This window comes from Pezoporus wallicus, unplaced genomic scaffold (assembly GCF_028554395.1).
Source record: "Pezoporus wallicus isolate ANWC-B61680 ecotype Strahan unplaced genomic scaffold, APGP_CSIRO_Pwel_v1 contig_6789, whole genome shotgun sequence".
In the NCBI taxonomy this organism is placed as follows: Eukaryota; Metazoa; Chordata; class Aves; order Psittaciformes; family Psittacidae; genus Pezoporus; species Pezoporus wallicus.
Window position 1 is genome coordinate 1783555 of NW_026637361.1, and position 121880 is coordinate 1905434.

Below are 121880 nucleotides of genomic sequence, written 5' to 3' on the forward strand. Positions count from 1 at the left end.
CGTGTGCGTATTGGAGTTCATAAACTTGAAGGCTAACAAGGAGGGGAAAAAGCAAGCTGAGGACTTTGCAGTCAGCTCTGAAAACATGCTTCTAGTTGAGAAAAAAAAACAAAACAAAACAAACCAACCCCAAAAAAGGAATGAGAAAAAGAGGGATGTTATTCCAGAAGATTCATTCCTAAAACACTATGTTGGTTGGGACATGAAGCCATGAAGCCAGCATCTCCCTCCAAGTTAATTCCTGCCCACCTGCAAGCTAATTGGCTGACTTAGCAAGCGCTATGGAGCTCTGAAAATATTGATGGATAAACTGGAAAGAAGCAGCAAGCACCAGCATCATCTGCAGATGCTCTTCCATAGTTTGTTGCTGTTCTCCAAGAGGAGATGGATGTTCAGGTCCTGAACACTGCACAGTCACCTGAAAGCCTGACATAGACCTAGCTTCACTGCTCCAAGTAAAGCAGTGCCAGGGGAAGAGGTCTTTCACAGCAGATTTTACCACTCCTTTCTAATGAAGGATGATACCACTCCATCTGTTCACAATATTGATGTGAAGGTTTTAGATACAAGCTTAGCGGTTTTCCTGAGGGCTGCAGATGGGAGCAGGACTATTTTCACTTCACTCTCATTTGGATTCGTCAAGTCAAGAGAAAACAGCAATGCTGTGAGTTAACCCTGGTGGGCAGTCAGACATCACACAGCTGGTCACTTGCTTCTTCCTTCCAGCAGGATGAGTAAGATACTTGAAAAGGCAATAGTGAGAAAGCTCATGCATTGAGATGGTTTAATAAAAGGACAAAACAAAGAAAAGTGATGCAAAAAGCACCTCTAAGTTTACTGTTGAGCACAGTGTTCTGCGGTATGGGATATTCCAGAGGTCAGTCTGGGTCAGCTTAACGCTGTGCAAGCACTCTTCAATTAATAGCTAAAACATCCCTGTGTTAACAACTTTGTTTTGGTCACAACTCCAAAACACAGCACCATACCAGCTGCTATAAAGAAAATTAACTCAATCCCAGCCAAAACCAGTTCAAGCAAGTTACATTAGCTCCTACCCCCAGACAGCTGTTCTCAGTGTAAAATCCTGACAAAGCAACGTTTGTTTGAGCCACAAGTGTTTCCCCACAGTGGGAAGTCCCTTTCGGGTAAAGAGCAGGGTATCACTGATTAACTGCTCCCAGTTCAGCAGAAACATCAATGATTGTCCCACAATCAAAACTGCATATTAGTAAGTCATGACTAACTATTTAGCATGACTAAATTTACCCAGCTGAACCAATTACGGAAAGCTAAATCCCAATTAGTAACAGTTAAAAAACACCTTTGTCATTTCTGGAATAATAATTAGAGAAGAATTAAAATTTTCTAGATGAGAAAGCTCATCCTCTATGTCTAATGAAATACACTAGAAGATACTGTGACCTTTTAAATAGCTAGAAATTAAAAGATGGCATTAATACTTCCATAGAAGCTACCAATAAAAACCACCAAACCAAAACAACAAAGGACAGAAAAAAAATAGCTTAGGAACCACAACTTTCATGTGCTACTTCCAGATAATTTCCATGCTGAACACTTCTGCTGAAAACAGCTTCTTGTGTCAGCTCCAAGACCTTCTGAAGTTATTAATATTCTGCCATTAGCTCCAAAGGGAACAAGATTTGCCTTGCAAAATAAGCAAGAGATGCAACTATTTACCGGTGACTTAATTTACGGCAGCTTTAGCTGCAACTGCTACAGAATTTAGAAAGACAATTAATTGATGAATAAAATGTTCCGCTAAGCACCTAATTCAAGCATTTTAAACATAATGATAACAAATTTTAAATAATCAGGTTGTAACTTCTATACAAAAATGTTCCTCTGAGGAGGATGGGGGGGGGGACATCTTTAGTTTGTATCCTGCATACACATTTAACTATTACACATATCAAAAGGCAATTAATTTTGTAAAGAAATTTAATGTGCAAGAATGATTTCCATGCTCATTTACAGTGAAATAATTAGTTTTAACAAATAATCATGCCTTTGCAAGCAGAATATTTACATTCAAGTTTACATGTTTGTTCAAGTTCCATGAATGGTATTGTCAGAATTAAGTAAGAATGCATCTTCAAATCAAAGTTTGCATTTTGTATCTTCAAACATCACCACCTTTCAGACACTCAATGGAAATGACAAATTTCCTTTCTTTGCAGTACCCTTATTTCCCAGCTACAGTACGGGAAAAAACAAACCAAACCCAACAACAAAATCCTCAACTTGCAGAAAGCAGCATCACAAACATACATTAATCTCCTGTTAACAAGGCATTGCCAACTTGTTAAATGGAAAGGAGACTGGAGACTACCTCTTGTACAAATGACTTTTGGAAGACTCTTCATGTCATCCTTGCAAGAGATCATGCCTTAAGAAAATGAGCCTCAGGGCAATTCTTTCACGGAATCTTATATTAAAAAAAGATTTGTCTTGTCAATGTGGAAGTGAACATCTTATTATAGCACCAAACACACTTCAGAACTTTTTGTTCTTTTTTTTAAACCACAGGAATGACTATGAAGTCTGCATCATGGTCTGGCACCTTGCTAAAAACAAAACCAAGAACAACAAAAAAAACCCAGAACACCCACCCAAAACATTTGCTGCTTAGCAATAATCTTTAGAAAAACAAATCAGCAGTTCACAAACAGTTTAAAAATATTTTTAGTGTGAAGAAATTCAAACTGCAATGTTTTGGTGCTGCTTCTTCCTCCTCACACTCTATGATGTAAGTTCAGGCTTCAGCTCACATGTTCTTTGCCTCTTTCTCTTGTTCCTTCAGCAACGGTTGCCAACACAGGCTTCTCAGTATCTCCCACCCACCCCAACTCATCTTTTAGTTCTTAAACAGAGCTGGAACTCAGCTAATACAATATGCAAACTCAGAAATGGTTCTGAATTACAGCTTCTCATGGTCCTGTTCAACAGCTCAAAAATGCAACAGAATTTTTGCTCACTTTCACAATGCCATGTGATGCTTGCTATTTCAATCCATGCTCCTAGGTTTCACAGGTGCCTGTAATTACAACAAATACATGACAGCATACCTGATGATATGCTACCTTGACTGTTACATAAAGTTAAAGGACAAAGGATAGTGATTGTCTCAGATTTTGGCTATTAACATCACGGGTAGATACCAGTTTTGAAGATGCAAACCTAAACATTCCCACATTTTAAATAATCTTTATATTTGGCAGAAATTATTTAATTTTTTCTGTCTTCATGTTGTGACATCTCCTCCTGTACTTGTGGGTTGAGAAACAGCTGTAGAAGGCTGGACTGGTAACATTTCTAGCTCAGATTCACGTACAAAGATGACGGCATCACCACTGACATTTATTAAACACTGTGCCTGAAAAAGAAAAGACAATAAATGGTTACTGAACATGAAACAATACATTTTATTTAGATTTAATGTTTACTTATATTTGCTAGATACTACACAGATAACAGAAGAGTCAGAGATCAGGAGAAGGACAAATTACTAGAATTTATTAATGAGGCAATCTCTACCATATTTTCTTTTGTATTCACTCATTTGTGTGCTCTCAAACATGTAGACAGATTCTCATAAGACCACCACAAATGAAATATCTGGATAGCTGTACTTCCTTTTGCTACTGTTTTGAACATACGTCATGTAACAAAACAACCATATTCTGGAGTCGTCTTTGCCAATTAAGTGGTTTCCCTTTTTGTCCAAAATAGAGCATTTTATATCAGCAACTCCAGGTGTGCTTACGTGGAGTTAGGATAAAAAACCTAACACTGTAACATCACAGATGCTAAAAAAGTTCGGTACAATTGTTTAATATTTCCTATAATCTACTTCATTTTAGTAAACTTAGTATTTTTACCCATTTGGGTATTTATGAAGCATATTCATAATTTTGTATTAACTCAGATGTTCAAGAACACTCTTAGCTTCTTTAATGAAACATTATGATGAAAGATCCAGTAGTGTTACGTAGATATAACAGGGTCACTGTTTTTCAAATACATAAAATGTTTAATTGCATCATACTAATCACAACAAGCACTGTTATTTCAGATCATAATTTACCTGATTTTTGTTTGGATTCTCCATGAAAACACACTGCTTCATTATGTAGGAGACAACTGCATTTCCTCCTAAAGCCGCAACGTGAGCTCTCACCATTGCAAACACTTCAGCAATAAAAGCATGGAGAAAACCACTGACACCACCCTCCTGAAACAGAAGAAAAATTACATTTTATTTTAGCTGTAGCTACAAGATGCTGGATACTTTTCTAACACTTTTATCAGCTCAATATTTCAGTGAATCCTAAATTGTATAGAAATGTATAGAACTTCAAAGTCACTCAGTGTTAAACGGGTCACAGCGAAACATCAGACCAATGGAACTTACTGTTTGAGGAAAATAATCACAAGGTTATTCATTTGTGACTGGCATTTTTTGCAGCCACTATATTACACATATGTGTACTTTTCAGACCTTTCTACGCCTCTGCATTTAATACTTCAATGACAGTTGAATAATAATTTTTCTTCTTCCATCAGGAGGATAGTGCTTTTTTTTTTTTTTTTTTTGAGAACTGAGAAGCAGATAAAGAAAAATTTCTACCAAGAATTAAAAGAGATTTAGACTTCTTGGAAATTAATTTTAAGTGGCCATCACAGCAACTTCTTCTGTCAGTAGCTCTCAACATTCAGTAAAGAAATTATCCCTCAAAATACAAAGTAAGCAAAGGACAAAGTAACTACTTGACAAGCAAGCTATTCAAGCTGGTCTGTTGTTTTTCCCTTCCTTGAAACCCAAAAGAATGTCTAACCATCATGTTTCATTAGGATTTTTGACTTGATGGAGCTTTTGGGGGATTTTTACTTCTTTGGTACAAGCTGAATAATTTTAATTTCTGTGAAAGGAGAAGGAAAACAATGAAGTATGGGTTTTTTTCTAGACAATCCTTATCAAAGAATGTGAGCAACCTCATTGCAGGGAAAAAACCCAACACACAATAAACAGGCAACTGACCAAAAAATACAAAATCCACAGAAAAAAAAAAATGGAGAAACTGATCAAACAGAGGTCACTGTTGGTTCAAAACCTAAAATTTCAAAACGAAAATCAAAGGCAAGATCTCTAGACATCCCACAAGTGTGCATGCCACTTCAGAAATTGAAGAAGCCGGTAGAAGAAGAGGCTAGCTAAGCTGAACTTCAACAAACATGGGCTGCCCTCATATCTGCTGGAAGAAGTATCATCTACCCTGAGTAGATTCATAAAAACATAAGAAAACATACTTTGGATGAAAATTAAACAAAAGGGCAAGTATAATTTCACCAATCCAAGCATAAAGCATGAATGAAGTCAACTGCAGCCCGAAATCAAAACTGCAATACAAGTTTGTCATTCCTTGTGGAATTTTGATTTTGTCCACGCGTCTTAACAATTACAGCAGGGAAGAAAATCTGTAATATTATAAACCTAATGCAAATTTTGATTATAACAGGTGACAAAAGATTATGAATATCCACCTGTAAACAACAAAACCTAAGAGTAATGGATAAATCTGACTTAAAATTTTCATTAATTTTTGAAGCACAGTGTTTGGTATATACTCCAGATTATAAAAGTGTTCATAGGGCCTCAATATCCTGTAAACTACTGTAAGCAAAATATAAAGCAACACAAACGCTGCTAATCATTTTTCTGTAGAATATGAAAATCTGAAAGTTGCTTGAGTTAGATATGACAACTGCTGTTTTGACTTTGTTACAGCCTCAGTGCAATACTGTGCAACTGGTACTAAAAGTGGTCTGGGACTTGGCCTATGCATCTATATTATATGTAAATTAGCTGCCCTGGGTGCTGGAAATAGCACACTGACACTATTGCAGAAACTTTACAACCATCCTGACTTCATGGAGGAGTTGAATCAAATACTTGAGGAACATACCATTGCCGAGTTCTGCTATCATAAATACCAAAGCTTGCTTATCAGCTATTTAATTTGTATTCACATAAGCTGTAGCTAGTACAGAAGTCATGTAACCACTCCCCTAATGGTATCATATACATCCTTTTGAAAATGCTGTCCTTTTCACATAAATTGCTCAAGTTAAAAGAGGCCATAATTCGCAAGATTGAAACAAGATGTTTGTCTGATCAAAGTTTCTTTAGAGAGCTGATAATCTTTATTAACTTCTGCTCTGTAATTTTATCAATCCGTAATTAGCAAGAAACAGCATACACTTCATCACTGACAAGCCAGGTAAGAGGTACATTGTATTTCTGTGATCAGAAATTGTACCAGAAAGATGCTACTTCCCAAAAGAACATGAAAAGGATAAGAACATGTCTTGCATTTTGGCATGCTCACAGGATCTATTGTCCAGATCCAGACTGGAAATCATTGTTTGAGTATCACTAGCTACACCCCCTAAGCTGGTTGTGGAGTTATATACTCTATGGCTTGCTTTTTAGATGTTCATCACACAGAGCTACCTTACTGAGAATGCATGGAATATAACATTAATAATCAGCATAACAATTATATATGATACAGGAGATCTTGTATTAAACAATGAATTCTGAAATCTAAATGCTCTGTGAAAGTTCACCATTGAGGTTGCTCAATAAGAGAAGAATGGAATTATTTTAGCATTTAAAATTAACCTCAGTTAGGGTTCATATAATCCAAACTAGTAATGTTGTTGGTCAAATGCACATTTTTTTCTATATAGTCCTATTTAAGAACTCACTGGTTTAGTATTATATTCAAATTCAAAAGCAACAACAATGGTTCAGTAGCCCTTTCCTAAGATTGCTACAGACAAAGCAGCCCTGCATGCTCTGTAACAAGAGTAGCAAATGCAACTTATTTCCCATTCAGCACCCACCCTCAAGTGACAAGAACTCTATTCCCTTGCTGTGCCATATCCCAGACTCAAGTCTCTTCAGATATTTGCCTCTGATTATTAAAATTAACAAGAAGTGTTAATCCCTGATACACAGCTCACCTCACGCAAAGAAGTGGTTTCTCGTATAAAAAACATGTTGATTATCCCAAGATATTTGGTTATTTTTGCCCCAGGTAGAAAAGAAAGAGGTGTCATCTTAACAACTGAGACGGTAGAATTGGTGCATGATGGAACAGAACGGTGCCGTAAGTACCCCTCAGCCAATGGACTTGCTTTATCAAGTGAAGCAGCTAAAAAGATGGGAAAAAAGAAGAGCAAGTAACTATCAAGTAAGATTGATTACTGTTTTTCAAAACACAAAAATTCTTCTTTATGGTTTCCAAATAGCTTGGTGACAACATTCAGCTGCCTGTGATGCTCAGCCATACCATGTGAGAAAGGAAATTATCATGCAGTGCATGCAAAAGGAGACAAAAAGCTGAAATGGAATTTATTTGGAAGAGTGGCATTCCTGCAAAGGAAAACATTGAGGCGAGTAGCTGCACATACAACAATCAGTTATAAAGTGAAGGTAAAGAAAAAAGTGCCAACATTTTGGAACACATATTCTGCTGGAGGAACAAATTACAGGAAGTGTGAAAGTTGTTGTGTTTCCCCAGTGCAGCATTTTCCATTAAAACAGATATTAATCTCTGCTAATTTAAGCAAGATAGTCAGACCTGTGGCCAAAGAACTACAGAAAAATAACTCACCACTTGCTAATTTAGTGACCATTGCCTTGACTGTCACCTTGGTGATTGCTTCCTGTTTCTCACCAAATTTTTTCCAAGATCATACATACACCTACATCCATGCAGTGTATGTTATATAATTAGTAGGCGTACACATTTATCAATAACTAAATTTTACTAAGTGAACAGAAATACTATATTTTGCTTTTTATGATACTGGTTCATAAACCCTATATTAGTTTACAAAGACATTAATAATGTCGGCAGTTTTCACACTCAGGTATTCATTCTACACATGATCTGCAATACTATTGCTGGGCAGGGAACTCCACTATTCACCACTGGGAAATCAGAGATATGTCTCAGATTATCATAACGTGGTAGAAACAGCCGCCTACTTGTCTTAATTGATCCGCGCCTTATGGTCTGAGCTTTCAGTTTAATGAGCTCTATCCAGCTGTTGCATCTGTCTGCAAAGGAACTGTAATCAACTGACGTTGCTGAAAACACAGACAGAAAAACAAAAGAAAAAACAAAGAAAAAAAATATGGATGATGTCTCTTGCTCATCTCAATGCTCCTTTTGAGGAAGCAATTATCTGTGTCTGAGAGAGAACAAACATCCCTTTCCAGGTCTGTTTGAAGGAAAAGTTACTGTATAGGTTTGATTTGTCCAAACCAATGTACCGATTTCTGGTGATGTCCCAGCTGTGAACCAACTGCCTGACTGGGACTTCATCACTGAAAAAACATGCAAATACAGTCATTAACGACTAATACTAGATTTTTATTTTAATCTCATATTAGGTATTAAGTTTGGCTTTTTAAAGTTTATTTGAGCCTTGTTTAATTTTAGTTTTCAATGCTATTCTTTTCCTCAAGACAAAGAGCTGCTGATCATGATTTAAACTTCCTAACTATCTTTATCAATATCTAACCTAAAGACTGAAGAAAAACCTTTGGTGATGAGGGTAAGAGTCACAAGCTGAAACAACACCTCGGTTTTAAATACAAATGAATTTTCCTTACAAAATGCTGTCCTCGTTTCCCCACCATTCCCTCTCAAAATACCCTCTCCCCTCCCCTACCATTACAATGAGAAGTAGAGTTGTTTCTGCTATGACTTTTGTTATTAGTTGCAAAGGTGTTTGCATATCTTAAAAAAAAAAGAAAAAAAAAAAAGCTTTTGTAAACACAGTTTCTTCATTATCCTGAAGAAACAGTAGGAACACATGCTAACTTCAAATTAACACAAGCAAAAAAGCTCTCTCTCTCAGGGACTTTCTGTCAGATAAAGTGATATCAGTGTATCTGACAGAGAAACACTTATTAACAAATCTGACTTTTGTAATTAAAAAACACATCAAAATATTATTGTATCATTAAGCCACACCAGAGCATGCATTCTCAGTTAACTAGTAAACACTTCCTGGATTAAGACACATCCAAAAAGAGTGTACCAATATCCCAAGAATGCTCATTCTGTTCTGGCGTAGGGCTAAATTAAGTAAACTCACCTCTCTGAGCCGCAGGAATACCTGTGTGAGAACTTGCACCCTCCAGGACTTCTAATAAGACAAAATTAATCCTATTCAGGCAATATATGAGCAGAGTCATGTAGTACAGGACAACAGCTTTGTTCTTATAAAAATAAATTTTTAGAGCAAAATATGAGGAAAAACTTCTTTTATATATAGTATAGGATGAACTTTGATAACATCTAATAAATCAGTATAAATAACTAATTTTGCTAAATCTGCCTTCCCATATGATCATTTATTAAAGGTCCTTACTCTATAAGGTTGTATACAAACATTTTTAAAATAACAATCTCAAGGTAATTATGTGAAAAAGTTATCAACATATTAAATAAGCCACTGGGTAAATACAATTAAACATAGAGTCCACTTGTGAGGAAATGACAGATAATAAATACAATAAATAATTATCTAGTTGAAAGCCTCTAAAGCTACATACAGTACAACATGGAATGTGAAGAACAGTAGGAAAAGTGATACACGTGAAGAGGCTACCCTCTACTGGTCAGTGCCCATTACACAAGTAGCACAGTCTAGTGAAAAAGACACCAGTCAGGAATTTCTGGTTAGCTCCTCTTTTAGAAAATCAAAGGTTAACAGCGTCATAATGCGACCAATTAAAAGTTAATGATACACAAATGCGCAAAAAGTAAAAATAAATAAAAATACAAAGCAATATCATTGCTGAAATTAAACTGGCCTTTGAAAATACAAGTAAATGTGGTAGGCACTTTCCATCATGCAACCTATGCAAAGGGCAAAAAAGGAAGCAGTAATACTTTACTAAAAAAAACATTTACAGTAATCCTCAGATACTAAATTGCCTCTCACTAGCTATTTTGGTGGGCAGATAATCCAACAACGCAGAGGAAGTAAAGAGATTATTTCAGTGAATAACCACCTAATTTTTAATACAATCACAGAACTGTGACAACCATTCCTGAAATGCAGCTCTATCACAGGTAAAATAAAGCGACTGTTTTAACAGCTAAAACAAGCTGCACTGCACACATTATTTACTATGCAAGTTTAGGCTCTTTTCACTTTGGAAAAAAAAAGTATGCAATTTTGCTCAGCTGAACAAGCAGTGTTTGCTAGATAAGGTAATTCCCACCATGAAAACAATGAGATTAACTATCTGAGGCTGACAATACATGGAGTTCTTTTACATGGGCCATTTGCAGAAGTAAAGCAGTATGAAGCAAACCTAATTATTAAATAATTTATAACTCTTTAAGTCAAATGACGTGCAACACCCAGTGGCTTGCAGCATTTTTGATGCATTTTAAACGCAAAGACAGAGGAGCTACAGGTAATCTACAAAAGAACATACACAGAATGATTTTCCAAGCCATCTTACGTAACCCACAAAAAATTCAGCTTTAGGAATGAACATATCTATTATTCTTAGGTAATAAAGAATATTTAAAGCATGTAACAGTACAAATATTTTAAAGCTACTGCAACAATGAAAAATCAGAACTCAGAATCAGTAGAAAACAATAGTTCAGCACTCTGCCGTTTAACAGACCTTTAGATGGTGAGAATGGTTGAGAAGCAAGGGCATCAGAGCAAAGTTCCAATGGAAACTGCAGCTGTTCTTCATTGTCTGTAGATGCTTCAACAAAGAAAACATACCCAATTGATAATTAATCCCCAAAATAAGATTTGCTACTAATAGTAAGCACTCCAGATTCAATTTATTCAAGGTCTGATCAGAACAAATTTTCTCAACATATGCCTACAGTGATGCAGCCCTGGACAGTTACATGTCTGACAATAAATCCAGCTGCAAAACTGAACAGAACTCATGCTGTAGTAAAGAGAATTTGATTTAGTCTTTTCAGAAAAAAATTTATGTCAACTCATGCATTTTAGGTTTGAATCTGTAGTTGGAGCCTAGTTAACAATATATTAGATAGTAGCAATTTATTTCATATAAAAGAAAATTTACTGTTACTATTGAAGTAAGGTATAACTAATGTTTTAGAAACATATGGCTCTAACTACCTAATTCCATTCTTCAGAATGGAGTATCTTCAAGTTCTGTCTAAATTCTGGTACCCAGATTGCATACATACATTTCTAGCTTAAGATGGTGCTTCATTAGCAAGATGATATATGCAGCTTGCAGCAGTCTCTTCTACTCCCTCCATAATGCTATATGCTTCACTGATCTCCAAAAATATTACTGACCTACTTAAGGGTTCTAGGGAGTTTTTCTGAAGCATTATGAATAATTTATTTTCTGCCTTCCTGAAGTAAGGACAAAATTTGCTACTTAACAGAACAAGTATTCTCTAATGACTTGTACCACGTGTTTCAAAATACAATGGGAATGTCATCATCTGTTACACTAATTCTTTAGAGAAAAATGATTCAAAGAAGGATGGTGCATGGAATAAGGCAATACTTAGCTTTTGTTCATGTTACTATTTGTTTGTTAACTACATAAAGCAATTATGGAATACTTCATATATCATTCATCCTACTGGAGGTCACATTTATGAACTCTAAAAAGTCTCTGTGTTACAACTTTATGATTTTACTGTACATCACTCTAAAAATGTGTATATGTAATTGAAATTAAAATGCAAACTCATTAGGTACCGGGGGAAAAAAAAAGAACGAACATTATTTCTTATATTTACAGGCCTCAACATTTACCTCTTTGCTGTGATTTTTCTGTAGGGCCTTTGTTGGTTTGTAATGCTTGGGTTTTGTCATATGTAATTGCAACAGCTGTGACTGCAATCTGAAAATCAGAAATATATGACATGTTAGGTAACTTTACCTCTCATGCAATCTGCAAAAATAATTTTGCAAACAAGCCAGCTTTATACATAGAAAAATAATAGAGGAAAAAGGTCATCTAAGCAGACATACTAAAAACCCTTCACAGGATAGCATAAAAGGTAATACTAAAGTCCATTGTTAGAACACACACCTGACAGTGTTTGTCCCCCATTTATGATTTGATTCATAAATTCTTTCATTCTTTCTTGGTGAAGGGACATAAAAAAGAATCATAAAAGCTCATTATTTTATTTGTAAAAGAGAAAGAGATGTTTAACTGAACACAAGAATGATGCTGTACTTCTAAAGAAAACATTTTCTTTAAAAATGGTATATCACATCACCTTGAAGCAGCAAAAAAAAAAAAAAACCAACCAAAAACAAAACCAAAACCCAAACCATAACGAAAGCATATTTAGCAAAGCAGTCTGCCATATTCTTGTATATCTGTAATAACACCTTTTAATGGGTATCTAGTGAGGTCTTTTTGTTTACTATCCAACTAAAAAGATACACACTCTTAAGATGCACTGTGCTCCTGAAATACCACGTAGCCCCGTGATTCTCAAAACTGGTGAACTCGACAGGTCCCTTTTTCTTCACCTAACATGCCTTTAAATTTTACTTCAGAATTCATCAGGCATATGAGTAAATCAAATCCTAGCTTAGCTTACTCTGAGCAGCAAATGTTCATTAAAGGCTAAAACTGGCATGCTTATGTGCTGAAAGTCAAAAGAAGCAGTTAACTCACCTGAACTAATTCATCCTCTGGTAGAGCAACTGTAAAATTCACATGACAAAGGCAGCAGGGAACCATAGATCGCAGTTTAAAATACAAGCTCTGTTGAAGACAAGACATTACTTGTGTTTCTCTAAAAAAATGTATGGCTTGTTTCAGAAACTAATTTAAACTCTTTCATAGTAGAAATCATGTAATCACACTAATCTTTTCTTGAAGAAGAATTAGAAGTGTGACTGGACCTGTGCAAAGCATTCAACACTGCCTCACAAGACATCCTTGTCTCTAAAAGGGAGAGACATAAATTTGATGGATAGATCACCCAGTGGATAAGGACATAGCAGTGTTGAGGTCAATGGCTCAATGTCCAACTGAAGATGGGTAATGAATGGTGTCCCTCACGGGTCAGTGTTGAGACTGATCCTGCTCAACACCTTTGTTGGTGACATGGACAGTGGGATTGAGATCATCCTCAGCAAGTTTGCCAATGACAATAAGGTGTGTGTGGTTTGGTTGATACGGTGGAGGGAAGGGATGCCATCCAGACGGACTCTGACATGCTTGAGAGATGGGCCAATGCCAACCTCATGTAGTTCAACAAAGCAAAGTGTAAGGTCCTGTACCTGTGTTGGGGCAATACCAGGCACAGCTGCAGGCTGGGCTGAGACTGGATTGAGAGCAGCTCTGAGAAAAAGGACTTGGGGGTGCTGGTTGAAGAGAAACTTAACATGACCCAGCAGTGTGGGCTTGCAGCCCAGAAAGCCAACCATATCCTGAGCTGCATCAAAAGAAGCGTGACCAGTGGGGTGAAAGAGATGATCCTGCCCCTCTACTCTGCTCTTGTAAGACCCCACTTGGAGTACTGGGTGCAGTTCTGGTGTCCTCAACATAACAGGGATATGGAAAAGTCCCGAGGAGGGCCATGAGGATACGGGGGCTTGATCACCTCCCACATGAAGACAGGCCGAGAAAATAGCAGCTGTTCAGCCTGGAGAACAGAAGGCTGCGTGGTAACCTCATAGCAGACTTTTAAGATCTGATGGGGGCTTAGAAGGTGTCCTGGGTTCAGCAGTAGCAGTCATTTTTTCTCCTTCTTGGTAGCTAGTGTAGTGCAGTGTTTTGACTTTCAGCTCGGGAACAGAGCTGATAACAAGGATGTTTTGGTTTGGCCAAGGACTTTGTGAGCCTCATGCTCTGCCAGGGGGAGGGGAAGCCAGGAGGAAGCAGAGACAGGACACCTGACCCAAACTGACCAAAGAGGTATTCCATACCACAGCACGTCATGCCCAGGATGTAACTGGGAGTGAGCCGGAAGGGCTGTGGGACTGCAGGGTTGGAGGAGGTATCGGTCGGAGCTTGGTCGGGCTTGGGGGGCGAGTGATCGGTCGGTTGGTGCTGAGGTGTTGTATTCTGTTCCCTTGTTATTTCCTTTATCATTATTATCATTGGTGGTAGCAGTAGTGATTTGTGTTATACCTTAGTTACTAAACTGTTCTTATCTCAACCCGTGGGAGTTGCATTCTTTTCGATTCTCCTCTCCGTCCCTCCGGGAGTAGGGGGAAGGAAAGAAGGGGGGGGTGAGTGAACGAATTACCTGACTGGGTTTAAACCATGACAGTTCTTTTTGGCGCCCAACGTGGGGCACGAACGGTTGAGATAACGACAGATCTGACCAGATTAATAGTCACTCATCACAATGCTGATTTATTGGCTCTCAGAGTTGTTTCTCTTGATCTCACAGCTTCAGAACGTTGTAACTTACGTAGAGCCGGTATTTGCTGTGATAGTGTTTATCAAGTGTGGGGCCTGGGCTAAGGTTCTTGTCTCACTGTGCTTTATGGCAATGGCTTGTAATACGGGCGGGCTCCAGCAGCAGGGCGGGACGGACGTGGCCGTGGACTTGTACCTGGCCGTCCGGCTGCTCTTCACCGTCCTGGCCCTCGCCCTACTCTCCATCTTCGTGAGGCTGCGGGGAACTGAGGGGGAGCGGCCCCGGGAGCCGGCGGCAGCCGAACCGGCCCGGGAGAGCGGCCCCGGGGACCGAGCGGCGGCGGGAGCGGGGCCGGAGGCCGCGAGGGGACGGCTGCCGGTGGAGGAGGTCGGGGAGGTCGAGGAGCAGAAGGAAGCGGCTGCCGAGCAGCGGGATAAGGCGGCGGAGGAGCCGAGCCCCGCGGAGGAGCCCACCTCCGCGACGGCCGAGAGCATCCCCCGGAAGCCGCCTGCCGAGCCCCAGGCGGATGCAGGAGACCAGGCAGCATTTCCCAGCAAGGCAGAGGAGGAAGAGCTGGACTCAGGAAAAGAGAAGCCGGTGGTGGGAGAGCCGGCAAGCACAGCGGCTACACCAGCCCCAGTGACAAGTACAGCAGCATCGTTTGAGAGTTCTGAAGGCTCTGAATGGCCTTTGGGTATCCTTGGGACCTGCCTGCTGATTGTGATGGGGATCAGCATGTTGGCACACACACAGACTGTGTTCTACCCACAACCATTTTGTCTGATCTCAAAAGTTAAGCAGAGTCAGGTTTGGGTCTTGTCTGGGGTTAGACGACAATATAGGGGGACCAAGAGGTTTTCCCCAAGGCTGGACAGTCATGAGTGGCAGGGTGTGTGTGACAGTATGGGCAAGTATCTAGTCCACTGGGCCCCTCCAGTGCTTTGGAAGCGTCGGAGATGGAAGGCAGCTGTATGGAGTCCCCAGCAACAAGCTGCAGAAACTGCTGAAGGGGACAGTGAATTATTTTGAGCCTGGTGGGCCCATGGCACTTCAGGCCATCAGAGCAGAGATGCAACATAGAGATGGACTCATGATCGAGGGGTGGACTTAGCAATGGACACTATTGCCCAGATTATTCACGAGTGTGAACACTGCACACATTCTCTCCTGCTCTGACTGGTACAAGAGATGGAGACTGACATCATGGACCAGATGGACTCAGCAGCTTTATAGGGACTGGTCCATGCACTAAGATAAGAGTGATGGTATATTGAAAATGTGGGATCTGAGCATGACGTGAATGGTAGAGAATAAGGGGTGGATAATGTCCTGGGTTCAGCAGTAGCAGTCATTTTTTCTCCTTCTTGGTAGCTAGTGTAGTGCAGTGTTTTGACTTTCAGCTCGGGAACAGAGCTGATAACAAGGATGTTTTGGTTTGGCCAAGGACTTTGTGAGCCTCATGCTCTGCCAGGGGGAGGGGAAGCCAGGAGGAAGCAGAGACAGGACACCTGACCCAAACTGACCAAAGAGGTATTCCATACCACAGCACGTCATGCCCAGGATGTAACTGGGAGTGAGCTGGAAGGGCTGTGGGACTGCAGGGTTGGAGGAGGTATCGGTCGGAGCTTGGTCGGGCTTGGGGGGCGAGTGATCGGTCGGTTGGTGCTGAGGTGTTGTATTCTCTTCCCTTGTTATTTCCTTTATCATTATTATCATTGGTGGTAGCAGTAGTGATCTCTGTTATACCTTAGTTACTAAACTGTTCTTATCTCAACCCGTGGGAGTTGCATTCTTTTCGATTCTCCTCTCCGTCCCTCCAGGAGTAGGGGGAGGGAAAGAAGGGGGGGGTGAGTGAACGAATTACCTGACTGGGTTTAAACCATGACAGAAGGATACAGGAGAGGGTCTCCTTACCAGGGAATGTAGCAATAGGACAATCGGTAATGGGTTTAAACTTAAACAGCGGAATTTCAGGTTAGGTATAAGGAAGAAATTGTTTACTGTGAGGATGGTGAGGCACTGGAACAGGTTGCCCAAAGAAGTGGTAAATGCCCCATCCCTGGCAGTGTTCAAGTCCAGGTTGGACAGAGCCTTGGGAGATATGGTCTGTGGTGAGGCATCCCTGCCCATGGCATAGGGGTTGGAACTGGATGATTTTAAGGTCCTTTCCAATCCAAACCATTCTACTATTCTATGAAATGTCAAAGTAAAATGCAATGTCCTGTGTAACAGTCTTTCTGTTTCTACGGTATGCTACTAGTCAAAAGACTCAAACTAAAAACTTTGGAAATCCTCAATATACTACAAGAAATCTATCTTTACAGCAACTTACACGCTAATCACAGACACTTTGTAGTCTAATTCAGAAAAGTAATTATGAAGAAAATGTTATTTTCAGTATAGCCTGATTTTACTTTACTTCCATTTGAATAATTCAACAAATATCTGAGATAAGATTCTTACCTTCAACAGATTCTCACAGAGATCATTAAAGTTCTTATTAAGAGCTTGATTTGTTAGATTAACATTGCTTAGTCTGGATACTCTTACTGCTGTGAACATCTAAATTAGAAACAAACACATCAGTTTTTTCCCAGTATGTGCCTCTATGTTATATTGAGAACAAAACAAATTCATAAAGCAGACAAATAATGCTTAATATGGTGAGGGAGAGAGTGAGGGATAAGGAGAGGGATGGAAAGGAAGGAAAAACACTGTAGAAACAGTAAGTCAAGTGAAATGCTTATTGCTCATTAAATTCTACAAACATATGGAAATTTTTCTGTGAACTAATGCATATGAATATATATTAAAGAAGTGATTAAGGAAGACAGAAATACTCTATGCTCAAAATTTTCAGTTGGGTCATAAAGGAGTCATTCTACCAGCTCCTTATTTTTTTTAACTCCTCTTAAAAATGATGTTAACTGTGTGCAACCATGTGGGCAATAATGGAATGTCATATATAGGTACACAGGCAACCCCACCAACCTAACAGTATGCTGCTGGTGCAGTCATATTTTTTTCAGCTTTGAGCTGTGCCTCTGTAAAGCATTCTTGCATTGTGCCAACCAGACATAAAAGCTCATTAAATAGATCTGTTTTAACTCATCCTCTCTGAGACTGAATTGTGTCATCCAAACATGACCACTGTGTTTAAAACTTAACCATGAATAGAATTTTTCTCTACTTACCAGATTGGTTTTATCTAATTCTTCTTAGCCTATTAATGTTATCATATTATTATTTCATACTAAGTAATACAGTCAACAATTTGCTTCTTTTAAGAGCCGTCAAAATCTAGCCAAGCTCTTAAAAATGCCCAAACCCTTAAAGTTCATATTTACTGTGAATATTTTCCAATTTTTGTATTTTTGTACCAGGTTCTCTGTAATGTGACTGCATTGAAAAAACCCACAAAGAAACAGTTTCTCCTATCCTCTTTTCTTGCCAAAATACTACTTTTATTTCTAACACACGAGTATCTTTTTGATTTCTTTCAAATTTAATGGTCTCTAATATATATTATTTTTATTTAAAATTTTAAGTATTGCAGGATATTTCAACACAATTGAAATTAAAAAAAAATAATTTTCTTTTAATAAGCTTACTTGAATTTCCGGTGTCCAGTTATTTATACCAGGCATAATTTCTGTGTTGCAACTGTAAAAACCTGTAAAGAAAATATTTGGGGAAATCTGTGTTCCTCACTGAAATGCAAAAATACTTTTAAAGAAACATGTGTGATCTTACTTGGTATTTTGCACCTATTTTCCCTCATGTATTTTTCAATATTGAATAATATACCAGAAATAAGACCAACATTCAAAAAATAAACATAACATCTGAAGGATACAATATCACATACAAAAGGAACACATACTTTTTGTTATTCATACTACAGTGAATAAAAAAGTGGATAAGAACGATGGAGCTTTAGTTCTGAAACACTAATTCACTGCAGAATTCTTAGTCTAAATATTTCTTCAACAGCCAAAAAGCAAGGCCACCAATGTCATCATGTTGAGGAACATGAAAGAAGCTACAATCGCATCACATGCAACAGTGACAGTTACTCCACATGGAGACTGGGTAATTCCCAGTTGATGCCAAGACTACCTTGGTGAAACAAGCTCCCCGAGAAGCTCAGACAACCACTCCTGTAGAAACCACAGAACAAGAAACCCCTGACTAGTTGGTCCTGAGCAAGAAGCAGCATTCAATTAAGTTTTTTTAGCTCTGATCAAGGCATACTTAAGAATTCTTGTAGGAAGAATGAACATCCAAAATCCACGAGTGCTCTGCCTAGTTTCTAATAGACAAACTCTGTACAAATGAGGAAACTTGGTGTGGTAAGAAAAGCTAAAAAGCTAATCTCTTGACAGAGAGCATAGAGATGCTCTAAAGATACTACCTAGGGAATGAGTGCAATTATCTAGCACTTACTAAACAGAGACTTGAAAAGAAAAAAAATAAAAAAAGTATAATGACCAAACAGCAGGGTAAGAAAAGTCATAAGCAGCCAATAGGCAGTGCTGAAAATCTAAAGATACAGCTAAATGGCCACAAAAGAGAAAAATCTGGTAGGGCCTACGTAAATGCACCAAATGAGCTAGAAAAGAAATTGCATAGTAGCTTGCAGAAGGTATAAATATTAACAGGTTTTCTTTCAGAGCATCAAAAGCCGACATCTTCGGTAGTGAGGTCCTTGTAGTGACTCAGGCTTACTAATTGCCTAGTACAGGTATCTGTATTACTGGCCCATGCAAGATATTCCAGAAAATGGAGTTCATGGGCATACGACACAGACACTGCAAAGGAACTGACACCACTTTTCTGAATAACAGTCACGGCTCACAAGCTGTCTACAACCATGTAGGCAAAAGGCATCTGACTGATACAGTCTTCTTTGGACATCAAAAAGCATTTGATAATTTCAATTTTCACAGTGGAGACATCTGTAACTCAGGATTGTATGCTTCCAATGTATTCATGATATTATCTGCAAAGAGGGTAATATGAAATGACTGCCGATGGCCTTAGTTTAGGATAGTAAAATCAACTGCAGCAGGACCTAACAAAGCATAATCAATGAGGAATAAAAGATTTGCTGGTAATACTAGATAACTCTGACAAGTTTTGAGCTCAGCAGTACTCAATGATAAACACTGGTAACGATTATTAGGAAGAGAACTGATACATGCTCAGAAGAAACATAAGGAAACTCACAAAGACAAGAGAGGGACGACAAGGACACCCAAATGTACTGAGTAACTTCCATATAAGGAACAACTACATCCAGAGCCAGAAGTTGCATCAAGGAGGGTAAGACAGATATCTATATGACAACAAACAGCACAAAGAACACTGACGTACAGCAATGATTCCTTGTTCTTCTGAATGTTAGAGAAAGGAAAAAGTGGCTGAAAGAAACCATGTGTAAGAAGCTGGCTCTTGGATGAGTACACACCTTGATGCAAAATTCTATGAACACTGAAGGCACACACAGACTCAAAATGCAAACAGCCAAATGCCTAAAGTGATAGTATGGCACAACCACAAAGCAAGGAAAATATAAATGCACTTGTTGAACAAGAGTGCTGGAAGGGCAAATCGCTCACCTTAAATAACAGTCTTGGAATACAATGCCAATCTGCCAGATTACATGGCTACAAATACTTAAAGACCATTTGTCTCTCTGTACTTCTAATTTCAATGACCCTGAACAATTTAGCCATTCAGTCTAAATTTTGTCACCTATTTTGCCCCATACAACCTGGGGCTTTGAGCAACCTGCTCTAGTGGAAGGTGTTCCTGCCTGTGGCAGGGGGGTTGGCAACTGGATGATTTTTAAGGTCACTTCCAACCAAAACCATTCTAAGATTCTACAATTTTGCAGCCTACAATATGAATCAGAAAAATATTGTTTTAACTTTACCAGAAGGTGGTGGAGCATCTGTCAGCAAAGAATGTACATCTTCCATTGCATCTGTATCATCAATCTGGGAAAAAGAGTAATTGCTAAAAATCATGTTGCTGTTCCACTCCTAAGTCTCAGAAAAATTTAAGAACTTTGTCATCAAGAGATATCTATCAGGCAATTAAGCTGAGATTTTAAAAAAGGATTCCATCAACCAGACCCACAAATCTTAGCTAGCAGCCTATGATATGCTTAACACTTGAAAAATAGTTCCCTTAATTAAACTGTATTAAAAATAAAGCAATGTGCACAGAACTCACAGAAACTGCAATAGGTATAAGACAAAAATGATAAAAAGAAAATTTTAAAAGCAACTGAAAATGCTGAAGGTTCCACACAACAAATTATGAGTCTTTCCAGCTAGAGGACCTTTGGCTACTGCAGCTCTCATCATAAGGTCTGTATTATACTGACATGATCATTCTCTGCCTATTCCAATGAGACATAAGTCATTGCTATTGTGACAATACAGAAGCTCAATGCTTATAAAAATATATCTAAATTTTGGATGAGTCATGACTCCTGCTTGAAGTACGCAGAAGGGCATTTCTTATCAGCTTTTATTCCAGATATTGCTAGAATAAGAGACAATGGAATTCCAATACTTAACATTTTCCACTGACACAAAACCCAAAAATTTATATATAATTTAACAACTGCCTTTGGAGATAACTGAGAAAAGTTTACTCCATATTTTCACATATATTTCAGAAAAAGAGAAATATGAAAAGGAGTACTGAAAACATCCATCACCTCCAAGACAAAAGCATCCTTTTTCCCATGTGAAAGGTCTAGCTCTGTAACTTCATCAGAGCTTTCTGACTGAGATCTTAATAACCTGGAACGTTGTCTTGGCTCTGGAATGGGAGACCCAATGATTTCTTCAGGTAGCTCCTAAAAAGGATATACAAATTAACATTGTTCTATGTAGCTTAGAAATAATTTCAACTATAAACAATGTTAACAGTTCCAAGAATCAGAACATTCAGAAAATAATTTTACTGAGAAATGAATCTAAATAAGTACAAACCAATTTGGTTATGTGACTTAAGAGATCTGAAAATTCCAGTAGGTTTACAAAATATAGTGAAAAGACTCGGTATCTCTATTAAAAAAAACTTATGTTCTGAATGATTAGCTCAGTAAGAATTCATAGGTATATTAGGGATTATAATTCATGGTATATATCTGTTTGACTCAGAATGCTTTAAGAATATAAAAGCTTTACTTACTGGAGGATTAATCTCATAAAGTTCTTTGTTTTTTGCTATTGTATCATTTATTTTCTTTTGCATGTGAGATATATGCTGCTCATAGGTGCCATCATTTGGAGTCTTCCCAGCAATCTGAATACCACCAGGTGTTGGCAAAGCTGCTAGATAAACACCTGTTGCAGACTTTTAAAAAGTCATTAAGAAAAGTTACAATTACATAAACATATACTTCTGGTATTTTCATATAAAGTTTTCCATGATGCTTATGCTATAACATACAGCACCGTACCATGCACATTACAGTATCCTCTCTTCCCGTGATCTTTCTATTCTGTTCACTTACCAAAAAAAAACCCGAACACCCCACACTATCCTTTTAATAAAGCCTTTCCTTCTCATGGGTTCTTTCCATTGTGGAGTCCTTAACTTACCTATGCATTCCAAATAAACTATAAATTAAAACCTCTGTTGCGGTATGTTTTGCTTAGGCAAGTGATGGCTGCAAAGATTTAAAACTTGGCCAAACCATTTGCTGTATCACTGAAGGTGTAACAATCCCATTTTCATTTACAGAAAACAGATCAACAGTCCAGATAAAAGAAAATGCAAGCCAGTCTATATTACTTAAACATCATCTTATACTGATGCAGGAAGAAGCAGCATACTTCACTATTCTAACCCCACGTGACAGAATGAGGTTAGAAAATACTGTTAATGAACACTTCATGACTATCTGTGCGAAACTCCTGATCTATCATTTACTTCTTCAGTGCCAAAGACGATGCAACAGACCTGTCTTTTGTTAGCAACAAACCAAAAGATTTACTGAGACTTTATTTACCTTACTTGTAATGAAATTCTAATGCAACTTGAACTACAGGGATCTCTTTGACACGACCTTTGAAGAACACTGTAATTTCTCTGTAATTTATGTCATTAAACCATTTATTTTTCTCTCATCCCTTTTCTAATAATTTTGTCCTCTAACAGAGTTTCAAGAGATTCTGTAATTCTTTATTTGGTGCTGAAAGACAGTCTGTCCTGAATTGTCAACAATTTGACACCTTGTTCCCTTCCATGACCTCTTTTATCATGTTTATAATGTTACATTACTCTGTATTCCACAATATCTGCATGTCTTTTTGTGCTGAAAAAATACTGTAATAAAGCAAAAGAATTCAGAGATTCAAATCATACTTACTGCCAACCCCATCAGCATATTTTCACCCACAGTGATCTGAATTCTCAGCCCAAACAGAGCATTCATTCCTCTCAGCTTCAGTTTATTCATCAGTTGGGTGTGCACTTCATATTCCATAAATGGCAAGAGATTACTGATAGCTGTTGCATTTGCTTCAGCTTGAGCTTTCTTCTTTAGACGGCATAACCTGACAATAAGAAACAGTACATGACATCAGCAGGTGAACAGTTTTAATGGACTGAAGACTGAAACTGATCACAGGGTTGGTTTTTTCTTCTTTTTTGTTATATAACCTGATACAATCAGTTTCTTTTTCAATGTAATTTAAAATCCTGTAAAACATTAAATTCTCATCAGGAAAATCAAGGCAGACTGAGGCACTGAGTCTCAATAACTAAGATCTGATTTCCATTTTTAATAGAAAACTGCATATTTATATTAACAATAAGAATAGGCAACACAGAAAGTAACCCTAAGCTCAGACCATGACACTCGGAGCTTTATCCAATCAGGTCTCATCACCAAAGACTGAGATTTCATACCTCCTAAGAAATCTTCTCCACTACATGACTGCCCTCATGATAAGTAGTGCTTCCTTATATTCACTCTGAATCTCTCTTGCTTCAGTTTAGGCCCAATCTCTCACTTTCCCACTATGCAGATCTGGCTATGCACATGCTCCATAACCTCCTAATAGATACTGGCAGGCTGCTATGAGGTCCCCCTAAATTCTTCCTCTCTCTGGACTGAAGAAGTCCAGTACCCACAATTTCTTTTAATTGGGCAGATGCTCCTTACCACTCTGGTGACCCACCAGTGAACTTGCTCTAGTTTTCTGGTGTACATGCTAGTCTCACAGGGCAAAACTGGACAGGTATCATATTGTCTGGTGTGCCATTCATCTTTGTGTATCTGGCAAACTTGAAGAGAATGCAGTATATCATTCCCTTCACAACATGAAGCTGTTCAACAGGACAGATCCCACTGCAGACTATTACACTTGTCATGGCCATCCAGACCAGTTACAAACCATACATCACTACCTCTCAGCCCGACCATCCAGTTACTTATCCATGTAGTTAGCCACCCATACACAGTGTACACAGCTAACTCTCTTTCTTTCCCACTGTAAACCACCTTATCCCTTTTTCAAGTTCAAATACCACAGCATAAGCTGTATACAGCCAACAATTCTACAGGGATCCTGCCCAGTTATGGACATCAATAGCTTTTGTACCAGCTGTAGCTGTAGCTGTGCAATAGCTGTATGACCACATCAAACGTCCATCAACCTGAGTAAGTCACCAGACTATCAACAGACACAACATGTAACCGGGGGAGGAGAAGGCTGTCCTCCTCTTCCTCCTGTACCTTAATACACTGTCATTAATCAAGGTTTGATGAGCAACCTGATGTAGTGGAAAGTGTCCCTGGCCGTGACAGGGGAGTTGGAACTAAATTATCTTTAAGATCCCTACCAACCGAAGCTATTGTATGATTCTGTGATACGATTCCATGACATGCTGAATTTTAGCAAGAGGAATTCTTTCAAAGATCTCCAAAACTTGACTAAGTAAACATTTTTATAGATACCTGGCTTGAATAAGACATCCCTTCCCAATAACTATTGCCTCTACAGGAAGATCAATTGTGGTGAAAAGAACATCAGGAACTTTTTGCTTTCTGCAGTTGTAACAGTAAGTGAGGTGAGCAGGGAATGGCATGTTCAGTTCATCATATGGTATATGGCAAAATCCACAACCTGGTGGTGAAGTTTCTTCAATCCTAAAAATACATTATGGAGAACATATTTAAAATATCTGCATGTTATTAACAATGATCAATATACACATATGTGTATCAACACCTACAGATACCTATAAAAATCATACACTGCAACCTTATACCAACGTGACAAGTATTGCATTTTATAAATTAGAAGAACAGAATTAGGCTGCACGCTACTAGAAAAAAATGCTATAAATAAAACTTGCATTGAACTCGTTATACAGGGATCAAAAAATGATACATACAATGACCAGCAATTTCTATAAACCTGAAACATTACTGAGCTGGCTTCAGGCACTACAATTTCTAAATGTAGTCATGGTACAACAGTTATACAGAGAATTTGAGGTACCAAATACAATGGTCTTTTATATGGATTGCGTCCAAAAACATACACAAACCTAATGAGCAGAACATAAACAACAAATCAACTATCCTAACTGAGAAGCAGCACAATATATATTAACATTTTAAGAAGAATAGCAAGATTTTTCCTAATGTAAGGTTTTGGGTAAAAATTGTTATTCACTTAGAACACTTAGTCCTGCTCCTCCGTATGAAATATCTAGGAATAACTACTGCAAAAATATGAACAAGGAAAGCATAGGCTAACTGCATCACTGCAAATTTATTCTGCTTTGCATAAACAATCCTTCTCAGTGAATTCTGAAGAGATGCTTAAGCAAATCTGACAGATTTGGAACATTAGTTATTATAGACTTCGGCAAGTATATTTTGTGTCAAACATAGGTTTTGTCTGTTTAGTTGTTTTACCTTCCTTTGGCATTTCTAATCTATCCCAAAACTTTTAGTAGCATCAAAAATACGTATTTTGGTAAAAATGCAATTTTCTTCATATTATGAACACGATAATGTTTTCTCTCCATCATATAATGAATATAGAATTTTTTTTTTTTTCTGGCTAGAGTTTTCAAAAGTCTATTTATACAAGAAGATAATGGCCTCCTGCTAACACAATAAAATAATGATAAATAATACTATGGTGGACAGGTTATTTATGGAAAACGGAATGCTAAGTGCTAAGGTATAATAAATAGCCTTATTTATGACTACAGTAATTCCTTGAGATATTTGATGACTATCCTGACAAACACATTAACAAATTGCCAATATGCATTATTTGTTGTAAAAATAACTGTTTGTCAACACTCACTCTTCAGATTTTATTCACAAGAACAGAAACAAAGGGAAACTTCATGGTTTTCCTTCATTTTTGTGATTTTGTTCATTAACTTAATTAAAACATATATCCTTTTACAAAAGTCTGGCACCAGCTTTGGTTTACAATCAAGTTATTTTAGGTCCCATACAGCTCTTAAATAGTATAGATAAAGCATATATACACATATTACAGCCACTGCAGTTTTTGGCTTATGTAATTTATTATACATGTGTCATTTTTTGTAGAGTGCTATAAAGTTCAGAAAGATACCTGAAGAGCAACAAAGAAAAAAAAACTGAGTTATGATCTGTGGTTAGTAGTCAAATGTGTTACCTTATTCAGACTGTTAGAAATAAAAAAAGAATATCTAATTTGGTGCAGAGTTCCATTACTTCTGTTGTTGTTGTTGTTAGTGAAAAGCAGTAAAGTGGTTGGTCCCGCATCCTGCACTGTAACTCTGTAACCTACCCTAATAGAGAAGAACTATCTTGGCTCTGAGGAAAAAAATCAACCTCTCCCTTCTCTGACCCTATGGAAAAGAAGCCAGGCTGCCATGACAACCTTTGTTCCAAACAGCCTTCCATGGTGCCATCCTGAAGAAACCTAGGGTTCAGTACAGCTGCTGTGCCAGATGCAGACAAAATACAGACCTCTTCACTGTAAGAGAAAAGAATTACAACAAAGTGAATTCCTACTACTTAGTTCTACTTTTATTTAAAACTATTATGATTAAAAGGCTGGTACAAAAGTCTTAATGAATTCAATATAACAACTAATTTTGTGTATTTGTGCAATTTTATCCATTAAATCTCACAAACAATGCTCTTCTGGTATTTAAACCAATATATAAGTAAGATATTCAGAAAGATTGAAGAGCTTTGCCCTATGCTATAAATAATACACTGTAACATCACAACGGCTAACCAGGTTTAAGTATGGTTTTCAATACTATAGTTAATAATGCAAAGAAATCCAGACTACCAACAAAAGCAAAAGAAACATTAAAAAAAACCTTGGGCATAATTGTTTACCGAAGTGAAACAGAAGGTGAGAGCCTCATCATCTTAAAAACATTGCCTTTCAAATGAAGTTACAATACAACACTGACAAGGGTGCTTCTCGAAGGATAAAAAGTAGCAAACCAGTAAAATTTTACTACAAACAACTACAACAATGGTACATAATAGCATATAAAGTAACTGACCATATTCATTGTTTAACAGTTAAAGCTGTCAAAAGTGCAAACTATGACCACAGAACTTTTGGCATTTCTGAAATTGCTAAATAAGAAACAAATCTAATATGCAGTACTTAAAAATACTATATTGGAAAAAATATGCAGAAAAGCTTTCCCGCATTGTCTGAAATGACACATGCCTTTTTTATTGTTGTTTCTCTTTCCAGAATAATTTTTCATACATAACATATCTGGCAGACCAGTACTTGCAGAGACTTACTCTTTAACCATGGAATTAAGCTGAACTGGCAAGTAAGCATGGGATATCTAGAACTATTCAGCTGACAATCAAATATTATGCCATTAAATTACTTAACAAAAAATGAAACTGACTGCCCATCTATACTATGTACATTCCCTCTTCATAGCTAAGGTACAAAAAAAAACCAAACCTAAATATTCATGCTTTTTACAAGGAGACTGACAGTGGAATAAACCTTTAATTTTTAGTGCAAGTTCATCCCCCAGCAATGGGAACTTGCACATTGCAATTCTGATGTAAAAATACAAACTTTAATACACCAAGAAAGACAGAACCAGACAAGACAGCATTGGGAAAATGACCCAGCTCTCCAGTTTTCTTACTCTGTTAGCACAAGCACTTGACTTCCAAAATTTAAGCTATATGAAAAAAACAATATATTCAATGGGTTTTGGTTTTTCTCTAAAAAAACAAACAAACAAACAAAAAACCAAAAAAAACCCACACCAAATTTCCAAATCTTTCTCCAAATCTTTTCTGTTTTTCTTTAAGACACTGGAGTGACTACTGCAGAGCTGCAGTTTAACAGTTAAACACTACTGAGGTACTGAAAGACAAAAATAATTGCACATGTTCTAGAAAGAAATAACAGAACATTTACACCCAGAGTAGTCTAGATCTATCAGGCAGCATATTCTCCTTTAACTTACAATTAATACATTCCTACTAACTTGTGCCTTAAGTTTGAAGTTTACAATTTAAGTACTGGTCTGCCAGTTGTCCTCATTAATGAATCTACGATACATACACTTTCAAGAACCGTCTTAACTATTTAGGTAGATTAGTTCTAGAAAACTTCATAGATAAATCAATATTACTACCAAAGCAAATACATCAGTTTGATTTTTCTTGTTTTAATAAAACTTGTAACATTCATTAGAAAAAACTTAAAACCCAATAAAAACCCAAACCAAAACACATTAAAAAAAGCACAATACTGAAATCTCAGAAAGTTACTTTAACAAACTCTCTGAAGTAGGTGTACTATACAAAACAAAAAACTGTGTTGAATCATTTTTAATCCATTGAACAGGAAATAAATTTTCTCTGGCATTTTGAAATTCAAATCATCATCATGATTTACCAAATGCTAGTTGATTCACTGTAGCCCACTACAGCATGACAACCCAATGCTTTGGCATGGGATTTTATTTCTTGTCTGATTTCTGCCCACCATGCATCTCGTGTTTCTGGTTCATCTGAAAGACAAAGTATAAATCAGTTCACTATTCTGCACTATGTCAACATAAAGCTTCATGCAATTCATCTGAAAAGTTGAATTTTTCATATGTAAGAGTTTTTTTGTATCTGGACACTTTCTTTCCTAGCTATCATACTTCAAGCAAACACTTGACAGGGCTTTTTCATGCTTACCAATTTTTTTGTTTATCACCCACATGAATAGCTTCTGACAAATTACTGCATTCTTGTTGCTATCCATATGACAAATAACACCAAAATACTGTAGATACTGTTCCAATCTCTACCCACTTGAAAGCCATACCGTCAGTTCCAACAGCACAAGAGATGCATGTAACTTACAACAAAGCATCACAGATATGCTATAATATCAAAAAAGCAGTAGTAGTAATGAAACAGTATTTGTAGTGATGAAGTTGTATTTCACTTGGGTACACACTTGGTATCTTTGAAATAACCTCAATAGTTTTTCCTGCTGCAAGCAGTTCTCTGTTAATTATATTATCACTAATCAAGCTCACTGCTCTCTATTCCTTATTTCAGCACTTCTAACTTTGAAAAGCCATAGTTATTTGAAACTACTACATTATCAACATTAAGTACAAGATGTATGTTAATTATGTGGTTTCTGATGCCTTTTTGCTTCAGTATGCTGGCAACTGCACCTTCTGTCTCCCCCCCTCAAAACTCTAATAACCTTTACTGTCTTTGACCTTGTACATTAAAATGTTATCTGCTTTTCTTGAATACTACACTAAAAATGAAAAAAAAAAAAAAAAAAAAAAAAAAGAGTGCATAAACTTATTCCAGTAGCAATTCATTTATTTTAACTGTTCGGCAATTAGTTTCCCAGAACTAAAGCTCATCTCACAAGCTTTTTACATACAAAGTCAACGAGTATTGTCATTTACAGTTAAGTTTGCCAACTGTTTCTCCTTTGAAAACGGCTTACCTGTAACAATGAACTTAGTTGAAAACTATATTAATTTTTTATAGATAAAATGGGAAAAACAGAAAGAAACAAAAAGCACTCAGATGCTATGAAGGGCTCTGAACAGATAGATTCTTATATAATTTTCCTGAAATCAATTAAACTTTGCACAGATACCAACTCCGAACCATTGAGATCTCCCTGCTGAATCGTGATTTAAAATATCAATGTCAAAACCTGAGAGTCATTGGGAACCGATTTTGTACTATCAGGAATATTATAAATACAGTGTATGATAACCCTCTATCATACACTAGGTTCTCTGACAACATGACGAACAAAAATGAAACATGCAGATATACACATTTTGAAATTTACTGAAAGAAAAATACTGTACGGCAAGATGCATTCTTTCATGAATTTACCTCAACTTTTCATTTAGAACTGGCATTCCACTTTCTAAAATAATGATCACTTTCTAATTAAAAAAAGAGCACAGAGGTATAAATATTCAGCTATAGCTAACTTCAGATGTTAATACTTGTATACCTCATAGCACCGTACTATCAGCGACTTTGTATGTCCAAACTGAAGTTTATTCCACCTTTGCTTTAAGAAATGAACACTGAACACAAGAAAACCCTACAGTGACAGTTTTTAGGAGGGTTCTCCACAACCAAGACAAAAATATACACATTAACACACAAAACAAACTAGGATTTTCATGAACTGTATCAAACACATTCCATTACATCCAAATTCATCCTCAGCAGGTTTCACTGCATTACTAATAGAATCTTGAGGTACTGCGCTTTGTGGTCTCTCAATGTGAAAACACTGCTTAAACACTCACTGCCTAGGAAAATCAAATGCTTGATATGATACACAGTAATCCCGACTCAGGTGGCTGATAGCAAGGTCTCACACTTTTCAGCTTTCAAATGATGATAATCATGCAGAAATAACCCATCACACCATAGGATTGGGTTTCCCAAGCTCTCTTGTGAGAATACTTGTGGTATACAAAGGGAAGTAGGAGGCAAGATGCCTCTCTTTTGCATGCACATCTCTTCCTGAACAGAGGCTGTGACTGCTGCCACCAGTTAACGGCAGCTGTGGTAGGTGAATGGAACAACTTTGGAAATCTATTTTAAGGCAAAAGCTACCAGATCTGACAAACTAGAGAACTGGATCGGAGATGTGAGACCACAAACACATTTTGCAAATGTTATCACTAACACTTTATGGTAGAATGGATATGGGTCTTGGGAGCAATTCCTCTTTCCTCATCCAATCACGGACAAGAAGATTGCTTATCAGTGTTTACAGCAGAAATGTGTCACTAAAAGGAAAAGTGGTTCACTATGCAGAGCAATTCTTGCTCAAGTAGACTTGATCACAGGCAGCTGGCTATAAACCTTGACTAACAGCCACAATGACTTTTTGTACTTCACAGAAGAACACCTGCAAAGAAGAAGTAACCTTTTTCTGGACATAAAAACAAAAAGCCAATTTTACTAAATCATCACTTTTCTCTTCACACTTTTAGGTACCATTTGGCAAAAACTGTTCCTACTTGTCACCAACGACCTTTCTAGGATAAAAAGTGCAAGAAAATGTAAAGTCATGATGGAGTTGGAAGTGCGAAACAGGTGAAGTGACTGGGCATGAACAGGGAAAGTGCTGTGGAATAAAGAATAAGATTACAAACAAGAATATGACACCAAAGAGGTATGTAGCCACAGTAAAAACTAAAACAGAAAGAAATGTTGAAAGGGAACAGATAAGCTTAAGGGGAACAGAAAAGGTAGAAATAATGACGGGTCCCAAAACCTATGCAAACATTCAACTTTCCATTTAAAGTTTAAAACCAAGTTTCTAGGACAGTTAACACACCTAAATCATCTAAAAGAACGCCGTATCATAACAGAAAGCACATATCAACACTGTCTTGCTAAAACAACATTTGACCCTTTACTCTGCTCAACATCAGAATTAACTATTAACTCGAGTAATATAATGGATACTTTTTTTATTCTTATTAGAGATAATTTTCCAGCCATTGTCTTCAGTGTTATTTAAAAAAAAACCAACTAACAATTCTAATTGTACAACTTAAATAAATTCTATAAGAGTCATGCATAAACAAGTGCTTGTAAAGAAGCCTGGGTCCTCTGCTTAAAACATTTAATCAAGTGGGTTTTTTCTTCCAGAAATAAGCCAAAAATACAGATCAGTATGCTTATACATAAATACTGTACATTCAGTTTACATGAACTTACCTTTGCATATTAAAACGCAAAATGATTGTCTACAATTAAAATCAAACACCACGACATTGCAATAATAAATTGATACAAAACACTGAATGCAGTGCAATGTGTAGCATTCATATTCTTCTGACAATTATTTTCACAAGCAGCCTTTTTTGACACATGAGCCACACAATTTCACACGGGGATGCCACTGTAGCATTTACAAGTTTAGTAAAGCTAAGGATTTACATAAACAATTAGAGGAGTTAGGGAAGCAGGATGGCATGTGTCCAGTACACTCTGTAAGAGTGTCTGTTTGGTTTTTGCTAAGGCAAAAGCTTAAGAACTAAGGGTTTGCAAAGCAGATTCAGCAGACAGTAGCCAGAAACAGTGGGTATTTTGGCGCATGCTTGGATCAGGTGACAGTACAGACTGAAAACTATGGCAGCTCACTGAAATGGTTACAGAAAGTAATGGCCCTGGATTCTAGGTGGAAGCAAAAAGGCAAGCATACATAGCACTCAATCACAAGCTTTTCTAGCAAATCTACTGAGTAGTTTATAGCAAGGTTTATCTAGAACTTTCAGCAAAAAAGTCTGCAAAAGTTACACTGCTCTTATGAGCCCTTTAATGGAAACCAAAGGCTGAGTATTAAACCTACATTGATAGTTTTTTTCTAAATTGGCATGATACTTATAACAAAGTAGAACCAAAGCACACTGTTTCTACAGTTGAAGACTTGAGAAAATGTCAACAGTACAGTATACTATCAAAATAATGCCAAATCAAACCTCCTCCAACTGAAACTTTCCAAATTTAGTAAACAGCTTTACAAGATACAAACAGCACTGTATTTATTTTGTGCCCTAAATCTCCTTTGAGTCAATTCTATCCACTGCCAATTCATCTACTGTTTTCCTTTAAAATATGAGGTGGACCTCTATGAAGCTGTACTGTTGACAACACCCTGTCCAAATCTTTCACCTGGAAATAACCCTATACACTATCTCTACTTTCTGATACATAAGAAGAGACACCTTTACAAGGTTATTTGCTAGAGGTTCACTTCTACAGGGCCTTTCTAGATTTAGCCACAATCTGCATTATGCTAGGTCCATACCGATTCCTTAATACTGCAGAAAAATTAAGAATGGTCTCTTGACTGCAGAAATCATACTTAAGAGTTACTGTGTTGAAGCTGAATCCCTAGATATCCTGAGACAATTACTCTGAAGTAGGAAATGTATGATTAATTTCAATCTATTTTAATATTGTATAAATTAGTAAATATTTTTATTTACAATGTAACATTGAAATGAGGTGGAAAATCATACTATAAAGATTTTCAAAATCTACAATGACTCATTGTTCTGTTGTCTCAGAAATGGCAATGGAGACACCAATAATAGTCTTTCAAGTTCAATCTGAGTCTTTCACTAGGCAAAGCCATTATCCACACCTTCCTTATCCCCTTATTCTTTCATCATCTTCTTTAAAACCTATTAATCTGCTTACACAGAAAGAAGTGTGAGATTTTTTCATAGGTTTATTTGGTGGTTTTGTGTTGGTTTTGGTGGGTTAGGGGGATGTTGGGTTTTTTGCTTTGCTTGCTTATCTTTCTAAAATATGATTAAATAACTGTATAAAAAGTCATATCCCCTTGTCTGTGAAGTTTAAACACAAAATTTGGGTAGCGAGTAACTAAACCTACAACAGACTAACCTAAACTTTGGAATGATTTTCAAAGCCACCCCATCCTTTTTTAAAAAATTACTCTATATTCATCTTTAAGACCAAAAGATGTGAAAATGAAAACATTGCTTACAATACAGAACTGAAGGAAGTAGATTACTGGGATTTATCAAATGAAAACTAAGATACACTAAAACATCAGGAAACAGTGCAACCACACCACCAAAGAGAACAGGTATATTTACTTACTCCTACAAAGCTTAAACTACGGACAAAACATCCAGCCTAGAGAACAATATTTAATCGGTGCTTTTCTGACAGATGAGGTCAGACAGCACATATCCCACTTCTCAAGACTAAAACGCTGAATGAGCAAAAAAGCAGGTTTAAGTTTGGATGTTGACAAAACCCTTAAATTACTGAAGAAATGAATTTACGAACATTTAGGATTAAAACTGCATCCAGCTTTCGCGCATTTACATGGCAGGATATTTTAACTGGCTGATCTTATAAGCTTTATGACCAACATCATTAAACACAAATATTTTATACAGTCTACCGTTACACGGTATCTCTGACATGAACTGATTTAACTTTGTAAATATAAACAGAATGCCCAGATTAAAAACAGAAAGTAACTTCTTGGACTGTCACACTGAAAAAAGCAAACCTCCACTGTTCTACACTTTGTCTATCAGACACCTTGCAAGTTGTATATGTAATCAATCTTAGAAATAAACATACAAGAATCACTTGGACAGACTACAGCATAATTTAATCTTTTCTAAATATTAAAGGTAATCTTTGAGGCAATAGTTTTCCATGAATTGGTTCAACAAAATTTACTACCAATACCAAAAAGCATTATCTACAACCACCATAACAGTAATACATCCTATAATTTATGCTTTTAATCATAGATGAAGGTCTGACAGGAACTGCACAAGCTGCAAAAAAAGTATCATCTCTACACAAACAAACAAAAATCCTGCAATAATACCAAAACTGCAGTAACAGTTTATTTGTATCACAAGGTGGTTTCCTTTAGCTATAAATTAAAGTAACTAAAAAAAAAAAAAAACCAAAACCAAACCAGAATTTTAAGACAAAAGATACTTATAATGTACATATTAAAAATTAAACAGCATTAAATTATTAAGTTAACACCACATTTAAGATTTAAACCTCACCATACTTCCTTAGAATTATAAAAGTTCAAAAGAACTGTCCAGGCATCATAAAATGTCAAATATCAGAAATTAATGCATCACTGCCAGACTTAAATATGTGACTTTGTCACTCCAGCTTTTAATTATTATTTCCATCAGTCATTCATCCTATAATGGTGAAGTCCTCACAGCTTGTTCCTCTAATCATGAGGGGACACTACAATAGATCTAAGGAATCTGTTTTAATTGACCCTATTAAAGTAACAAGGGCACGGTCTATCACTTTGAAGAGCTGCTAGGTAAAACTTACTAAAAGCTTACTATATCTTGTATCTCTCCACTGCTTTGTCATCTTGGCACAAAAAACCACAAGATATTTTAAAACACACCCAGTCTTTAAGGGGTTACTGCGGTTCAGATGACGGCAATAAAGGGGCTACCACACAAAGCTGGAGATGCTAAACTGTAACAAGACAAGTCTGCTTAAACCACATTTTATCTATTTTATAACTGGTATCACAAAATTAACTAAAAGTATCATTCACAGCTTTATACAAGCCAAACTATCTGGAACCTGAAAACAAGCAACAATACTACTAGTTTATCTAACAGAGTCCTTGAAAGAAACACAGAATTTTAAACAAAAGTCATCTCTCAACAAACACGGACAGAAATTCACAGACAAGATTGTTGCTTTCCTGCCAACTGCTATGCAGTCTATCTACCCCGCTGCACAACTGCAGAAACGGGACATTATTATTTTGCACAAAATTATACCGCCTCTGTATTTCCTATTCACTGTTTACACTCCTCAGGCTTTTATTTGCTACATTCACAGAACCTCTGCATTCATTATTTCCATGCACTCACAACCGTTTGTTTCAAGACAAACCAGTCGAAGAAGCCTCTCTAAACTGGATCCAAGGAGCCTTTCCTACAGTGCCTTTGGAGTTCAGGACCTCAATGAGACCACATTAAGAGAGACCAAAACCTTGAAACTTACAAAACCCACTGAAAATATTAGTGCAACAGGTCAAAACCAAATTGCAGTAACAGAACCCAAAGTACAAACTGAACCAGAGAGAAGAATAAAACCACGGTATTTCCTTAAAGAAACATGGCATATCAAGGATCTTCAGTCTCAGCATTTCAAAGGAGAATCTCTTGTGCCTAGTTCAACTCAGATAATGATCTTATCCATTAACATTTAACCAGACTATTTCTATAATACTGTTATGGTCAGTTAGAATTTGTGTTATCTGCCATTTTCCTACAATACTGTCTATAGACATTTTACAGGGACATGTTTATCTGTAATTTAGTTGGGAAGGCATCCTTTCAACTAGAATCATTCTAGTTTTCTTCTAACAATAATATATTTTGAGCCAGACAAGGAGTTCTACACAAGTGTATCTTTGCAACAACAGAATGACATAAGGCTGAAAAAATTCATTTTAATCCACGAAGAAAATTATATCAAGATATCAGTTTCAGCCAAACCCTGTGTTTTTAAATTAGGAAGAGTTATGAGCAAGAAATACAATTTTCTGCAAGATCAAGGTTTTCTCTCTTTTGTACCATCAATCCAAATCCGAACTGCAGTGGTGCAGTAAGCAACAGCTTTATTGGAGCATTTGTGCAGTGAGAAGTCTATGACGGCTTTCACACTGTTGGTTAAATTTCAGGGAAACTTTTAAATCAATATGAACACATTAAATAGCATTACTATTAGGCAAAGAATTCTAAACCAAAGATTTTAAATGCCAAGTTTATTGAGTTACAAACCTCTAACAGAACACAGGAATACTATTCTATACTGATAGTGACCATGACTTACTCAGTTACACAAGTATCTACTCAGAACTTTCCAAAAGAAAAATACTGCACAGTCACAAAGCAAATTATTTAATGAACATAGGGGTGCAACTGCTTCAAAAAAAGGATATTCAAACACCACTCACATTAACAATAAAAAACATTCAGGAACATATACTCTTCTGGGAATTGCAAAAAATAGACTAAAATATTACTGAAAAACATCGCACCCCTTGCTCCGCTCAGAAAAGCTTCTGACAACTGCCTTAACCTCACACTATCGTATCAACACACACTGATGTACATGAAGTCAACCTGGAAATTCTCCAAGAAAAAGCAAGAGGTCAAGCTTAACATGTTGGTTTTTTACTAGTTCCGAACTATAGCCACATCAGACAAAACCAGAAACATTCTGACCTTTCCTACTGCGTTTACAAGTATGCCACATTTACACCCCAGGCAGCAGCATGAAATGTAATTCAGGCCTTCACTGTATGTTTGTGTTTCTGTGAAAGAAAAGCATTCAGTTGCAGAACCAAAACATGTTCAAGCTCTCCTCTTACATTTCCTCATATACAAAAACAAGAGTTCTGGAGAATTTCAACACTCCCACAGCAACTCCTGTGCTCCTTGGGTATCATACAAGATCCTTAGGATTTTTCTTAATCTTTTTCTCCTTCCTATTTCTAACTACTGGAGCTCAAGAATCACTCCTGAAGCAGCTCCCTCAATAAGGAATTTAAAAGTGCAATTATGTGATAACACTGCATATGTTGGTGCTATGAAACAGATATATGCAAAAGCAGTCTACTCAGCAAGTTCCTTGCACTTCTTAAGGAACCTTGAACATCAGAGGAAAATTTTAACAAAGACCCTGTCTCCTGGATCGGGGACTCCTTTCATGTTTCCATATTTATAGTACATCTTCAACATCTTTTTTCAGAGACAGCATCAGTGTATTTCCTCCACTTTACTATATACCCTCTTTTCTACTTTCATTTTTCAGAATCATCTCAATCATCACCTTTTTTGTAATTTTAAAAGCATTTGAACAATTTTGTCATTGAACTATAATTCACAGACGTTTTAGTAGCTTGTTTTCCATTCATGAAACAGTCTTTAATTCCACGTTTGATTTTCAAGTATTTTTAAATCTTTTACTTTTCACCATGAGCAGATGGTCCTGGTACATCTTACAAACTTAATTAAATAAACCTCCTTGCCATTGGCAAAAAAAGAAATATCCTTCTATGCTACTATGCAGGTTACTAGGAAGGCTTAAACAAAGCCTGAATATTTTCAAAAAGGAAAATAATTTTAGCTTACTTATGGCTGTGATTACGTTCTTGTGAGTGTAAGCATAATGTAAAGATGTAGTATTATTTTCCTTAAGCTGTATATATCCTTGTTCTCCTTAAGGCCAAGTATCAGCCAGCAATGACAGAGCTGGCAACAAGCTCTAGAAGGTAGAGATTAATAAAAATTTTCTCCTTTGGTTTCTCAGTGATGACAGATCTGCACAGCATATTCATTATTCCAATCTAAGACAGAGTTAACTTGTATGTAATCTGCAACTCTACTATACATCACACACCATATGTGACAACTGATGGAAGACAACAGTCTTCCTCCTTTCTTCTTCATTCAGCCAACATACCTAGCTCTGAAAAGAAACATACTTCCAGGAATATAAGCATAACCTGCTCAGTCCCTAACCAGTAGGATTAATCAAGACTGTTACTACAGAGCTGCTGATACCCATCAAGGTTGCAGAAATACAGACCTCATCAGCAAGATGTTAACTCCAAAATTACTGTTGGGTTTAAACCTCCCTACTACAACATTTTTGGGAAACAAACACCTCTGGGTATAATATATTTGCCTTATTTTTTCTGTCATTTCTAAAGAATTTAGGGTACTGTTTTGGTTATTCTATTGAAAAATGAACTCCTGCCTTCCCCTTACCTTCCTAGGCTTACATTTCTGAATCACTTTCTAGCCTAACTCAATATATGTTTAGTGACTGCACATATCTCACTCCATTATTCTAATAAAACTCTTCCACAGTAACATCCTACTAAACACTATCTCAAAGAAGCAACAATTAATTTGAACTTTTCATGGCAGCATACGAGACAAAAATATTTTTGGTGCATTTTTAACACCTTGATTCAGACTATGCTGAACCAGTAACAGATCTGAGAATTTCATAATACTAGTTTCATACAGAAAGTAAAATTAATTTTAAAATATTATCACTTTAGTACAAGCAAATAAAACTAGCAAAACCAGAAATCTTCATAATTATAATGTTACAGGATAGTTATTGCAGCAAGAAACAAGGATACCTGGAAATTCAAACTGAAGTTTAGAGCAGGACACAGAGCTGCACTGCAACAGGGAAGTACCAAGAAGGAAAGTTTGTTTCAAGTGGAAACAAACTCCCACAGGTCAGCTTTATACCTTTCTACCCTACCAGCTTTAAAAACATTGACTATTGGCAAGGTCTGCTAGTTTGGGTATTATAGAGAAGTTATGCCTGCCTTTCTTCTAAAGCATGTTATGTTTCCGGAGGAAAAGGGGGGTGGGGGTAAGTCTTTATTTCACCCCCTAACAGGCCAGTACTGTATGTAGCTTTTCAGTAGACTGCCTCATCATCTCATCCATTATTCTCTGCGCCACTCTATAAGGAAGTTATACACTTTGATCCCTAAAACTGCATAAAAAATAGACTATTGGGGCTTTTTTTTCAAGTTAGGTGTTAAAGTGATTAAAAAGTTCAAATAATTATGCTTTAATACCTGAAAGCTGATTGCATTTTACAATACAAGATTTATGAACCAACCAATCCTGGATGATATACTATACTTTCTCTTTAAATTTATAGTCTTCATCATCTATTTTCCATTCTCTCAGACAATTTTTATATCTATTATTTAGAACAAACACATCCATCAATTTCCTGAAATTAACAGTACAACCACTGTTGAAGAAAGTGTAAGCTCACGCAAAACAAAACAAAACTCACCAATAACCCCCTACCCTCAAAGTAACCAACAAAAAAAAAAAAAAAAACAAAAAAAGAAATTCACACCTGGTATTATCCCAGTTTTATAAAGAACTCTTTCCCTAAATTATTTGCTTCATGGACGCTGAGCTGAAAGCGACTACAAAATAATCAGTGAACATTCAGCTTTCCAGATTGATATTATTCTTAGCAGTACTACTTTATACTAAAACAATGTTTTGCAATTTTTAAGAAAGCCTTTAACAACATTAAAACAAGACATTTAGGCATCTGATGATTAAACATTTAAATTTGAAGCATTAACCTAAATACCCTACAGCATTTCTAAGAACTTCACTGAGCTGCCATAATTTCTGTCAGCATATGTAGTACTGAATGACTAGTAAAATACCTGAATTGAAACTATTCCAGTCTAGCAGTTTGTATGATCTTGTGTTACCCATAATTCCGACAAAGGCTGAGTTCAAAACAGCAAATTAGTAGATCAGTTATAGGAGCAGAATAGTGAAAAAAAACTACCAACAAGAACACAATTGACAACACCACTCCACAGGAACTGGAAAGACACAGACAGCAGAGTTAATAAGAGGCTGAAATAGAAAGGGAAAAAAGGAGCATGCTATAGCAATCTAGCAGTAGGCGTGATCAAAGTGTACAGTATATAGCAATTATTGTCTTATCAATACTTCTCGATCCACCTTCAAAAGTTCTTTCCTTTGCTACATTTTCCTGTTTGCCAGTTTGTTTCCTTTACCATTTTACAGAATTATTTGACTTAATATTTCATCACAGCATCAGAATTCCTTTTTTCTGCTTCTTCACCTTCCCTCCCACAGCCATGTGCCTTCATTTCCCCTTTTGTTTTCATTGTTTTGCAATATACTGAGTTCAAAGTATCATGCATCTTACATTCACTTGTCAGGAGCAATCTACAAGTCCCGCAAAAACACTGCAAGGAGCCACTTAGTTGTGCAAATATGCATCTCTACCTTCTCTTATTTCTTATCCTGCCTTCAGTCAGTTGGTAAAAATAAAGAAGTGCATAATGCAAGAAATTAGTTTTAAAAATGTCTGAGCAAAACTGATTTGACATAAATAAGTTTACCACACAGTAAATTTTGCACATAAATGACCCATATCAGAAATCTGTCGAAAATACAGAAGCCTAAGGCAATTTTGTGGCAAAGAAAGGGAGGACTTGCATATAATTTATACTTTGACATTCCTTTTAATCTTCTCTCCAGACTGTGGAAATAGATCTTAAAAATCAGGAGGAAAGAAGGAGGAGGGGAAGAACAATACTGTGTACTCATATGCTTCAAAAAAAAATCACTTAAAGTAGGTTTTTTAATTCACATTAAATCTCAGACTTTATTTCATGTTGCCAGTTTACTGGATCTTTAAATCAACAAAAATCTACCTGCTTGCAAGATTACTTGCCTTGGGCCACAGGAAGAAGAAATAAAATGAAAAATAATAAAAAAAATATATTTGTTTGTTTCAATTGCTTTTAAAGATGCATTTGCACAAACTTTGTTTATTACTCCTGACTAGTGCATGCAAAACCACTACAGGTGCTATTTTTTACTCTGAATTTTTGAGTGCACTGTTAATTCCAACCTTTTACAAAGTATTCCTTGGCTTGTCTCAGCAAACATAACAACAAAGTCTTCAAAGTCAAGTCACTTAATTCTGCTGTCAGAACTAGGACATGCAAAATATACATGCTCCAGTACTGGAGTTCCAAGTAAATATTAAATAAAAATCTCAAAATACTATTCAGTATATGCTTCTAAGAACAGAAACAAAGCTGTAAAGGTTTTATAAAAAGAGATTAAAAACACATTCAGCTTAATTTTAGTCATTAACCCTTAAGAATTTCAAGGACCTGAAAATCAGCAAACATTCATAGTTAAGATTTAGTATTTCATCTTACTTGTGTTTGAATGGAAACCTGCTGTTTAATATTAAAACTTGATGCAAAAAAAATATTAAACCTTCAATAATTCAAAGACTGTTTTTAGTGCAAAGTTACTGGATTCAAAGTTCGTCATTATTTCATTAACTCGAAATATCTCACTGAAAACATACCCTCTGAGTGACTATTATTTTTCAAGCTTAAACTGTCTGAAAAATATTGCTTTTCAATATATATTGTTCAAATACATTTTAGATATAGATAAAGTACATGATCATTACGACTGGAACTTGGGCAAGGAAGTTATTCTTGTGTTAACATACCAGGATTGTGAATGCGATCCAGGAGCTTCACAGACCGTGCACTGACAACACCACCGACGTGGACAAGAAAGCCTGGTGGAAAGGTCGTCAAGGTAAAAAATGGAAATTCCTGTTATGATTAAAAACAAACATCAAATGACTGCTTACCAACCACTGCAGATTGCCAACAAACATGCAGTGAATTGATAACTTCCCTGAAATACAAGCAAAGCAGTTACATTATGCCAAATGTCCTTCAGGCTTACTAAGCGCTATGTAACCACATGTCTTCACGTACCCATAGTATAATAAAAGCAGAGATATTATACACTGTAAAAATACTTTTCCCCCATAGAGTTGTATCTAGCACAATATTAACAAATAATCAAAACTTTACACATTTTGTTAGCAAAGCCTCTATTGGTCCACTTTTAGGATGGCAGCTAAACAACATAATTCTACTTTCATTAACTAATACAAAACAAGAAACATTGTTCTCAATTTTTTAGGTCTCATTGTTACAACTGACTGCAGTTTGATTCTGAAGCACAGAATAGAACAAACTGTTGTCTTGCAAGAATGATGTCTTATTACAGGAAAACGCACCTGCTCTGCTGCTGTCTAAACTTTAAATTTAACAAGTAAATATCTAACTTCTGGAATAAAGCATAAGTCTTCAAAATACAATTAAGTTCTTAAACTAAGGAAATATACTTCCAATTCATTTGCATAAATTAGTTTTTACTAATTCATAATTAAAATGAAAAACTAAGAAGTTTCAGCAACTACTCAAAAATGTAGTTCGTACAAGAGGCAAAGTAATTTTTCATGACACACATGATGAAATAAAACAGACATATTCGAAAGAGTTGAACCTCAAACTCGAAGATTTAATTTTCTACAGGGACCTTCTATGGAAGGTCTAATAAGCACACTCATGGGGGAAAGGTAATAGATCTATGTTCAGCAATTCTAAATGCACAGAGGCAAAAAAAGAAAAATCAAAGTCATGCAATCATTGTTTGTATAGTCTTTGCAATTGGTCAAAAGGAAAAAATAAGCACCATAATTTCATATGGGAGAAAGTATAGTATAGATTTCTTTCTCACATACTTGAAGCACTTGCAACAGTACAGTTCAGTTGAGCTTCTACCTAAACAGTATACATGCTGCAGATTAAATGAGAATCACTGTTCTTCCAGCAATACATGGCATGAAAAGTCCTCGTAAACTAAAGTCCAGTGTAGATTTCAAAAAATTAATACTTCAGAATTCTTACTATTAGAACTCATGTAACTTTTAAGAGGTCCTACAGATCTCAAGTTTGAAAATGCAGCACAGCTGCACTTTGTTAGAACCCTCTTTCACTGCGGCTCTGTAATACAATCTGTTCAGTGATTCACAAGTATACTGATAACACTTGTGCCTGTATAATTCCATGACACTCATTCTGCCTAACTTATGTTTAAATATATAACATACATGTTTGCTGTCCCTTGAATATAGTTATTCTACACTGATATTAAAAATAAAAACCTTTCCAAGAACTACAGAAATCAATAAAAATTCTACTGCATATGCCACCTACATAAATTCCATTAAGCCTGTATTTTATAGATACATGTACACTCACACTTACATTGTGCTAAAGCAGTACATAGTGAACAAAGTCAACAACCGTGCTCTAAAGCACAAGCAAATCCGATGCTTTTTAATCTATATAGAGATTAAAAGTTACTTTCATTTTGTTCATTTTCATAAGGCTGTGTAGTGCAAGTAATTTTAATATGTTCAGACTTCCACTCTGCCTGATTTCCTACGCTACAAACTGGAATAAAATTTTAAGGTAATAACATGGTTTTATTTCAATCAACATATTGATACTTGCAAATCTGTATTATGATACATGCTAAAATCAGACCTCTGCCCTATCAGTCAATTCCAGCCACAGACAACTCTGGGTAACTGACTCACTGAACCATTCTGATACGCTCTGATTCCATTAACAATGTCTCATTCATTCTGATGCAGATCATCATAATATGGTTTTTTCCTTTTTTCTTTTTTAAGCTCATTTGGAGGCTTTGGGGGTTTTATTATTATTCTATTACTCAAACACAAGTTCCAGCCTCAATTGCATGTGGTAATCTGTAATACTTCAAAATCATAAAGCTATACTTACATGGAAAACAAAGATTCCTAGAAGCCAAATGCAGTGTTTAAGCATTACAAATCTCCCGTATTACTGCAATTTGCAAAAGACTATCTTTACATCATGGTGATGCAAGAACAGAGTATTTCTGTGTGCCAGAAGACACAATGATCCTAAAGTTTCCAAGCTACTATGGTTGGTCATTTTAATACCAATTCACTATGCCATGTCAACCACTGACTGCACTGACCCTTAAAGAATTGTCACTGGTTTAATCCTTGCAACTACGTAGATTTTACAAGTAGCATTTGGAGAAAGTCTGATAAGGTTACGATAAAATCCTCATAAATATTTGTTTAGTACAGTGTTTAAAAAAATTTGTGCATACGCATACATGTATTGCTAGTATTATTTTTTTAACTTCATTACATACAAAGTCACACAAAATAATGAAAAAGCACATGGAACAAGGCTACACACACACATAACATTTGGTGTTAGTGGCAGCTGAAGCAATTCTCATGTTCCCTTCCAGCCATTCACTCATTCCCATCGTTGTACCACTCCCTCAGGTAACGCTCAAAATGCTTAGGTATGTTCATAAAGCTTTCTAGGCTGAACCAGAATAAGGAACTGGTCCATTGTTAATTTCCTGGTTGAATTATTTTTATTCTAAGCACATTTACTGTGCCATCTCACAAGGTGGTCAAACAATCTTAGAATTTTTCTTCAACTGAACTGAGGGGATGGGCTGGAAAGAACGTTGCTTAAGTCAGCATTTCAGCCAAAAGAGCAACACAGAGAACTGCACTCAACACAAGAGTTATCTGACAACGCTCTTCAGGTGAAGATCAACAGATCTCCATTTTGAAAAAGCAGCAGTAAAGATCTCTCAAGCACTTGCAGAATGCAGATGTGGAGGAATAAAAATTGTCCAAGTTGAGATCAACAGACACATAAAACACCACCAAGAGCAGCATTTGGCCATTTCTACCAAAACACAGGATAATTTTTGTATGAGTAAAGTAAGCTCATTTCCCACTGATGGAAATACAGCATATACATTTATAGATAAAAATATACACAAAGATAGCTGCGCTATCATTACACTTGCTATCAACAGGCATTGCTAAAAATATAGTAATGTACAACATAAGATGTTTGTGAGTTTTCCACAGCTAATGTATTTTTCCAGAAGAAATCAAGTAATATTACCCTTCCAACAAAATCTGTTCTGGTCTGCAATTAGGGTTATTTAAGTAACACATTAAAACCACATCTGATTAAACAATACCACATACCCAAATAAACTCAACTGAGACTCAAAAGAACTTAATGCATGTCAAAATACATATTTAATTTATGCCTTTTTTTCCCCCAAATGAGTGCTACCCAAACCCAGGCAAGTAATTACACTGCACTTACTATTTATGCGCATGGTACTAAATGAGACAAAATAACTTGGGTTATTCATTCTAGTTAAGTAATTCAACCTTAAGGTAACCATATGAGTTAATCGTAGCAAAAAAAAAAAAACCCCACCCAGTAAGTTTTCAGAAAGCCAGTATGAACACGTTTAATCCATTAACAGTCCATATGCTTTGCTACATCATCATCAATAACTGACTCAGTATGTTTCCCTCCCATTTTACAGCATTTTTTTTCCTACTAGACAATATACAGCCCTTATCAAAACAACGTGCAAACAATTCAAGCTGTAAAAGTACAGTAAGTGCTCTTTATTTATAAATTGTTTTTAAAAAGCTTCCTAAGGAAATAACAGATCAGCCATGAAATGCCTGCAATGGTAGCAAAAATCAAAGGTAAACAGAGAAAAGCCTCTTTTTTAAAGCAGTTTTTTCAAACTAAAACATTTAAAAGCAGAAAGCCATGGATCTGTATTTAAACTAAAAATTTAACCAAAATGTATCAGCATGCAAAACAGTAACTAAGGAAAAATATGCCGATCTGATAAATGCTCCCCAAAACAACAGAATATGAAAGAATCTTGCATAAACAAGTTTACAGAGAAATCTGCAAAACTTGGGGGGGGGGGGGGGGGGGGGGGGGGAGGGTCAAATAATTGTTTAGAAATCCTCAAGACAAGAAAAAAGGGCTACAAAGAGTCACGCAATGTTTTGGAACATACCCGCCTTCTACAGAACCTATGAGGCGATCCTCCCTTAGCAACGGGTAACACAAAAAATGAGAAGAGAATCATCCACTTAAAATAGTAGCTATTCACTTACATTTCACAGATGCAGCTGACCTTGTTTTCAACAAACATACATGTTTCTACGCAAGTAGTTCAGGTAGTCAGAAATTATAAACTAGAATTTATTTCTGAATAGCAAAACAGTCACATTTCTTCCTTCAAGAATATAACACCACTAACAACATTTTGACAAAAGCAGCATATAAAGTTGCAAGGACTCATTCCAAATTTAAATAAAAAATGAAAACCACTTTTTTTTATTACATAGTCTATTCAGCACAATAACAGATGGCATTTTTAGTCTAATAGAGGTTCTTCAAAAAGCTGTAAATCTATACAGCCCTTTTATTGCTTGGAAAGTGATTCAGGTTTGTTTACTATTTTTAAAGGCTACACACACCATTTCATGTAATAGAACTGAGACTATATTATGCATCAACTCCATTTTTCAAACTAAAAATTTTTGCAATTATAGATGTGATATTCACATTGTTTAAATCTATTGCAAGATTTGGCTTCTGTAAAAACTAAATACATAACGGTGAAATATTAAACTTGCACATGCATTAGTAACTTACAGAGACTAAATAGTAATTTTTGCAATAACTGCTTCTTCCAGCACCAGTACTGTGGACATTTCAGTTACTTGCTCCACTTTTATTAATGCTTTAGCAATATGTTAAAATTTAAATAATTTGTGTATAAAAGGGCTATTAAATGTTCAACATTAGCAAAAAATTCTCAGACTTAAAAATTACACATAATTTTAAACAGAAACAGGAAACATTTAACTTACTACAACCTAAATTTTCACTTTAGTAGATCAGAAACAGAAGTAGAAAATGCCTTACCCTTTGTTCCAGAGCTGACTGAGTCTGTTGCCTTAAAAGAGTTTTAAATGGCCCCCCTTCTTTTCCAGCACTCCCACTGCCCATTCCTGAAGAGTATTAGTACAAATGACATTCAAAGAAATATATATTATTATTTGTAATAAAACTTTTAATTAAAAATATATAAAATAGTCACTGTGAACAGTCAAATTATCCCCATAATTTTAATTATCATGAAAAATAAATGCTGAGCATCATAGTTTAATTTGGGGTTGGGGGTGTTCTGGGGGTTAGTTTTCATATGACTAGCAGCAATTTTTTAGCATCTGGACAAACCCCCGCTGATCCAAGATCTTTTTCTGCTGTCAACCTGAATTAAAAAAAAAAAAAAACAAAACCAAACAAAACTTAAAAATATAAAAACTTATCTGGGCTTGCAATTCTTTCCTGTATCATACAAATGTGTTTTTTTTGTGAGATTTTTGCATATGATTTCAATACAGATGTGCCTTCTCCGCTTTTCACAAGAAGTTTTTACATAATTAGATTTTGAACCTTTATCAAAAAGGGCTGCAAAATCACCATTAATTCCACACTGTTGAATAATGCCTCTCTGCCAGATTAATCTGTTGTCAAGTATCTCTCTACTATCATACAGTAAAAGAAAAAACAAACAAAAAAAAACAGTAATCAAAATCTGGCTGAGAGTTTCAGAGAAACCAAAACAACTTTCCTAATCACTGGAAGGAGACTGTACTCATATATACAGCAGTTGCTGTATAACACATGACTGGGATCAAAAACAAAATTGCAAAGGCAGTGTACATCCTTTGACTTCAAATATAAACCCTGGAAAAATTACCAATTATTTTTATTTTCTTTAAAATCTATGTATTGAAATAGTCACTCATTTGATCCATTCAAATGACTTAAGGACTACTGCTCAGCATTTAAAACTGCCACACTTTGATTACTGTATTTGCACACACATAACTTGCAGATTATCCACAAATTGAAATAAGAAATAAACTCCAATTTTGTATATCATGGGCAATTATCTCTATTCTTCTTTCATACGCTTTACTCTCACCCCTACAGTACAGGAGCTTTTCTGAAGGGATGGGAAGTTTATGATACACACAAGTATCCTTGCTACTGAATCACCTGTTATCAAGGAACTGTACTCTTAAGTATAGTTCCTTTGGAGTGCTGAGATACGGGTTATATGTATGACAGTAAGTTATTTGCTCTATGGTAGAAATCACAAAATGAAAAACTAAACACATACCAAGATCGTGTTTTTCCTAAAGTAAACACAATGCTGGTGAATCAGGTTTTCTTGGTACTATTTCATGCCTAAAAATAGACTATCACTTCTTCTATCTAAACCCATCAGTGCTAGCTTGACAAAGCAAAAATAAACACCTAAGTTGCATAGGAAAGCACAGGATAAAGAACAAAAAAGTGTCAAAGCAGAATGAATTAAAACACCACAGTGCAAACAGTTATGAATGTAGCATAGATTTTCTTTTCTTTTACAGAATTTATAACTAATTTAACGTAACAATTCCTTGCTAGTTTCCTTTTCCTTCTGATCAAGCATTTAATAAACGTGTATGAGACTGTCCATATACATCAGAATACAGTTATTTCTCTTAACCAAAGACTGGGAGATCTGGAAACAATACAAGACTTATTACTGTATGTTTAATTCATTCGTAACTTTTTAAAAAATTACTAGGCTACCATTACCATATATTCATATGTAAAAATACTACAATTTTCAACAAATATTTTTAGCTGTTCTTGGATAAGGAAACAAAAAATATTAGTAGCTGTATAGTCCCATCAAAAAAGATTAAATTGCTGTTACTATTTGACATTGGTTCTAAACATTGTCAGGGACTATACAATTTAAAGACAGACAAACACAGCATAGATACTGGACATAAAACAAACTCAAAAAATACAAACTGATAAAAATAAATTTCTACAGAAAAAAGCAGTAATATCAACTATTTAATTTAAATCTATGAAAATAATGTATGTCAGTGAAATGGAAAAGGAGGCAGTACAAATAAAAAGTTTGGACAGGCTTTATTGAAAAAAATTAATTTAAAGAGCAAAGTTGCTAGCTACCTGATTGCTATTATTTCAATAAAGAATGAATGAATGAATGAGCAAGTACTTGTTCCATGCAAAATATAGGAACAACAAAGTGAAGAGAATGAGAGAATGTTAAAAATGGCAATTATTTTAGTCCAATTACCAAAGAGAATTCTTCAAGGATAAAGGAGAAAAGTCTGTAGTATAAACTATGTATGTTTCAAATCCTGTAAGAAGCTCTGAAGCTACTTCAAGCTTTTGGGGCAGAGGTGAGAGATGGTATGAATAGTCATGTAGCCAGCAGTTTTTAGAGGCTAACTGAAAAAAAACACAGGGTTATAGAAGGCTCTGTGTTAAATGCCCCTATATCAAGTAACAACAACATTTTCTTAAAGGTTTGTTTAAAAGGCCATAATAGATTGATCCTACCAGAAGCAGCCAGAAGCAGCTCTTCAGTGAAAGAAACACTTTTCCTCAGAACAACTGGGCTGACATGGCTAGAGTGTAGAGGGTTAACGCTAGACCCCGAGAGGAGACAGGACTTTTTAAGATGTGGGGAATCACAAGAGAGTGTAGGGGAGCTGGGAAACAGGAAAATCCTAGGTCCCTGTGGGGAAGGTGCTGTGGAGGAAAGTAATAGAGACAAAGAGATGTAGGTTCAGAAGATGACTAAAGAAACAGATGAAAGAAATCAAAATGAAGCTTTTTTTCTCAAAATGAACTAGCACTTACTGCTAAATTATTTCTCAACATATAAAGAAATGGAATGACAATACAGCTTGACAATGTGAATAAGAAGCATGTTTTTTTAAAGCATGACCTAATTACCTTTATTTTTTAATTTTTTTTTTAAAGCTATGGTAATCTAATACATATTTCAAATTTCATACAAAATTTGATAATAAAATACCATGGAGTAAGGGCTAAATAACAGTGTCTTCTCATACACTTAATCTGATTAATTATTTAGGTATAAAAAGTTAATTTTTCAGAAGTCATGGATTTGTTTTATGACTTTTAAAAGTCACGTATCTTGTAGAATTGTAAGTTCCCATTAAGAAAAGGAGTTCCCACCTTCTCAATTTCCTCCATACATATACTATGTCACATTAAAATGTATTACCTGATTTAAAATGTCATGCTTTTTGTCAGCCTGATACTCCCCTAGTCTGCAGTGGCATAAAATAAATCACTTCACTGAAGAAATCTAACTTCAAACAAAAACAAGCTTTCTCAGCACAAAATAAACTCCCCTCATATTCAGGCCAGATATAGACCAAAATGGGTGAGAGAATCACAATTCTATTTTATAAAAGACATTAAGGTAATATTCTCCTCATCTGGAGCTACTGAAAACTAGATGCTTATGCAGATGCAAGTTTCAGACTCCTCTATTTAGTTATTCATATTGTGGTATCTGGACTCTTTTTCCAGGTTAGTCTCCATCTCAAAAACATGAACACACTAGCTACCTGGCAGAAATAAGGAGGGTCATAATGTACATCAGAAAATACTTCTCACATCAGCCATTCTGGGTAATGGGTACCACGAATCTGATAATATTTACTGTGTCATATGACATGTTTGCATTTATTATGTTTTTTTAAACACTTACATCACCAACTTTCACACTGAAATATTCCAACCCAGCAATGGTCTTAGGAAATTAAAACAGAAGACCAAACATATACAGTGAATTGTTAAAAACCAACATACTGATTTTAGTATGTTACAGAGTTATCTTCTGCACATCACCGAATTTTTGGTAAAGCATAAACAAAACAACTCAAGACACACTGTCCTTTTAAGCTAGTAAGATTTACAATCTAGTATGTCACACCAAGATACAGAATTTTAAATGCAACCAGTAAATCCTCTTCAGGTAAGCCTCAGTAGCATAGTTAAAAGCTGCTAAAATGACAGTGCTAGTAAGCAAAAGTATGTAGCCACTGTTAGCTTTAATGCTAAAAAGATAGCAAAAATAAAAATCCTTATATACTTGAAAAATCCCTAAAAATAAGAGGTACAAAATACACAATCTGTTTCAGTTCTGAACAAAGAGACTCGAGATGAAAAGGCCAAGGGCCCCATCCACCTACGTAACAGTGCCAGGAATGATACAAGGTTGCTGCTTTAAAAATTTGACAAATTCACAGTGAGCTGCCACCTCCACAAATCCAGAACATTTATTGCAGCTATAAGGATGACCACCTATGTTGCATTTAAATTCTTTACATGACATGATCCTTACAAAGGAAAAACTGATTAAAAGAAGCCAGTTTTTAAATATTCAATAAGCCAAACACATGAATTTATGGTTCTCCTATGTAATAAGAACCCACTTATATTTGTAGAGTCCTTTATACAAGTGACCATGTCAGATTACCTGAAAAACAGTCAAAAAAAAAAAACAAAACCGCTTTTGTTTGGGTTTTTTTAATACAGGACAGAGAAGATAGTACTAAGAAAGGCAGCCTTGTAAGTGGGAACATTTTAAAACAGGTGTCTGGGGGGGGAAATGGGTAAAATATTTAATATAGCTGCTTTTGAATGCAACATTTTACTTATCTACTTGGAAAAATTCTTGCAAGGGGTGCTAAAGTAAAGCTAAATCAACTACTTTAATATGCTTTAAACCTCTCTAATTAGATGGAGACAAGAATGTTCTGAGCTTCAAATACCACAATTTAAAACACCATTTAAAAAGCAACTTCTATGAACAATTCTGCAAAATATTTTGCCCTACAGTAGCAAAACTCCAGGCACTGGTCACATAATGGAAAATAGACAATAATTCTTTGAGTTGTGCTGACATTATGACTGGCATGATTGTAACCACAAGCTAAAAAATAAGTAGGGAAGATTAAGTTGAAGAAATGATGATAGACCAATGGAGAAAGAAAAATGGCTTTTGAAGATGGCTGGCATCTAATTTAAGTTAAAGATGTACAGTGTGTATGGAAAGCCATTTCCATATACCAAGGAGAATAAGAAGACAGCAACTGCTACATTCCTAGTATTGCATTTATAAAAAGGAGATAAAAATCACAGATAAATGTATCCAATATAGCACAACACATTTGGCTTGAAGACTACATAGTTTTAGTACTACTGCCCTTAACATACTGTGGTGAGAAATGTACTCCCATGATTTGTAATATGAAATGGAGGAAATATGAAAAAGGTGATTACTTAAGAATCCCTCAGTGCTCCCAGATTTTTAATTTTTATTTGAATACAGTTGCGTTACAAATGACATTTTAATGTTATTCAGAATAGTGGAAATATAGGCAGGATTTAAATTTTAACCCTACAGAAATCCTTTCAGGCTTGAGGCATGCTATCTAAGTCTCCAATTTCCACATCATTTTGATAACTTAAATGCCAAAAAGCAAAAAGGGGTTGAATGGAAATATAAAAAGAGAAACACAAATTAAACAAAAAGCGGGTGGAAGCGCCTTACCAGTTTTGGGTGTCAAACTCAAATCTGTGTCAGAAGAAGAGGACTGTCGACTGTAGGACTTGGAAGGTGAAAAGGAATAGGTTTGGTTTTTCAGAGGGGTGGAGGGTCCTGATGAATGAGTATTGGGATTGGGATCTTCATTGAAGGGAATCCTGCCAGAAGAAGGTGGAAACATATTCAGTAATCCTGTGCCAAAGGACCTGGCTGACAGCAGCATGATCCAACACCAGGATGGGATTGGGGCAGGGCCAGCAGCTATTCCTGAGGTGCGAGACTGGGGATGAGGCCAGAGGCAAAGAAATGCTGGTTTACCCATTCAGCATTCTACATTTAGATGCTGATAATCTACAATGAAACAATTAAGCCAAATGAAAGGCATGAGATGAGACAAAAAATAAAATATATACAAAAAAAATTAAAAACAGTTTATGGCTTAAAAATCTGGTCAAATACACAATGCTGAGTTAGTTTAATAAAGAAAAAATGATTTAAAATTATATTTGTGTTTATACATATTCATACATTTATGTATATACACATATATGCATTTTAAGGAAAAAAAAAAAAATGTTTCCTTATCCTATAGCATCAGCAGCATGCCACAGCTAAAAACAGAGAAAAGAGGAGAGTCTTTAAGGGAGCAACTACACTGACAAACAGTTCACTTATGCACAGACTGACTTACCTGCTCTCTAAAACCATCTCTTCCACAAATGGCACATACCCTTCCTATTACTATTTCAAAACCTAAATACTGTATCTGAATTATGCCTGAAAGCAATCATGAATGCCAATTAAAAGATGATTTCCTCCAATATCATGAATGTTTCCCATATGCATCTACTTGGTTTACTTCATTTATTAGGAAGTAAGCCTGTTAAAAGAAATGAAGAGTGTGGCTTTGTGGAAGAGACTCCAATGTATTTGCAAGGAACTATTGCCTTGCTCCAGCAGCTGCACAGAGTAGTTCTTCACTGACAATAGAAGGTGTCTCCATGAGAAAATGAGGAAGAAAAGATGGGTGGTACCTGCCTACACTCCCTGCCTGCCTGCACTTTGCGACCACTTTGCCTGTGGCCTGTCTCTCCCCAGCTCTTGCGTCTGAGCAGTCTCGTACCAGTGTAGATGAGAGTGGGAACAGACACAGAGAAGTTCTGAGTAAGTCGTGAGCCAGTAGCAGTGTGAATTGGGCTGTTGTGAGTCGAACGGCATCCATGGCTTGGCGGATGAACCAGCGGAGACCTGAGAGAATTTGCAGCCAAGGTGGAAGAAAAGAAAACAATACATACAAACAGGTTGCAAAGTTATGTTATAAATGATTTCAGGGAAGTTTAGCTAGAGGAGATGTCTTATTGTAAGCAGACTCTAAGTAAATTTAAATTCCTAGCATGCAAGAGTCCAGATGAAATAAAAAGAGAGAAAGGAACAGCTTAAGCACTAGCTTGTGAATGTGCACGAGGGCATCAAGTTAGTAAAGCCAAGAATAAGAAGCATTAGTTGATTTTGCTGGTTTTGAGAAACACTCCCTTTTTTTGGACTGAGGGATTCTTACAATATTCACCACCAAGCTGAACATGGATTATCTGGGGGGTGGCATTAGCACATTTTGCTCCAGGGTGAAAGCTACTGATTTATTTATGAATGCTTTTTAAATTGGTAGTTACCAGGCCCACCTTTTCTTTTTTAATCACCGTTATTTTATGCTGCATTGTATCCAGAAGCTCTTTTGATGCTAAATTTTTAAAATTAAGTTAAACAAGCTATGATGTGAAAGAGAAACCAGTAATTTTGCCAAGTGAGAGCATACCGATGCCTGTATGACAAAAATGCCTAATCACTACTGCAATGACACAACAGTTCATGAAAATGGATACTTTATTAATACCTCCACAATCATAGCATAAGCAGTATACTTTTTGGTGCTTCTTTTTCCTTCCAGAAATTGGATCACTCTACCAAACAGAAATTAACTAATTTATCCAAATAACAAAGTAGTATCAATTTACAGATGACTGCAAGTATTTTTCTATTAATTTGTATGCACATTTTAAAAAAATGTATTCAAACTGTGCTTGGTGCTGCACTAGGTATCAGAAAGACCAAGAAATTCTGTCTCTCATCATCTGCAAGTACACTATTTAACTAGACCTGTTTTGCAATAGCCCTACTTGTTTTGCAACAGTAAAAAGCAAAGCACACAAAAAAAGACAAGACTACTTCAGGGTCATTCACTAAGTCACTGACAGAACTGTCTGAATTCAAAGTTTATCTTTTCTTATATGCTCAGCATAAACAGATAAATCTGATTGTACTGAACTTAGAAAATCTTGAACAGAAGTTATGTCATAAGAAGCCCTCACATAAGTGTTTACTGTACAAACAGAGTCAAAGCAGAACTAATTATTAATTTGGAAATTGGTGGATTGCAACCCAAGGATATGTAATACCATTGCTATATAAATTCAAAAAAGTCGTATTAGGTAAGGATTACCACTCCAACTTCTAAGGAAATAACTTAAGCAATCCAACCTAAAACACTTCAAAACTGTGCAATATAAACTTTGTTGCAGACAAACAAAACTACAAAAGAAAAATAAATTCTGGGAAGAAAAAAAGAAATCACACCAGTTATGTAAAATTGAATGAGTATGAAAAGAAGAGAGATGAAGCTTGTTTCCCTACAAAATATTAATTCATACTTACTCCTTCATTTCTTTGGATGGGGAGTTACATGCAGGTAAAAATGCTGATGGGTTACTTAGTTTATCCAACGTGCAAGCTGTTCCTATGGCTCGTACTACTAGTCCAGACTCTCCCTCCAAATCAAAACACTGCAAATAACCAACAACAGCATTTCCTCTCATCTCAAGCACTTTCAAGCCAATCTTCCTTTGCAATTCACCTACAAAACAAAACATAATTAACTCATAATTGCTGCTGGAGCACCTCGCACATGAAGACAGGCTGAGAATATTGGGGCTTTTCAGGCTGGAGAACAGAAGCTGTGATCAGGCTGGAGAAGAGCAGCCTTCAAATATCTGAAAGGCACCTACAAGGATGCTGGAGAGGGACTCCTCATCACGGACGGCAGTGACAGGACAAGGGGTAATGGGTTTAAACAGGGGAAGTTCAGGGAGAAAAGTCAGGCACGATGGCCATCAGTTAGGACAACAGAACCTTCAGAAACAGAACATACTGTGAACTAAAATAATAAACATAATTACTACTAAAAATAATATGCAATATTGTCTTAAGTCACATATTTAAATAGTGAATGTTTAAAAGTAGCAATAACCATTACAGCCTACATGTTTAATACCTGACATGAGTGAAATAAGTCTTTGTCTAGCCTCATTTGATGCCCTTGGTGTACGAATTCGGTCTATCCACTGGTATTCTGGGTCTTCATTGACTACAAGCTCTTCCACAAATCCATGAATTATTACTGCTCTGTAACACTTAGGAATGGATGTAGCTGTTAAAAGAAAATATATATATATATATATATAAAAAAATGTAAGGCATAAGTCTATGAGCCAAGAATTACAAGAAAAATATAAAATTACACATAATGAGTGATGCTAACAAGTCCAGAAATTAATGTACACAATTTTGTGTTAAAATGTGGCCATACCCAAGGGGGATATTTACATTGTTTTAAAATACAGACAGAAAATATTTATTTAAGAAATTTAAGTAAACTAAACAATTTTCTGCATTTACTACTGTCTTCAATGTAATCTCCACTAGGCTTATGCTATGAGCTGGTAAAAGAAGGGAAACTGACAGAACAGGGTAAAAAAGAAAAGACAGCGGGGAGAAGGACGGGTGGGGGGAAGTTTTCTTTTCAACAATACCTTTTTCCTCTACTTACTGCAAAAAAACTTGACTCCACAGGATGACTGCCTAAACCTGTTTAAATCATTGAAGAGATCTACTTTCACCACCACACTGATCTCCCCACGTATACCTGTCAATGAAAACCACAAAAAATTAGAAGCTGTATCAGAAACTAATATAAAACTAGTCATATTAATTAATATCTATTATTAGTAATTAATGTACTATTAACAGGGAGTTCTGCAAAGAAGGTACTACAACCCTGCTAGAACAGTTCAGCTCAACTGGCAGTTCATGTATCACTTCTAGCCTGGCCCAGAGCACCAGGAAGGTATTTCCTTGCCTCTCAGATCTGCTTCAGTGCTGCTGCATCAGAGGATGTGTCTAGTTCTGCCAAGTCTTTGAGGCTGCAGCTGGACAAGCAACAGTCCTCAAATACATGCTGCACTGAACAGGAGTTCAGAACTAAAATGAGATTGGGAAAAGAGAATCCATCAGCCTCCTGATACTGCAGTGGCCTCTGCTACGGTGTGTGATGCTCCTGTACAGTCTCCCTGCTCCTGTGACCTGCACCATCAATGCAGGACGGGTATAAATCAGTATAAGGACTGCGACCACCCCAAGATATCCTAGCACAAAAGGTTGGAAGTATTAGCCTTGAGTATGGCTGCTTTAAAGCTGGAGTCTGTACACATCACAAAGCTCTCGCCAACACCAAAAAGCTTTTACATTTTCTCTCTGAAATGCTTTCAAAACCGCAGCAAAGCTACTCTCTGTATTTCAATCCAATGAGAACATGCACAGTTCTTTCTAGAACCACAAAGTGGCACAGTAAATGTTTGTAAAATACTTTGACTATGAGAAGAATTATGCAAAAAAATAAGGTATTACAGACTTTTTAGATAAAGCTTAATTTTTGGCCACAATTAAACATCACTAATGGAATATTTTACACAGCCATTCCTTTTTGAGTTTTCTACTTTCTTATTCTTTCTTCTTTTTCCCCACCCAGTAACATAATCATTTCACATATTACAGGTTCTGACATATTGAGGACTAAATTTCTTGATGAGTCTGAACTCCAGTGCCTTCAGAAGCCTTTACCATGTAAGTATATAACAAACAAAAGCATTAAATTTGTACGTTGACTCTGACATTAGTACAATAAAGTTAACTAGATCTATCTTCCAAAATTCCAATAGAAAGAAGCCTTCAGTTACTATAACAGGAAGTGCCCTGGGTTGATATATTTTCATAGACAATCATGTTGAAGTGCAAAGAAAAAAACTAATAAAAATTTATAAACTTTTTTTTTTAAAGGAAGCATGAGTTACTGTTTGACAAGGATAAAGATAGTTAGAATCTACTGGTATGAGCATGAAAATACAAAAATTCTAATTCTGCTTAAATAGAAAACAACTGTGAAATATTAGCAGATCTAGAAAAATACAGAGAAATCTAATTCTCTCAGTGATACAAGTTGTACGCATCTTAAGAAAGGTGTTCACCTAATTAACTTCAAACAGAAATGTAGAATAGTAAAATGTGAAGGGAATAAAAGGATAAGAAAAATAAATGTATATTTCTCAAAAAAACCAACCTCTTCAATATAACTGTTTTAAACATAAAAAATAGTTCGTATCAGTAATGTTGATGATCTAGTAAATACCGTTAATTATGTTCCAACAACAATTTATAATTAGCTCTTAAGATTGTTAGGTCTATGTAAAATGGATAATGAACAAGGGTGGTACTGGCAATGACACAGATGTTTTGAAATAAGGTATTCAAGCAGCAAGCTAATTGCTGTAAGTCAACCTTGACCTTCTGGAACAAAAGCTGTGTTTCATTAAAATCAAAGGCAAAAATACCATTAACTTCATGTTCTCATACCTTCAAGATATTCTGATGAAATCTACCTAGCACTGAGAGTAATTCCTGCAGGGAAAAGGTACTTCATGCTGAAGGTATGTCACATCCTGTCCCTCCATCTCAAGTGGAGTTTATCTCGCATCTCAGGAAGGCACACCCCAAGAGCCTTCAGCAAGACTATATTAGTTTAGTAAACATACAGCAATTGGAAAAATATGTTTGGATTATTTTTTATTTTACTCTCAATTTTGCAGTAACTATTTTAAATACCACGTGAAGATTTTTTCCACTTGTCCCAAGTTCTATGGAAGACGTTCTGCCAAGCACTGGTCTGAACTACCATGCCAGAAATTTTCTCATGCCAGAAATAAGGAAAAAAAACACCAGAAAAGAAGCTTTGCAGCTCACAAGGCTAAAATTATTACAATTTTCTGAAGGCAGCTTGCATAAATGAAGATTGCAAGAAGCAGATTACATCTCAAACAACATTGTTTTACTTTCAAATTAGCAAGTCTTACCATGAATGGTATCATAGATGGGAAACCATCCCGAAATAACTGTAGCTGCTTCACTGTAGAGCAAAGGATCAATATCTATGTACACTTTGCCAATGGCATCATTAGCACTGTAGGTATCATGATCAAGAACTGTGATCTGGAGAGGCTCATCTTGTAGCTCTTCATCATCTACCTAGAAACAAATATTAACACGGAATCTTAGTATTTTTAAAAAATGCAGGGAAACACTGCTGAAAAACAAATGCAAAAAGAAAGAGGGATGCACGGTGCTGTAACACAGTTAGATCTGTAGTTTTGATTTCCTGTATCTAAACAACACACTCACTTATTTCGATTTTACCCTTCACGGGCTAGTGAGATCCTGAAGCCACAGTTACCACTGGGAGAACAGAAAAGCAAGATTACAGTAATTACACATTGTAAAATTGCACATAATTTGTTTTGAGTCACATTCCCTAGATTGTTTACCCATCTGCACCAAAAAAGTATGAATACTTTTCATTTAGAAAAAAAGGAAAATTCAAGATAAAGCATCTCAGAAGACTGCTATACTCCGAAGTTATGATTACTGGTGTTCTCACCCTCCCAAACTGCTCAGTGGCTTAAAAGAGGATATTTTATACAACCAGCTGTTAAAATCCAGTCATTTCAGACATGCACTTTACTAAGTAAATGCCACAATCTACCTGCAGACACCTCAATTGTTTTTTACGATATACAAAGATAGAAATTATACAGCTTTCTGTGCTGAACATCACAAACCATGAATCAGGTTTGCCAGGTGCAATGGGATGACTCATTTAAGTGTTTACAGCACTATAGCCTTGCAAAAGGATCAAACTCCACACACACACATGTGCACACACACACACACACAATGTCTAAAAGAGCTAGTGTTTTTCCACTCTTTAAAATGTGGAATTCTTTTTTCTTTCCCCCACTGTTGCTGTTTTCTTTCCCAAATCCATTTTCCATGCAAAAAGATAGGATTTTGAGACTTTATTATTGCCAAAAAAATCTCTTTCCCTATGAACAGAGTTAACCCTCCAGACAGATCAGGTCTTTCCTCTCCTCCTAAAAGATGACCCCAGACACTGAAAGATAAAAACAAGAAGAAAAAAAAACCCCACCTTTTTACTACCTTTTTAGTCAACACGGATTGCTGATTAAGAGATGCTCTTAAGCATTGTATTGAATAATAATCTGCCTAACCTTACTATTCTATATTTGCTCAAAAACGCTTCTAACATTACCAGCTATTACATCACTTAGTACATGTACACAGTTTCAACCATGTTTATGCTGTGATATTACCTTAGAACACTATAAATGACAGAACGATTAATTCAATTTTTTTAACAACTAATTTACCCCTAACATCTTTCTCTGTTATTAAAAAATGAAGGAAAAAGAATAATTAAAAAAAAAGAATACGTGAACAGTTGTTCAGGGCATAACATCAAAGAGTATCGATGAATTATATCCTGCAAAACATCAAGAAGCAATTACAGTAACATACCGAGTGCTCTCATTATTACATAAGGAAATGGGAAAATGAAATGTCCAACAGTTGTTGTCCAAGCTCTTTATTTTGTAATTTTCTCGTAGGAATTCTCTGTTTTCTTCTCTGCCAAGTGCATTATTTTTGCAACCCATGGTGACATTTTCAATACCAATTAACTTTCCTTACTAAAATTACCCCTTTAAAAAAAATACAAGCATACTGATATACAAAAGCCTGATTCTTCATGCTATTTTCCCCCCTACTTTCACCTCTGCCTTGTCTTTTTTAGTATTACCCAGGATAACATCTGAGGTGGATCCAATCTGGCAAGCTTTTATCTTTACAAACAGCTCTGAAAAGCCAAAGAGACACCTTTAGCAAACAAGCTCTCACTGTAGATAGGTTTGCTGAAAAGGCTTCATGTGTATTTAAACAAAAAACACTTCACCTCTCAAACTCATTTTCTCCCTGAAATGATGTTATTTCATTAAGGGCATCTAAACAAGAATGTGTATATAGACACAAACTCTTAAAAAATACTTACTTCAAATTTGAACCACTCAGAATTCCACTGAGGATTAAGAGATTTGGGATACACATCTGTCTTAAATGTTGTATTTCCAAATTTTACCTAAAAATATAAGCATGCAATTATTAACAAATACTAATAAATTTAGAAACTCATCAATTCTACACATGCAAATAATTTCAAATAGATTATTTCAATAATATCAACAAATCCTTTTTAGTAACATCAGCTTTTTTTAATCAATTCACATACATCAGTAGGTAACTTTCCATGCAACAACACCACTTCTGGTATATCTCTCTCCTTTCCTCCTTAATCACTTGATAAGTGGAAATACCACTTCTATTCAAAGTGACCTGTATACTCTCCTTGGCTTCTGTTTAGAAAACATGTAAACAAAAGTATTCTATCTAAATATTAAGAGCTAATGTCCCACTACTGTTCTCTCTAGGGTTTCTAAATCAACTTTATTGACAATTTATAAAAGAAACACAGAAATGAGAATGGTAACATTGGTAAATTTATTTCTGAAATTTAAGAAATCTCCCTAGATGCACACCAGAAAATAACTGAAACCATTTCCATTAAGTGCAACTGCAATATGCTGGACACATACCAGTAAATTCAGAGCAGCAAGGGGGAACCTTATCCAATTTTATTCTTTTCTTAAAATATAAAAAAATTACAGAAAGCATATGGGCAAAAAAGATAAAGGACTATATGTATCTATACACACATGTCTCTACATACCCCTGTAACCATCAGGTACTGAAGATCAAATATTCTTCATAATTCTATTGATTAATGCACGTAATAGCCTATATCAGGAATCTCCATTTGGTCTCCATATTGGTCTACGTCAAGAAAACCCCCTTTGTTTTGGGTTTTTTGTCTGTTTTGTTTTTAAAAAGTGAAACAATTTCTGTGGTGCCCCATACAAGAAACAATGCTGCCCAAGGCAACTTTATTTCACTGAAGCTCTTACTACAAACCACTCACAAACACTTGTAGATCTCTGAATGTTGCCTCTAAAATTAATTAGTACTTCATACCAAGTATCTGATCATGCTTACAAATACCCAAAGTTATGGGGTTTAATTCATTCAAAATTTTTAAGAAAATAATGAGTGTGCTGTCATAAAAGAAATGCTGAAGTTAAAGACAGCTGAAGATTCTGAATATTGTTTTCTTTTTAAATTCTAAATAGATTTTGGAGACTAAATTTAGGCTTAACTTCGGAAACATGTATGGCAATTTTTAAAATACTTTTGCTCAAGAAATTATTAAATAAACACTTCATAGCTTTCAGTAATATGGTGATTATTTTGTACAGGTGCATACCTCAACTCTAGAGAGATTCTGAACATGCTTTAGGCTTCTTAATTAAGCTGGTTGCACTTAAGCACCACAGGACTGGATTATGAGCTCACATTGAGCTATGTATATATAACTGTACATACCTCAGTCAATAGAACTCTGTATAGCATTTATGACCAAAGAAATAAAAAACCCGTGGGGCCCCCTACTTGATTTAATGAACAGTAATGCTTTTCAAAAAAGTTACTTCAAAGTTTTCAAGTTAAAAGCCAGAGTGGTATGAAAACACAGGACCAAGCAACCTTAGTGTAAAAAATCACCCAGCTATTAAAAGGTGGATGCAGCCTATATGTGTACAAAAAAACTAACAGCACTGCCACTCAGAACATGTATTCATACAAAGCAGTATAATAAAGCGATACTGACACTAGTTTTAAATGAGCTACCTTAGGTATCAGAAGCTGCCAAGGAGGAACAGCCCAGAGCTCCACCCAACCTATTTTTACAGGTTATCTAGGGAGTAAATTAGCTCCCTTGGAGCCCCAGGCAGTTATAACTGAAGTTCTCCAGTAGTCAAGCTACTTCATTAAAGCCAGTAGAGATAATCAAGCACTATACTGCTGTCTGCAGTATAAATTTAGAAGCACAATTACAGAAGAAATTGTGCTACTTTGCTCCGGATCACACATGCTAGCAAAGTCCAAGTTGTGCATAACCTGAGCCAAGTCTTCTCCTATTTTCTTTTGTAATTCTAGAGTAATGTTAAAGGCTAGTAATTAACTAGTACCTTAACATTACTTCTGTTTTTCATTTTTATTAAAGTGAAATCACTTTGTAAACGGTTTCATCAACCTTACACAGAAAAATAAAATAGCTTCAAGCTCAGTTTAGTTTGAGATAAATGTCAAAGGGGCAATTTCCAGTCTTCCTAAGTAACAGTCCTAACAGCAAGGCGCCACCTACGTATTTTGTTAGCCTTATTTGCGCCAAGACATTCATGAAACTGCACATTAACCCAGCTAAGCAAACTGATCTTTCTGAAAAGTCCTATTTCCTTTATGCTAAGGTAGTCTTTTAACTAGATCAATTTTGCAATCTGTCTTGCCACACACCCAAGACAGTAGAGTTGGCACAGACGGAGGAGGGTTGGGAACAAATGGCCAACAAGACAGGAGAGCTGTTTCTCCTCCACAGTAAAAAAAACAGGCCAAATGAAACTCATTAGCTGCATTTCCCATTTCCCATTCTCACAAGTAGCATGCGTGTTGGGGGTCATAGGCTATTCATCAAATTTGAAATTAAAGAGCAGTCCATATAAATGAAAAATTGACTGATGAAACATTTGAAACCAAACACTAAAATATGAAGTTAAATGACTGTCATTCCTGCAATAAAATAGAAACGTGTACTATTTCAGCTCCATTGAAAAGCATGCCAAATACATTTTAGCTTTATTAGCAATGTCCTACTATGCAATGTGTTTAGTGTCTAATGTCAATCAAATTTTTAAGCACCAAACAAAAATCGGGACTTACATACCCAAAATCTATTTTGATATTAATATCAGACTTTCCAATTTATACAGTTCTAGAACAACATTCTGTCTTCCTACCTGAATTCCAGTGTTGTGTCAACCTCAATTAAAATTTGTGGTAGAAACATGCATTCCATTTTTAAACACCTCTTTGCTTTTTCTGTATGATTTCTGAATCTATGGAATGTTCCTGAAATGTTCCAAGTTATTCATATCGGAAATAATGACTCATAAAACAGAAGGCTCACATCAACTTATTTTACAATCCCTTCCTAAGAAATACCCTATATATTGCCTGTTAATTTTATAATTGTAAAGAAGGCTGGAGTTAGATACTTCTGGTGCAACAAAGTGATTTAAACAAGCAGACAATATTAAATACTTTGAATCACAGAATCGTAAAACCAACTAGGTTAGAACAGACCTTTAAGATCATCAAGTCCAACCGTTACCCCAGCACCGCCAAGTCCACCACTAAACCATGTCACTAAGGGCATCTATATGGTTTTTGAACACTTAACAAGGATGGTGATTCCATCACTTCCCTGGGCAGCCTGTTCAATACCTGATCACCCTTTCAGCGAAGCAATTTGTCCTAATGCCCAGTCTAGACGTTCCCTGGCACAGCTTAAAAAAACAATTCAAAAATATTTTAGCACTTCAAATACTTTAAATAAAAATGAGAATATTGGTCGAAGAGTAACGCCTGTACAACCACTCTGCAGACATATATTCACAAACACAGATGCCTTAAACACGCTTTTATTAATTCTTCATCCGGCTTGCCATACATCCATCAAATCCCGAAATGGATTCCATTTGGCTGCCTGAGCAATAAGAGCCATTTATTAACAACCGCCAGCCAGGAGAGGCTTAAAACAAACAGGCCTATTTCTAAAACATCATTTGAATTCTACATGCCTGTCAGCTAAAAATCAAGGATAAACCAGAGACTGCTTTCACAACATCCCAGCCGACAGGAGCTCAGAATGCTCCCCACCGTGCCCGCGCCCTCGCCTCACCGCCCGGAGAGGCTGCAGTCGAGGGGGCAGGTCCCGGGCCCAGGCCGAAGGCACTAAACGCGCCCAAGGGCGGGCGGGGCAGCTGAGGAGAGCAGCAGCCGGCTCCGTACACGACCACGGCGGCACCTGTCACCGAGGCGCAGCCGGACGTCTGGGGGTGTGTCCCGTGCCCCTCCGGCTCGGGGGCGCCGCGGCAGGGCCCGGCAGCAGGTGCCTGCCAGCCCTCCTTCCCTCCCTCCCTCCCCGATGCACCGCGCGCCTCCCCTCCCGCAAACCTCCACAAAGGCGTCGGTGAGGTCACTGGCGCGGTCCATCACGGGCAAATGGCGCCCTGCCACGATCTTCTACGACAACATGGCGCTGCTGTTACGGGGACCCCTTTGGAAGTCGAACGCCGCCTCCTGGATGGGTTCCCCGCTAGCGCAGCGGCGGCGCTCCCAAGTCAGAGTGCTTGAGCGCCGAGTCATCGATGCCCGGGGCTGTGGGCGGCCCGTGGCGGTAGTGGTACGGTGTGAGTCGCCTCCAGGCTCCTCACAGCCGCGTCAGGCCGGGCCAGCTCTGGGGTTGGGCCGCTCTGCGTCCCTGACCGGTGCTGCCGGCTGGTCCCACGGTCCGGGCCCGTTCTGCCCTTTGATGCAGCCTCGGGCTTGAGGGCCCGTTAACGGGGAGGCGTGGAATATACGTGCATCTCCTGGCACTCGGTGGCAGAATCGTTTAAGGGGTTTAAACCAAACCCCGTGGGTTTATTGTCGTTTGTTTTTTTCTTGTTGTTGTTTTGGGGGGTATGTGCAGATTATTTGAGGGATTATGAATCGATTAAAACAGAATTTAGTTAAAAGAAGTAGGATTTGATACGGTTCTCATAGCCAGGTTTTGACGTTCTGATGCTTGAAAAGCTCTTTGTTTAGGAAATAGTGCTGTGGAAGCTTAAGGAACCTAAAGGACCCAGGCTGGCCGAGACTTGCCTCGGGTATGTGCCCACCACTGAGAGTGTGAAACCAGAGTGTGTGGTTGTGAACAGGAATATAAAAGAACCTTTTTGCTTTGATAAAGGAGCTCCCAGATGTTGAACTAAACAGTAGATCCAGTTGGATTATTCTCCCTTCTTTCTAGTCTTACAACAAGACTAACTCATATTATGGGCTGGTATGCGATACTGCAAACATAAACCACATGAACAAAATACAGTAGTGTGTAGCATAGCGAATTACTGTATACAAGATCTTTGGTTATCTGTCCTCCAGCTAGCCACATTTAGTCTCACCGATAAAGCATTTCCTCTCTTAGCTTATTTCGAAGTTATCTTTGGAACAAGTCATACAGTTGCTAGTATTCATCATATTTCTGAATAAATTACAAGCAGGCTATGTGTGTGTTTTTTCCTCATGCATCCTGTTTGAGTGGAGTACTGCTGAGGCTGCTCCCAAAGCAGGATAGCAGCAAGGAGCAAAGACCCAGGAAGGTACTTAAACCCAGAAAACATGCTACTTATGTTAGGGTATTAATTTAGACCAAAAATACGATTTTGAATGGAATCTCCTGATCTCACCTGCTTAAATGTTTTTGCTCACCTGAAATTAATTTGGATAATACCAAATTGAAAAGTATAAGCTAACAATACACAAAATGCATTCCAGCTGTTTCAGGGCATTTGGGCTGTAACAGTAAATTAAACCCTGTTGAACGGTCTTTATTTTCCCATGAAGATTGTCTGAGGAATCATAGAATAGTTAGGGTTGGAAAGGACCTTAAGATCTAATTCCAGTCCCCCCGCCATGGGCAGGGACACCTCACACTAAACCATGTCACCCAAGGCTTTGTCCAGCCTGGCCTTGAACACCGCCAGGATGGAGCATTCACAGCTTCCCTGGGCAACCCATTCCAGTGCCTCACCCCCCTTACAGTAGAGAACTTCTTCCTTATATCCAATCTAAACTTCCCCTGTTTAAGTTTTAACCCGTTACCCCTTGTTCTATCAATACAGTCCCTAATGAAGAGTCCCTCCTCAGCATCCCTATAGGCCCCTTCAGATACCAGAAGGCTGCTATGAGGTCTCCACACAGCCTTCTCTTCTCCAGGCTGAACAGCCCCAACTTTCTCAGCCTGTCTTCATACAGGAGGTGCTCCAGTCCCCTGATCATCCTTGTGGCCCTCCTCTGGACTTGTTCCAACAGTTCCATGTGCTTTTTATGTTGAGGACACCAGAACTGCACACAGTACTCCAAGTGAGGTCTCATGAAAGCAGAGTAGAGGGGCAGGATCACCTCCTTTCACCTGCTGGTCACGCTTCTTTTGATGCAGCCCAGGATACGGTTGGCTTTCTGGGCTGCGAGTGCGCACTGAAGCTGGCTCATGTTCATTTTCTCATTGACCAACACCCCCAAGTCTTTCTCCACAGGGCTGCTCTGAATCTCTTCTCTGCCCAACCTGTAGCTGTGCTTGGGATTGCTCCAACCCAGGTGTAGGACCTTGGAGTTGTCATGGTTAAACTTCATAAGGCTGGCAATACTTCAAGTGTAGTATTTCAAACAGGAAATAAAGTTCCAGGGAATTTTTACTGCAGTTTCCTAGTGAATATCTCCCTGGGATTATGAAATACTTTTTTTTTTTTCACAAAAATCTGTCCAAGGATTCAGCTTTTCAATGGAAGATTTTATAATCAAAGGACTAGAACACCTGCTTTGGAGAAACAGTTCAAATCTGGTTTTTGGGTACTTGTAACGATCTGCTAGATACGATTTAATGCATTAAGCAACCTGCGTGGTGTATTATACCTGTCTTAGGGCTGAGGAGTTTCTATACAGGCAGAATGAGGCCTGTCTTTTCATAAATTAGCATGGTACTCAACACATTTCCTGCCAATTGTATTACAATTCTCTAGGGCCAGCAGGGACTTACACAAAGTGAAAGGTAAAAAGGACTCAACTAAAAGTTTAGTCAAAGCCCTAGAATATATGAACTGTTAGAGGCATCTAAAATAGCATTAGATTTCCCTCTGCTTTAGGCAAATGATATTCATATAATGGATATACTTGAAACTAAAGCTGTAATATGTACTTTCTCAGTAATACGCATGTTGGAGACCACAGAAAATATTAAGAGGTGTTATTTTTACCATGGGGGAGGAGGGGAGAGGGAAAGGGAGGTGACATCTGACTTTGTACTTTACTTTAGTATCCACTTTGTTTCTTGCTGAGTTGTCTCCCTTCTGCTTAGAAGTCTGCTTTAGCAGGTCATGACAATAGAAGTTGTGTTACAGCAAGATAACAAGTATATGCTTAAAGAACAGCATTGTCTTATTTGAGCAGGCATTGCCACATATTAAATACTGTAATAAACCCACTATATAAACCAAGAATATTGATAGTTACAGTATTAAAGACATCTTGTGTGGAACAATGACTGTCATGAAAATAAGAGTTTTGTGTGGGGAAGCTGTGAGATTGTATTATCTAAAAGTGAAGATCTATGTATCCCTTCTTTTCCGCTTGTTGTATGATAGATTTTTGTTTTGTGTTTTATTTCCTGCTTAACTGCTAGCTCAAAGTGTGTGTGTATTTCCAACAAAGAGAGATTTCCTTTCTGGTAGACATGCATGTTGAACCCTTAGCTTATAAATTGATACTCCAAAGAAAACATTTTCACCATAACTTCAATCTGCTGGCCCATCACTTTAGGGTAGGTTTCAATGATCTTAGCTTACTAGCCTTCTGCAACTTACAGATTAGAAGATCATGGTCTAGGCTTTCTTCAGGTTACACCATAACCTGAGATGTGGGGGGCTTTGTCTTCCCCGTGTGGAAAAGTGCTTTTTATTATATTGCATTGAGCTGATTTGAACAAAAATAAATGAAAAGGGTTTTTTTGATTTTTAGTTTGTTGCAACACACCAAAGAGACCTTTTATCTGCTTGCTTGTTAGCATTCACAGAAGATACTGGTTCTGTTTCTACTGCAGCTACTGTGATAAGTAGTCTGAAACAGGAGTCCTTGTCAACTGTTACCAACAAAGAAAACTCTGAAGTGCCAGTTTTTGGCTTTTAGAAAAATCCCAGTATTTCTTTGTAAAGCTACATATTTTAAAGACATCTGGTTGAAATCTACAGGACACCAATCCAAAAATATCCTTAATAATTATCAGAGGAGTCCTATCTCCAGATAGGACTGTGTGTGTGTGTATATAGCTATATATATGTACACATAGATATATATATGTGTGTTCTTAGTAAAGGCCCCAGCATCCCAGGGAAAAAGAAACCAAACAAAACAAAAACCTCATCTTATTTCTGCTCTGCTGTGTGCTCGCCGCAAGGATTTAAACGGGGGCAAAATCCTGATTCTCCCTATTTGTTATTGCCTGTATGTATTTGATGTGCCATTGCAACCCTTAATCTCTCTCATTAGATTAAAAGGCACAGAGTGAAATTCTGTCTCAATAAAATCATTAAGGTAAAACTCTCTCACTGAAATGAAGAGGTGGGTTTTATTATGAGCTGGGATGAACAAGGCTTTGTTACTGAGGTTTCTGGTTTGGACTGGAGAATTTCACTTTAGTTAGCCTGTTTAAACAGAAGATTAAGAACAGTATTAATGCCTATTACTATCTACATGAACAAATTCCTACTACCATAGAGATCTCTAATATAGCAGGTGTGATAAGGAAAGGATGGAAGTCTGAGTAGAACAAATTAAAACTCAGAATGTAGATGTGACTAGTGGAAATACGAGTTATTGAGCAAGTTGTGAAAGGCAGGCATTTTTTCATTGCCTGTAATCATAGGTCATTGGGAGTACTTAGAATCTGTAGTTCTGTCACAGAGACAGCACTTTTTGCTGACCTGTGGGCAGGCTGCAGTCTCCATGATTGTCACCTTGCTGCTACGACAGTTTCCCTCCCTGAAAGGGTAGAGAGTGAGCCTGGGGATGGCTACACAGAGGATGTGAAGGCAGTTAAGAAGTGGTGGCTACCTGGTACATGATCCAAAACATTCATTTTGACTCCAGGTTACTTGGGGAGGATCTTATGGCTCAGTTTTGCTGACTTTAATCCTACTTTGCCTAAAGCTGCATCTCTCAATAATGGTTTTAAATCTTGATGCTGTAACAACTAGATAAAAATCAGATAATTACAGTAAGTGATTTCCCTGATGGAATTAAAGTACATCATATGAGTAATGGTGTACATGGGTGGTGTATTTTTGTCCTGAATCTATTCAAAGTCATTCTCAGGCTAATGGAACTAATTTGAGCTGACATTGGTGATAGATGGTAATATAGTCTATTCTTACATAGAGACTGAATACAGAGCTCATTTGGAGACAGTATCTTGGAATTAATTTTTGAAGTTAAATGTTGTCAGTAAATTCGAATACTGTACTGGTGATACAGCAGATAGATCCAGATAAATTTCTAATATTCTATAATATGTATGAAATAAATTTATCCATTGAAAACTTTTTAATTCCAATGATATTCTAAAACATTATTCCCATACAGATCTAGTGAATTGAATAAAACCTGGTTGTCCTTTGAGGAAAACCAGAAGCCAAAAAATAGTCTCAAGGCTTATATTAGGAGGGTAAAAATAAAGCCCAATATGTCTTAGTCCTGAGATTATATTTTTGAATTGTTTGTATGCACTTGTTTTCTGGATATCAACTATTTCCCTTGGAAATGAGATCTCAGCACTTCATATTCTTTTGAGAGTGACATCTTTTGAACAGTCTACTCAAGTCAATCTTGTGTTGACTTCAGCAGTTTGGGATCTGGTCCATATCAAGCAGTTTCTAGGAACAGAGACATGAAAATATTAAATTTCATGCTATTATGGCTGTATGAAGGTCTCAATTTCCATCTACTCTTGAAAGAAATTGTATAAAATAAATATTCACTAACAGGGGAATGTACACAATTACCTACTGGGGGAATCAAACAACTGGATCTGATGTCATGTTCCAAGCTAATAGTTGAATGTCATTTATCTTTCTTACAGTTCTGTGAGGGAAATAAAATTGCATATGACTTTGTGCATTTTATGAGCAATGAGTGGCAAAGGCATAATTGGGATATCAGTTCACAGAGATTGCAGCTGAGTCCTGTGTACACATGCTCTAGCAAAGATACGTAGTTACAAGGAGTACAATAAAAATAGCTATTCAGAATGTGTCATGCTTACAAAGCCCTAATTAGTCAACACCTAGGTAATAATTTAATTAAATATAATTTTCAGTAATATAGATAATTAGTCTTCCAGTGACACTTTCAACATTTCTGCCCTTCCTCCTTATAAGGATTGAGACAAAGAAATGTAATATTTACCTGTGATTGTAGTACATATTAGACTTACTAGAATGGTTATATTCTGCTTAATATTGTTGGTATTTTTTTCCTGTATAAGTGTCATAAATAGATCATTTATTCAGGTCCCATCCCAAACCATGGAAATACTAATGAATGTGTATATTTATATCTTGAAATTGCTGTCAAGATCAAAGATGATGATCCTGAATTTTTTAAGTAGGTTGGTGCTTCTTAAAGCTACGATCCTCGTAGTTTGTCTCATCAATTGCTATGGTACAGGCAGGAAGAGTACGCATGTACTCTTCAGCAAGTCAGTCTGTGTCTTGGAAGAGATTATTTTGAGTATAGTAACTTTGCATGAACTATCTATAGACTAGCTCTTCAAGATCCTTCACAAGATATGCAAGTTATTTCTTGGTACATTAAAGAGATTAAATTGGATTACAATCAAAACAATAAATCTTTGTATTCTGAAACATGGAGTGAATGCAATTCTTAATAACCATGTGATGCTTTTGCTTCTTGTGTTCCAGTAATAATAGACATGATGTGAGTTACTAAACACTGAAGTTGTTAGCGTATAAACAATAAAAAGACATTAATGAGGCAAACCACTGAATTTTGTTTTTCAAGAGCATGTAATGCCTTATGTTTAGCATCTTACAGACTTGTGTCTACACAGTGATACTCATTTGCTGTCAAAACTTCTGATACAGAAGGGTTCACATTGTTTATTTTAAGAGTTTAACTCTCATTCTAAGCCAAAGAAGACAGAAGAGACTCATATTCTGAATTTTGACTCCTCCATAAGTACATATACATATGAAGCATGTAGGCTCCTAACTCATGTGGGTAAAGTCAGAAGCTTAAAATCATAGAATACCAGGTTGGAAGGGACCTCAGGGATCATCTGGTCCAACCTTTCTTGGCAAAGCATGACATAGACTAGGTGTCCCAGCACCCTGTCCAGACAAAACTGAAATGTGTCCAAACTATAAACCAAAAGTTAATATCCTTATAATTCACTTTTTATCACCATCCAGTTTATTGTGAAAAGTATGTGCTACCGCTGCAGAAACGTCAGTCAAACTCAGTTTAGCAAAGTGGTCATGGTACATCATGTGAGTAAAGTAGGGGGAACTGTGATTGCTAGGAGATGAAGCACCTCACAAGCTAGATTAGAAAAACCCTCCAGGCACACATTGATGGAGAAGAAGGTGAACAAGAGAAGAAACTGTACTTTTCCTATCCAGAGATCTTAGAAAGGGCAGGGAGCTCCAACAAGAAGTCCCAAGTTTGGTGTGTGTTTTCTACTGAGAACATGCAGTCTGTGGTGTGGCAAAAGAATGGTGCAGCCACAGGATGTAAGGCTCTGCACCAGGGAGTTTCATTGGTAAAATCTTAAACTGTGTAAGAAGCCACACAAAAGTCTAAAGTAGAAGAGTCTTCTTATCTGTGGCTAATCAATTATTGGAGCAATCAAGATGAGTACTTCTAGTAAAGCAAGTATTTTTTTTAGTCTTATCATGATTCCTGAATGTGTTCCTGAGTACTGCTGAAAGGAAGTACCCATTCACAGAGAAAGTATAAAAGTTCAAGATGTGCAGGAAACAAATGCCTTATATTCCCTACATACCACCTTATTTCTTAAGTTAAAACTCCTGTAGAGTAAAACCTAAAGTAGAACCCTGTCATCTGTGCTTGTTCTTTGAGTAGTCTTAATTCATTTCTGACAGAGTTGCTTTCAATGCTGCATTTGACCCCATTAAAGACAATTTATAGGGCTTTTGAAATATGAGGACAGTGTCTTCGGACTGCCTTCAAAGTACAAAAATTGTCATTCATCAGGCTTGTTCTGCCTTTCTCTGCTTTTATGTCCAGGAGAATTACGATCGTCACCTTGGACTGTCTTGATAGCATCTGAGGGAGGTACTGCCTTCATTTTACTAGCAAGGATTATTATGAACAGCACAACTAGAGAAATATATGCTAAGTACATTGCTTAATTATACATAATAATTCTATAAAATGACTGAGCATCTTTCAGTGCATGGAAGTTAAATATAGACCTTAATGAGGCAAGCCAGGAACTAAAGGTGACATCGGGCAGGAGCAATGACACCACCCACCAATTGCCATCCCACAGCACCTGAACAAGAAAAGCTGAGCAGGGCCAGCAGTGATAACGGTTCAGTTAACAGCCTGGTAACTAGAAATCAGGTCTATAGTAACAAGGCGGGTTGAAAGTCCAAGCAAGGCAGCGAGGCAAGGACATGATCTGCAAGGTTGAAAGCCAACCCACCAAATCTCTTATGCAAGAACTAAGGAAGAAGCAAGGGCAGAGACCTGAGCCAGTGTCCAGCTCCTTGTTGGGGAGGCGGGGAAGGAGCTACAAAAGCCACAGGTGAAGATTTTCTCACCACCTCTTGCCTGTTTTCACAAAAGCTATAGCATATTGGTGCCTGCCTTGGATTCTGATAGCTAAAGACTAAGGAGAGATGTGGAAGAGATTGCAAAAGAGTTGTGGAGGAAGGTGGATACAGGCTGGTAAGAGCTACTGCATCTGGTCTAAGTGTGTTGGTGTGTTTGGTGCCCTGAAGTGGGTACACTGTTAAAGTCAGAAGTTAAGGTAAGAAGGCTGATATCTGGCGTCAAAGCAGCTAGCAGCTGGAAAAAAATTGCTAAAATGAAAAATAAATTCATGTTTAACACAGAATAAGGAGACATACTATTGTATTTTTTAAGGAGTAATGAAAAAAATTTTCTTTGCAGTAGCCAAGAAGAGTTTTCATGCATGCAAGTATGTGATTGGCATCCCATAAGGGCTGTATCCTATAGTTAGGCTCTTGGAGTAAGAAAGATTTCTACTATTTCACCATTAATAAATGTAAAGACTAAGAACAGACCTGCCTTGGCTAATTTTAACAGTCTGAATGAAACCTACTGGTTTTCCTGATTTTGTTGTTGTGACTCCAGAACCCTCGGAAAGGCAAGCAAGACTGATCTTAACAATTTGCAAAGGCAAGCCTCCATGTAATTTTTGCAAAGGTCAGATGATTCAAGAATTTGATGCAAAGTGCAGCTGTGATCTGTGTGAAGACAAGGCCTTGAACTTGTAAAGGCTTAATTCTCACACAGCTGTTGACTTCAAAGAGTTAACTGCTATTGCCTGTAATATCGTTTTTATCTGTGGCCTTCCTTTCCAGTGATTTTCCATTTACGCTGGAGATTATCTCAATGCACTATGTAAGCTTCAAATCAAGAGATTAATCACTTCATCAGCCTTCATTTTTGGAGGATTGTTTTCAAATTAAGACAGACCTTATATTATTTTAACCTTGTTACTGTTTGCATGTGTAGGGAAACAGCTTGATAGCACTGATCTTCAAGTTTATATAAGCATGAACTGTCCCAGATATCACAAGAAAAATGTTTCAAATGTTATCTATCGTGTAGGATCTTGAGTTCTAAAAATACATATGTAGCACTTGGGTTTGTTTTTTAGGTGTCATTGAGGTAAGATGACACATGAACTATCACTGCAGCTGAATTATACTTCAGCTTGCCTATTCAAATTGATCTATAGTCACTGATATAGGATTGGTAATTGGTGTTGTCAGACTACTCATAGTCTGAAAGCAGAGTTGGTAGCCTAGGGGAAAATCTACTGGAAGCGTACTTACTACTTGTGCTCTGTGGGCATTAGTTTTAAAGCACGTGTTACGAAGTGTTTGAGATGCACATGTATGACATGTTTGGCTGTCATTTACTCTGATATTCTTCTGAGCCAGGAATTCTTAGCTTAGACAGACTGAATATGGGTGAGAACTAAAAGTCTGAGGCAAGATCTCTTTGGGAGCGATCCTACCAAGCTAGGGGAACTAACAGATAAGTGTGGAAGGGATAATAGCTCCCCCTGCAATTTTGGATACTTGCCTGTCCTTTGTAACTCACATCTTGCAAGTTTTTTTGCTCGTTGGTGCTAGATAAATGTACAAAATTGTGTTTATGGACAGTTTTTGTTATCAGTGTGCAGTGAAGAAGTAACAGCTTGGTCTTTCAGATGCAGGCTTTGCAGCTAAAATCTCCTCTAGTCTCAAACTGAAGCTTTGTTACCAGAGCACAGTGTTACAGAAGTTATAGTTCAAAACTATTTGTGATACTGAATGGCTCCCAGAGGAAAGGGAACTTCCAGCTCACAAACCAGATACGTGTCACAGTTTCATTTTCTGTTCTTGGTGGCTGTATACTTTTTTTTTTCATGCAGTCACTGAAAAGTATTTTGGAATGTGGTAAAACTCACAGCTTTGTAAACAGGCAGTACCTAAATTGTGATGAACAGAATCAGGTAGTTGAAGTTGATGCAGCTGAAAAGTAATCTGGTAAAAGAATAATTCTATTTTAGCCACATCAAATAACCACATCGTTAGCTATGGAGAAGTAGACAATCTCTTAACTCTAGGAGTGGGGTGGATGTAGACTGGGTTATGTTTCTATGCACAACCCTTCCCATTGCAAATGGCCACCACTGAAAAGATGCTAAATTTAAAGTACAGCTAACTAGCTGTTATTCTACTGTTCCCTCTCTGATGAGAATAAACATGTGGGAATGTCTGGTATCTCTTTGAGATAATATACTACCCAATATTAAGAAGCCCTTTACTTTTGATTCAGTATCAAAGAGGACAAAGTTATCAAATTTCTTGTGATTTTAACTAAGCTTGTTGATTTTTTTTGATTGACATTTCCTGTCCCCATTACTTACATCTAAAGGCTGTTTCAGAACCTTCATATGTGATTAGAAATTTCCAACCAGAGCTCCAGTATGAGTTTATGCCTATTTTGTGCACACAATATCGTGTTTTAGCCTAAACAGACCTTTTCACTTTAGGATACATCTGTCCAGATAGTTTTGTAGTGGGTGATTCTGTCCACCCACAGCTTTTCTTGTACTAGATGGAACTAGCCAAGCTCCAGACTTCTCTTACAATAGAACGGGGGTCTCCATTTACCTAATCATGTTGCTATCCTTTATCCATATCTCTTTTGTTTTTTAATAGGCAGGGACAGAATTGCGCACAGTACTTTTGATAAGGCCTCAGCAGTGCTTTGTACTATAACCCCCTACTTCTGTATCCCATGCATCTCTGTATTTGTAGGTTGTCCCTGCTAGGACTATCTCACCTGATACATCCTGTAATTCCTTTTGCCTTTTGACAAGCATATTACATTTGTATGTCAGGCAAGTTTATAAAAACAGAACAATGCCCTGTCAGGGTGCAGATATAAAAACAGAGATGTAGAAAATAAAATCTAGTCTATGTATGTTCCACACATGTGGCATCAGTTGATACACAGCTGTGCTTGTGTACAAAGAAACCCCTGAGAATTATGCCAAGCCCTCCGAGGACCCAGATTTCCTCAGCAGTCTGTGAAGGGCTGGGGAGCTCATTAAGGTAGCAGAAAGGCTCAGTGGCAGAACTCCCTTTTTCTCTCAGATCTCCACGCCAACGTGCAGCAGCATGTGTTCTGAATACTGAATGTAGAAATAGGTTCTAATTATAACGGAGCACAAACCTGAGAAATTAAAAATGTACTAAATGTGGCTGCATTAATGTTTTAACAGACTTTTGAGTATATACACAATGCAGTACATTGTTGTCACTATGATTTTCTGCCTCTGTGTTTACAGGCCCTGTACATATTCTAATATTCCCTGAAAATATGCAGAGTGCAATAATAAACAATGTTTGGAAGAAAGAAATCCCTCACGACTTTTGCCAATTTAATTTATACTCTACAAGAATAAGATTTAATTACCCTTATCTTAATTGTCCTTAATGTGGTATGCACAGTAACTGCAGGTATTATCAGCCATAAAATTATTCAGCCACAAAATTTACCTAAACTGCCCAAAGCACTATTTTCCGTACACCTATATCAGTTAGAAACGCTTTTATTTAATTTATTCTAAATTCATTGGGCATAATTTTTATTAGATGAATTCCTTGTTTTGCTGATAAGAGACATAAAAGTCATTATTATTTTGTGGAAAAGGTTTCCATAGTCTATGGCTGTGGAAACAGCTTATTTTTTAAATGCCTGTACTGCTTTCACTCACCTTGTGTCCATGCAGAAACATCTTTTGTTCATAAAACTGGAATTAACTTCAGGGTTTTGAAAAACTGGGTCGAACATATAGAACAGTTTTAGCTGCTGCTTGAACTTTGAGCCTAAGCTTTTCTATCATGCAGTTTTTCTATTATCCCCTCCCCCTTTTTTTTCCCCCTAAAATTGTGTTTCCAGACACAGTATTCAAAAAACCCAAGCCCTGTACTAATTGCATTCCATGTTCTATGCTTTTTCTGATCTTGTTTACACTTTCAGCAACTGCATCAAAAGCGTGCTTTGTTCCTGTATTTGTGTTCTTCTCTGTGATCCTTCCCATATGAAATTCAGATTTTGCCAGACTCTTTTGGCCAGGTAAAACCTCTTACTTGTGAGCTTTTCTTTCCAAGAGAAGCCTCATGTTATTTTTTTTAATTTTTTTTTTCAATGAAATATATCTAGTGAATTAAAAGGATCAGATTTGAACAGCTGAGGAAAGAATGCTGAAAAAAAACACAAATATGAAAAAGAGGAAGTTGAAATACATCAGAGAAGAGCAGAAACCCAGAGTATTTCTGGAAGCAATTAAAGAGTTTGCTTTATGAAAAGTAAAGCAAGGGAGATGTTATTGTAAGAAAAAATATTTTCTGCCAGAGGTTTGGTTTCTGGCATCAACTTTTATGTACACACACAACTAAGGAGAACTTTTCTTGGTGGAAAAGTTTTCCTCCTTGGTGGAGGCAGAAAGTGAACTACAAACAAGCTATGACCTTAAATTCATCAAAAGGATTTTAAAGGTGAGTTTTTTCCTTTTTTTTTTCTTTTTCTTTTTTTTTTTTTTTTTTTGTTTGTTTTGGAGATTCTGAAGGTTCAAACATCTGGGTTTATTCTACTTTCTTTTCTTTATCGCCGGTCTGCATGTGGTACTGGCTTGTAAGGTATGGTTTGGTTGAGGCTGTGGCAGAGCTGGTTTGGGAACACTTTAGGGATCACACAGAAGTTGACCTTGAGACAGCGATCTTATGCAACTTAGCAAAAGTAACACAATGATTTATTGAACTAGAAGTGACTTTCACAGAAAAGCTATCTTATGAATTCCATTTGTCCACTGCTACAAATTTATGAGTGGTATCACAGGTGTTTTTATAAATACATAATCCTGGGCAATCAATCTATGTAATTGTAGTATAGGTCAATCTACCTTTCAAACATTCCTTCAGTATTTTGGCTTTTGTATACTTTTGGTTTTTTAGCACTTCCAGCTTCCTGTTCCCAGAGACATTCGGAAACAAGTAGTTGTAAAGGTAAGCAGAGAGCTCAGTGTTCAGTGAGTAAGGTTTTGGAAATGTTTTTGTAGTTTACTCATCATGAAAAGACGAGTGACAGCTTTTAGCATGGTTTTTAGTGATACATTTGATTACATTATCAATAACTGCATAGTAATGGCTTCCCACTGTTTCTTTCCAATGTAGGTAGTTGCTGGTGGTGCTTTCTGGTGAAAGAAGAGGAAAGATGGTTATCAGGAAAAGCTATTAGAATGTAAACCAAGAGAAACTCAAAAAATCTCTCCTTTTTTTGCATTACAATGCTACTTGTTTCAGACATTCAGAAAAGCTGCTGACTGACTGCTTTGCTTACTCTAAGCATTCCTTTAGTTCTGTAGATTAAATAAATACATTGTTGCAAAGCCTGGGAAAGTGATTCTTTTTCTTTTTTTCTTTTTCTGTTTTTTTTTTTTTAATAATTACAGAAGAGGGAGTTGGATTAGAACTAGTCATTCCCCTGAGAAGTTACACCTCCAGAATAATCTTGCAATGTAAAAAGAAACAAAAACAAAACAAAACAAAAAAAAACCCAACAAATCCAGAATGAGTGATAATTAACAGAGCTAGTTGACATGCTGTTCTTTAAAAGTTAAAAGACGTACGTCAGTTGGAGACAGGATATCAAATATCAGTAGGAGAGCAGCAGGAAACTTTTCCAGTGGATGAAAGGGATAAAAAGAAGAAAAACAAGCCCTGGTTGTGCTAACAGCTGACTAGGCTCCTGACATACTCGAAGCACAGACGATTGTAACAAATACCAGAGAAAACAGTATCTTCTAAACAAAAATGCTGCTCACTTTGAAACTTTAAAGTTAAGATAAAATTGTGAATTGCAGACTAACATTGAGGCAGTGGATACGTGGATCACAGTGAAAGGAAATATTGCAACCTGCTTGCAAAAGATTTTCTGCTGTACGCTGGGTGAACCTCAGTCCTCAGGGACTGTGGGCTGAGAAGGCTAGCTGACATAGAAATGCAAAATTCCAGGGTTCCACAAGAACCAGAGGCATTATTCCTGTGGAGGGTGGGGTGAAGCTGGAATGAATATTCTTTCCTTTTCACATGTTAAAAGCTTTGTGGAAACAAACCTGAAACTGGTGCATCTTCAAGTGTAAAGCCTGTTGCACAAGCCAAACCATCTTACAGAAAACATGAGAAAAATGAAATTTAGGAAAGCTCCTAGCAAGACATGATGCTCCTGTAGTAGCAGCTCTTATGACCTTCTTGCTTCCTGCTTGTGGTCAAAGCCAGCAGGAGCCAGGGAAGCAATTCTCCCCTGCAGTCCTCTGTGCTTCTGTGATTGTTGAGCCCTAAAACCCTATGGAGGGAAAGACAGAGATTTTGGCAAAGTCTGGCCCTTTCCCCTTCATATATTTGCTATCTTATTATATTGTATTTATTTTTTACCATATTATCATTTTACCTTTCAATGGGAATGCGTAACTTTATTATCCTGAAACTTGAAATGTAATTTAATTAATGTTCCAAGCTCTCCCTTAACAGAAATATAAATGAAGTGACTAATTCAGCAATTTCCCATGCTTAGCAACAGTTGCAAACAGAGAAGTCTGTAAAAGATATTTCCAGCCTATGATTAAATATCAGGTTGTTCTGAGCTGTTCTTTTATGCCTACTGCACTTCTTTGGCAAGTCCCCTAAATTCAATGCCTCAGGAGTAAATAAAATCTGTAGGATAAATAATGAAATAAACCACACTGAAAACAGTAAAATCTGTAGGACTTTCAAAAGCAACCCGAGACGGTGACCTACAGCTTGTAGGTTCAAGAACGGAAATTCGAGCCTGTCCCTCTGAAAGTCAGATTTTGCTTCTCCACAACCCCCTTCAGAGCAGGTTCCAGGATGGAACTAAAGGGGGTGCAACCAGGCCCTGGGCACACTTACAGACTTTCATGGCCTACCTGCACGCCTGCCTTCATGGCCTGCCTGCCCTGCTCCTTGGTGGGGATGGTGGGATAAGCCTTGCCTGCCTGCCACCCCATGGGAACACACAGAGCCCCCAGCCCCCAGGGCACTGCACCCCAAAAGGTGGATGGAATTTGCACCCTTGCTGGGTGAGGGGTGATGGCAGTGAGGGAGCAGCACTCTGCTCTGAACTTTAATCCAAGCACATGTGACTGTATGGACGTACACAGCCTGTCTCACTTCATTTGGCTCCTAATGAAGTAAATGGTGGTGGTTTTCCTGGTGACGGCAATGGAAGCTGAACAGGCTGCTCAAAGGTCTGCTCCTCTGGCATGACTTATTTAAACCAGGCTGGTACACAACAAAAGGAGGAGACCACAAGGAAACAGTAATTGGCTAGAAACCAGAAAAACCCAAAAGGCAATGAAAAAAAACAAAACAACCCACCCCCCAGACAAAACCGCCTAAAGAAAAACAACAAAAGCAGCAACAGGCAAAAAGCAGCATGTCTATTATAAAACAAAAAGGATTGCTTTGGAAAAAGAAAATGGCTGCAGAGTCATGGACTAGTTTGGGGTGCAATTGCTTGTTCCTTGGACAAAATGCATCTCCTTCATTAAGCAGCTAAATACTCACCCTCCACCAGCCAGAAAGGACCAAAGCATGAGAACACTACATGAGAAACAAGGCAGGGGGATCAAAAGAAATTAAAAAGAGGCAAAGTCTGAGCAGAGGGTACTAAACTAGGTTATGGTAGTCAATTTAATCCAGAGAAACTAGGATTACATACCTTTCAAAAGTGAAGGGACTTCTCCCTTCTACCCATCTGAGAAGTGGATAATATAGAGACAAAACCCAAACAAGCTACTTCATCAGCAGCAACAGAACAGGTAAAAGTTTAGCTTGACTATCCTTTCTTTCAGAGAGAAAGAATAGTGATTCTTTCCATCTGTTCAGTAATTCCCAGTTACAGGATTTAAAACTATCTTTGGTATTAAAGTCCCAGTGAAAATTTAAAGTTGCTCCTCCTCAAGTTAAGGGAGGACAGACACAAAATCTGGTCACATTAACCTTAATTCTGTGGGAAATAGGCTATAAACAAAGATGGAGATAAAGCTTAGTAAGGCTTAAGGAAAAGATGCACACAGGGGCACCAAAAGAGCATCCAGCTTGTAGTCTACTGGGCACACAGACCTTAGTCCACAAACTCAAATACTTACGAAAAGGATGCAGTAGTATTGCCCAGAGGCCTCCTAGTTATCTATAAACTTGATGTGAAGGAACTGGATATAAGCATGAGAAAGCAGCATCATTTCTGCATAACATCTATGTTTTTTCAGTCCTTGACTTCTTGAGACTACCAGGAAAGTTGTTTGGAACGGTGATTTTGTGAGGTAGCCACTTGAGTGATTTTTTCTCTCATTGACACAGAAATAAAACAATTTCCTGTTCTCTCCCTTTACCTTCTCCCCTTCATCTCCCCTCTTCACCACCCTTCTTTGCCTTTCTTTCTTCTTTATTATTGAGTCAGGTAGAATGTGAATTGGCAATCATTTATGTGTGATACCCATACTCTCAGTCTCTCAAAATAATTCTGTGCACGTTTTTCAATTGTTTTAATTTAGTTAAGATAAATCCTCTCCCTCTTTTTATGCTATAATGTTGATTAGAGGTTTTGCTAGAGACTATAGAATGGCATTCTGATAGTACCTTAAAAACAGGAAAACAGTATTCTAGGCTTCTTTTACAAGCTTGCAGAACATTTAAGTACCTGTTTGTTATTGTCTTTGTTCACAGAGGGTGTGTCAAATTGCTGAGATTTATGACTTCTCTTCATAGGAGGATGTTTGATTAGTCAATAAAATGTTAGAAAGCCTTAAATTTCCAAGGGACACAAAAGCCATTTAACAGTTCCTCTTATATTGCTGCAGGTGAATTTATTCTTGCATGCAAGGCACCCTGAAACTGCCTAAGTAGACTCTCTTTGGGTAGTTATACAGATGTGTATTTGTTGTCCTTGAGGAAAAACTCCAGGATATGTTAACCACTGGACCTGTGTACAGTTCAAGTTTAGTCAAGGATTAGTCAACTTTTAATTACTCTTCATATTTTAAAATACAGATACATCTATTAAAATGAATGCAGACGCTGACCTTAATTATGTTTTTTTTGCTGCTTTATTTAACCTGAATTTTTTGAGCAGTGTAATTAGTACTAATACTTTATCCATTCTTTCTTTACACCCAGTGGCTATAATGTTTTGTAAATAGCCCTAAACAAATGTACAGTTTAGCCCTACCAGCATGGAGAATTTGCAGAATTCCTTGCTGAGCTGCTCATTCTGATTTAGCACCTGCTTAAGCATAAGCATGATTTTGGTCCTACTGACTTAAGCAGGTTTTAATCAGGTTTTGTCTCTCCACTGCACTGAGATTAATTAACATGCATATAGATTAATTAACATGCATGTTTAGGCATTTTTTTTAGTTTGCTTATGCTTCCTGCAGGACATGTAACTGGATAACTACCCATGGCATTTGAGCCTGCAGTTCATGGACTCTGAGCCAGACACAGCACAGAGGAAAGATACCTGTGCTTTCATCTGATGTGGCCTTGGAGGTAACCAAGCCTGGCGGGACAGAAGTCCAGGCTTCCACTAGAAACTTCTGAGGTTTACAAGTGAAATCCTGAAAAGTTGAAAGAGCTGGAAACCACGAAGCTATTTTTACATGTAAGCACATCTGTTAACACACCACATTAGGCACTGCACCACTCCAATGCTGGAAAAAATAGGGGTTAGATAGTCAGGAACTAGGTTATCACATGGAATGTTTCAAATAAGTGTCACTAATTGGCAGCCTACTAGAAAATTAAGCCATAAAACTGCAATGAGCGTTGAAGCTTCTACTCTGCTATCGTATGTAGCTTTCAAAATATTCTTGAGAAAGCTAAAACCTATTATTCTTGCAAGCAACTTGCACAAGAGAAGGGTTTTTACCATTTCAACAACATACCCAGCAGTATCCATCTTGGAGAAATTTGTAAGCTGTCAAGATTTTTATAAAATGATCTATTTCAAGCTAGTCTTCACCAAGATTAAAATGAAATCTGTTTATAGAGTACAATAAACACATGACAGATCTATCAACTTTCTGTGTCGAGAGTTGTTGCTGGTAAATCAATATGGATGCTAGGGCACCAGACACTTTAAAAATCGATGTAATAAATAAATAAAGAGTTGAATTACAGTTTAACACTGTGTGTACAGAGATGTGATTCATCTTGAGACAAATAGTACATGCTGGATAATCAACACAGATGACATTCTTTAAAAGCACTGAAGAAAGCTTGTGATCAAAGGATTGGACTGGAAGTAAAAAATTATTTCCAGGCCTGCTACTGACTGCTCTAATAGCAGATTTAACCTTCTGATGACTCAGTTTTTGGATTTGTGACATTAGAACAATAGAAAGTATTTTGAAACTCTCTGCTAAGGAAAATGTTATTAAAATTAATTATGGCTATAAGATATACACTTCCCATTTATAATCACATTTATGCAATGAGTTCCTCTGAAGCAATTACTGAATTACTGGGTTTGGAAAGCAGCCAGGAGAACTGCACCTGGGAAGTTAAAACTGGTTCTGAGCCTGATGTTGCTCTTTCCTTTATGCTTTCTTTTTTTCTTTTTTTTTTTTTTAATGAGCTTGAAAAGCATCCAGCACTGACCTAAAGGCAAGAAAAATGTAGGAATAAATGAAATGGCACAACCTGGTTTCTGATTAGCACAAGAAGGAAAAGAGAATGGCAGAGCAGTGAGGATAAGCAGGTCAAACAGGCTGCATAGTCAGTATACAAGCCTGGGAGAGATCTAAAGCACCCTGTTTTCTTCAGTTCAGTGTGCACATCTACTGTCAGCCTTAGAATAATTTTAATTTAGTATGGTGTACCTAAAAAATATCAAACATTAAGAGAAAACACATTCTTTTTATTCCTGGGTCCTTACTTGGAGTAACATCAGGTCTTTCTAAGAACAAGTCTATTTGTAGCCTGTGAACAATAAAAATTCCCAGTGCATCATGCAGACAAGCAAAAAGGATGTGTCTTTATACCATGATCACAAAGATGATGGTGCTACTGCCTACATGTTATTGGTTCTTTCATCTATTTGATAAATATTTAATTGTCAGAAGTTCAGTTTCCTTCATTCCCAAATAATCCAAGCACCACAACTGCTCCAACTTCCCCCCTTTATGTTTAAAATATACTCACACCCACCTTCTGGAAATTTAGTCAGATTTGGGTAAATTAAGTTAGCAAGGCTTGCCAGAGTTAACAACCAAAAGCTTCTAGTAGGAGTATTATGTTCAGCATCAGCTTTCAACCAGTTCTTGCTGAAATTAGCACACAAAAGCTGAAGCATTCAACATTTGGTATTTTATTTCAACAAGAATGTCACTTTGCCCTTTAATCCACAAGTAAGTCTTAGTTTATCATCTACCAAACTGCCTGTGCAGAAGTAGAGTGTACCATGTATCACATGCTTGATCAGATAGAGTGGTATCATGCTACTGTGGTAGTTCTAACTTACAGGACTGAACAATGTATAAAGGTGAGTGTACGTAAAGAATTTTTTTTTCCCAAACAAAAAGGGAGCTTAACTTTCCTTACTTTTAAAGAAGAAAAAGTACAGTGGGCTAATGGAAGAAATGGGTAGGTCTGATGAGGTGAGATGGAGAAAGAAGATTTTAAGAGAGTGGTAAGTGTATTTAAAAGACAGATACAAAAATCACAGGAAAGAGGGTTATTAAATTTTAAACAGTTGTTTTTTTGTTTTTTTTTTTTTTTTTTTTCCCAGGGAACAGAATTAAACAAAGGCAAGCTAAAAGCATATTGCCACTAGAAATATACTCAACCTTTAGATCTGGAAATTTATGACATTTGAAATTTGATTCAGATCTGTGTATTCTTACCCTTTTAATCCTTTAATTAATTAATTTAGAGTAACATACCCTAGTAACACCAACCCTTAAACACTGCATTTTCACTTAAAATGAAACAGAAGGAAATTTTGGTTATTGAACTCTCACAAAGGTAAGATTCCTGGCTCTGAAGATTTTAACCAGTAGGTCTGAACTGAAGTTTAGATGGAAGTGGACACTAAAGTTAATGATCATGAGGAATCACAGCAAATTAAAAAAAAAAAAAAAAGGAAGAAAATTAGTTGCAAAATAATTGAGAGAATATTCCAAATGTGTAATCATATCTGAGAAAAAAGGCATACAGGTGGGTGAATAAAGAAATATTTGGTTAAGGTGAGGTGTTCAACAAGAACAATAGGAATAGAAGTGATGATGCACTTAAATAGTGAGGTCCTGCAAAACCTTTCAGTGAGAAGATGACAATGATTCTTGGTGAAAGACAAGACATTCACAAGTAGACGGTAGTGGGTGACACAATGGAAGGGTTACTATAGCACTGCACATCTGAAGAGGAACTCTTGTCAGGTAAATGAGACCTAAAGCTGTAGAACTAGCTGGCTCCCTCATGGCATTGCTCATTTTGAGAGTAAATTACTCCCCTTTCCCCTGAACTGGGTCTATTTAAAGTAACAACTCTTCAGGGAAGAGACGAGCCACTATTCTGCTTGTGTAGCTCTTGTGTCTTAGCCTATCTTAATAAACTTGCTTTACAACAGAGGAACTTCTTGAGATTTCAGTATTTCCTATGTGGGAAGATCACAGAATGTGACGGGAGGCAGGTACTTGTAGGAATATTAAGGGCAGCATTAAAATATTTCTAAAAGAGGGAACATTTGTTCTTTTTTTTTAAAAAAAAAAAATTTTCTTCTTGATTGGTAAAATGCTGTGGTATAGTCTGGGCTCTTTTTTTCCCGAAAACAACTTCAAGGCAGGGAGTTTTTCAGCATAAAACGAAGAGTTTAACTGTTCTGTACCGCTCATGAAAAAGACAATCTTGACGAAGCCGCTTAGATCAGGGCGGGCGGTGGAGTGAGCCTTTCGCAGTGCCCTGAGGTACCACAAACAGTACCAAACGGCAACCGGCTGGAACTGGAGCAAGGTATGCACCCTGCAGAGGGGCGGGGGAAACAACGACGGCTGGCACAGAAATTAAAGACAAAAATTAACCGCAGCAGATAACTCAAAGCCTGATTACAATCAGTCGCTCTCCCGGTGATTGACTGGGCGGTGCCGGCCGCATTCCTTCACGCCCAGCAAACCTGGGGGCCGCTCCCCCTCCAACACTACACGGGAGCTTTCATCAACCCCCTCCACAACTGCCTCACGACCGCAGGCTGCGCAGGCGGGCGACCAGGTGAGCGGCCCAGGGCAAGAAGAGGGCGGTCACCGCCCAGCCCCGCCCGCTGTCCCAGGCTGCTCCGCGCCGCAGCCTGGGGGAGGTGGAGCCGTTTTATCGAGAGCCCAAGTGGAAATTTCCCCCTCAGTTGCCGGGTCCGCCGTGGAAGGGACGCTAGTGAGAGCTGCTTGCCCTTGTTACCCTGTGCCGCGTCCTCTCTGCCCGCCCGCCGCTATGTCCAACTACATCCACGTCCCGCCCGGCTCCCCGGAGGTGCCCAAGCTGGACATCACTGTCAGCGAGCGGGAGGGGCCCGGCTACCGCCAGGGCGCCCTCCAACTCCTACGCCGCCTGCGGCCCCACTGGAGACCCGAGGAGGTGACGCTGCAGGTACGAGAAGGCCGGGGCTCCGCGGGGCCCACGAGCGGGTCATGCGGCAGCCCCAGCTTGAGGAGGAAGAGAGGGAGAGCGAGAGGAAGGAAGGGGGGAGGGCGGGCGGCCATTGTGTGGGGGAGCTGCCGCCTCGCTTCCTTCCCCTCCCCCTCCCTCGTCGCTCTCCGATTGCAGCCCCCTGCGCCGAGCCCCATTTGCCAGGCAGCCCGGCGGCTGGGCGTGTCGGCGCGGCAGCATCTCCTGCCCTCTCCCGGCGCTCCTTCCTCACCGCTCGGTTTCCTCTTCCTCCTTCCGTGCCCTCCGCGATGAAACTTAACTCCCCTTGTTAGTGGAGGGCAGCGCTCTTACCCCCGCTCTCGCCAGGCCACCCCGCCGCCGGCCCGGGGGCTGAGGGTTGCGGTGTCGGCTGAGGGGAAAGGGGTAAACTTCGCCCTCGGTGGGTCTTTGCCGAGCAGGGCGTGTTTGTAACGCGGTAGGGGACTTCCTACCTCCTCCTTGGGGCAGAGAAAGGCAGAGACAGCCGGACGGGAAAGAGGAGAGGAGGGGGCCGGCGGCTGCTGCCATTGCTATTGATAACGGCCGCCGAGATAACGGCCGCGGGGCTGAGGTGCTCCATTGGCGGGCTCCCCCCGTGCCCTCGCAAGTAGTGAATAAGTAAGTGTAAATACAGGCCTTGTATTCGCTGCTGGATTTGGGTTTAGGCTGAGGGTATCGATATCAACCCTGTTAACGGCCTTACATCTTTCAGTCGTGACCATATGCAGGAGTATCGCCACTTAGTCTGTGGTGTTCTGTAGGTGAGCCATCGTTTGTATTTATGACGAGTCATCTGCTCGAGGATTGGCTGCTTTTGTGCTTCTAGAATATACTTAACCTGGCCCTGTACAAGCCTTCAGTCAGTTTACCTGGCTAACGCAGCCTTCGGTTGTAGCCTGCATTTAGTTGAGTGTTTTATTGTATGTTCTTAAACGCTGTTATTCAGCAGTTACTAGTAAGTGGAAGAGTCTTAATTTAGTCAAGTTCCTCTGAAGAGAGCTGCTGGAACTAATTTATATAGGAAAACTGAGCACATTGAGGTAATAGCACAAATACTGACTGAAATTTTCTGAAGTTTGTTGGTAGGAAAAGGAACTTGAGATGTAACAGTCCAGTTAGTATGACAATAAAGTTAATGAGGTTTTTCTAGGTAACTTCTTTGAAGACTGAGGCCATAAGTTAAGCAGAGTCCCAACATCTTGAGATGTAATAAAAATAGCTTTACAACATGTAATACTAAGGGTTATTAGGATCAGTAGAATATTTCGAGTTGGAACGGACCCATAAGGTTCATTAAGTCCAACTCCCTGCTCCTTGCAGGACTGCCTGAAGTTAGGCATGGTTTTGTTCACTCCTCAACAGAATATTTTACCGTCATACAGGAATTCTAATAAATGAAACAAACATTTTCTCAAGGGGGGATAGCTCTAACATTTTGAGAAAGTTCTAGTAGGCTTAAGAAAAAAAAAGGTGCTTCCTTCCTGTGGCACCCTCTTTGGAAGAAGCAATTAACAGAACAAAAAACACTGGTACCATTGGTGTAGAATAAGGGTTAATGTGGTCATGCAATAGTAAAGTTATTAGACTACTGTCTGTGATTATAGGATTCTGTCTAAAAATTGTCTGAGTGTTGCTTAAACCAGATTATTTTATGACCAAAACTTTTCAACTCCCTTTATTTAATTTTGCTCTGTTTGAACAGCAGAAGAGCATCCTGTTCATGAAGCTCATCAGTGGCCTGTTATTTTTAACTCTAGTCTGTGTTTAAACCACTGTGCATACATAACAAGCAAGAATGCATGTGGTTTGAAACTAGTTGTATTATCACCATTGCTGCTGCAATCTGTTACACAGGCATGTTACACATACATCACGCAGCTTGATGCTAAAATGAAGGATGACTGTTTTCAAGAGGATGGAGTGAACAGAAGGTTGGCCTTGGAGTCCCCATACTGGAGAGCCATGTGTTTAGGGGGAGATGAAAGTGAAAATCATTTATTGCATGGAAAATATGTTTGACTAATCTGAAACAGCAGCATCACAGCAAAGTAGACAAAGAACATTGATAGGTGGAACTAACTACTGCTTCCTTTGTTGAACTCTCCTGTTAGCTACCTTTGCACTGGTATTTCTTGGGTCAAGCCAGTTAATAAGAAGTTGAAGAGTCCAGAGTTTGACTTTAAAAAGTTAATTAACTTCTCTTGTAAAAGTTTACTGTTGAGTGTCAAATTGCTTAGTCAGCTAAACAATTCTGTAACAGTGTAGTTAAAAATTTTTAGTGCTTAATCCTTGCTTTCTGTAAGGTAAGTATCTGAAGTCATGAATGTATTTCTGCATTTTCAAACATTTGCATCATAGCATAGAGCTAGCATAGAACATAAATGTATCACTATTATTTTCATTGCATTATTTATCAGGAAGTCCATAGTGTCTGTAAGCATTGCCAGTTATTTGCTGGATCACAAGCACCTCTGCTTTATCTCCTCTGTCTGAAGCTATCGGTGAATGTTGTCTCTACAGTACAGTACAAATATTCAAGTTATCATACATTGGTAAGGGAAAACAAAGTTTTCATGTCTGAATGCTGATCTTCATGTGGATACTTCATGCATTTGTCATCTGAGGAGGTGTTAAGAGCCGAGTAGGACTGTTATATTTTCTAGGGTGTTATACCTTATGTTTATAGGGCATTATATTTTCTAAGCCTTAAATTCTTAAGGTTTGCTTCCTCTGCTTTACAGTTATACAAAGCAATGTCGTTAAAACTATTCTTTTTCAGTAATCACTTTTGGTTCTGATTTTAGTAATAAAATTGTAGAGTTGTTCAGGTTGGAAGGGATTTCTAGAGGCCTTTCTCCCAGTCTTCTGCTGTAGAGCTCACTGCTTGCTAAATCCTGAAGTGGGTTGAATTATGACAGTGGACATGCCAATTTTTGTATTCTGGACAATTCTTTATTAGTCAAATATAAAGATGTAATTGTTAAACTCTTAAAGAGGTTGTATCACCCTTCTGATGAAAAACAAATACAATCACAGTTTGGAATTTATTGCAACTTGATCTGTTGCCCACCTTAAGAACTTTGTTTTTCTTCTGGAGGTGCGTTTTGGAAGGAGGATCTGTATTTGCTTACAGTATGGGAAGCTTAGTTACCATTTCGGTAAGTGTGGATTCAGGAATCTTTTATTCCATGACCTATTTTACATCTGGGAGGTCTGGTCATAATGAAGGATTTAGTAAGTTAATACATAATATCCTTTTTGCAGTGTAATGTTATGGTGCAGGAAAAAAAACAGTATTTTTTTCCATTTTGAAGTAGTTTCTAACATGTATTCTAAATTCTTACTGAGAATAAAGGCTGCTTGTTTTCATTGGTAAAAAGGCTTAGTATTAATATTTTAATTGAAACCATTATTTGGTTAGACCAGCAGAGATATATCAGAGATACAAAGTGGTAAAAATGGTGCGCTAGCAAACAGTGTTCTTGTCCTGGCCCAAACTGGGAGAAGTTTGCAAAAGAAATAAATTCCTTTAATAAGACTTCTGAATCCTGCAAGCTACTTTTATCTCCAGATAAACGTAATTAAGTTTGGGTTTTTATTCTCTGAAGTAATTGGACCTTGCTTGTTTTTTGGTACTGTCTTTGTTGTTGACAAGATGTAGGTCTTTGCATTTATCAACACTTTGCATGACTTTAGTACTGTAGCATTTTTATAATTCTTTGCAAAAATTTGTTTCTGTAGCTATGAAATGTGAAGGTACAAGACAGGGCCATGCTTACAAAGAATTGTACTTTCACCATCAAAACAACACCTTCCTTCCCCCCTCCCCCTTTTTTCTCTCTATATACCAGGTTAGCTGTTTTCGCTTTTTGCGTTTTCTTCCTGACTTGCACTAACTAGCTTTTCCTCAGGCAGTATTTTCTAGCTGCTGCTCTAATTCCTTTGCTTGTGTTGATCCTGGTATTTTCTGTGTAACAAACTGATTAGATTCAGATTTCTGAACTAGTTAAAATACTTCATAGTTTATTTAAACAGACTGAGTGTGGGATTTGAAGCATTGAAATAATTGAGTGAAAACAGAAAATGTCTCTGAGAAGGAAACTAACTTTTTTTTTGCATCTCAGTGTAATTATTTTCATGAGATTTTTTTTTTTTATTGCTTACCTGTTTTTTAGGGCATCACACTCTTAGGCAGTTGTGGAAGTAGTTAAGCCTGTAAAGAGGAGGGCATGAGTTCACTGGCTAACCTTCCGAGGAGCTAATAAATCTAAGTGGAGAAGTGATGAGTGAAAGAAAGAATAAGAAAAGATAAAGAGTTACCGAATGAGCCTCATTGCTGATGTGTTGTGGAAGAAATAAAATGTAATTTGAGATCTGTCTTGAATGCAGTGTTACAGGAGGTGGGAAATGTAGGCAGTGTTAGGTACTATTGAAGGGTGGGTTGGATTCTCCATTCTTACTAAACTACTGTTGAAGTTTGGTAATCTCAATCCCTTGTAAAGGGTTGGTTTTGTGCTGTCAGTGGGTGGGGCAGCAATTGTGCATCTGGTGATGTTTTATGTAATCGATATGCCACATCACAGTGCATGGGGTAATCCAGTTGTGCATGAAATAGGTGTTTGCATTGGTGACTGCTCTAATTATAGAGAACTGGTATTTGCTTAGGCACAGCTTGCATCTGGCTATTTAATGGCATGTATCTTATGCTGTCGACTTCTAACATCGGAAAGGAAGGTAGCTAGCAAAGATGTTCTAGTTCCTGTTTCCTCATTACATGGCCCTTTCAAATTTTTCAGGGGGAGGAGCAGCAAATCAGTTCTTTGATTTAGAATAACATTCAACTCCATTTCTATTAGCTTTCAAAATTTGGAAGAAGGACTTGGGGGTGTTGGTTGACATGGAACTGAACATGAGCCAACAGTGTGTGTTCACAGCCCAGAAATCTAAATATACTGGGCTGCATCAAAAGGAGCGTGACCAGCAGGTCGAAGGAGGTGATCCTGGCCCTCTACTCTGCTCTTATGAGACCCTGCCTGGAGTACTGTGTGCAGTTCTAGTGTCCCCAATATAAGAAAGACATGGAGCTGCTGGAGCAAGTCCAAAGGAGGTCACAAAGATGGTCAGGGGGCTGGAGCATCTTTTCTTTGGAGGCAGGCTGAGAGAGTTGAGCTTCTTCAGCCTGGAGAAGAGAAGGCTGTGTGGAGACCTCATAGCGGCCTTCTGGTATCTGAAGGGGGGCTATAGGGATGCTGAGGAGGGACTCTTCATTAGGGACTGTAGTGATAGGACAAGGGGTAATGGGTTAAAACTTAAGCAGGGGAAGTTCAGGTTAGATATAAGGAAGAAGTTCTTTACTGTGAGGGTGGTAAGGTGCTGGAATGGGTTGCCCAAAGTAGTGGTAAATTGCTCCGTTCCAGGCAGTGTTCAAGGTCAGGTTGGACAGAGTCTTGGGCGACATGGTCTAGGGTGAGGCATCCCTGCCCGTAGCAGGGGGGTTAGAACTAGATGATCTTAAGGTCCTTTCAAACCCCAACTATTCCGTGATTTATTTGTAGTTGTTTTCATCTGTATCGGAAAATCTGTAAAAGATCTAAAACATTTTAAAAGTCTTATCTAGTTATCTGATAATGTTTACTATTTTCAGGTAGGAGAATATTCTTCGGAAACAAGATGAAAAATATGTAATTTGGGACTTTCTTCTGCTGTTAAAGAAAGCTTTCTTTTCATGCATTTAGATCACAACCAGCCCTTACAACTGTAAGGGTTGTAAGGGTGACAACTGTAGCATTTTATAAGAGACTATTGAATATAATTTAAATGATATTTATGTTGGGAATTTGGAGGATGTGAAATGTCAGTCAAGATCTTAAGGGGGGGGAGGAAGGGCAAAGAGATGAAACAAAAATCCCAAACAAAACAAAACCAACCAAACAAAAAAACTCTAACCAACCAACCCCCCCAAGCAAAACAAAAAGACAAAACCAAACTCAAAACAAAAAATAAGAAACCTGCACCATAAGAGCCCTTCCCCCCCACCCCCCTCCCACTGCCACTGCCCTGAGTTCTTCCTTGAAAAAGGAAGATGCCAGGATTGATTATTTGGTAGCCAAAACCATGTTGAAGTAATACTATATAGCATAGATAGTGGTGGTGCTGCTTTCTCCATGCTGCTGTCATGGCAGGGCACCCTAAGAATTCAGCAGGTAGCTGCTAGTTCAGCCTATGGTCAAACTTGCCATAGAATGGTGCCATTAACTTATTGGCTCCCTGCTAGCTTCGGTACTTTTAATGCTAAATGGTTTTTGTTCATGATCATCTGACTATGACCACCAAGATCATGTAGACAATGGCTTTCATCTGATCAGTGTAATGATCTAGAGGATATATTTACAGAGTCTGGAGACCTTTGAGTGATATTGCTTGTAAGTCTTGCTGAATATGAGATTTTACCAAAGGCTGGCATTTTCTCCTAGTTGTACTTAGGCCTTCTTTTTATGAATATCTGCAGAAAGAAGAAATGGAGACATAACTAAGCTTTGTGTCAAGAAATTAAATTCTTGAGAGATGTATACTTGTGGATGTGCCGTTATGGATTATATTTTTCCAAGGAAAAAAAATGAAATTATATCTTGCAGCGCAAACTTGAAGTGTTGTGAGCATTAAAAAAGTGTATATTAAGATCTCCAGGAAGGAATAGACTTTAAATGTGCAAACTTGGGGGGAGATTTGGGCATTATTCCTACTTATGTATGCTGAAACTTCACATAGGTGTTCTGTTTCTACAGCAGCACAATACTGCCTTCTATAGTTCTATAGATGTGGTAACAGCCTGGAGGAAAAAAATCGGTTTCACATCTCTTGTGGGATATGCCCTGTGACGCTTCTGCCTGTTTGTACTTGTTACATGTGGTCGTAATTTTGTTCTCATTCTTCTCATTCTTTTGAACACTTGGAACAGTAGGGCCAGATACAAGTTTATGAGATGGTAACATATTCATTACATGCCTTTTTCAGGGATCTAATAAACTGATCATTGCTGAAAAGAGTGCTTTTAGGGTAAGATGCTTCATGTTCTGGTTGGGTTTTCTCTGCTTTTCCTGGATTCAGTTGGCCTGTCTTGTTTCTACCATGTGCTGCTTTCTAAGACAGCATTTAAGTGACTCAAGTTTATTTCTAGCTTTTTTGCTTTAAGCCTGCTTTTCAGTAAACAGTTTCTGTTTGTTCCTAAGAGCTAGAAAGCCTGAACTTTCAGTTAGATCTGACTAGACTGTGAGCCTGTATAAATATCATTTTCAGACATGTTCTCAGAATTTAGTTTAAGCTTTGCATCACCTCACCTGAAAGTATGTATTACAGTGTGCTAAATATGCAGCACAATAATTTAAGTTTTTACAGGTTATGAGGGTGCCAGAATCTTGCTTCTGGATTTTTTGTGTTGCATCATGTTCTTGGCTTCTGTTGGCCATGTTTTTTAATGGATATCCAGAATTTTCTACCCCCTATTCATAACATTCTGTAGATTCTTCCATCTTTTTCCATGTGGCCTTCAGAGTTTACTGATTATCTTATCCATGTCATCTGAGTCCATTCTCTATGCTGCTCAACTGGTGCTTTTGTTACAGAACTCATGTTTTGCTCTGCTGCATCTCAAGTTCCATTTCAGGCAAGGCATTCTAAGCTGATGCTTTAAATGCTATGGTTAAGGCATTCTAAGTAGGACAAAGTATTATGTTCTTTTACTGGTAGAAAACATTGGATGTTTTCTCATGATGGAATATGGAAATTGTGTACTCTGAATAATGCCTTTAGAAAAGTAAGCAAACTCTTCTGCCTTTTTAAAAAGCAGTAACTAAAATACTCCTTGGTGTGAGTAATTACTTACAGCAGCATGTTACAAATAGATGCTAATAAGTAGAGTTCCTAAATTATCAGTTGAGGGAGTCCAATTTCCTTATTGTGGATTTCTTTTTATTAACACTAATGAGATTTGTTTCAAAGGGATAATAGACCTGTGCAGTATGACAGAAGTTGTACAGTGGCCAGAAGTTTTAACAGCATAAACAAGTCAAATTCTTAGTATTTCTTTGCATCAGCACCACTTAATGTCTGGATTGGGGTTTGGTTTTTTTTTTGGTAGTATCACTCTTTCTGATGACCTTGGAGCCTTGTCTTTTTCATAATACAATTTTTTATGGTGAGAAAAGCAGGCTTTATTAGGTGATTGTTTTATAAGTAGGAAATGGTAGTTAGCACAAGTTCCAATGATTTAAAATAGTCCTCTTGTGTGTTGGAAATTATTGCTTTTGTTTGTTGCCTTTGTCCTTTGATGAAAGACAATAGAATTTCTTTTTTTTTCAAAATCACATAGTGGTTTTGATCCTCCTTAGTTCAAGAGAGATTTCACTTTTGGCCCTGCGACAACAGGATAAGATTTTTTTTCTAGTGCTACATTTCAGTTTTCCTTTAAGTATGGCAGACAAGATACTTTGTAACTTCATTGACAGTGCAATATAAATCACTTATGCAAAATGCTCTTTAAAATTTTTTGAGTTAATTCTGTTTTTATGCTGAAATATATAAGAACCAGTACTTCTACATTGTTTTGCCATATTAAAGTGCTGTGTTGTGTTCTTGGCTCCCCCGTGTGATAAATAAGCAGACTCATTGGAGCACGTCCAGCAAACGGCCCTGAAGAGCATCTTTCCTATGAGGAGAGGATGGGACTTTTTCCCCTGGAGAAAAGGGGACTTGCAGGGATCTTAGTATGTATAAATACCTGATGGGAGGGAATGAAGAATAGGGAGCCAGACTCTTCTCAGTATCCGGTTTCTGGGTGTGGCATAAAATGCATGTGAAGTTCCTTTTGAATGCAAGAAAACACTTTTTTTTTTTTTCCCTGCTGTGGGAGTGGTCAAATGCTGGAGCGGGTTGCCCAGGCAGCTTGTAGAGTCTGGAATTCCTGGAGATGCTGGACACAGTCCTGGGTGACTGGTTTTACTTATCCCTTCTTGAGAAGAATCTGAACTAGATAATTTACAGGAGATCCCTTGTGATCTAAATAGCAATGCACTTAGAAGGGGAAAGGTTATAAATGAATACATTGTATCATAAAGGTAGGTCATACTTGAAAAGCATTTAAGTACTGTCTGTTCAAATTAGGTTAACACTGCTCAAGCACATCATCCCTCTCTTGATACAGCATGTGCATGGCTGCAACGGTATGCTTATGTACATGGAGAAAACTTAAAACATCTGTGATAAGTGTTAAGCAAAAAAATTGGATAGTATGCTAAATGATACAGTATTCTTACTTGCACTAATTAACGTCGTAACAGTTGCTATAAAGACAGTTTAGACAAGAGTCTTCATTACTTGTCTCTAATTCTGGGTTATTAGAATAATAGCTAGCAATAAAATGTGTCCATAAATTATAAAGTCTTAATTTTGAGTCAGTCAGGGCGACTTAGTAAGCAGGTTTATATGAATTTATGGTTACCCTGTATAGATGGAAGTAACCCGATATGCTGAACCTATCTCTGCAAGATTGTGTGTTCATAACCATTTAAGAAAATGAAGGACATTCATATTCTCTGCTATTATCTTTCCTCAGGAAGTTGAGCTATAATTTGTGTTGACAGCTAAACCTTCCCTAGTTCTTTTCTGCATTTATTGATGGGGTTTTTCACCTCATCACATAGGGGTGCTGAGAAAAGCAAGATACAGTAGCTAAAACATAGCATCTTCTGCTCTGAAAGTCTTTTCCTAAATGGGGAGACTGGAGCCAGCTTCTGAATTTTTTCTTTAGGAATTAAAATTGCTTCTAGCGCTTGATTTCTGTAAACCTCTGGGACTTACAGATAAGCTGGTACTTCTGTTTGAGTGATAGTACTTTTAAAAATAAAGCTTACTTTAGGAGGAGTAAAAATTTCTGAATTATGTTTTGCTTTTAAAGAAAACAACACAAACACCACCCCCCCCTCCCCAACAACAAGAAAAACAAAAACAGAAGACCCCAAACGCCCAAATTGTCCAAGGTTCTAAGGAGTGATACCTGTAGAGAAGTTGCCTGTTATTGTCATGTAGTTTTAATCAAAGCATTTCCTAAAGAATGGTGGTAAGTTAAGCTTGGAGGATATCCACCCAAGGAAAAATTGTGTATGTCTTAACTGCATGTTAACCAACTTAAATCTACTTCCTGGTTGTGCTAAGGCAAGGTCCTGAAAGGAGGTTTTGTGCATTGTGGGAAGGTTTAATCTTTTTTTAATTGGGTTTTATTAGGGTTTTGGGAGAAATGAAGTAGAAGAGGCATAACTGTAAACACTAAAGAAAAATTGAATATAATTACAATTGCTGTGAGAACCTCAACTTTAAATTGTTTACCTTTTATGTTTAAGACTGCAGGAGAATGTTCAGGAGTTATGCAAACATTGGTATTCTTGCTTGTGAAGCTTCTCCTCACCTGAGGATCTTAATGGCTTGTCATTAAGTTACTTGCCTAATAGCTAGCATTAGTATGGGTATTGCTCAGCTAGCAAGTTCTTTTTAAAGTGCCAAACATCTGTTTTCTGAGCTGTACAGCTGTCCTGGATTGCAGTTTGAAATTAAGAACTGCTGTGTTACCCTTGCAGGCATCAAGTGGAATTTCAAATGCCTGACTGCATGCAACTGGGTGCATGAAGCCCAATAACTCAGGATCTAGCCTGATGTTTGGTAGAATCTCCGTGAGTTCAGCCTGTATAGTGACTTATTTTAGGCCTTATCATGTGTAAAAGGACAAGCAGCCATCAAGGAATGGGGTATTTTTTGGTCTGCTCTCCCCTTTTCTTAGCTGGGAACTTGTAGTATCCATACCTCCATCATTTTTTGAAAAGCAGTGAGTAGGTTGTAATTAGATAATAAGCATAATGCTCTGTTCTGTGGAAAGTTAGTTGCTTTATCTTCAGTATGTTCAGGAATCAATGGCGAGACTGGTCCAGTAAATTTCAGGGCTTTAAAAATTTCATTTATGTACATCTTGATAATACAGACTTAAAATGCCTTTTCAGACTTTTAAATGGTGTGTACTAGTTATGAAGTACAACGTGAGGATGGTGGGTCTTGTCAAATGCTTTTAAATTTGGCATGGTGCTTGAAGCTGAAGGCTAAGGTCTTGAATTTTAAGTACTTTCTCAAAATTGTAGAGAAGCCAGGGGAACTTCAGGAATTATAGAATCCTAGAATAGTTAGGGTTGGAAAGGACCTGAAGATCATCTAATTCTAACCCCCCTGCCATGGGCAGGGACACCTCACACTAAACCATGCTGCCCAAGGCTCTGTCCAGCCTGGCTTTGAACATGGCCAGTGATGGAGCATTCACAGCTTCCATGGGCAGCCCATTCCAGCACTTTACCACCCTCACAGTAAAGAACTTCTTCCTTATATCTAATCTAAACTTCCCCTGTTTAAGTTTTAACCAGTTACCCCTTGTCTTATCACTATGAATTATTACCTAATGAAGAGTCCCTCCTCAGCATCCTTGTAGGCCCCCTTCAGATACCGGAAGGCTACTATGAGGTCTCTTCTCCAGGCTGAACAGCCCCAACTTTCTCAGCCTGTCTTCATACAGGTGCTCCAGTCCCCTGATCATCCTTGTGGCCCTCCTCTGGACTTGTTCCAACAGTTCCATGTCCTTTTTATGTTGAGGACACCAAAACTGCACACAATACTCCAAGTGAGGTCTCACAAGAGCAGAGTAGAGGGGCAGGATCACCTCCTTCAACCTGCTGGTCACGCTGCTTTTGTTGCAGCCCAGGATACGGTTGGCTTTCTGGGCTGCAAGTGCACACTGAAGCCGGCTCATGTTCATTTTCTCATTGACCAATGCCCCCACGTCCTTCTCTGCAGGGTTACTCTGAATCTCTTCTTTGCCCAACCTGTAGCTGTGCCTGGGATTGCTCCAACCCAGGTGCAGGACCTTGCACTTGTCATTTTTAAACTTCATAAGGTTGGCATCAGCCCACCTCACAAGCGTGTCAGGGTCCCTCTGGATGGCATTCCTTCCCTCCAGGGTATCAACCGAGCCACACAGCTTGGTGTCATTGGCAGACTTGCTGAGGGTTCACTTGATCCCACTGTCCATGTAGCCGACAAAGATTTTGAACAAATGTTGAATTGCTCTCAGTCAGTACCTCAAGGCTAGTGGGAGGATGATAACCACCAAACTTGGAACTGTTTCTGACCTGAGTCTTGCTTTTTAAAAGGAGTGAGTAGTTTAGAACTCCAGGAGTATCTGCACTAGTTGTGCACTGATCAGCAAATACTGAAATTTTGAAGTGCATCAAAATTATTTTTGATTTTGTGCGCCTATATTTATGAATTTTCATATTGGTTTGTTTGGGGCTTTAATTTACAAGCTTTTTAAATCCATCATTTTCGGAGTAGTTGTGTGAAAATTCATTTTACAATACTAAACTTTCAGTTATGGCCTCTTTTATGTAGTATTTCTGTAGTTCACTGCTGCATGTTTTTTTTTTTTTTTTTCCTTCCTCTTTTTGTGTGCTGTACCATGTGCCTAGCCAGGCATGGTAAAAATCCTTGCAATTTTCTTCACCATATTTCTGTATCATAAAGATTTCTTTTTTAATACTCAACCTGGTAATCATCTATTTTGTGAACAAAGGAACAACACTGCATTCCTTTCCTACACATTGAATATACAGATGCAGATTTTAAGTTGCTTATGCATTATTTTTACTTTTCAGCTGTTCACAGATGGAATCACCAATAAATTAATTGGCTGCTACGTGGGTGACATAACAGATGATGTCGTTCTAGTTAGGATCTATGGAAATAAGACCGAGCTCTTAGTAGATCGAGATGAGGAAGTGAAGAGTTTCCGTGTATTACAGGCCCATGGCTGTGCGCCTCAACTATACTGTACTTTCAATAATGGCCTGTGCTACGAGTTCATGCAGGGTGAAGCACTGGATCCAGAGCATGTATGCAATCCAGATATTTTCAGGTAAGCTTTCCATTTTTTTTTAAAATTTAATTATTATTTCATTATTCAAGTCCTGTGATACATTTATGGTGTTCTGTCAGGTCTAAAGATCTCAAGTTTTACTAATATGAGCAGGGAAAAAATATATAAGCTTGCATTAAGTTGATGCTTCACACTCTTGACAGCTCACTGTCCTCTGTTTTAGTTATCATGGTATTTCAGTGCTGAGCAAATGATCCTTGCTGCCTCCCCAGAAGACTATATACTCCTTAGAGGTTTCCTTATTGTATTTAATACCTGCACATTGCCATTATGGAGATCATTTAACATGGTGGAGTTGCAGGAGGCTGGACTTCACTAAGGCAGATACTTCTAGCTCTAATAAGTTCCTTTTGTGAATAGATTCAAAATAGTCTTCCATGCAGTTTGTTAAACTATTAGCGAATAGAAAGTGCCGATGTCTTAAGATTTTAGTTTTAGCATGTATTCAATGTATTTAGTGTTTCCATTTGTTCAGTATTCATGCTGAAATGTATTTCCCTAAGGATGGCAGCTAATTTGAGTCAATTCTTCTAAAGAAAAGTGAGTTAGAATAAACTGAAAACACAGGTGATATATGCTATATACTATAGCAGAACTCCGGTCCCTCTCTCAAGTAGTGTGCTGTTAGTGACCTTTCCAGTCTTGAAAAGTGCTACTCTACAGCTGTGCTGCTATTCAGATTCCCTTGATGATTTTTTTTTAAATATGTCTGTTAAACATGTTGTAGTTATTTTCTGTTGTTGATAGGGGAAAATGCAGTAAAGACTGTCAGATGCATATTAACTACAATAAGCTGAACTTTATTTTTGTAGACTCATTGCCAGACAGCTTGCTAAAATCCATACTATTCATGCACACAATGGATGGATCCCTAAATCTAATCTGTGGCTGAAGATGGGGAAATATTTCTCTCTCATACCCACAGAATTTGCAGATGAAGAAGTAAATAAAAGGTAGGTATTTTATTATGTGCTTTCTTGAGTTGCTGTTCTTTCTGGTGAGGGGTAGAAGAATATATAACAGCATTCTGTGGTAATGCAAAACACTTAACTCTGTCAAATGTTGAGTTTTGTCATACTCTTGTCTACTGAAGTCACTATGTACATATGTCAGATAAGGAGAGTCTTCAATTTGTATATTGTGAATCTATACAGATAGCTCTTGGCTTGATTGGACACTTAAATGATGGTAGTCTTTTCTTTTTAAAGAGCCAATGTAAAATCATGTACTACTTCAGTCAGTTGTCTCAGCAGTATTTGAGAGCCATTAGTCTCAAACTGAAACCTGTGTTCTGTGGTAAATACCAAAATCATGTTTCCTGGAGTTGCAGTAGTACTACTTGTTCCTTCTAACCTGTGCCTCTTAGCCATCCTGTATTTGTTTAGTTTAGGAATTTGTTCAGAACATGGTGATGTAAAAGTAAAGTTAATGAAAGGCTTTTTTTCACCTCCCGGACTCTGATCCAGAGGACGAAAAGATCATTCGAGATGCGCACTCTCATAGAGTGTGAATGATTTTGTCACTGGAGCTTAAGAGTTTAATTACATTTTGGTTTTAGCATCTAGTGTAACTCTCAAGTTGTAAATAAAACTTTTTATTTTTTTTCCTTAGGAACTTAAACAAATAAAGTATTTCTAAGGGTTCTAGTGTCAGTCACTGGAAGATTGGGATGAGAGGAATGGCAAAACTAGGAGCCATGTTTAACCTAAATAAAATTTCTGTGCTGTAAGCTTGATTTGAAGATAAGTTTCTCTGGGAGCGGAGCTCATATGCTTAAGCGAAAACTGTAATGTGGAAGTGTCTGTACACTTCATTAAACTTCATGTCACTTAGGAAGCAGATTCTAGCTTAAAAACATTCTTTGTGAAACTGAAAATCTGATGTCAGCTTCTCTTCTTGCTGGATTCTGCATTGTAATTAAAGAATGCTCTAACAAAGTTGTGTTTTTTTTTTCTTAAGAAAACTGAAAACTTCAGTTAATTGAAAAATCTAGAAGATAAAATGGCTGTTTAATCACATTCCAATAGTTCTGTGGTTAGAACTAAAAATGAAAGTTTTATTTCCTCTGTATAAATACATATAATACTTCCTGTTGTGTATTCTTGTTAAAGGAAGTAATGTAATGTGAGCAAAAAAGCTGATAAAATCCATGCCATAACCCCTTCAATCTTTGCTCCTTTAAAATGCGCAGGATTGTATTCAGGTTGTACTCCTGACTTTTTGTCATGTTTACAGCACAGAATTTTCAGAGAGTTGGGGCTTTTGGTGGGAGGAAGAGGGAAATAATCATTTGACTGCTGTTCTGCCAGGGGCAAGAGTGCCTTGGTTTCAGAGAAGGTATATTGAACTATTTTCATCTAGACTGTTGCTGCAGGTAAGTTATTTCATTAAAAATGCTTGGTGTGGAGCAACTGTGATAAATACTAAGTCTCAAACTTCTTATACCTGGAAAGGTTTCTAAGTGACATTCCAAGTCCTCAAGTTCTTCAGGAAGAGATGGCCTGGATGAAGGAAAGACTGTCAAATTTGGGATCACCAGTGGTACTCTGTCACAATGACCTGTTGTGTAAGAATATTATTTACAACAAGAAAAGAGGTAGGTGTTGAACTAAACAGTAAGTAGTGAATAGCTTTGATTATGCTGTAGTTGTATTTGCTACATCAGTGGTGTTTTACTGACTTGTTCAAATGAACTCAGTTTGAGCTTTTGAGACCCAATATAATGGTAGTGATATCTGTGCAAATGCTTAATTAACTAATTCTTATCTGTATGTTCTCTACAGAGGAAGAATGTTGGCATTCCTTTTCTTTAATCAATTAATTTATTAATCTGCCTGTGTGACTTGACTTCAGAGTACATAATGTTCATGTTAATTTTATTCCAGTTGTGTAGTGTTTTTAGGAAGAAAAAATAATCATACCAGCATAGAAAATAGCCTGAAGACCTTATCTCCTTTAATACATGTATTGTTCTGGTTTGTGATTATGGGAAGACAGTTTCATAATGAAGTATCTTAGTGATACTTAAATTGTGTCACTGATCATAGTATTATTTTTTGCATAAGGAACATAGGCATCTTGAAGATTTCTTTTGTAATTACATACTTTATTTGAACAGTTGTAGGCAATACATGTCTTGGCAAAGATAAATTATTTTTGTTTTTATTCTAATAAATGTAACTCATAATTCATGTTATTTAAAATTACCTTCATTATAATTTACAAAATTTCTGTATAAACCTGGTTTCTTTTATTTCTTTTAGTGGTTTGAGGTTCGGTTACTAAATGAATTGATTAAAGGCAAACTTGTGATACTAAAATGGCCATTGTGCAGTTAAAATGCACAACTTTCCTCCTATTTCAAATACCGGAGCTCAGCTGAGTACAACAAATTTAACAAATTAGATCAAGATTTTATTTTAAAGTGAGGATGCCATTCCTTCTAGTACCTTCATATTAGTTTGTGACAGTTTAGTAAAATTGTTGGTATGGAAGACCAAAGTGCATGAAGTAAATGACTGAATGGAAATGAATTTTATCAGTCATTGTTGGTCTTTGACATCTTAAGCTTATGCACCTTAAGTTCTGAATACAAACTAATACAAATATGCTGGAGTTGTTTCTAGTGCGAAAACTGGCTGTGTATGTATAACCAGTTTCTGCATCAGATAGCACTGAATGCATGTGAATTGAGAAAATAAACTCAGTGGTTTTGAATACAAGTTTCCCTCTGTGTAATACCACTTGTGGAGGGAATTCTTGGAGCTTCTGGTTTATAGGTGTATGTATATGTATGTATATATACAATGCTATTAACATAAATCTTAAATTCTGAGACTTCAGTACCAAACTTCAGTGGGTTTACTTAGTTTCAATGATGGGTTATAGTTCTGCTTAAATAAGTAGGGGAAACATGGAAGGCAAAAAACCCATCAATTTGTGGTCTTGCAGACATTGGAGTTGTGATTTTGCAGTACCAAAAATGGTTGGGGTTTTTTTTGTTTGTTTGTTCTGTGCCTTTTTATACTCTGTGGGTTTTTTTCAGTACTGAAACTGTCTTGAGTTTTAGCATTCCAGAGCAGACCCAATGAGATAAAAGTAATTTTTTATAGTAATTTTTCATAGTAAAACCATGCTGCAAAAAAATAAAGGAGGAATTACTTTAAAAGGTTCATATCGTGATCAGTAGGCTTGACGTTCTTACCTTAAAAACAAATGCTATATGCTTCTCTTTTTGTAAACAGAATGAAGGAAAAAAAAACCCAATGCCAGCAGTGCATCACTTATGAGCAATCCTACAATAACAAGTGTGTGAGTGCTTAGTGTTTGGGGGCAGGGTGGGGAGGAGGAGGAGGTATGTGAACTGCTTTGGCTTCAAGCTGGTTATAAACAGTTTGGGGGGGACTTGAAAACATGAAATAAATATATCAAACTATGTTTGAATGTTGCAAGTGTACTGTATTGTAAAACTTCTGCAGTCTGGGTGCAGCAGGTACTGTTTTAATAGTAACCAAACCTCAATGCCATATGTAGAAAGAATAATTTTTCATTTGAAAGCTGTTTCTTAATAGTGTACTTACTACAGAGCAAAACAAAAAAAGTATCAGTCTTGGAGCATGAATTTTAGAAGTAGAAGCTGTAAATAAATGTACTGCTGGAATTCTGTGTAGCAGAGCAAAAGCTTTTATTTGTATGCAAATAATTTTGCAAGAACACAAAACAGAATCTTTAAAGATGCGCTTCATTAGGAATGGCATCAAACTGTATTAAGGTAGTTAACAGCTTTGGTGATGCTGTACTCTTGCTAAATTTGTTCTCCCATCTACAAAGGCTTCTGTGTATTAAAAAGACCTTGGTGACCCTAAAATAGAATTAAAAGAGAGAAATGGTCTTTGTAAGATTAACTGCTTTTTTCTTCTCAGTAAAGTTCATGCAAAGCTGGTAGTGCTCATTTGGCTTTTCAGAAGCTGGCACAAACAAACTCATTTATTAGTTTTAGAAACAATCTATCACGTTGTTTGTGAATGCTTGATTTGAACATTTACTGAGAGAGGTGTGTGTGTGGTTAAGCTACTATCAACAGATACTAACACACCTGTACAAGGTAGTTAGAATGATTATGGCTTGTCCCAGTGCTTTGCTTTAGACTTTTCTCTGCAGCAAATTAGTCTTAAGTTTTCAGACTTGAAAGAAAAATTATAGTTGTGCCACATACTGTTTTTAAGAAGAATCAGTCTCAGGCTCTTAAATTTTATTTATGAGACTGGAATAGCATGTTGAGTGCTAGCTTCATTTAGTGGAGTTTCACTCATCTGATTTCAATTTGCTCATGCTGTGGCTGAGAACTGTCTTGCTGTTTTGTTAATGTCTGTTTTCAGTCACTCAGGATATGAAAATTTGTGAGTGTTATTTTACGTAACTCATAATTATCAGTGTAATCTAATCTTTGAAGGATATAACTTGGAGATTCGTGTTGGTTTTAATTACAACTGGGACATCAAGATAGTCAAAATATGCTTGGTGCTTGGTACTGCTTATTTATAGACCGTATGTTCTGATGCTCTTAAAGTTTGGGTTGTTTTTTTTCCAGTGTGACCTGAGAGTTTCCAAAAATGTCTGCTGTTTTAAGAGTATTCAAATATTTGCTATTCAGTAAGACCAAGTGTCAGAATTTTTGTCTGTATGTGTATGTGCTCTTTTTGAATGTATTAAAATCACCTGCCAGGAAGTTAAGTGTGAAGGTAGATGGCTAGTTTTGTTATGTTTATTCCCTCTGCCTACCCAATGTTTTCTATGATCTTTGGTAGGAGTCTGTGGGTGCTCAGTGCTTCTGAAGACTGAGGTATGTTTAAGGCTTCTGGTTTTGATCTAAAAACCTGTTTTATTTTGCAAAGCTAAAGTGGGTATTTAGACCTAAAATTATTCTTTGGGTACGTGACCCCTTTGTGAATTTTCGCATGTGTTCATAGCATAGATCATTATCTTTACTGAAGCTGTTTTCTAGGGCCCCAGTGGCTCACCTGATGAACAGGATGGGAGAGAACTCAGGATACGTCATTCTGCTGTGGTAACTACAGCTAGGACTTGCACATTGAAAGTGTTTATCTTGTTTAAATCATTGAAAGTGAAGAGCAGCCAGAAGGTGTCATTGTTCTCTTACCTTTCAGATTCCTGAGATCATCTAGCAGATGTGCTATTGGCTGCCACTTGATCTGTTTAAAAAACTAATTTTGGGTACATGGATACATGTATTCTGTTTTGTATCTTTACATAGTTTTTGTAGATTACATTGCATGTTGCCTATGCTAGGAGACCTCTGGAAGAAAGGAACATGTTTCAGCTTGAAATACTCGATACTCTTGCTATCTCTAGTCCTACTGATAACAGTAGTTTCTTCAGAGAGATAATAGAGCTCAGTTTTAAATCACATCTCACTTCAATAAAACACAGATGCACTTAGAATAGTGTCTCTTGTTGGTCTGTGTGCTTCCGGTGATATGGTGGGATGTACAAGTTCTGTGTACTTAATAGAAACTTCAAAACAAAAGCTAGCTGTTTAACTACTAATCTAAGCCATATCTTTTAGGAGTGACTTTTCTATGTTAAATCTTGTATCTTAAATTGCAGTTTAATCTTTTAACTGTGTTAAAAATAACCTCTAATACCCTGGATATTTAAACAATGCGAAGCTGCTTCTGCTTCTAAAACAAGATAGCTGGGACATGTATGCATTATGCTTTTGTGAAGTAAACTATATATTATAGCAAACTTAAAAGTTTTTGCTTTCTTTATTTCACAGATAGAACTGTGCTTTTTTTTTTATTTTGAGCCTTCATGCAAAAATTAAATGTAAGGTTGAGTTCCACAGTAGCACGAGTCTAAAAGAACAGTAAAAATGCAGGACTTTTCACTGAACTTTTGTCATGTCAAATGAGCTTGCCAGATTTTCATCTGCTACAGATTAGGCATGCCACAGTTACTGCCTTGTGGAGCCATGCACTGTGCTACTTGTGCACTGACTGAAGGCTTATCCTATCACTTTTTCACAAGCATTTATTTCTCCATACAAGAGTGCCTAGTAACAACATCACCTCTATGTAATATCATTTATATCTGGAAGTAAGTTTTAAATGTTACCTGTACCTAAAAGTAGCACATAAGTATGTTCAGGATGAAATTTGCACATGAAATATTGAAGTTTTTCTTGTGTTGGTATTTTTCAAGTAGACTTTTACTTGTGTTTGTATTTTGTGTGAGGGAGGAAGAAAAATACCCCTGTAAATACAATAAACATAAAATATTCAGGGGTTCAGGAGATCAGTAGTGTAGCAGAATACTGACCAGGGTTGGGCTTTATATTTTGACTTGCTTGTAGCTTGCAGGAGTTTCTTCTTAAAAGTACTGCTGAAGAACCAGTGAGAAGCACAAGCATATGGATGTCAAGCAGTGACAGAAGTTAAGCTGTGACATTATTCTAAGATCTTGTTGCCGCTGGTGTAAAATTTCTTGTCCCTTCAGTTTCGGAAAACCTAAATTTTGCGTTGCCAAAAAGATTTCCGTGGGAGGAGCTTGCCACTTTCCAGGCCTCTTTCATGTTGGCTTGTTAGAGCCTAAAAGGTTTAACCTCATAACCTTTAGTAAGCAGTCCTCCTTTACTGTGTGAGTAAGGGTAAACTCTGACTTGGGAGGATTGTGATTAAGTGATTCTTTTTTTTTCTTGTGTGTGTGTTCTGTGATTCCACTTCCATTATAAGTGCTTAAATGAGAAGTTTTATCCATCTGGAAGACATTAGTGTGTTAGTATTTCAAATATGGTAAAGGTGAACTGTGTAGGAAGGAACACTTTTAACAAAGTTGTTCTGTGATAACTCGGGACGTTTATTTGGCAAAACTGGTATTTGATATATGTGATACCCATAAACCTTGAGGAGAGGGCAGTATATTAGATGCTTAGAATTCTTAGTCTAGGAAACATATTAATTACTCTTGATTTCTTTTTTTGACCTGGAATTCTGAAAGCTAGCATTTTTTAAGTCATGCCAAGATTGCTCATTGTAATATGAGGAATATGGCTTTATTGAGTAAATACGTAGGTAGTTGTTAAAAGAATGGGTACAGAGAGGGAGAAAGGTGCAACTAAAAATTGCCCATTTCAGCATAGCAGTTGGAAATGTAAGATTTTAATTTTTAATGTTCTAATGCAAAGAGCTCTTAACTCATTGCTTCCTTGTCTGATGTTTTTAATAATTTTGTTGGTTTCCTTTCAAATACAAGAGCTGTAGTTTTACCTAATTTATCTTGTTAATGCTTTGTTTCATGTGCTGTAAATGTTCTTGAGCAGCTTCAATGCTGTGTTACCCTGAGTGAAGCATTTTCTTCAGCTTCACTACATGTAAACGTAATTTGGAAACATTTGGGGCTGTTTGCTGCTTTAACAGCCCTTGTTTACATAGGAGTACATAGTTTCATAGTTTTGAGGACTTGAGGAGCCTGATGGTTTCTTCAGAGTAGTTTAAGTCAGCTAAAAAAAGCAATGATTAAGAATGGTCTTGCTTTGTAAGTGCAGTTGGAGAAAGCAGGAAATATCAACATGGTGTAATGTGTTAGTCCACTGTGGTTACACACTTTTGTGAGAATAAACAGGACTGTTCTTTTAAGTCAGGGAAAAATTGATGTGCTATTTCTGCATAAAGTTTAAATAGAAGATCCTCTACTGTATTTCTTATTTTAAAGGTAGAGGATGCCCTCATGTGGTAGAAGTTAAAATTGAAACTCTGCTATTCAGAGTTAAGAAACAGAAGTATAAGCTCTAAGTAATTATTTAAAAGCTTTCTTGAATGAATATTCATGGAAGTCTTAATATAAAAATCACATCCTTACCCTGAAATGTCTCAGTGCACACAACTGGGCACAAGTATGGGTGTGTTCTGCTTCTCTGCAAAACTTCAAAGGACACCAAAGGATTAGGGCTATGACTTTATTTGACATGGACTCTGATGTTGCTGCTGTTGTGTCTCACATAGGTGATGTGCAGTTCATAGACTATGAGTACTCTGGATACAACTACCTGGCTTATGACATTGGAAATCACTTCAATGAATTTGCAGGTAAAAGTGGATTTCTGAGGCAAAGGTAAACTGGTTTCATTAAAAAAAAATATCCAAAACCAAACAAAAAACCCCAGTCAAACAATAAACGAAACAAGAACTGAAACAAAACCCAGACAAAAACCCCACCAACAAACCCTAATGCTTGCACATTCGCTTTTTCCCTATCTAGATACATGATGGTATCAAGATGTGTTAATATCTCATCTTGCAGGCCAGTTATGCCCTTCATTTGCAGCTCTACTAAGCTAGAAAAGGGAATATCATGTCCTAAGTTTATTTACTAGTTAGATACAGAGCTCACAGCTTTGACAATATCCTTCTGTGAAATGACACAGCAGAGACAGCCTACTGTAATGAAATACTGTGAATGCATCCCTTGCAGCAGTGTATATTGAGAATATACTGTGTGGTTCTACAGTTGCAAATGGCAGGCTCATGTGGCTTTGCCTGTGCTTTGCCTATGAAGAACAGTTGTGCTTCACCTCTGCTACTCTCTATGCATCCAGTAAAAATCAGATTATTAAATTTTTTTTAAAGCTAAATATAAGTGGATCTGACACAGTAAAGAGTTTAGATATGAGGGAATTGCACTCTTCATAAAAGTAAGACTTAAGAAGAATTTCACATCCTTTGGGAATCATAGCTAGTGGGAGTGGACTGTGACCCAGGTTTGACTTGTGGCAAGACTCCATATGATCTGTGACTGTCTCTAGTATAGGAAGAAAAATAGGTCAGAAGGAGTGGTTATGGAGATAAAACTTGTAATTACACTAATAGTTTGTGCAGAAGAGGTAGACATCTAATACATTTTTCTCAAATATGAGCCTAGTTGGTGACAGTGTATATACATCTGGATTCAGCCTTGGATATTGTTGCATGCAAGTCCCTTTTCCTATGAAATGTAATTTGTCTGACATGTTTGGGATGCCTTTTGTTTCATAATGCAAATACTTTCTGTTGAGGCTTCTCTCTAAAGCCAGAATTGTTGAATCTCCAAATAGAAGTAGACTACATATGTGGCTGAAAACATGTACAGTGCAAATCTTTCTGCTGTGTTGAATGCTCTCATTTGTGTGTGAGAAATTCTTGCCAACATGTAACTGATAGATCAAAGTAAAAATATTTATGCTTATCCATACGTATCTGTGTGTGTTTGGGGCTGGGGAAGGAGGAAGTAGTCCAGTAATGTGATACCATAAGGTTCTAATAGGTATTTTTTCTTTCTCTAGGGGTAAATGAGGTAGACTACAGCCTTTATCCTAACAGAAAATTACAGGAACAATGGCTCAGATCTTACCTTGAGGCCTACAAAGAATATAAAGGGTTTGGCACAGAAGTCAGTGAAAAAGAAGTTGAAGTTCTATATGTCCAAGTCAATCAGTTTGCACTGGTAAGTAACAAACACTTGATTAGAATATTTAATACTGTAGAGAATGCTGCTATTCTGTAAGGAAATGTAATTTCCATTTTTTTTCTGTGTGCTGTATCGTGTAAAGGAAAAACTTAGTGTGTTCTATGGAAAGTTTCTGCTATGTTTGTCAAAACTTCTCTGTAGAATATTCCTAGTGAAAGAGCCAGTGAGCATTCAGAAAATGAGAAGATGGGCTTTTATTGAATATTTCCATTGGCTGGCTATTGGTCTGGCAAGTTCCCTGAGTTGGCTAGAGCTTATGACCTTTTTTCTTGACAGCAAGGTAGTGCTTCATAAAGACCTATAAATCTTCCAACTTTAAAAAGCCTTTTTAAAATAAAATAAAATTTTGTTATAGTAGGAGATATTGTGTTTTAACTATTTTCCATTTTAAATACAGATAACTATATAACTCTGAAGTCTTTCAGTACTGCCATAACTTCACTTGCCTGCAGTGTCTTGGCAAGCAGGGAGTTGCTTTCAGATTTATTTTTGGTCACCTTACTGATTTCAATTGTAGCAAAGTGCTTCTGCGGTTCCTCAGAAGTCGAATAGGCATAGCACTGGGCCTTTGAATGTCCCAATTATGTATACTTTTAGAAGCAATCTTTTGTTTAATTTGTTTTTCAAATTTTCATCTCTGTGGTTTCTGAAGATCCTTTACAGGTTCACATTATTTTTCTTGTTTTCCTCCCAGCAAAACAAGATCAAGGCTAGATGGATGTGATGGGAAATGGTACAGTTGCCCAATAGCTAGATCGCTTTTTCTCTTGAAGAGTAACATGCCAAACTATTCACAGGAGGACTAAGGCTAAGAAGCCAGTTTGGCCTTATTTCAGTCCTCTAATTAATCCAGGCACACTGTTGCTACCCTATTACCTTCCGTTTTCTGGTAAAAGCTAATGATTGCAGTGAGGAAATGCAGTTCACGCTCTAGAAAGATGATTATTAAACAAGTCCTTAAAACTAATAGCTTGTTTGCTGTTACTCTTTAAAAATATCAACTATTACTGTTGAATTCAGCCATCCCATTCACTTAGGAAAGTTGGATATGCTATTAAGTAGGTTGGTTGTCTGTTTAAAAATATATACCATTGCTTTGTCAGTTTTGAACTATGGTTATACTACTGTTTAAGAGGTTAAAGTTGTGTTTAGAGAACAGTTAAAAGACCTGCCTTTGGACCATACATGATGTGCAAATACTGCCAAATGCTCTTGTGTCAGTGTGGGAAACTTTGTTAAGAGAAAACTCAAATTCAAGTGAATGGATGCTGGTGTAAGATGCCAAACTGCTTGCTGTCAGATGAAGCTCTCTAGAGGTACAGGTTAGATTCACATGTACATACAGTAGTTGATATTTCAAGGTGTTTCCAGGTGTGTGTGCATGCATGTGTCTTCTACACTTCTGGTAAAGTGTTAACATGCAAGCTTCAGGAAGCAATTTAGGTAATTGCTGTGAGCAGCTGTTTACTGAACAGAAGTCTGAAGTAATAATTTGTAACCTGGGTGGTCCAATAATGTCTTCCACAAGGAGACTATCAAGCCATTGTGTGTATTTATTCATCTGAAGTATACTAACAAACATATTAATGTAATTTATATTTTCAATCTGAAACTGAGCATAGGCCTCCAGGCTACTTATCTGCACTCATAATGGAAGCAAGTTTGGAACAGAGGAGAAATGTATGATGTAAATGCTGATGAGTCAGAAGCTCTCTTACATAGCTACAGATCATATCTCTTTGTCTAAGTCAGTAATGAAAGTGAGTTGTAGTTCTGATGACCTAAGGGTTGTATTCAAAGATTCAAAAGGATTTTCATATTCTCACTGGAGCTGAATACAGGTCAAATAATGTATATTTAAATAGCAGCAGCAGAAATGATAGCTGTATTTGTGTGTTTTTTCTAATGTAGTGTATATAGTTGTACAATAGCCTACTTAATGTTGCATTTATGAAATAGGCTATTAATTATTTTTCCTGAAAATGACACATGGAGAGTCAGGAGGCCAATGGACTTATTCCTCCAATTGCCAGTAATTGTTTCTTAATACTTTGCCGAACTCTTTGATCAAGAAGTATCAAATAACTTTAAAAAAAGATTGGATTTTGAGACTTTTTACAGATAACTTTCAATGTGAGAATATGCTTACATGTTGGATTTTAATAACATCTTTCACAAATATTTTTTTTCATTTCAGGCTTCCCACTTCTTTTGGGGTCTGTGGGCTTTAATTCAAGCCAAATATTCCACCATTGACTTTGATTTTCTAGGGTAAGCGTGCTTGCTACATATAACCATAGAATACTTGAGGCTGGGAGGTATGTGTGGGGCCACCTAGTCCAGCACTCCAGCTACCAGAAGCTGTAAGGTCTGAGCAACAGACTTGATCAATGTGACCATACTATAACTCTTAAAAATTAAGAGAAAACAAGACGGTAAAAAGCTAGCTGTGCTTTTTGTCACTGAAAGTTCTCTAAATTGGTATGTGCCTCTGGGCTACAACACATGGTGTAGCAAGGCAAGGGACATAATGGAGGAGCAAATGCTTTTGGGCACTGAGCATTATTTGTTGGAGAGACAAAAGTGTGAAAGCAAAGTGGTCAGTGCACTGTCCTGTGGCAGACACAAGACCTACGTTTCCTATTGCAAGAGTCAAGAAATGGGGCTCTTGTACAAAACTGCTCGTCTGTACTACTTATTGCCTGGAATGTTGATCTTGGAAATTTTGAATATTTTTTAAAGAGTCTTTATAATGCCAATGAATGTGAAGTTTTATTTCCTGAGATGCTGGTTAATGGTGTTAGCCACTAGGTAGATGTGTGTCTTGGGCTTTTTTTAAAATGGTCTTTCATGACCACAAGCAGATGGATTCATCTCTCTACTGAGGACTGGGCAAGGTGATAAAATAAATGATTTAGCTTGGTATAAGATCCCACTTCAAAATCTTTTGCACTGACTAACCCAGTTTATTAGGCTTAGTTGTGCTATTTTGTAATTGGGGCAAATGTGAATTTGTTCTTGTGATCAGTTATTCTTAAGTAGAAGTACTTGTCACCGCTAGATGGCAAAACAACCCAAGCTAAAGCAGAGGTGGTAGAGCCCAAAGGCTTGTCAGTTTAAAGTGTTTTTTTGCAATAATCAAGATCAGAATTATCTGGAATTGCAGTTGTCAGTTGTTGAACAGTCTATTAAGAACTATTAAATGGGAAAGCACTACCTTTGATAACCCTGGCACAGCATCTGTTTTGCAAACTGCAGCAAGGTGGACCAGGGGTGGTGGTGAGGAAGTACTGTAATATGGTTGCTGTGTTCTTAATTTCTTCGTTTGGCAGCTGCTACAGGTTAGTGTTGGAAACAGGGTACTGGGTAGTAGGTGGACTTCTGACTAGTCCTAGCTATCATGTAAGGAGTTACCTGCTCTTAACTTCAATCTCTCGCCCTTTAAATAGGTATGCGATTGTTCGCTTTAACCAGTATTTCAAAATGAAGCTGGAGGTCATGACATTAACTCTCCCTGAATAATGAAGAGGAAGAAACTTACCAAGTGGATAGAAAACCCCTGAATCTTTTCTAAGAACAGATACTGGAAAAAAAGCTAAACATTTGTTGAAGTTCTGTTAATGCTCACTTGGTTGTTTTTGCTTTATAAATAATGCCTCTAAACAGTCCTTCAATGTTAAATTTAATATGAAGAGCATACGTACTGCTGTTGATATAAAATGGATTAGAAACTTGCTAAATCTATGAAAAGTTGTAGAAATGGCAATTTAATCCTTTGTAATTTAACATGTTGTATGTGAATTATTTATTATAAGTTTAACATGATTCCATTGCTGCTTTCATCAGGTTTTTTTTGTAAGAGTTGGGTGCAGACAGTGAAGTTGTTCCAAAGGATTCATTTAACAACTTTTATTTTATTGAAGTTGTGTTAACTTATATTAAAGAAAACATGGTCAGAGAATATTAACCTTTTAGATGTGTAAAGGCAAAATGAGTGATGATAGACTTGAGATCACCACTGTGGTGTAACTAGGGAGAAAGGTGAGAATTATTTTTTGTCCCTTTTTTCTTTTTTTTTTTCCTTAAGAAAAACTTAGCTTTCCATACGATGGTACTTTTCCTGTGTATAGAATTAATTAGTTTGCTGAAATGATAAATAACATTTGGGTTTTTTTCTTTTTTCTTCTAAGCTGTAGAAATGTGAAAGTTCTGTGGCTGTAAGATTCTTTTGAGGGTATGTACCATCATAGTGTTAGATGAGCAACATACTGTCTCTAACTTCTGCAGGAAAGCTGCTTGTTTATTAAGTGTACTTCTGAAGCAAAAGACCACTATCCCAAACCTATCACATTTTTGAAACTTGATTCTAAATTTGAACGCTATTCTGCTGTCTTTATTTGATGTGCTTCAGCAGTATCTACCAGAATGGACTATTGAACTGAAGACTAGTGAACAGAGATCCTGTTGCACTGGGGAGCAAGACACTTAGGTTTACAGTTGTGTATTGCTGACATCTTTTTGCTTTGTCACCTTCTAACCTTGGATTCTAGTCTTAAATACTTGGTCCTGTAATTGAAGATTCTGGTATTTCTGAGGTTTTGGGTTGTTTTTTTTTGTTGTTGTTGTTTTGTTTGTTTTTTTTTTGTTTCCTGTGGCAGCAAATTACTTTCAAAGTCTCCAGCTTGAAGGATAATCTGGGAAAGTTCATGACTTGAACAATGGGGCTTTGATCATCCTGGATTTTCTTTATTTCTTAAAGCTATTATACCAAGAATGGTCTGGATTGCAAAATGTGAATTGAAAAGAAAATGTTTACTTAACAAAACAATGTATAGGTTTGCATGGAAAAGAGGCTTTAAATCTGGAAAGGGGGGTGGGCAGGCAGGGGAAGAAACCCACAACAGAAAAATAGAATCCAACAAGGCAGTGTGGAGTTGGGCAGGCATGTGCTCAACTCTAATTATACTCTGAAAAGCTTTGCACTTTGGTCACATAAGTGCCCACATGTACAAAGTCTGTGTGTATGCATATACAGGTGCAAACACAAACTTACCTGAAGAGTAAATATTGTGGGGTGTCTGTTGTACAGACCCCAGCAAAGATATTTATTCCAAACTGCTTTATGGCACACTGCTGTGTGTGTATGTGTGTATATGTGTATCTGTGTGTACACATATATATACATACATGCTTTGCAAAAGCTTGGATTGATTCAGGACAAAAAATTGATGTGAATGAAAAATTTTCACCTTGAAAGACCATTTTGAATGGCATTCTGTTATTTTACAAAAGCAAGGTTTGGAACTTTTTTATTCCTCTGGTTTATATTAATCTCTAAATGTTTCTTTTTTTTTTCGTTTCCTTCACTCAAAACCTTAAAAAAAACCCAATAGTAATGGAAGAGCTGGGTTTGTTTGTTTGTTTTTTTGTTTTTTCTCTTTTTTTTTTTTGTAACTTGAAATTCTGTAACCTTTTTCAGTAGCAGTTATTAGCTGGAGGCTACTATACTGGATACATTTTCTTGGTAGTTAAATAGAAACAAATAACTAAAATAGACACAGTTTCCTTTGTAGCAGTTTTCAAGGATGTTGCTAGAGCTCATGAAGGCACTGGAAACTTTAATTTTCTGTACTTTCTTCCTGTTGATATTATTGATGTATGTTGGGTAATACCCTGCTGTCTTTGTAGTTCCTTTGAGTTCAGCAAGATCTGCTTTGGAAGCAAGATTGATAAAGATATTTAAACTCCTATTTTCTTCAAGTGGTGGCTTTATTTCTGGCAGTGTTGCTTTGTATTTGTGAACTATTTGAAAAAGGCTGTGAAGTTCACTTGGTCCTGGGAAACCCAGCACTTGACAGCTCCTAACTTTCCCAACAGTTAGCAGGACACATTCCCTTTTTAGGTACCAGTACTGTTTTAGTTGGGAGTTAGTGTAATTTTTTTCAATAGTATTTTTATTTGTATAGCTCAAGTAGCAATAACTGTAGGAGTGGAAGCTTGCTTCTGCAGAGCCAAAGTTCCTCATGAGTGCAGCTCAGTCTCCTTGTGGAATGAATTTCCACTGAATCTCATAAAAGCACTTTGAAGCAGGTAGTAAATACTGCAAGCTTTTCCTGAGCCACTTCAAAGAAGCACAAGGGTTATCACAGGTTACAGTGGTTGACTTTGCAGTACTGGTAGAAGCTTTCATTTTGCATGTGAAATTCATTTTACACACTGAAATGCTGCTTTGCATCAGCTTTCTTTCAAGACAAGTGCAGATTAAAACAATTCCTGTTAAGTTCTAAGGAAATACTGTAAAAATTTTACAAAATGAAATGCCAGTTACCTTGAGCCTTTTTCCACATCAGTTTGAGCCAGTAGCACTCTGATATTCTCACTTGTTAAGGGATATCCCGGAGACATGTTAAGTTTGAAGCAGTAGTTTGCAATAGTGTTGCAGATCATAAGGTAGTTTGAAACTGTGAATACAGGACATTCTGAATGTATGTTAGGTACTAGAGCACCGAACTAGAGAACATGTACTTGTTTCAGTTGATTTATCTCTGTCTCTTCAATAGCAATGTTAAGATACTTAAATGACTGAGCTCTAGAAACATCCTGTAGTAATTTTGACTGTGACTTGCCAAGAAGATACTCTGTTGCCTTTATGTTAAGCTAAGTGCATGAATGCCGAAACCAATAATCCTTACTGTAGTTAAACCTATATTGTAAATATGAAGAGGGTTATTAGTAAGGGCATTCTTGCATAAATAGCATCAAGTCAATAGACCATAGTGGCCTGGTTGCTTTTGTAAAGCAGAATAGTGTGAATTTTTTTCTTCTCATTTCTGCAGTCAGATCTGGCTAATCCACAGCTAATTTCTTAGGTCATCAAAGCATTAAAGATTTCTGAATGATATCTGGTCTCTTGTCACATAACTTTGAATTCCTTCATTGACACTTTCTGATTTGTATTTTAAAAGGACTTACAAAAATTTGCATTAACCAGGTCTGACTGTATATGTATATACAACAGTGTAAATAACCATTTGTAAATTAGTGTGAATTGTACTGTATCTTGCATTTATGGACATGTGTATTGCATTGTATTCTCTCCTATTTTGTAGAAATTCTGATGTAAAGAAGAAATCTAACTCTGTGTGCGAACTCTTGTTAAAATGACCAGTAAGAGAGCATAATAGTTTTTATGTTAAGGTATCCATTTATAGCCTTGGGCATCCAATGTCTTTTTTTCTTCCCTGTTAGTTTTTTTTGTCATCTTGCTCTTGGGAATGAGAGAAAGTCTGTTCTAATGGGCAAACTATATGTCAGAGGTCCATGTAGTACCTGTGGTGTAGGGAAAGCTGTTAAATTTGTTTACTTAAACTTCCAAAAATTTCCTATACATTCTTGAATGCTGGTGACTTCTAAACATATGAGCATGTTGAATTAAGTGCGCTCCCATGGTGACAGCAATTGAATTAGTTGTGATGGAAGTTTCCCAACTTAAGATTTTTTGGTAGCTATAGCCTTATAATAGGATTAGTTGTCAACTTGTAAATGTTCATGGTAAATGCCCGAATCACAAAAATAGTTCTGCCATGTTTTCTTCCACACTAGGCTTATTGGTAGCCCTTTTAGACTGTTCGAAACGTGACAGAGATATTTTCTCTGTGTGCTACTTCTTCCCTCTCCTCCCTGTGCCCATGCCCTTCTTTATTAGCTGAAATTTCTGATGTAGCAAGGTATTAGATACGCTTATTTGCTTGCGTGGTTTATGGATGAGAGCAAATTGCAAAGGGTAACGTTTGTTTCAAAATGAAGTTCAGATTTTTTTAAACCTTACAGAATACTCTTGTTACTCCTCCCCAAAAGAAGTCTTCAAACCAATTTTGATAACTCTGATTAAATAAGTTTGCTCCATAACCCAATGGAATGTAATCTCTTGCTTGAGATAGTCTTTCTTGCAGTTTGCAGAGGAGGTTTGCCTCGTCTCACCTCTCTGTGTTTGAGGTGGCTGTCTAGTCTTGATTTGTCTCCATGCTTTTGTATTGTTTGCTGTGTTCTTGGATGCCTTCTAAGGTGTGCTAGATTACTAAACCACTGGAATTGGCTACTGTCTCCTGTCATCTCTTCCACACCATGCAGGTTGTAACTGTAGTAGTAGAACAGAAGCATTTGATCAGACCTTGAGGTAATGCAAGGCTCATGCTGAGCAGACTTGCAGCTGATATTTACGCCTTCCCCCTGCTGCCCATTTTGTTTCCATAGGCTGGAAGCCAATTGCCTTCATTAGTTGTAAAAGATATAAAAAGCCAAAAACCTGTGATCTTGTACACAATAGGATTTCTGTTAGCCAGCCACACAACTTTTAAGAAGGAGGCTCTTGGCAGTGAGAAACCATACAAATCCATATGGACATGCTGGATGGAACCAAACTTTGTGGCTTACAGACCTCCGGAGTGTTTGCACATGCCAACTGCATGGAGGTGCTCCATCTAAGTGATGGGATGAGATGCTAGAAAAAGCCTTGTGTATTTTTAAGTGACTCTTCCAGTTTGGTCTGACCTGTAGAGATAAGTTCTGTGATTAGGAAACAAGTCAACCTGGGGGGAGAGGGAAGAAATGTTCCAAAAGATTATTTAAAACCCCCAAACTCTTATGTAGTTAATTTGCAACCCTTAAGTGTGTGTTGGGCTTTTTCTGTACTTCGGTGATGGTCTGCACCACTGTCTCTGATAAAGGGGCTTATTGTGAAACATCAGAAAATGGACTGGAATATCCCTGAGGCCCATTATGACCTTAGAACAGGTGCCAGACTCCACCAGATTACTCAACTTCTGGTTTGAGATTTTACATCAGCTGTTTCTATAGCTGCCTGAAATTGTTGAGCTGCTGTCTTAGGTTCCCTGTGATGTGGAACTTAATTCATGGCCTTCCCAAATGGGTTTGATGTGATGTGTATAGAGGTAATGCAGAGAGAACCTTATGGAAATAAGTTGAGTGAACACTTGGAAAGCAAACAAGTTACTTGAAATCTACCAAACTTTGAAAATAAATCCTGAAATAACCTCATAAAAATAAATAACTTCATAAATGAGAAATAACTTCAGGTACTGCACCAGCCTGGTTTTGTGGTATTGCAGCTGCATTTTTCCTACGTTAAATGTCTTTTTACCCACATAAAGATCCCTGCAAAGCACAAGGTGAAAGATACCATGGAAGAGAAACCTGAAAAATACTGTCTAAAACACAGCCTGAACTGGAAAAAAGTCTTATGTTTCTAAGCTTTTGGTAGTAGTAATTCTTAAGTGTTATCAGAAAATGGTAGGTGTCATGTCTCCAGTGTGTGAAAGATTATCATTTTTTTGGTAGAAATATTCCTTTTAACATTTTGTATCTCAAATGCAGTCTGTGGTAGTTAGTGCTGCTTTGTACGCAAGTGCTTTGAATAGTCTCAGCACCAAGAATGTATTCAATCTTACTTAAATATGGCTTAAAAGTTAGATTGATTGGTTCTGTCTCAAGCCTCTTGATCCAACTTTCTAAAACCCTTTACTTGCAGAAACAGGGCCATAGCATATTAGGGATATACTCTCTTTTGCGTCATTTCTTTTGTTACTGCATATTTTTCAGTGTTCTTCTAAACATGAGTCCATTTATGTCCTGTGAATTAAATTAGCTCAATTTACAAGAAGTGTTTGTCATCTTCCAGCACTGTCATCACCCCAAAAGCCCCCATGATCCTTCTTGTATGTTGTGAAGTTTAGATCATTTATCCATTGGAGTGAAATTGTATTTCTTTTGAACTAAATGTTATTGAAGCTATTATAAGGCCTTCTACCACTGATTAAACGAAGTAATGTACCTTTCAAAGAGATTTATATTCTGTAAATAATTTCAAACTGCAACAATAAAGTTTGTTTCTAACTGCACCATTAGCATATATTGTGATTATTTGGCTTCTCTCAGGTTGAAAGCACTTAATAGGAGGTCTTAAAGGCTTTTGACTTGTGTTCAAATGTGTACCTCTTTCTTGGATTACCAACCCAGCTAAAAGTAAGTCTTTAAGCCAGTATTTGGTTTGCACAAAGTTAATTTAACAGTTTTGCATACTTTTAATAGGCTTGGTCATTGACCACTAAAATTTCACATCAGGGAGGCAGGAATTGGATGAAACATGGCTGTCCAGAGGAATCATTTGCCATTGAGGAAGTGAAGGAGAGCATACAAAGCTTGGGTTGCTCAGAAGTTTAACCACAAGGACTATGTTAACTGTAGGGAACCAGTTTCACTGGGAACTCTGCTTCTTCCATCATGGCTGTGCACTGTAAAGCGAATGATTTCACCAAGATACAGATTTTTCCTGGGCTTGAGTTAACCTGTGGTAAGTTTACTGAGGAAAACATTCCTTGAGCTGAAGTCTGCTCTCTGTTGTGTGCCTGCCATCCTCGTCACTGGAAATGGCATTTCCCACATGCACTGAATACAGAAGTTTGGTCTTGTCTATAGTGGGCTTGATTAAGGTGCTACCTGGGGGTGTGTATGTAATAAGGGACAGACAGTACAGACACCTAAAGCAAAACTAAAAGTTCCGAGTGTGAAAGTAGAGTAACCTTTAGCCTATGAAAAAGCATTGTCCCAGCTGGAGGCTTGAGCCCTTATGTGGTTTTGTGTAAGTCTTTGTGTATAATGATTCCTTCTTCATTTGCAAGGCCTCCACCTTTTAACTGTGTCATGATCACAGAGTAATGCTCTATACACGCAACCTAATGCAGCCTGAGATTCTCAAGTGCTCCAGGCATGGCTGGCTCTCATTGATCTAAACACATGGCCTATTTCCATTGGGCTTCTTTATGCTCAAGTGCTACTGTTACGGAAAGAGTGAATTGAATTGTTTTTCAATTTAATAGAAGATATCAGACTATGTGCGGATATCTGGGGTTACTAATCCCTACTTGAATTGCTGCTTAGAGCCAAGAGACACATTTCCCTGGCATCCACTCCCAATCCTCAAAACTTCCCATGGGGCTAAGTTGTGGTTATTCATTGTTCACTGTCACACAGTAAAAAGGAGATCTCCTCTGCTGCTGAACCAACCCATTGTAATGTGGAATCTTTCATAGGTAAAAATCTTTCCTCCACAAGTTGGTCAGAGAATGCAGGGCAAGCTCTCACTGAGCTAGAAGCTGTCTGTGGGATCTAATGAGGATTTTTTTTTGAGGTCACCCCAGAAAACACAGTCCTGAATAGGTTATTTTCCTCAAGATAAAGAGCAGTCTGCAGACATAAAATAGGGTAACCAGTGACATGTAGTGAACTCCAGTATGTAATATATGTGAATATTAAGTGTATAAAATGTGCATTCCTAGGAGTTTCCCTGAGTGAATTTAACATAATAGTAGATAACAG

At 37.3% G+C, this 121880-nt stretch overlaps 2 protein-coding genes and 2 long non-coding RNA genes across 20 annotated transcripts; 2 read left to right on the forward strand and 2 right to left on the reverse strand.

The window, feature by feature from the left end:
- Positions 1–1941: 1941 nt before the first annotated feature.
- C2CD5 (C2 calcium dependent domain containing 5) lies at positions 1942–64891 on the reverse strand. Of its 17 annotated transcripts, none has more exons than XM_057405201.1 (29): positions 64815–64891; positions 60682–60768; positions 58634–58805; positions 56278–56373; positions 55723–55878; positions 55107–55305; positions 52404–52555; positions 49370–49561; positions 46856–46941; positions 45939–45971; positions 41659–41767; positions 39809–39874; positions 28412–28526; positions 26390–26485; positions 24451–24642; positions 22858–23044; positions 21675–21839; positions 21196–21336; positions 20401–20464; positions 18074–18135; positions 16926–17024; positions 12764–12853; positions 11884–11971; positions 10748–10834; positions 9196–9246; positions 8078–8179; positions 7048–7238; positions 4106–4252; positions 1942–3394 (listed from the first exon to the last, which is right to left on the reverse strand). In XM_057405201.1, the coding sequence occupies exons 1-29, from the start codon at positions 64851–64853 to the stop codon at positions 3263–3265; spliced, it is 3396 nt and encodes a 1131-aa protein (XP_057261184.1). In that variant the 5' UTR covers positions 64854–64891; the 3' UTR covers positions 1942–3262. The 17 variants fall into 17 exon arrangements, with proteins under 17 accessions (XP_057261184.1, XP_057261182.1, XP_057261180.1 ...); XM_057405199.1 differs by having other exon boundaries at positions 26357–26485; XM_057405197.1 differs by having other exon boundaries at positions 26297–26485.
- Positions 64892–71505: 6614 nt separating this feature from the next.
- On the forward strand, positions 71506–77388 carry LOC130597028 (uncharacterized). The gene is made up of 2 exons (XR_008971669.1): positions 71506–73385; positions 77226–77388. It is a non-coding gene; the product is annotated as an uncharacterized LOC130597028 (long non-coding RNA).
- A 941-nt stretch (positions 77389–78329) lies between these two features.
- LOC130597027 (uncharacterized) lies at positions 78330–79494 on the reverse strand. The gene is made up of 2 exons (XR_008971668.1): positions 79360–79494; positions 78330–78438 (listed from the first exon to the last, which is right to left on the reverse strand). It is a non-coding gene; the product is annotated as an uncharacterized LOC130597027 (long non-coding RNA).
- Positions 79495–86542: 7048 nt separating this feature from the next.
- On the forward strand, positions 86543–114447 carry ETNK1 (ethanolamine kinase 1). Its single transcript, XM_057405215.1, has 8 exons — positions 86543–86902; positions 99682–99941; positions 100775–100915; positions 102416–102558; positions 108986–109069; positions 110302–110462; positions 112684–112757; positions 113936–114447. Exons 1-8 carry the CDS (start codon positions 86747–86749, stop codon positions 114006–114008), a joined length of 1092 nt encoding a protein of 363 aa, XP_057261198.1. The 5' UTR covers positions 86543–86746; the 3' UTR covers positions 114009–114447.
- The last annotated feature ends 7433 nt before the right edge of the window (positions 114448–121880 follow it).

Bases quoted from the DNA above. Each gene is read 5' to 3' on its own strand.
- C2CD5 (XM_057405197.1), bottom strand. From the start codon at position 64,853: ATGGACCGCGCCAGTGACCTCACCGACGCCTTTGTGGAG. The intron at 24,643-26,296 runs GTAGGTTACAGA...ATGTATTTTTAG, and splicing joins GATAGTTCTTCTCTATTAGG to GATTGAAGAAACTTCACCAC. The intron at 18,136-20,400 runs GTAAAGTTAAAA...TTTTCTTTACAG, and splicing joins AGATGCTCCACCACCTTCTG to GTTTTTACAGTTGCAACACA.
- ETNK1 (XM_057405215.1), top strand. From the start codon at position 86,747: ATGTCCAACTACATCCACGTCCCGCCCGGCTCCCCGGAGGTGCCCAAG. The intron at 102,559-108,985 runs GTAGGTGTTGAA...TGTCTCACATAG, and splicing joins TATTTACAACAAGAAAAGAG to GTGATGTGCAGTTCATAGAC. The intron at 109,070-110,301 runs GTAAAAGTGGAT...TTCTTTCTCTAG, and splicing joins TCACTTCAATGAATTTGCAG to GGGTAAATGAGGTAGACTAC.